The 144,179-nt window shown below is 42.6% G+C and overlaps 4 protein-coding genes across 4 annotated transcripts; 3 read left to right on the plus strand and 1 right to left on the minus strand.

The window, feature by feature from the left end:
* Positions 1–1,411: 1,411 nt before the first annotated feature.
* On the minus strand, positions 1,412–29,610 carry LOC142371426 (MBT domain-containing protein 1-like). The gene is made up of 18 exons (XM_075454089.1): positions 29,428–29,610; positions 25,070–25,310; positions 22,834–22,967; positions 20,762–20,873; positions 20,424–20,503; positions 18,175–18,292; positions 17,011–17,145; positions 15,003–15,091; positions 14,823–14,921; positions 12,774–12,909; positions 12,640–12,695; positions 10,179–10,283; positions 9,715–9,862; positions 7,619–7,701; positions 7,037–7,274; positions 6,896–6,967; positions 6,410–6,580; positions 1,412–3,300 (listed from the first exon to the last, which is right to left on the minus strand). Exons 1-18 carry the CDS (start codon positions 29,446–29,448, stop codon positions 3,191–3,193), a joined length of 2,148 nt encoding a protein of 715 aa, XP_075310204.1. The 5' UTR covers positions 29,449–29,610; the 3' UTR covers positions 1,412–3,190.
* Positions 29,611–34,695: 5,085 nt separating this feature from the next.
* LOC142371824 (uncharacterized) lies at positions 34,696–46,337 on the plus strand. The gene is made up of 9 exons (XM_075454574.1): positions 34,696–34,878; positions 35,518–35,646; positions 38,799–38,881; positions 38,952–39,111; positions 39,182–39,283; positions 40,099–40,266; positions 40,660–40,883; positions 41,687–45,759; positions 46,074–46,337. Exons 1-9 carry the CDS (start codon positions 34,696–34,698, stop codon positions 46,151–46,153), a joined length of 5,202 nt encoding a protein of 1,733 aa, XP_075310689.1. The 3' UTR covers positions 46,154–46,337.
* An 8,297-nt stretch (positions 46,338–54,634) lies between these two features.
* On the plus strand, positions 54,635–95,535 carry LOC142371152 (keratin, type I cytoskeletal 13-like). Its single transcript, XM_075453764.1, has 8 exons — positions 54,635–54,743; positions 88,885–89,352; positions 90,778–90,860; positions 93,559–93,715; positions 93,800–93,961; positions 94,455–94,580; positions 94,663–94,886; positions 95,326–95,535. The coding sequence occupies exons 2-8, from the start codon at positions 88,936–88,938 to the stop codon at positions 95,474–95,476; spliced, it is 1,320 nt and encodes a 439-aa protein (XP_075309879.1). The 5' UTR covers positions 54,635–54,743; positions 88,885–88,935; the 3' UTR covers positions 95,477–95,535.
* Positions 95,536–104,314: 8,779 nt separating this feature from the next.
* LOC142372108 (keratin, type I cytoskeletal 50 kDa-like) lies at positions 104,315–108,685 on the plus strand. Its single transcript, XM_075454913.1, has 7 exons — positions 104,315–104,770; positions 106,154–106,236; positions 106,432–106,588; positions 106,674–106,835; positions 106,975–107,100; positions 107,204–107,424; positions 108,492–108,685. Exons 1-7 carry the CDS (start codon positions 104,372–104,374, stop codon positions 108,613–108,615), a joined length of 1,272 nt encoding a protein of 423 aa, XP_075311028.1. The 5' UTR covers positions 104,315–104,371; the 3' UTR covers positions 108,616–108,685.
* Positions 108,686–144,179: the final 35,494 nt, after the last annotated feature.

The following is a 144,179-nucleotide window of genomic DNA, read 5'->3' on the forward strand; positions in this document are numbered from 1 at the left end:
GTGTGAATGAATGTATAAATGCATGTATAAATGCATGTGTGAATGAATGTATAAATGCATGTGTGAATGAATGTATAAATGCATGTGTTAATGAATGTATAAATGCATGTGTGAATGTATGTATAAATGCATGTGTGAATGAATGTATAAATGTATGTGTTAATGAATGTATAAATGCATGTGTGAATGTATGTATAAATGCATGTGTGAATGAATGTATAAATGTATGTATAAATGAATGTATAAATGCATGTGTGAATGAATGTATAAAAGCATGTGTGAATGAATGTATAAATGAATGTGTTTATGTTTGTATAAATGAATGTATAAATGCATGTGTGAATGAATGTATAAATGCATGTGTGAATGAATGTATAAATGCATGTGTTAATGAATGTATAAATGCATGTGTGAATGTATGTATAAATGCATGTGTGAATGAATGTATAAATGTATGTATAAATGAATGTATAAATGCATGTGTGAATGAATGTATAAAAGCATGTGTGAATGAATGTATAAATGAATGTATAAATGCATGTGTGAATGCATGTATAAATGCATGTGTGAATGAATGTATAAATGCATGTGTGAATGAATGAATGTATAAATGCAAGTTAAAGACTGAACATGTATTTGTTACGATATAAAACATGCATTTGTTAAGATATAAGCGTTGCACCAATGGGATAAGAACAACACTTAACATTTCCCATCGCCTCCAACAAAGACGTCGCCGTATCCACGCCGTTCGCCGGGCGGTGCCATTTGGTCGAACCACTTCCATGTCTTTCGGTTTGACCCACTCCGGCTGTTGTGGTCCTTTACCTGCCGGTAATCACTCTTCAGCTTGTCTCGGCACTGCTGAGAATTCCGGTGATAGCATGGTTAGCCATCAGCTTCTCATTTCGTGTCGCTCCGTCCAGTTCCTTCTGTATACGGTCCTCGGCCACCACACACAGAAAGGTCTGCACCTCGCTCACTGTCCTTGGGTTGGCTTTCCTTCTCTGGTCTTCCATCTTCGCAATTCTGTTTATTCTCTGTTGCTTTCGCAGGTGTGTTTTCCCCGAGCTTCGTGGCGTGTATGACGTAATTTCACCTGACCAATCAGTGGACAGCACTGATCACGTGACGTTTTAGCACCGACTAGTACCGACTAGACCCACCTCTGAAGCAGGTACTTACCGGGGCTAAAAATTGTAACGGGTCCCACCTTCAACCCGTGGTGGAAAAGCTCCCAACCAGGTTAGAGTGGGACCGTGTAGAGCTGTGTTGGTACAAAAATGTTCGGTGGAAAAGGGGCAATAGAGGCCACAAATTGGGCTGATAACCAAAGCTGTGCAGAACCTGCAGAACCTTATAAACCGAACTCATGGATTCCTCAGTTCAGTTAAAAAAAACACAAAATATAGACTGTTTCAGGAACATTTTATTGCATAAAAATGAAAAGCGAGTCATTATACATCAAAGTTTTGTATTATTTCACAATCATGCTGCCAAAAATTCCACAAAGTATTAAAAAAAAGCTTCAGAGTTCAACATCAGCACGTCACCACGAGTTGAATCACACACTAAAGTATATATAGATCTATATATATCTGAATATTCTTAAATATTTGAGTTTGTTTGGGCGGGTCGTCAGTGTAAAACACACAACATTCAAATCTGACTCTGTCTCATGTCACCTTTATAAAAACGCATTACTTTATAAAAACTTCTTTTTTTTTTTTATGGCACATTTAAACATCTGTAACATCCAGAAAACACCAGACACAACTTTAACCACCAGGGTCTAATCAGAGTAAAGTTCCTCAGTGAGCAGCAGGCGGGGCCTGTTTTCAGGAGGCGGGGGCGTGTCCTGAACATGCTAAATATGTACCAGATTCATATATTTCTTCTTTTCTTTTAAGGCCATTAAACTTTTAACTGGTTCAGTTCTGCAACATTTGATCCGGGCTTGATTGGGCTTGCCGGTAAATGAAGCTAAATGTTCTAAATAGCTTATATCTATAGAGTCCTGATTCTGAGCCGTTTCTCTGATCTCACGTTTGTTCGACACATCGTCTGAATTATTTCAGAGTTCATTTCTTCTTTTTAAAAACAAAAAAACAGTCAAACCGAAGTGTAAATCTTTAAAATATCATCCTTAAAAGCCACAGAATAACAAACAGACAGACACAGAACATGACAGGAAGTGACATCATCACTAAAACGGGCACAGAATCTGATCTAAGACCAGAGCTCACACAGCACCATGACACACGATTCACAGAAGAAGACGAGCGGCTGAATCTGAATGTTCTGCGTTTGTTTTTCCTTCAGGAGGAGAAGAAGAGATCTTCCAGCAGAAAGGAGGCGAGTCAAACATTCTGAATAAAAACAATCATAGAAAGTTGCTTTATTTCAGCCGTGAGTGTGCAAAGACCTTAAAACATCTGTCAGATGTGAATGTGATGAGGCCAACACAGCAGGTAACATCTGGATTAACTGTAAGAGCATTTTGTTGGGAATTCTCCTTTAATCGTCCTTTTCTGAAGCTTTTGGGTTGACGTGACATTTCTTCACACTGAGCCGGTGCGTCAGGAGGAGCTAAAGCTGGGCTAAAACATCTGTTTTAACATCTGTTTTCTGCTCATATTTAACATGAAAAACATTCCGTCTGAAATAATCTGTGATATATTAAATGTAATCCCTTTCTTTCCAGCTTATAATCCTTTTAAAATACTTCTTTTGTGAGGTATCAGTGGTGAGTAAAGATGTGGATTTAAAGGAGAATTCTGCAGGTTTTCTGACAGCAGAATCATCCTTTAAGGCGACTCCGGAGCCTGTTTGTTCTCAGACTTATTGCAGGTTTCTGATGTCCAACGGACGGAGGAACATCGACCGACCGGTTGCCGTGGCGTCGGAGCCTCGGCTTCCAGCTGCGGTTGCCGTGGCGACAAACACGGCTAATCTCATGTGACATCACGCAGCGTCCCGCAGTATCACATCAACGATCAACAAGGTTTGAAGAAGTCCTCGTAGAAAAAAACGTCCTCTTTAACGGGCGGATGGACGGAGAGGGTGGAGGGAACTGACGGAGGGAACTGATGGAGGGAACTGATGGAGGGAACTGACGGAGGGAACTGACGGAGGGAACTGACGGAGGGAACTGATGGGTTCATTCTGAGGAACGAGGGAACAAACGGGCCTACTGCTGATCTTTGCTGGAGAGGAAATCTGAGGAGGAGCCGTTGGTTTCTGTCCTCTGAGATGATGAGAACTTCATCCCTCCAGAGTTCTCCTCTTTGATATGTGAACCTGCAGAGACAAACACAGCCATGAAGCTTAAATATGTGAACCTGCAGAGACAAACACAGCCATGAAGCTTAAATATGTGAACCTGCAGAGACAAACACAGCCATGAAGCTTTGAAGCTCCACTGATGACCAATGAAAAGCCTGATGTTGCTCTTCTTCACTCACTGGAGCCGGATTTCCATTCAGTTAAAGTTTGTAATGAATGAATGAAAGGCTGTGTTCCAAACCGCATACTTCTCCTACTACTCCTACTAACTTTAACTTTTTTTAAGTTCCCGGATGCATACTAGATTCTCCTAAATGTTGGGTATGCATCATGAGGTTACTACTCATACTCAAACTACCCAAGATGCAACGTAACGGGACGTCGCCGATCGTCATTTCCTGTCAAAACGGCAGTTTCAAGCTAGCTACAACGAGGGTAGGTTCACTTCCTGTTTTCAAAACAAAAGCACCAATTGTATGGTAATGGCTTTCCCTATGATAAAAGGCAACGGGTATTTTATTTTGTGAAAATAACAGGAAGTGCGTTAGCTCACTGCGGCTAGCTTTAGTAGCGCCGAATTCGTGGGAACAAAATTGTAAACAGCCGGTATTTTGTCAGGTTTTCAACACGTTGGGGATCTAAACGACTACTTTCTCTCCTGAAAATGTTTCAAATGTTGCTAAAGTTTACAGAGTTTAGAGCTTAAGAGAAATCAGCTTCAGGCCGGCTGATTTCGGCTCGGGCAGGAGCGAAATGCATTGTGGGTAAACGCTCTGCATACTGTCTGATCGAGTAGTATGTAATATGCAGTATGTAGTATGCCGTATGTAGTATGGAAGTATGCGGTTTCGAACACAGCCTATGTGTGTTTTTGTGTGTGGTCAGTAGGTGGTGCTGAAGGCCTTCATCCAATCACAGCAGCCGTTGTTACCCGGAAACAGAACTCAGAAGAAGACGCTAATTAAATCCCCGGGTTTGCTCGTATCTGGACATCTTCAGGACTTCCTGTCGTTCACAGTAAGTCACAGCGATGAGTACGGGGAGCCAGCAGGGACATTATTCAGAATGAGCTCGTATACATGTGAAATGGAAGTGATGGCGGTTAGCTTAGCATGCTAATTATATAGTAGTTGGAAAGAACTGTGGAGTATGGAGGAAAGGAGTTTTAGATCTTTGATAGGGGCAACATATGATGTATTGCCAACTCCCCAGAACCTAAAACTCTGGGTAAATGGAGACCCGTTATGTTCGTTATGTTCAAGTACTGCAACTCTAAAGCATATTTTGTCAGGCTGTAAGGTTAGTCTGTCACAAGGCCGGTATATATGGGGACATGACCAAGTCTTAAGAAGCTTAGCTGCAGGTGTTGAAGATAAACGAAGGCAGGTAAACTTAGGAGGGTCTAAGGTGAAGAGAGTTGCAATTCAGTTTGTTCAAGAGGGGGAGAAAGTTAATGAGATGATAAGGAGGAAAGGCAGCTTGGAGGATGCTTGTGATTGGGAGATGCAGGTAGATTTAGGAAATAAGCTTGTTGTTCCCCAGGAGATAGCCTCTACAAATCTAAGGCCTGATATAGTCTTGTGGTCTCGGAGTAGAATGAGAGTCTATTTCATAGAGCTGACTGTTCCTTGGGAGGAATTAGTAGCAGAAGCATATAAAAGGAAAAAGCTTAGATATGTGGAGTTGGGGGCAGAAGCAGCGAGGATGGAAGGTTAGAATCTGTCCAGTGGAAGTAGGATGCAGAGGATTTGTTGCAAAGTCTGTTGTCTCATTGCTGAGGGAGCTGGGTGTAAGTGGACAGAGTGTGAGGAAAATAGTGAAGGAAGTGTCAGACGAGGCAGTAAAGTCCAGTCAGTGGATTTGGATTAGAAGAAGCAATAGCAGCTGGGGGCCCAGCAGGGGGGGCACTTAGGGTAAACAGACTTTTGGAAGAAGTTCAGGATATTTAAGTGGAGGGTGTGGCCCATGTGAACCTTTTGAAACCAGGTGGCTATTTTAGGTGAGTTGGCCTGTATGGCTTTGTTTTTGCTGGCATTTTTAGTGATTATAGGACTGTTTATCTGCTGAATCTGCTAGTGTGTCTTCTACTGCCTCCACTGAAACACTGATGAAAGGAGGTTCCCACCTGATGACCCCAATGACATGTTGGTCAGCACTGCTCACTGATCTGTATTATAGGGAATTATTCACTGAGTTTGGTCCATTTTTTTCTTTCTTTTGCAAAAGTTTCTTGTGTTTACCTTAAAAAAAAATACTAGTATGTTGTGGGGAAACGTTCTGAAGTCGAGCTGCTGAGCAGATGTTGGTGTTCTGATAAAGTGTGTGGTTGGCTACTAAAGTTAAAGTTAACTAATCATACCAACTTTTGGAGTCGGTCAAACACCTTCTGGTTTAACTGAGATGCTTTCCGTATCAAGTGAAAACAAATGTTATTCCACATAGTGGAAGGTTTTTTCCCGGTTTATATAGGATGAGTGCATGATGTTTCAGTAATGTGTGAAAGAGTTTAGGATCCAAAAAAATGTATTGATTCTTGAGGAAATGGGTTAATTTGACTTTATTTGAGATCATTTCATTATTGTGTGTATGCAAGCTCATACTGAATAATGTCCCTGGTGGCTCCCCAAAGATCACTTCCTGTTTACCTCACTTCTTGTTGTGTTGCTAGCTCCTCTTGGCTCAGTGAATATTATTAAATTCCTCATTATAGTGGCTATAATGGCTAGTATCTCACATTATAAACTTTTGTGAAAACATACTTTTGCTGCATTGTCAATTCTGCACTCTTCTATTAGTGAATGTAAAGTCTGCTAGCTTAGCCTGGCTGTTAGCGCTGTCCCTCCATCACTGTTAGCTAGCCAAATTCCAGGAGTGTAAGTAACAATGCTAACTCTATTATGTGTTCCTCCTCCAGCTGCCAGCAGGAAGCTTGTGATTCATCACCAACCTGGCCACATTTCTAATAGATTTTATTGGGAAAACCCTGTTTTTTTTAGGCTCCAAAGTCAGAAATGTGGCATTAGAGATGCCAGTGATAACAGTAAAAATCCTTCCCGCCTCCCACAAGGGACAGAAAGATAAACATGTTTATTTTCAGCCCGCTCTTCTTCTTCTGCGTGTTTACCTGCGCCGTGCTCCAGGTCGGCCGGCGGCGGCTGGGCGCCCGAGGCCGGAGGGGGCGGCGACGGGTAATCGGGGGGAGTCTCGTTCTCGTCGCCCGACACGTTTCTGGGAACTCCCGTTACCATGACGCCACAGAGACTGACCGGTCGCTTAGCGATGGGCAGCTTCCTCTCTGGGAGACGGAGATGAAACGGAAACATGTTTCTTTGTGGTTCAAGTTTAGTTTAACCTTCAAATACTTTGATCTAGATAGATAGATACTTTATTCATCCCAATTTGGGAAATTGTTTTCTTGCAGCAGCATTCAGTAAAAGATATGAAAACAATTAAAGTAAAAACAAGCAAATATAAAATAAAAATAGTGAATAAACATTCGCTATGTACAAATCTACAGTATGAAGACTTTTTTTTTATCTAATGAGAATAAGCTGAAATGTGTGTAAAATCCTCTTTAATCAGATCCGTGCTGTTGGGTGCGGTCTCTTACTTTTCTTCTGTCCCCTGTATTGCTGTGATTTCTTTCTCTGTTTGGATGCGGCTGACTGCAGATCTCTGGAGCCTGACACAAGCACACGTCAGTGAATGTTGTCCCCCCCCCCACAAACCTTTGAGCCCAGGTGAGCTTTACCTGCGTTCAGCGCGGGCGGCTGCAGCTGGTACCCGGTCAGCTGGCACCAGCCCACCGGGTACAGGTCGGGCGACTCGCAGTCCACCCACTGGTCGTACTCGTCCTCCCAGCCGTCGAAATGTATCCGCAGCAGCCGGTGGACGATGCGGGTCACCGTGGCGACGCAGACCAGCCGGGGCTCCATGAGGTCCACGGCCTCCAGCTTCATGCCGGGACGGAAGCCGTGGTTCGGGACGTCCTGGGGGGGGACAGCCGTGTGAGTTCTGCATGAAAACAGCTGGTTCTGACACAGAGAATCTGCTTTTACAGCAGCGTTTCCTACAGATGTGTATGGGCCTACAGATACCTGGGATGGAACCCTGAAGTTCTGTTGTTTATCTTTAACCACCATGCAGCTGTTACCATGGAAACAACTGCAGATATTCACTTTAAAGCTGCTCAGAACTGAACTAACTCTGGTTCTGACTCAGATTCTGGGTTTATGTTCATGTTGGAACATGTTTCAGTGAATCTCTGCAGCTGTTACCATGGAAACATCTGCAGATATTCACTTTAAAGCTGCTCAGAACTGAACTGACTCACCTTGTTGAACAGGGTCACTGGTGCAGCCACAGACTTACTCTGCTTCAGGTACTCGAACCACCTGAAGGGAAGAATGGTGTAACCTAGGAAAAGCAGAAATCACACCATCACTCAGACACATGTTTCTCAGCACACCTGAAACAGAGACGAACAGAACAGCTTCTTTATCAGCAATCTGCAGATGTTTGATGATCCAGGACAGCAGACCAGTTTGGGCTGAACACAGCACAAAGGTTGCAGGGACTCCTGAACTCATTAAAAGAGGAAACAACCGTCTTCTTCTAACATTCGATGTTAGCGAGCAAAGAGAAGAGGGTCTGCGTTGGTAAATATCTTGAGACTCGGGACCTTACAATCACTGAGCGAGTCGGTAACCTCGGAGTGTTGATAGACTCAGATCTGACTTTCAGCAGCCACATCAAAGCTGTCACCAAGGCAGCTTTTTACCATCTCAGAAACATCAACAGAATTAAAGGTTTCCAGGAGAAACTCCTCCATGCATTTGTGGCACCCCTGAGAGGGAATGGCCACATTATTATTTCTTATAAAACGGGTAAAACGTGTTTATGGGACATTTTTCATTAATTTATGTATTTATTTTATTTTATTTAAAATTAGAGAACCAACGAAATGGGTAATTTGATTGTTGGGAAAGCAGTGGGGCAGAACGTTGTGGTCGCTCCAGGTGTTCAGGGGTACGGTAAGGATCCCCACATTCTGGAGGAAAACGAGGCGCATCGTGTCTTCACCTGCTTTTACATATTTGCCATCGCGGTCCCCATCCTTGGGACCCGTAACACATTCATCTCCAGCAGACTCCATCACTGTAACTTTTAACTGGACTTCCCACAAAGAGCATTAAACATCTGCAGCTCATCCAGAACGCTGCTGCTGGAGTTTTAACCCGGACTAAGAGATCTGAACACATCACAGCAGCTTTAAAATCTTTACTCTGGCTTCCAGTCAGTCACAGAATAGATTTTAAAAGCCTGCTGATGGTTTACATCTGTGATATCTTCAGAGAATATAAAGCCAGCAGAGCTCTTAGATCCAAGGACTCAGGTCAGCTGGTCCAGTCCAGAGTCCAGACTAAACATGGAGAAGCAGCATTTAGCTGTTATGCTGCAAACAAGTGGAACAAACTGCCAGTGGAGATTAAACTTTCACCCAATGGAGACATTTTTAAATCCAGGTTAAAGACATTTCTGTTCTCATGTGTCTATGCATGAAATCTGCACGCTATCTTTGAACTTATCTGGACTGTTGCTGGTTTTTAAATTCATTTAAATGATTTTATTTGTTTCTCTTTATATTCTTTTATGTATTTTTAATGCTTCTTCCACTCCCTGCTGCAATGCTTTTATTTTATGTGAAGCACTTTGAACTGTTTGTACATGAAATGTGCTATACAAATAAATTTGATTTGATTTGAAAAACACAACCCTGGGATTTATTTAGCTCCCTTTCTTTGAAACACTCGACATACATAAAATGCCTGAACATGCTGAGAACCTTTCCCCGACTTCTCTGCTGATAAAATCTAAGGCAGCTCCTAACTCTAGAACAGGGAACTGGCGGCCCTCGTCCTCACTCAGTACGGCCCGCAAATAGTAATTTGATCAATAATAATTTAATAATTTAAAAAAAAAAACTTGTAATTAGCGGGGCCCGGGCCGCTTTCCGCAACAGCGAATAGGAAAGTCCAGAGCCATGGCCACTAGCAGTGGCAAAAAGAGAAAACTGGACCGAAAAAATCGCATTTTTCAGCCAAAAAGGGAAGAAGAGTACCTCTTCAGTTTTGTTCTTTGTTATGAAGGAGTTGAAATTCTTGAAAAACTTTTTTTAAGCAAATGTTTTGTCTTTAATTGCTTATTAAGGACGTGTTAAAATATGCATTTATATGCAGAAAATAGTTGTATGTTTGTGCAATAAACACACAGATATAAATTCATATAAAATGTGTTCTTATTGAGAATCATTTGCAGCGTCTTTCATATCCAATTATTGGAAGTGCGCGGTAATGTGGCCCTCCAATGATAGTGCATGGAAGCTGCCCATCCCTGATCTAGAGGAGCTCAGAGTGAAGCCAGCGGTACCTCTGGGGGGCGTCAGCTCGATGTTGTTGATCTCACAGAAGCCAGCGGGGAAGATGGAGGGAGACGTGGAGTGATAGCAGAACCAGTCTGAACCGTCCGCCGCCTCCGAGCCGTCGATGCCGATCATCAGGTACCCGTCTGCCAGCACCTGGTGGAGGAGGAGCACAGGTTACTCCAGAGGCCCGGCAGAGGCCCAGCAGGCCAGAGGCCCGGCAGGCCCGGCAGGCCCGGCAGGCCCGGCAGGCCCGGCAGGCCCGGCAGGCCAGGCAGGCCCGGCAGGCCAGAGGCCCGGCAGGCCCGGCAGGCCCGGCAGGCCCGGCAGGCCCAGCAGGCCCAGCAGGCCCGGCAGGCCAGAGGCCCAGCAGGCCAGAGGCCCAGCAGGCCAGAGGCCCAGCAGGCCCAGCAGGCCAGAGGCCCAGCAGGCCAGAGGCCCAGCAGGCCCAGCAGGCCCGGCTCCCGCTCACCTTCCTCACTGTGGCCACGCAGATGGCCGACAGGTTCAGGGGGTCGATGGCTTCCAGCTTCATCCCGTCCTCGAACCAAGATCCGGTCTGATCCACCTCCTTCACCTGCAGGAGACACAGCGGTGACATCATTAATAACCCTACAGATGTTTAATAACCCTACAGATGTTTAATAAACCTACAGACGGGTCCATTCACTGCTTCAGAACATCATTCTGCTTCTTCCTCTGAACACAGTCAGTCTGCTGTTCTACAACCACAATAACTGAGAAAAGGTTTCAAATCTCAGAAAAAAAAAAACCACCAACCCAACAAAAACTACTCTGCAGGTTCACCAGGAAAGAGTTCACATTGAGTGATCAGGCCACCATTAAAGAAGAGTTTGGGGTCCCGTGAACAGAGGCTGGAGCTCCTCAACACGTTCTGGGGTCAGATCCCAGATAAGAACTACTTGGACTCCTCACAGAAAAACAATCATTTAAATAAAAACACAGAAAAAGTAGCTTTCTAGCAGCTGCATTCACTCATCCACAGAACTAAACTGCTTTAAAGGGACCATCCGGGATTTTGGACACAGGACCTCATTTCCAAGTCAGCCAGGGTGTAAGAAATGTGTCCAGGTGTTTTTTTTGCATTCCATGCAGTCCTTGTGAAATCCCATATCCCTGTTGCTAAGCTAGTGCAAGTGAACGGCTATGCTCTAGCCTGCCCCAAAAACACTCTATAACCTATTTATTTCACACTGAAAGAAACTCAATTATCATGGCACCGCATACACTTTTAGAGTTATGTTTGCGAACTTCGAGAAGGACTTTGTGAAGTCGTCAGGACTGAAATGATCACTGCAGATCACCCGGGTACGTAGCGTCTCCATCGGCGTGTTGATGTCTAGTCCTGCAGCCAAGAGCCAGAGTTTGGTTCTTTCCACATCTTTTACCGGAAAATAGTGAAAACTTGCCGGTACCCATCTGTGGGCTTTATTGTTGCAGTTTATATATGCACATTGATGTACCATGTTGCTATGTCGCTGTTTTTTAATATACTATTCGATCCGAAAGCGAGTTGTACAACTAGCCTTGCTAAGCGACGTCTCTTGCGCCTCACCTGTTGTTGACAGTGTGGTTACATCACAACTGAAGACAGCGAGGTAAAATTCCGCTCACCCCGAGAAAATAGTCCCTCAACATTTTAAAATCCAGGCAGTGCTAGGTCGGTTTTATTTCAAACCTCATTATATGAAGACAAACATTTACATTCGGAGCCTGGCATAATTACGGTTTTGTTTTGAATGTTGTTTAAACTGGATAAGACTGTTTTTGGGACAGGCTAGAGCATAGCCGTTCACTTGCGCTAGCTTAGCAACAGGGATATGGGATTTCACAAGGACTGCATGGAATGCAAAAAAAAACACCTGGACACATTTCTTACACCCTGGCTGACTTGGAAATGAGGTCCTGTGTCCAAAATCCCGGATGGTCACTTTAAATTCCTGCTTTAGTTCCTGCAGCTTTAACTGGTTCCTGGAGCTCTAACTGGTTCCTGCTGCTCTAACTGGTTCCTGCAGCTCTAACTGGTTTCTGAAGCTTTAACTGGTTCCTGCAGCTTTAACTGGTTCCTGGAGCTCTAACTGGTTCCTGCAGCTCTAACTGGTTCCTGCTGCTCTAACTGGTTCCTGCAGCTCTAACTGGTTTCTGAAGCTTTAACTGGTTCCTGCAGCTTTAACTGGTTCCTGGAGCTCTAACTGGTTCCTGCAGCTCTAACTGGTTCCTGCTGCTCTAACTGGTTCCTGCAGCTCTAACTGGTTTCTGAAGCTTTAACTGGTTCCTGCAGCTTTAACTGGTTCCTGGAGCTCTAACTGGTTCCTGCAGCTCTAACTGGTTCCTGCTGCTCTAACTGGTTCCTGCAGCTCTAACTGGTTCCTGCTGCTCTAACTGGTTCCTGCAGCTTTAACTGGTTCCTGGAGCTCTAACTGGTTCCTGCAGCTCTAACTGGTTCCTGCTGCTCTAACTGGTTCCTGCAGCTCTAACTGGTTTCTGAAGCTTTAACTGGTCCTACAGCTTTAACTGGTTCCTGGAGCTCTAACTGGTTCCTGCAGCTCTAACTGGTTCCTGCTGCTCTAACTGGTTCCTGCAGCTAACTGGTTTCTGAAGCTTTAACTGGTTCCTGCAGCTCTAACTGGTTCCTGGAGCTTTAACTGGTTCAGGATCAGCTCTGCTTTCTGTCCTCAGAGTCAGAACCAAACATGTAGAAGCTGCTTCAGGTTTTATGGATCATATGTGAGGAACAAACTGCAGATAACTGCAGCTCAGAGCCAACTCTTCTTCTTTTACACCAAACCTGAAGACTTTCCTGTTCAACGCTGTATTTAACCAACTGAGGGACCTCTCAGAGTATCAGGTTGAACTCTCCGGCTACATTTTCCCCCTTCAGAGTGAAATAAAAACCTTTAGCAGATGCTCACCTTAGCAAACAGCTGCCCAGGTGCGTCCATCCCACCGTCCAGCTTCTTTGACACATCTGAAACACACAAAGGATCCTCCTGAGTGCCTCCTGCATCCTCAGAGTGCGCTCATCCTCCCAAAGATCCAGACCCACCTGACCGCTTGAAGCGGTGCCCGATGGACCGCGACCAGCCGATGCCGTGGATCAGAGGGCTGTACATGTGGCACCAGAAGTCGTCCGTCCCGTCGTCGCACTCCTCGTACACCAGCCGCAGACGGCCGCCGATCACCTGCAACACCACCAGCGTCAGGAAGACGTTTACAGCATCAGCAGCGGCGGTCCTGGATAGATTTACGCCCTGGGCGAACCATCCCTTACCCCGTCACCAACACAACAACATATTATATTATTTTATTATATATAATCTTAAATACAAAAAGGTTAAAAAAGAAACCACATGTAGCTTACAGAATGGCATGTCCATGTATGTTCGAAGTTATCTAATTCAGCATATAGCTCATAACAATAAAAATAATCCACAGTCAGGACTTCTTGTTGTGTTGCAAACACAAACCAGACCAGGTTGCCTTTGGGTGAAATTAGCTGCATAACATGATGCCTCAATTCTGATTCCAGTTCAGCAAAACTAAAGATCAAATACAGTTGTGGCTAATAGCAACATGTTAGCAAGAGGCTAACAGATAGCCTTTAGCCTACGTCCCTCAGAAATCTGCATCCCTTTATCTTTTGCCCGTTTCTCCTCTTCTTCTCTTTCTAAACTGGGCTAATCAAAGGCTAGGTTAATGCTCAGCCTAAGGGCGTTGCCCTAACTTTTGCCCCACCCAAATGCTTCCAATCGGATCTATACACAATGACCTTTCACCAATCCAAATTAAACAACAATGCACATCACAGCTGCGTAAATTCTGACCAATGAAATATGAACACGCCTCTAAGCCTACCTCCCAGGATCTTATTATCTCCTCCAAATCTGTAATCTTGTAAGCAAAAACAACAATTGAACCACACCCTATTCTTCAACTCAAAATGGCGTTTGTAACACTTTTGTAACAAATTAAGAAAGAGGGAGAAATACCAACCATCATCATGGTATTTCACCATGATGATGATCCAGGATGACTCCACATTATTACCTTTTCTCATTAACGCCGTCCGTTCACCCGTCAATCAGCGGGAGTCTCGTGACGTAAACACATTCATGTAGATGGCTGCCCAGATTTATTTTTACATTTTTCACATAACCCGGTTAGTTACATGAAGGTATATGGGTCTATGTTTATTTTAGGAATGAAATACAGTTTATTTGGATTGGAAGCAGCTTGTGTTGTGGCCTGGGATCAGTATACCCCCCCTCTGGTGCCCACTCCACTAACTTGACATGGAAATGAGCGGTAGTCTAGAACAATGGTTTTCAAAGTGGGGGCCGCCAGGGGGCCTCAGAAAATTGGAGTGAAGATAAGAAAAAAATGCAAAAATAAAAAAATTGAATTAAATTTTTTTTAAACATCATTATAAAAAATTGTCATATTTTTTAAATCAGTATTGTAAAATACAATTTATAATAATATATCATATGGAAATGTTATTTGCCATGCTCGTCTTTCTGATTGGCTGCCAGTCAAAACATCGTAGACCTGGCGGTTTGCGCCTGTTCTGAAGCTGCTCTGCTGCTCAAGCTAGCGTGTAGCTAGCTTAGCCAAAATGGACAGATTTCTGACTTGGAAGAGACCGAAAGAACTGGCCGACTAAAATCAGAAAGTATGAGGCAGCATACATTAAGTTTGGCTTCACAGCCGTACAGAAAAATGGCGTCCTCTGTCTGGAGACCCTCTCAAATGAGTGTTTAAAACCTTCGAAACTTCAGCGTCACCTGATACAAAAACATCCGGCAGACTTCTTCAGACGTAAAGAAGAGCATTTAGTCAGGCTGCATTCACACGGCGAGCTGCTGTCCGTAAATAAAAGAAAGAAAATACCTTCTAAAAGTTGATGTTTCTTTACATATTTTGTAGCAAAGGGGGCCAGAAACTGATACTGTTTGGGGGGCCTTGGCATGGAAAAGCTTGGGAACCCCTGGTCAAGAAAACTGGCGATTTTTTTTTTTTGTGGACGTGCGCCATGGGTGGTCGCCCACATTGCCCATAGCAAAAACCGGCCCTGATAGGCCGCACCTCCACCCACCTGCTCAACCAGAGCCACCCGCGTCCGGCACAGGTGCGTCTTATCCACCACCTCCACCCTCATCTGCTTCTTGAAGGGGAACTGCATGCTCTCCTGCACCTGAGGAGGAGGAGGAGCAGGAAGAGGTCACATGCCGGCGCTCTGGGCGCCCACAGTCTGTCTGTGCCGAGTCCGGTTCACCTTTGAAGAGAAGTCCGGCGGCAGCGTCTTGGACCCCGTCAGTCTTTTGACCAGGAAAGTCTTCCAGTTGGTGAACCTGTGCAGGATGGCTGACGGAGACAAACAGAGCACCTGATCACATCGGCCAATCACAGCACACCGTTAACCCCCCGAGTTATGCAAACCCTGGTTCGGTTAGGGGGTAATGAAAGTATAGAGGGTACCAGAGGTGGAGGCAGAACAACACACACTAGCAGATTCAGCAGACAAACTCACCTAAACAGTCCTACAGTCACTAAAAATGGCAGCAGAAACAAAGCCATACAGGCCAACTCACCCAAAATGGCCGCCTGGTTTCAAAAGGCTCACATGGGCCCCACCCTCCACTTAAATATCTTGAACTTCTTCTTTGCTTCTTCCAAGAGTCTGTTTACCCTAAGTGCTCCCCCTGCTGGGCCCCCAGCTGCTATTGCTTCTTCTAATCCAAATCCACTGACTGGACTTTACTGCCTCGTCTGACACTTCCTTCACTATTTTCCTCACACTCTGTCCACTTACACCCAGCTCCCTCAGCAATGAGACAGCAGACTTTGCAACAAATCCTCTACATCCTACTTCCACTGGACAGATTCTAACCTTCCATCCTCGCTGCTTCTGCCCCCAACTCCACATATCTAAGCTTTTTCCTTTTATATGCTTCTGCTACTAATTCCTCCCAAGGAACAGTCAGCTCTATGAAACAGACTCTCATTCTACTCCTAGACCACAAGCCTATATCAGGCCTTAGATTTGTAGAGGCTATCTCCTGGGGAACAACAAGCTTATTTCCTAAATCTACCTGCATCTCCCAATCACAAGCATCCTCCAAGCTGCCGTGCCTCCTTATCGTCTTATTAACTTTCTCCCCCTCTTGAACAAACTGAATTGCCACTCTCTTCACCTTAGACACTCCTAAGTTTACCTGCCTTCGTTTATCTTCAATACCTGCAGCTAAGCTTCTTAAGACTTGGTCATGTCGCCATGTATACCGGCCTTGTGACAGACTAACCTTACAACCTGACAAAATATGCCTTAGAGTTGCAGTACCTGAACATAACGGACATAACGGGTCTCCATTTACCCAGAGTTTTAGGTTCTGGGGAGTTGGCAATACATCATATGTTGCCCCTATCAAAGATCTAATACTCCTTTCCTCTATACTCCACAGCTCCTTCCAACTAAGCTTTTTCTTCTCTACAGCGCACTAAGAGCACCAATGAAAGCAGTCAGATCAGACGGAGCTCTGCACACTGGAAAAAATCAGTCTTACCAAGTATATTTGTCTCATTTCTAGTCAATATATCTCATTACACTTAATATAAGACACAACTGCCTAACAAGTACCATTTCAGCCAGATATAGGGACTTGTTTTAATACAATACATCTGATACATAATATCTGAAACAGGACGGGAGATTGGACCGAAAAAAAAAGTTTCAGTGCAATCTGTTGGCTTCCTTAGCTAGGAAATTGTTTTTGAATTGGCTCTATATGAACGAATTGGATTATTTTATGAATAATTATGATTACAATTAATTGAACTTGAATTGGACTTTATTATCTAAGTGCCTTGAGATGACATTTGTTGTATTTGGCGCTATATAAATAAAAATGAATATCTTGTTAAGTGAAAAAGTCTTGAAAACAAATTTTTTTGAGTCATATCATATGAAACAAGCTTTTTTTTTTACATTTGAAGAGGTTTTTAAGCTAATTTCAAGATCACTTTTATCTCAAAAGTCCCAAATATCACATCTTATTTCAAGAAATCTTGACAAGCCGATTTTCACTAGTTCCATTGGCAGATTTTTTTTCTTATTTCAAGCAAAAACGTCTTTTATTTGTTGTTTTTTTACTTATCTTTGAAGGGGCATTTTTTCCAGTGCAGCAGGGAGATGTGGAAACATCCAGATTCTAACAGAATTCTTCTTGGGAACTTCCTCTGATGAACTCTAACAGCTTTAAACCCGACATGAAACTGGAACTTACTCTGAGGGGGGACCAGGGGTTTCCCTCCGGCTGCACACCAGCCCACCGGGTGGATGTCGGGAACACACAGATTCAACCAGAAGTCTCTGGTGGAGTCGCTGTCAAAGCCCTCGTAGCGCAGCAAGGCCTTAAAACCTGAACACACACACAGCAGGTGACCTTTAACCATGAAGACTTCATCTGAACCGGCCTTCAGACGGGCTGAGCCCAACAGGTTTCCTGTTTTATCCCATCAGCTTCGTTTCATCCGTTAACAAACATCGTTTCATCTGTTAACAAACATCGTTTCATCTTTTTCGCTCTGTAATGTTTCCCTCCCAGACGCCTCCGAGCCCAGAGAAGTGGACGCCACCTCTGGACCAGGTTAACATCAGGCTAACATCAGGCTGACACCAGGTTAACACCAGGCTAACATCAGGCTAACACCAGGCTAACACCAGGCTAACTTCAGGCTAACGTCAGGCTAACATCAGGCTAACACCAGGCTAACACCAGGCTAACTTCAGGCTAACGTCAGGTTAACATCAGGCTAACATCAGGCTAACACCAGGTTAACACCAGGCTAACATCAGGCTAACACCAGGCTAACACCAGGCTAACTTCAGGCTAACGTCAGGCTAACATCAGGCTAGCATCAGGCTAGCATCAGGCTAACACCAGGCTAACATCAGGCTTCTTCTCTGCACAGTAAAGCCTGTGAATGGAACTCTGGATCGTGGTGCTGGACGAAGGTTTCCCACAGTAATCCCTCGTCCGTGTGCTTCTATCAGCTGCTGATGAACGAGGGTTCTTGATGCGGCGCCGTCTGAGGGGTCAGAGGTCACGGGGGGTCCAGCTTAGGCTTGCTCCCTCGTACTTTACTCTGAAACTCCTCCAGATTCCCTGAATGCTTTAATGATATTCTGCTCTACAGAGGCAGAAATATGCAGATCCCTTCCAGTCTCTCTCTGTGGAACATTGTTTTAAACACATCTGCTGCTCACAGACTCATCATGGAGGCTGTAGGACCAGATCCTGGGTAAAGTGACATCATATTTATCCCTATTATTCCATCTATTAACAAACTGACTAAAGCTGATGAGACAGAACATGAAACATCTTGGGTTCATCCTGCCTGTAAGGAGATAAAAGTTGGGCTCAGATTGTCCTACAGTGTCATCGTACCCGCCAGTTTGATGATGGTGGCGATCCAGTAAACCTTCATGGGGAGACCGCTGTCAGTGTTGAGGACCTCCACCCGAACTCCTTCGCTCATGTCCCCCCAGGACTTGCCCATGGGAACCTGAACATAATAAACATGGTGCATCACTACCTGCAGACATGCTCAGTTCATCCTGTGACACAAACTCAGGACCAACGATCCCTCTGAGCTGCTCGCACATTCTCAGCGCACAAGAAAATCTTTGCAGCGCATAAAATAAAATTCACCATAAACGTATTACTTAATATCTAATACTAGACCAATAATGTGTTTTTCTGTACCATTTTTCAATGTAACGCAGTGAGTGACAGATGTTCAGCCAATGATACGGTTTACTTACGCTATGTTATGTCTATAACTACGCTATGTTATAGACCATCAAACGGCTTTTTAAATGCTTCCTCTTAGAGGAAAGCTTATCCATGTTTCTGATCTTATTAATACTGCACTAGGAGGAAAACTTAGTCATATTCAAATGGTCTATTAAGACCTATTACCACTGTATCAGCCTTAATATTTCCTCTCAGATCAAAGTCTTTTAAAGATTTGTTATCATTCATTATATCAACCGTTCTGTTATTAACTATATTTTTAAATGCCTCCTCTTAGAGGAAAGTTTATCCATGTTTGTTAGTTTACTCAAATTACCTGTTATAGTTATACCAATCCTACTATTAGCTAAATTTACTTTTGCTCTGTTATAGTTATACCAATCTTACTGTTAGCTAAAATTACCTGACTGATGTTCTGTATCTGTATTTCTGTGTTTGATTTTTTGATGTTTTTATTTCTGTATTTCTGTACCTGATTGTTGTTTCTATGTTGTAAAGCACTTTGGATCGCCTTGTTGCTGAAAAGTGCTATATAAATAAATTTCACTTCACTTCACTACGCTATGCAGCCAATCAGAGCATTGATGGTGCTTTCATATGTGCCCTGCCCATACGCGCCGTGCAGGTTAGCTAGCTAACAGTGAGACGGAGTTAGGAGTTCAGAGAAACCATGGAGAAACCAACGGGCAGCGCCAGCGACACATCCACTCACCGAGCCAAAGTAAAACAGAAATGCGGTTCTTTTAGGATGGAATGGCTTTCTGAGTGCAAACAGCAGAACAAGCGGTGAAACTGGGGGAGATTTTTTCTTTTTCCAGTGAGAAAGATCTACTCTGCAAAACATGCAGGCTGCAAGCATGACTCTCACAGATAACATATAACATACTACACATCTCATGAACAAGATTTTTGTCTTTTTCATTGTAAGTGGGCCAAATCGCTTATATTAAAAGTAAACTGATGAAAATTGCTGCTGTGATTTGATTCTTTTAATAAGCCGTGTAACTTGCGATGATCCGAGGTTTTGAACTCTACAGTCTGTTGTTAAATAAATATTGGATGCTTTCAAAGTGGTTGCTTATTTATTTCTTTTCTCGCTATGTTGTGGGTCAATTTATCCAGATTATACTGATACATTTTGTTTTTATTACATCATGTGTGAGTGAGTGGCCTCTATAAGAGGACATCGCGGTGCATTTGTAGTTCCAGGAGCACATCTGGACATCTAGAATTTAGATTTATTTTATATTATTTGCTTTTTGTTTTTGTTGTTTAGCATAAATTGGTTTGTAATTAATTTACCACATTTTTTGTTTGGGGAAATGGGCGTTTCACACATAAATCCAGAGGTTTTAGGGAGCGCTGGACGCACTTGGGTGGTCACATGGTTTACCAGTTCTCAGTCAATCGATGGAATAAATCCATGATGAACTATATTTTTGACGTTTTGGACCTTTTTGTACGGCGTAAACCAGAAAGTGCGTCAAGTGACTATTTGAGTTATGTTTATTTTTAGTTTGGTCACCTTTAAGTCAAAAGTTTTTTCTATTATTTTCATAGACAAATAGTCACTACAATGACTATTGAGTACATTTATGTATATTGCTGTAATTTATTCTGTATTTTGCCAGATTACGGTGATCATGGCGCCCTTGAATATTGTTGTCCAGGGTACAGGGACGTGTTAACCTGGCCCTGCTTACATCTAATCTAAGACTCACAGAAAAATATTTAACTTCTGCTCTTCATGCTGACTGAGCCGATTCAAACATCTTTTTAATTCTCTTTGTAAAATATAATAAAAACTTTTCGCTTCTATTTAAAGAACCCTGAACGAACTGCCTCCTGTGTGTGTGTGTGTGTGTGTGTTTTCTACACACATGTTTGAAACAGCTGACCGGCGCTCCCATCACGTCTCCGTCTCCAAGGTAACGGCCCCAGTCAAACACCTCCACAGTTACTGTAGAAAATAAAGCACAAAGACTCAGGATCCTCCTGCAGGTTCTGGGGGTTAAACATGTTTTCAGAGGGTTAAATGTTCTATAGTCAAACGTTTTAAACGTTCTGATGCGAGTATGCGGCTTTGGACCTGAAGCTGCTCTCTGATTGGCTGGAAGTCATAACGTTCAGCAACAAAAAGTGTTGAAAAGTGGAATATTTGGACCCTTTTGGTTGTTATTGAGGCGTGTCTTGCACCTGCAGAGCTGGTTAAACTCACCGCTCTTCCTGGTGCTGCTCTGCTGGCTGGCTTGGTGTTGGGCGTAAGCAGCCAGCTTGGTCATAAGAGGCTGCTTCTGCAAAACTTTGGCTTTCTTAGTGGGAGGCTTCCCCTTTAAGAGACGGAAACAGAGAGTTTCATCACCAACTGTAAGACACACCAACTGTGCATAGCTATTAATACATGAAAACAGATCAGCTGGGTCCAACATTCTGAGGAGGTCTCAGTTAGTTTGAGCTTTCAGGATCACAAAGAACCGCAGGATGAGATACTTCATCCATCCATTCATCCATCAAAGTATTCATCCAACCAACCATCCATCCAACCATCCATCCATCCATCCATTCATCCATCAAAGTATTCATCCAACCAACCATCCATCCATCCATCCAACCATCCAACCATCCATCCATTCATCCATCAAAGTATTCATCCAACCAACCATCCATCCATCCATCCATCCAACCATCCAACCATCCATCCATCCAACCATCCATCAAAGTATTCATCCAACCAACCATCCATCCATCCATCCAACCATCCATCCATCCATCCATCCATCCATCCAACCATCCATCAAAGTATTCATCCAACCAACCATCCATCCATCCATCCAACCATCCAACCATCCATCCATCCAACCATCCATCAAAGTATTCATCCAACCAACCATCCATCCATCCATCCAACCATCCATCCATCCATCCATCCATCCATCCAACCATCCATCAAAGTATTCATCCAACCATCCATCCATCCATCCAACCATCCATCCATCCATCCATCCATCCATCCAACCATCCATCAAAGTATTCATCCAACCAACCAACCATCCATCCATCCATCCATCCAACCATCCATCCATCCAACCATCCATCCAACCATCCAACCATCCATCAAAGTATTCATCCAACCAACCATCCATCCATCCATCCAACCATCCAACCATCCATCCATCCATCCATCCAACCATCCAACCATCCATCCATCCAACCATCCATCCAACCATCCATCCAACCAACCATCCATCCATCCATCCAACCATCCAACCATCCAACCATCCATCCATCCATCCATCCAACCATCCATCAAAGTATTCATCCAACCAACCATCCATCCATCCATCCAACCAACCATCCACCCATCCAACCATCCATCCATCCATCCATCCATCCATCCAACCATCCATCCATCCAACCATCCATCCAACCATCCAACCATCCATCAAAGCTAAAACAGTTTTAACACGTTGGAATCCTTTTCTTCTGCTGTGTATCATCACTCCTTTACAGCAGAGCCTTCATCTTTGGTTTATCCTGCAACTGTCAGTGATTAATGACGGTTTACTTCCCCGAGAACATACTCACAGCCTGTTAACAGCTCATCTGTTGTTGGACAAGAAGTACAAAAACAGACTCTAAAACTCTACTGAAGCGTTTCCTATCACAAGATGCTGAGCTCATACTCAGGTTTCCAGCGGCCCTCACATGAACACCGCCTTAGAGCCACTAGGGGTTTGTATTGGCAAAGAAGTCACGATTCGATTCGAATCACGATTCACATGCCACGATGCGATACATCACGATACTTTCACTGAACATACTTAAAAAAAAATACAGCCATTACCAGCGGCTGACTGGCTGTGTATGATCTGCATAGTGTCTTCAATTGATACATAACTCAAAGCAAATCAAATCATAACTGTATTTATTGAAACAACTTTTGGAGGTATTGCCATTAAAACAAATATTACTATTACTGGAACACTCATCACAAAAAGTGCATAGGATTTATAAAACTTAAAATAACAAAATAGGGATGATCAGTACAGACAAAAAAAAAGTGCATAGGATTTATAAAACTATAAAAATAAAATAAATATTGCAAACATCCCTTGCAGCGAAATGCATCAACTGCATGTGTCCTATCATTAAAGGCATAAAAAGCCCCCCAAAAAAAATCGATACTTGGCGTCAATAATCGATGCAGTAGGTCGCGAAAATTAGAATTGCGATGCATCGTCATGACGATTATTTTGCACACCCCTTACAGCCACCCTCTGTGCTCTTTACCTGCAGTCTTGCGAGGATGCTCGCCTTCTTGGAGTTGGAGGAGTAACTTCTGGAGCAGGAGACGCTGCAGAAACGTTTGGTCTTGCTGTAGAAAGCATCTCTGACACCAACCATCCCACACATCTCACAGGTCGCTGAAGAGAGAGAAGAGAGACGGATACTGAGCTTCTTCAGGGCAGGAAAACAGATAGAGCTACAGATAGAGCTGCAGATAGAGCTACAGATAGAGCTGCAGATAGAGCTGTAGCTGCAGATAGAGCTGCAGATAGAGCTGCAGATAGAGCTGCAGATAGAGCTGCAGATAGAGCTGCAGATAGAGCCGCAGATAGAGCTGTAGCTACAGATAGAGCTGCAGAGTGAGCTGCAGAGAGAGCTGCAGATAGAGCTGCAGATAGAGCTGCAGATAGAGCTGCAGATAGAGCCGCAGATAGAGCTGTAGCTACAGATAGAGCTGTAGCTACAGATAGAGCTGTAGCTACAGATAGAGCTGCAGAGAGAGCTGCAGAGAGAGCTGCAGAGAGAGCTGCAGAGAGAGCTGCAGAGAGAGCTGCAGAGAGAGATGCAGATAGAGATGCAGATAGAGCTGCAGAGAGAGCTGCAGCTACAGAGAGAGCTGCAGATAGAGATGCAGATAGAGCTGCAGAGAGAGCTGCAGCTACAGAGAGAGCTGCAGATAGAGATGCAGATAGAGATGCAGATAGAGCTACAGAGAGAGCTGCAGAGTGAGCTGCAGAGAGAGCTGCAGAGAGAGCTGCAGAGAGAGCTGCAGAGTGAGCTGCAGAGAGAGCTGCAGAGAGAGCTGCAGATAGAGATGCAGAGAGAGCTGCAGAGAGAGCTGCAGAGAGAGCTGCAGATAGAGATGCAGAGAGAGCTGCAGAGAGAGCTGCAGAGAGAGCTACAGAGAGAGCTGCAGAGTGAGCTGCAGAGAGAGCTGCAGAGAGAGCTGCAGATAGAGATGCAGAGAGAGCTGCAGAGAGAGCTGCAGAGAGAGCTGCAGATAGAGATGCAGATAGAGCTGCAGAGAGAGCTGCAGAGAGAGATGCAGATAGAGCTGCAGAGAGAGCTGCAGAGAGAGCTGCAGATAGAGCAAACATGACCAGCACCAGGTTGACTTCAACACTTTGTACGAAAGAACCTGGAAACTGTCATGTTTTCATGACTGTAACTCACTCATGGAGCCTGAAACTGCGGCAACTTTAAGTTGGTAATTGTTAAAGTTTTGACCTGCTGAAAACACGACTTAAACCTCAGTAAGTAAGTCTAAAGCCAGCTAAATTTAACCCTAAACTCAAGATTCAGCCCAAGCCAGTTCAAACCAAGTAAAAACTCACCAAAAACCAGACTTTAAACTAACCCTAACCAGGCTTTAAACTCACCAAAACCAGCTTTAAATTCACCAAAACCAGCTTTAAACTCACCAAAACCAGCTTTAAATTCACCAAAACCAGCTTTAAATTCACCAAAACCAGCTTTAAACTCACCAAAAACAGGCTTTAAACTCACCAAAAACAGGCTTTAAACTCACCAAAAACAGGCTTTAAACCATTCCTGAACAAAGTTTACAGCCAGGACCAAAACACAGCCTGTTAGCCAGTCAGAATCTATTCTGCTGTTAAAAACCAAAGTAAAACCAGGTCTGAAGCTGAGAAACTGCCTTCTGACCGCAGATAAGAAACTGTTAAACGACGGTAAAAATGGTTTATTGCCTTAAAACCGACGTACAAAGACTGAAAACACTCTGGCTCAGTCATGGGAACGAGTTAGGGAAGCGAACACTGAAGTTTTGGCTGATGGAAAAGGAGCTCCAGGCTGAGACAGAAAGCAGAAACTGAAGTTTTGGCTGATGGAAAAGGAGCTCCAGGCTGAGACAGAATGCAGAAACTGAAGTTTTGGCTGATGGAAAAGGAGCTCCAGGCTGAGACAGAAAGCAGAAACTGAAGTTTTGGCTGATGGAAAAGGAGCTCCAGGCTAAGACAGAAAGCAGAAACTGAAGTTTTGGCTGATGGAAAAGGAGCTCCAGGCTGAGACAGAAAGCAGAAACTGAAGTTTTGGCTGATGGAAAAGGAGCTCCAGGCTGAGACAGAAAGCAGAAACTGGAGTTTTGGCTGATGGAAAAGGAGCTCCAGGCTGAGACAGAATGCTTAAACGGAAGTTTTGGCTGATGGAAAAGGAGCTCCAGGCTGAGACAGAAAGCAGAAACTAATGCTGACGGGTTCAGATTCTCCGTCTCACTGACCCATGCCGGCCTTGCCGTCGGGGTAGGTGTACACCTGCCCGTTGGTCTTGATGAGCATCAGGGAGGAGGCGGCTGAGGCGGAGGTGAGCTGGGTCACCCCCCCTAACTCCTCGTCCTCGCTGTCCTCCGGGCTGGACGCTCCGCTGCCGCCGCTGGACTCGCTGCTGCAGCTGCTCCGGTCCTCCTCCAGGCTGTCCAGCATCCCAAAGGAGTCCCGCCGCTTCCGGGCCGGCCGCTCCACCTGAGGGTGGAGTTACAGGGTGGAGTTACAGGGTGGAGTTACAGGGTGGAGTTACAGGGTGGAGTTACAGGATAGAGTTACAGGGTGGAGTTACAGGGTGGAGTTACAGGGTGGAGTTACAGGATAGAGTTACAGGGTGGAGTTACAGGGTGGAGTTACAGGGTGGAGTTACAGGGTGGGGTTACAGGGTGGAGTTACAGGATAGAGTTACAGGGTGGAGTTACAGGGTGGAGTTACAGGGTGGAGTTACAGGGTGGAGTTACAGGGTGGGGTTACAGGATAGAGTTACAGGGTGGAGTTACAGGATAGAGTTACAGGGTGGAGTTACAGGGGTGAGTTACAGGGTGGAGTTACAGGATAGAGTTACAGGGTGGAGTTACAGGGTGGAGTTACAGGATAGAGTTACAGGGTGGAGTTACAGGATAGAGTTACAGGGTGGAGTTACAGGGGTGAGTTACAGGGTGGAGTTACAGGGTGGAGTTACAGGGTGGAGTTACAGGGTGGAGTTACAGGGTGGAGTTACAGGATATAGTTACAGGGTGGAGTTACAGGGTGGAGTTACAGGGTGGAGTTACAGGGTGGAGTTACAGGGTGGAGTTACAGGGTGGAGTTAGAGCACCAGCTGACTGTCAGAAACATTCAGTATCTTTACACGGAGGAACATGAAAAACATTCAGAATGAGGCTGGAATGTCTCCTAAAATAAAACAAGTGGCACCTGTCTATCAAATAAAATCAAATAAAATTTATTTACAATTCAAAGTGCTTCACATAAAATAAAAGCTTTGCAGCAGGGAGTGGAAGAAGCATTAAAAATACATAAAAGAATATAAAGAGAAACAAATAAAATGATTAAAATGATTAAAAGAATATAAAGGGAAACAAATAAAATAATTAAAATGATTAAAAGAATATAAATCTATTCTGTGACTGACTGGAAGCCCGAGTGACAGGAAGATGAACAAAGTGAACAAAACAGGCTTTAAACTGTAAATGTCTCATGTATGTTCTTTATTCCCTTAAATCAGAAGTAATCCACCCTAACGGCTGATTTATGGTCTGAAACCAGGTCGTCTGCGTGTGTGTCGCAGTTAACGCAGACATGCCCCCCCCCTTACGCAGACACTCTGGTGCACCTCCCCTAAATTGTAACTCACCGCAGACATCGCCGCAGGGAGGAGAGAAAGGAGGCCTCTGATTGGTCAACTCTACATCCGCTCTTCACTATGTGTATTTCCGGTTTGCTAACCGGCTGACGCTAACCGTGCTAACGGTGACGATTCTTTCGCCTCTCTGCCAGCTCCAGTAGTAGCAGTATTTCTTCTATTTCTAGATCAATCAGCTGCATCTCAATCAAAGTGCGCATTCGTCCAGTCGCCATTGTTGTTGAATGACCTCCGTAACCGTAACACCCACAATCCTAACTTGTTCGTGATGGTCCCTCTTGCGTTGTGGCGTGGGATTAACATAGCGCAGACAGCGCTTCAAAAGTATAAATCAAAAATAACTGCGTCGTGTCTGCGACACACTGCTGCGAAGTATACACGAGCCTTAAGTCATCTGCCCTTAAAGCTGCCGTCGGCAGGTTTTCAAAATTCCGAGTCTAAAGTCGGAAAATTCGAACTGATACAACTTTCAGGCCCCTCCCCCTCTGTGGACGAGGTTGTGCACGTGAGTTCACACCAGTGTGCACGTGAGTTCACACCAGTGTGCGCGCATACAAGCTGGGGCAGACTCACGCTCAGCATGGTTGGTGACTGTTCTGCTCAGATAATAGATCAATAATAAACCTAACTTGATTGCTTAAAAACAGCCGGGAGCGCTCGGTTTTTGTAAGCACGATTACAGGCTTCAGAGGGAGCTACAGAATTCAGGATTTTTCCTAAACAGCCTATTTAATATTCTACTTCCAGAATCCCATGACAGTTCAAGCTAATATGACTAAAAAAAAGTTGCCGACCGCAGCTTTAAGTCCTCCACTCTAAACTCATCCACCCTAAACTCATCCACCCTAAACTCATCCACCCTAAACTCATCCACCCTAAAGCCACCCTAAAGTCCTCCACCCTAAAGTCCTCCACCCTAAAGTCCTCCACCCTAAACTCATCCACCCTAAACTCATCCACCCTAAAGCCACCCTAAAGTCCTCCACCCTAAACTCATCCACTCTAAACTCCTCCACCCTAAAGTACTCCACCCTAAACTCATCCACCCTAAAGTCATCCACCCTAAACTCATCCACCCTAAAGTCACCCTAAAGTCCTCCACCCTAAAGTCATCCACCCTAAACTCATCCACCCTAAAGCCACCCTAAAGTCCTCCACCCTAAAGTCATCCACCCTAAACTCATCCACCCTAAAGCCACCCTAAAGTCATCCACCCTAAACTCATCCACCCTAAAGCCACCCTAAAGTCATCCACCCTAAACTCATCCACCCTAAAGTCACCCTAAAGTCCTCCACCCTAAAGTCATCCACCCTAAACTCATCCACCCTAAAGCCACCCTAAAGTCATCCACCCTAAACTCATCCACCCTAAAGCCACCCTAAAGTCATCCACCCTAAACTCATCCACCCTAAAGCCACCCTAAAGTCATCCACCCTAAACTCATCCACCCTAGTCACCCTAAAGTCCTCCACCCTAAAGTCATCCACCCTAAAGTCACCCTAAAGTCCTCCACCCTAAACTCATCCACCCTAAACTCATCCACCCTAAAGTCACCCTAAAGTCCTCCACCCTAAACTCATCCACCCTAAACTCATCCACTCTAAACTCCTCCACCCTAAAGCCACCCTAAAGTCCTCCACCCTAAACTCATCCACCCTAAACTCCTCCACCCTAAAGTCCTCCACCCTAAACTCATCCACCCTAAACTCCTCCACCCTAAAGTCCTCCACCCTAAAGCCACCCTAAAGTCCTCCACCCTAAACTCATCCACCCTAAACTCATCCACCCTAAACTCATCCACCCTAAAGTCACCCTAAAGTCCTCCACCCTAAAGTCACCCTAAAGTCCTCCACCCTAAACTCATCCACCCTAAACTCATCCACCCTAAAGTCACCCTAAAGTCCTCCACCCTAAAGTCCTCCACCCTAAACTCCTCCACCCTAAAGTCCTCCACCCTAAAGTCACCCTAAAGTCCTCCACCCTAAAGCCACCCTAAAGTCCTCCACCCTAAAGCCACCCTAAAGTCCTCCACCCTAAACTCATCCACCCTAAACTCCTCCACCCTAAAGTCCTCCACCCTAAAGTCCTCCACCCTAAACTCATCCACTCTAAACTCCTCCACCCTAAAGTCATCCACCCTAAAGTTCTCCACCCTAAAGTCACCCTAAAGTCCTCCGCCCTAAAGCCACCCTAAAGTCACCCTAAACTCCTCCACCCTAAAGTCATCCACCCTAAAGTCACCCTAAAGTCCTCCGCCCTAAAGCCACCCTAAAGCCACCCTAAAGTCCTCCACCCTAAACTCATCCACCCTAAAGCCACCCTAAAAGTCCTCCGCCCTAAAGCCACCCTAAAGCCACCCTAAAGTCCTCCACCCTAAACTCATCCACCCTAAAGTCCTCCACCCTAAACTCATCCACCCTAAAGTCACCCTAAAGTCACCCTAAAGTCCTCCACCCTAAACTCATCCACCCTAAAGTCACCCTAAAGTCATCCACCCTTAAACTCCTCCACCCTAAACTCCTCCACCCTAAAGCCACCCTAAACTCCTCCACCCGGAGCCCCTCAGCCTGTCAGCTGGTGCAGTCACCGCACTGCGGAGCACCGGCTGTGGCCACAGCTGCGGCTGCCCACCACACGCACCAGATGACCTCCAGAATTCCCGCAATTTCAGCTTATTTTGGGTCCTGACAGCAGGAGGCGAACCGGGCAACACAACCAACCGGGCGGCCTCACTCAGCAGCGGCAGCCGCCACATTCGGCTCACATGCACAACACCCAGCATCACTGTCAGGAACTGAAATCGCGCTTCTTCTTCCTTTCCTGTTATTGATTAACCGTGACGTTCTTGCCTTAATTGTTCGCTTTGAAGCAGCCGCGGAGGACCGCTTTGACAACCAAAACAAAGGCGGGAAAAGCGCGCTGCTGCCGGGCAGAGCGGCGCCGGGACTCACCGGGTCTCTGGTGCTTTCCATCCGGACGGACAGCGCGACGGGGGACGCTCCCTCTGAACCACAACAACCCGCAAAAAAAAAGAATTAAAAGCCAGCAGCAGACATAACAACACAATTATCACAGCTCCAAGGCGCAGGCGCCGCAGCTGCGGGCGCTGGCCGCCCATTGGCTGCTCGCCCTGCTTCGTGTTTGGAGTGAAGATGAGGCAACGAGCCCTCTACCGCCCCCTGCTGGACACAACCGGAAGCTCAAAAACAGAGGACAGGCGGGTTCAAGGTGACTTTTTCTGTCAAATCAAGGACATCAAGGTTTTCCTTTATTTCATCAGGTATTAAGAGTGAAATTATTTATTAGTGAAACTCACCAAAACCAGGCTTTAAACTTACTAAAAACAGGCTTTAAACTTACTAAAAACCGGCTTTAAACTCACCAAAAACCGGCTTTAAACTTACTAAAAACCGGCTTTAAACTCACCAAAACAAGCTTTAAGCTCAAAAACAGAGGACTGGCGGGTTCTCTCCGCACGGCTCAAGGTGACTTTTTCTGTCAAATCAAGGACATCAAGGTTTTTCTTTGTTTCAGTGGTTATTAAGAATGAAAGTATTAATTAGTGCCATCAAATTCTTACCATAAACTCCATAAACTTTGTTCAGAACTGTGTAAATATTTAGGAATTTATGTATTCAAAGTGTTATCATAAGTCAGTTCAAAGTTCAAACTTCTGACAAGACCTAAAGCAGATTAAAAAGAAAATTAGGCTGCACAATCACTCTCTTTTAACTCCTGCCCTTTTAAGGTGACTACTGATAAATTCACATGCTTGGGTATAGTTCTAACACTGAAACTCTCAGATCTCTTTAAAGGGATACAAGGTAGTATAGCGGCAGTATAGCGATCTCTACTGGTCAACCTGAAATTCTACACTGTCGTAAAAATGCCCACCTTCCTCCCCCTCATCCATTTTCATGTGTAGATAACAATTCTTGTTCGGATCAAAACGCTATTCTTATTCTAATCAGGTCAGTCCGTGTATTTCTGAAGCTAGGCTACGTCTCGAACTCAGGAGGAATTAGAGCACCGTCATCAGAAGGGCCAGGCTAACCTGTCTCTTTACGATCTAAAACGCAGATCACTATGGTAGATGAACAAGATCACGCTTGGAGAAATTTCACAAAGATGGGAAGTGCCAACATCGAACGTTTCATATTCAGTCTGTGAAAGGCAGAATAGGAAACGCTTGGTGTTGGCTCTTCAACGCAAGCGAACACATAGCCTACAACTACAGCTAGCATACAGGACCTAGCTAAGTGCCGTAAACACAAACAACTCTTCTCACGCATCACGACACTTCAGAAGCGGGTCGCTCCTGCCGAAGTTACATATGGGATTCTCAGCATACAGACCCCTGTTGGGAGCGAGACAGGCTTCATTCGCTTACCATTGACTTGTTTAACCTTTGGTAAACTCCTGAAGGCTATAATTTTAGGTGAAAATGCTACCTAGTGCCCCTTTAAACTTAATTGTACTTCTCTTTTAGAGTGCACCAAGATGACTTTTGACAAATGGTCTTCTGTTCCTATCTTATTAGCTGGCAGAATTAACTTAATAAAAATGAACATATTACCCAAATTCTTATATCTGTTCCAAACTATACCAATCTTTATCAACAAATCGTTTTTTTCACATCTTAACAAGATCATCTCTGACTTCATTTGGAATAAGAAACCACCTCGTATCTGTAAGGAATTTTTACAAAGACCCAAATCAATGGGCGGAACGGCCTTACCTCATTTCCAATTATACTACTGGGCAAGTAATCTGAGAGCTTTGGCTTACTGGCTTCAAACCTGTGCTATCAACGAGGCCCCTACCTGGGTCCAAATGGAGGCTGATGCGAGCCTCCCATTATCCCGCCCAGCCTTGTTATACTCGTTAATGCCTATCACACCACGCCGAGCATCTATTGCCCCCTAGTCTACCGTTCACTACGAATATGGGCTCAGGTGCGAAAACACTTTGGCTGGCAGGCTGGATCGCTTTGTGCCCCAATTGTGGCAAATATTGTCTCATTTAAAGATCTCTACATAGCAGATATTTTTGCCTCATTTGACCAGCTCAGAGCTAAATTTTATTTACCAAAATCATATTTTTTAAGATTTTTACAAGCCCGGGATTGGATTCGTAACCAAACCAGATCATTTCCTGCAGTCCCTGAACGACAGCCCATAGATACTCTGTTCCCAACAGATCTATCTCACAAAGGCATAATATCTTTTATGTATATGAAACTCCTCTTTTCAGACGGCATCTCTTGATGCATTGAGAGAAGCGTGGCATGCTGATCTAAACCTACAAATTACTGATACTGAATGGTCAGATATATTCTCAAGGATACACTCCTCATCAGTTTGTGCCAGACATGGCCTACTTCAGTTCAAAGAAACACACAGACTGCACTTTTCAAAAGCCAGAATCACAAAGATCCGGTCTTGTCCGAGGCTCTCGGGTTATCGGTCCTCTATATTTGATGCCCTATCCAAGGTATTTAAAAGAACAATAAACCCAAACCCTCTCACGGCCACTTTTGGTATTCAATGTGAGGATGACCATCTTCCTCGGGCACAATCTGATGGCGTCGCTTTTGTCACCCTCATAGTGAGAAGAATAATTTTACTTAATTGGAAGCAGGCGGCTCCACCCTCCTACAAACGTTGGGTTAGAGATACGCTACAACTCTTGAAGCTTGAAAAGATTAGACTGGCTCTACGACGCCCTAATAATAATTTTAGCAGGTTATGGCAACCTTTTATTACATACCTGCTCGGACAGGTATAACGTTTTGATATTTCATGTATATATTGTCATTCATCATTACTGAAAACCACATGAATGCTCTCTCACACCTTTATTTTGTCTTCATTTCTTTAATTATTATGTTTTATTCTATTTTTTTTTTTTTTTTTTTTTTTGCTTGTCCCCTTGGGGTGGGGGGGTGTTCTTATATTTCTGTATGTCTTGTGTTACATGCCAGGCATGTATGTGTGAGTGTGTGTGTCTGTGTCTGTGTCTCTCCCCCCTCCCCTGTGTCTTTTAGGTGCTTACAGCAGAAATGCTGTACACCTGTGCAAGCAGGCTCGGCTGCTCATTGGCTCTCTACCTCCCCAGCTGGCCTATGGTGACAGGAGAGGCCTTAAAATGGAGGACATCCCAGACCTTTGGCCCTTTTTTGGTTTTTGCTTGTGCTTGTTGCTGTCCTCGTCTGGCTAAGTAGTGTCTCTGACTCTTAATTTGGACAGTGTGTGGTGGGAGGTTTTGGGTCTGGGTAAGTTGGGGTACCCTTTACATTTGTTCATGCACGTAGGTGAAAATTGTTATCTCACTAGGTTTATTGGTTGTGCCACTCCTGTAATGTTTTGAAATGTTCTTTTGCTAGAGAAGCCAGTTAGCCATTTTGTTTGCACTTTATTTTCTTCAGAGGTAGTTTAGGTAGGCCTCCTTTTGTTATATTCATTTAATTTGTTTTGGCACAATCTCTTTATCCCATCCTCCCCCACTTCAGTGTGTCTTTTTGTTTTAATAAACTGCGTTGTTCACTTTCACTAAGACTTGTTTGATTTCATTGGTTGTCGTGTTATTGTCTGCTGACTGGGTCACTAAGTGGACGTCACACTTGTGTATCATTTTACATTGTGAAAACCAATAAATAAAGTGGGGGAAAAAAAAGAAAATTAGAAACTTCTTTGATAATGAACTAAAACCAGTAAAAAAAAATGAGCAAAAACCAACAAAAAACACTGTAAGCCAGTCAAAGACAGAATAAAGAAAAAAAACTCCAAAACAGTCAAAAACCAAGTTGGACACCAAGTGTAAAAGCAGTTTTAAAGATCATCCATAACCAGATTCAAAAGCAAGCTGAAAAGTACTCTAGAATAAGACTAAAACCACTCCAAACTGGCCTAAAGCCAGTACTTAATTAACCGAAAACAGAGCTCCAAACAAGTCCAAATGCTTTGTCCAAAGCAGATCTAAAACCAGTTCAAAGCCAAGTCATAAACCAGCCAACACAAAGTTGGAAACCACTCTAAAACTAAGCCAAATTCCCTGTAAATCCTCTCTAAAACAGTTCATTTCAGCTCTGAATGTTTTTGACAGAAACCGGTTCACACGGGGGCTGAAGCAACTGTTTCTGGCAGCCGTCTCAGCCTTTAGAAAGTTTAATGTCAGACTGAAAAGAAGAACTAAGGACACCGTTGGAGTCGTGTCAAACGAACAACGCCTCCGTGCTTTAGTGTCACTCCTGACCTTTACTTTCCAGATTCCAACTGAACGTTTGGCCCTGACACAAAGGGACTCAGCCAATCAGAACATCTGTCAGACGTGTGACAACCTGAATGCTCTTTGGGTTTAATGTGCTGTGAGCTCAGCCTGAAGCGCCGTAAAGGCCGGCCTCCCATCCTGCTGAAACCTGCTCTGATTAGCATGATTTGAAGGTTTTTAAGGATTAAAACTAAGCTCCATCATGAGCTGGTACCCTGAAGGCTGATTCTTACTCGGCGCGACCTCGCTCATACTAGCTGGTCGCAAATGGCGCAAACGGTCACGTGTCCCAAAATTCCGCCACGCCCCCCGTCGCAAGCTTGAAAATCCTCGCGCGGCGCAAGGGCGCGCACACAACTTTTTTTCTGACTACGCGCGCGCTCCACCGGAAACAGCTGACCAAGAAAAATAAAAAATGAACACTTCAGAGACCGCGGTGACCGAGAGGATGCGCCTCTACAAACATCTGTACGACACGTCTATGAAGTCACACTGGGACAACGTTTGACAAAGTTCGTCTTGTTGCAAAGGACGAACATTCCACCTTCTCTTCTGTTTTTGCCGCAGCCGCTTAGCTCTGAGATACATATACAGTTCTACACCCAGAGTAAATTCATTCCGCATCAGATGTGCCAGCCTCTGCTGACGTGACACCACAGGTGGCATTGTGTATGCTTTCTTCGTATGCTTTTCAGCTTGTTTCCTCAACAGTGACGCTCGCTGGTCTGGAGAGAACTGCAAATGTGACGCATACTTGGCGCAAACTGCGCTTATGAGCTGAAGGAACTGTGAAGGGGCTGGCGCTTTCGATGACGTCATTAATGGTTCTCGAGCCAGAACAGTTGCGCGTTTGCGCCGAGTATGAATCAGCCTTGAGAGGGAAAACACCTGAGCAGCTGCTGAGGGAAATAAAACCTTTAAAGAAGCGGTTTCTGTTGAGCTGCAGCCGGATGGAGGAGCCGTGGCAGGTTCTGTGTGCCGGCCGGGCGTCCCGGGCAGCTCGGGCCCACGGAGGGAACCGTGGGGCGGGAAACTGGGTGCATTACAGCACCGCCGCCGCAGCCCCGCTCAGGACCTTCAGTTTGTTCCCGGAGAAACGGACTCCGTGGCAGCTGGCGTCATCCCTGCAGCAGGTAGGGCGTGCACGGCGCTCTGATGTTCTGATGTTGCTCACAGGCTTTTATTCTGTAAAAGTCTGTTGCTCACAGGCTTTTATTTTGTAAAAGTCTGTTGCTCACAGGCTTTTATTCTGTAAAAGTCTGTCACTCACAGGCTTTTATTTTGTAAAAGTCTGTTTCTCACAGGCTTTTATTTTGTAAAAGTCTGTTGCTCACAGGCTTTTATTTTGTAAAAGTCTGTCGCTCACAGGCTTTTATTTTGTAAAAGTCTGTCGCTCACAGGCTTTTATTCTGTAAAAGTCTGCTGCTCACAGGCTTTTATTCTGTAAAAGCCTGTCACTGACAGGCTTTTATTTTGTAAAAGTCTGTTGCTCACAGGCTTTTATTTTGTAAAAGTCTGTTACTCACAGGCTTTTATTTTGTAAAAGTCTGTCACTCACAGGCTTTTATTCTGTAAAAGCTTTTAATTAGATTAAACATTTTAATCGTTGCCCAGCCCTAAATATAAGTTTATATCTTATTGGATCCAGCAGCTGAAAGAATCCACGTTTTCAAACGTCACGTTTTGTATCAGCAGAGTCACAGCTGCTGATTTTAAGCACAAAGAGACGACTTTTCTTTTACGATCTTAAAAACCTGAGCTGGTGCATTCAGATTCAGAGGCTGGAGGCGGCCAATCAGAGGCTGGAGCATCAGATCCAGGAGGAGTCGGACAGGAGGCGTCCCAGGGAGCCGGAGGATCTGGAGCGGTGCCTGAGGACGGCGTCCTTCCTGCAGGAACAGGTCAGGATCCGTGTCTGCAGCAGAGGAAACTGTGGGATGCTGCTCCAGATGCTCTGATGTTTAAAGCTCGACTCACTGTGTGAAGCCTTCAGATTATTTAAGAAACTTTTCAGCTTTAACTTACATTCTGTCCTTTGTGAATTTGATCCGGTCCGTGTTCAGACTTCAGCTGTGACTGCGGAACAAAGAGAGTCGTATGAATCTCGCAGTTTGGGGAGATCTGAGTGAATCATGAGAGAATATTTAAAAGCAAACCTGAGGCAGTCCAGAGTCCTTCCTCAGGCAGGAAGAATAGCAGCATTCGGACAGAGCCGTTCTAAGAACGGTCCCTGAGGGCTCTGGTCCCTAGTTCCTGAGGGCTCTGGTCCCTAGTTCCTGAGGGCTCTGGTCCCTAGTTCCTGAGGGCTCTGGTCCCTAGTTCCTGAGGGGAGCGGTCCCTAGTTCCTGAGGGCTCTGGTCCCTAGTTCCTGAGGGCTCTGGTCCCTAGTTCCTGAGGGCTCTGGTCCCTAGTTCCTGAGGGCCGTGGTCCCTAGTTCCTGAGGGCTGTGGTCCCTAGTTCCTGAGGGCTGTGGTCCCTAGTTCCTGAGGGCCGTGGTCCCTAGATCCTGAGGGCCGTGGTCCCTAGTTCCTGAGGGCCTTGGTCCCTAGATCCTGAGGGTCGTGGTCCCTAGTTCCTGAGGGCCGTGGTCCCTAGTTCCTGAGAGCCGTGGTCCCTAGTTCCTGAGGGTCGTGGTCCCTAGTTCCTGAGGGCCGTGGTCCCTAGTTCCTGAGGGCTCTGGTCCCTAGTTCCTGAGGGCTCTGGTCCCTAGTTCCTGAGGGGAGCGGTCCCTAGTTCCTGAGGGGAGCGGTCCCTAGTTCCTGAGGGCTCTGGTCCCTAGTTCCTGAGGGCCGTGGTCCCTAGTTCCTGAGGGCCGTGGTCCCTAGTTCCTGAGGGGAGCGGTCCCTAGTTCCTGAGGGGAGCGGTCCCTAGTTCCTGAGGGCTCTGGTCCCTAGTTCCTGAGGGCCGTGGTCCCTAGTTCCTGAGAGCCGTGGTCCCTAGTTCCTGAGGGTCGTGGTCCCTAGTTCCTGAGGGCCATGGTCCCTAGTTCCTGAGGGTCGTGGTCCCTAGATCCTGAGGGCCGTGGTCCCTAGTTCCTGAGGGGAGCGGTCCCTAGTTCCTGAGGGCTCTGGTCCCTAGTTCCTGAGGGCCGTGGTCCCTAGTTCCTGAGAGCCGTGGTCCCTAGTTCCTGAGGGTCGTGGTCCCTAGTTCCTGAGGGCCATGGTCCCTAGTTCCTGAGGGTTGTGGTCCCTAGTTCCTGAGGGCCGTGGTCCCTAGTTCCTGAGAGCCGTGGTCCCTAGTTCCTGAGGGTCGTGGTCCCTAGTTCCTGAGGGCCGTGGTCCCTAGTTCCTGAGGGTCATGGTCCCTAGATCCTGAGGGTCGTGGTCCCTAGTTCCTGAGGGCCATGGTCCCTAGATCCTGAGGGTCGTGGTCCCTAGTTCCTGCATGTGCGAATGTGGGAATAAACGGCCCCGATCCTGAAAAGGTTATAGGAACTGCCAAAGGTTCCTACAGTGGGAATGTGGCTATTCTCCCCAGAGTCCTTCCTCAGGCAGGAAGAATCTCTCCAGAGACAGCATCATAAACTCCTGGGTCAAAGAGGTACTGAGGAGTCCAAGTTCAAGACAAACAAGTCGAATATGTTCCCAGAGACGTTCTGACTTCAGATTTACAGACCAGCATGTTCAGAAACAAGTTCCCGGTCCCACAAAAAAACAAACTAGAAAGAGCTGTTTGAAGTTGAAGTTGAAATGACAATCGTGGAATGATTTAAACCTACTGGAGAAAACTGCAGAAGTCTTAGTTAAAGAAGCTGAAGGGTTAAAAATAAGATTTATATTTTTATCTGTTATATATATGAAGGGTTGAAGGAATTTGAAAGTTAAAAGACAACAGTGGAATGATTTCAAGCTATTGGAAGAACTTAAGAATTGATTAAAAAGTTGAAAAAATGCAGAAGTCTCAGCAGTAAAAGGTGAAGAGTTAAAAACTACAGAAGGAGAACAAAATTAAGTGAAAACTCTTAAAATTTTACTGAGTCATTTTAAAAGACTTAAATGGAATGGATGTACCAGCTTAATTGGAACATTAAATTGAATTTTAAAAGGAAATGAAGGGTTAGGGTTCGATGAGACAGAAAACTACACTAACTCATTTGCTGAAGCTTCAAAAGGCCTGAAAGGCATTTTTTAAAGAAGCTGGATCTGAATGAAGGCACAAAACTACAGAAAAGAGAAGAGAAATGTAAAACAAAAAGTGAAAAAATTCAGAAAGAAGATAAACAATGCAGAAAAAGAGGAAGAAAAATGCAAAAAGCATCGGCAGTTTGAAGGTACTGTTGTGATTAAGAGGCTTCTAATTAAAAAAATAAAGATCTGAAGGCTATGAAAGTCACATTGGCTGAAAGAGGACAAATTTGCCTTCGTTTTAATGCTAAAATTATTTCTGTGGCTTAAAGATTTTGGAAACAGTGACAGGTTAAAACCTTTTTTTCTGAAGAATCTTTCTGTATTCTTCCACTGTCAGTTGGAGCCTCCACTGTGCACACGAACATTCCGTGTCATTGGAATGCTGTAAACTCAGAAATCATCAAGGATTTTACTAAACTTTTAAACTCTCATATTTCAAAATTGGTTGAATATTTTAAAAAGCTGCTTCATTCAGTAATAGCTGAATGTCTTGTGAACATTTTACAGTTTGAATGGTGTCTCTAGCTGAAAGTATGCTGAAGTAGTTAGTTTGAAAGAGGAGGAAGCTTTTTTAATGATTTGAAAGGATTTACCATTACTTTTAAAGGGAGGAAAAGTTGCACAAAAACCTTAATATTTTCAAAATGATGAAAGTCAGAAACACTAAAAGTGATAGCCCCCATTTCCAGAAAGAGCTGAACGTTTTGTGCAAAAATGGTTTAATTTGCTTAAAGTATGCGGAAGTAGTTAAACGGCAAAAAACGTACGGAAAATAGGAAAAAAGCAGCATTCTCACTATTTTTTTCTGTTTGCCTTTCATTGTGAGAATGCTGTTAATGCTTGACAGCATTCTCACAATGAAAGCCAGAAAAACCCGAAGCTGGAAAGAATCCATCAGCTCAGATCTTTGTCTTTTCCACCCGCAGATCAGAGAACGCCTCTCAGCTCAGGCCCGGCTGGAGCTGCAGCTGCTCGGAGCAAAGCTCGCCGCCTTCGCCCTGAACGCCAGGTAAACCCGCAGAGCCACACACGCACACACGGGGGGACGCATATCCCATGATGCTCTGCTCCGCCAACAGGTGTGAAGAAGAGCAGGAGCGGCGCAGTCGCCTGGAGGCGGGGCTTAGCGACCTGAGTCTGTTGGAGGAGGAGCTGAAGGTCCACGAGCTGCCGGCGCTGCGGCGTCTGTTGAACAGCCGAACCCATCAGCTGGTGGAGCTTCAGCTGCGACACCAACAGGTAAAAGGATAACACTCACCTTGATCCTTCACATGAACAAACTGGATCATTCTCCTGTCCACCTGTCCAGGATACGCAGACTCTGCTGACCCAGGTGTTACGGCCTGTCGCCATGGAGACGCAGACTGCTGAGTCATCACATCTGCTCCAACAGCTGGACCACCTGGCGCAGGTAAGTGAACAACTACTGCAAGAAAAGTAGCATCACGGAGAGTGGAAATAATGAATCTAAGCAGAGCCGGCCCAAAGCATATGCCAACTACGCGGTCGCTTAGGGCCCCCACGCCACCAGGGGGCCCCAGAGAGCACCGAGACGTTGTGATAAAAAAGTAAATATATACATGAAATTAAAATAACATTGAATAATTTAAACGGAATTGTATTAAACCAGAAAAAAATATATATTTTGACAAAATACTAATACTAGGTTAATTTATGCCTCCTGTTGGGTGCTGCCACCGTTGGGCAAAATTATTTAAGTATTGTATTTATTATTTTATTATTATTATTTAAGTATTTAATTTTGATTACAACTTTATTTTTCTGTAAGATAATGTGAATGTCATTTGATTCTATTTTGTATTTGGATTTTGAACATTTTGCACACCATTGCACATCTGAAAGAAATTAAACATTTTAACGTGTTTGCTATAAATGCAGTCTCCAGCCTGCTGATGTTACTTTCAAATAGTTAAATTAATGAGCCATACTTATACATCACTCTTTATGTAGAAGTTAATTAAACCATTTTTATGAGTTTGCTATCCCTTTAAGGTTAAAAACAAGAATGACTCCTGTATAATGTAAGATGATTACAAATAATGCTAATGATTGTGGGTCCGTTACACACATAACAGTGCAGCCTGTGGAATAATGAGGCATCTGGAGCTGAGGTGATGGTAGGGGGGCCCCAAATGAAATTCTGCTTAAGGCCCCATAAAGGCTTGGGCCGCCCCTGAATCTAAGCCAACATCTTTCCGTCTTCAGATGTCAGTGAGGAGGCGTCCGAAGGTAATGTTTGACCCATCAGAGCTGGACCAGGCCGAGCTGGACCGGGCCGAGCTGGACCAGGCCGAGCTGGACCGGGCTGAGCTGGAGGAACTGAGGAGCCGAGCAGCCGGTTTGACAGAAGAGCTGTCACAGCTGAAAACTCTGGTGAGATTTAACTCATCAGGTGGAGGTTAGTCTGTTCAGGGTCCTGGACTCTCACCAAAGACAATATTTATCTTTTGTCAATGTCTGAAGAACAAGGACGAATAAATCAGAAGTTACAACAGCAATAACTTTCGCCAAAATCAAGACCTACATTCCTAAAAATAAGAAAACCCCAGAAATATTAAGTCCTGATTCAAGCCCAAGTCAAGACTAAGAAGTCCAGAGATCTACATCAAGACCAAAATATCCAACTCAGACCAGCGAGTCTTGATGTTAGGCAGCTTCCAAGAGAGGACGAAAAGCTAAAGGTTTAAACCTCAACATGTGACCTGTGACATCATCATATGGCGATAGGATCTGCAGAGCTGTGTATTTCTGTTTGTGTCTGTGCAGGTTCTGGTTCTGGAGACTGATGTTCAGGAGCAGAAAGAGTCGTCCGCCCGGCAGACGGACGTCCTGCAGCGGGCGGAGGTCAGTCTCCTCAGGGAGCTGGACTCAGTGCTGCAGGCAGCAGCTCAGCAGGCTGCAGACCACCAGGTCCTGCTGGGCCTCAGGAACCGGCTGCTGGCAGAGATGCAGGACTACAGACGGCAGCCGGGCGGACCGACCCCCGAGCGGTACGAGATAAAAACAGTGTTAGAAGAGTTCTGTCTTCAGCTTTCACCAAATATCTACGAGTTGTCAACCCAACGAATTTGTCTCAAAAGCTGAATGAAAATGTGAAAAATTAGATTAAAATGTCTTGAGGTCATTTTTTAGACTCGATGGAAGAATGGAAACAACTGTGTGAATCTCATCTGACCTGCAAACATTAAAATTACGTGACGCTGTTTCTGGTGACTGACGGCAGGTTACCGGTTATTAAATAATATCCCAAATATTAGATCGTATCCCAGATATTTAATAATATCCCGGTTATTAGATAATATCCCAAATATTAGATCATAACCCCGTTATTAGATAATAAGCCGGTTATTATATAATATCCCGGTTATTAGATAATATTCCAAATATTAGATCGTATCCCAGATATTTAATAATAACCCAGTTATTAAATAATATCCCGGTTATTAGATAATATTCCGGTTATTAGATAATATTCCCAGAGATTAAAGTCGTTTCTGAAGAAGAGCTCACTATTTTCCTCTCGTGGATGTCCACCACAAGTGTTGTTGTTTTTTCCAACTTAAGGTTTGTTTCCGGTTAGAACTACTACTTCTTCTCTTGAATTAAAACCAATAAAAACGTAGCCTGTACTGCCCCCCTCTGGTGACTCCACATAGTCGAGTTTAGATTTGCATCATTACAAAACGGATACCTTTAAAGAAAAACCCGATAATTCTCTTTGAACAAGCCAATGAAATGTCTCTGTGCTTCTAACATCTACTTTGTCCTTTGTCTGGTCTCTATGTCCCATCAGGATTCCAAGTCAGACGGTCTCTGAAAGTCAGTTCTGTAGCAAACGAGCACCAGTAGTTGTTCCTCCCTCAGAACCAGTGCAGTCAATCAGATGTGATTCCTGTGAATCTTCTGAGGCAAAGGAGACAGAATCAGTGCTTTCAGCTCAGCTGGATCCAACCGGAGGATCTGTCCTCACTGAGAGCGAAACGTCCTCTGAGTCAGAGTCTTCAGCTGAAGCTGTCAAGGATGTAGAAAATGTTGCCGATCTATCGTCCAAGGAGGCTGGATGCTGGTCAACCACGGTTCAGGATGAGGGTCCCGATACAGCGAATCTGATGAATGACCAAGATACAGACGGACAGAAGACAGAGGAGGTTGTTCCCAGACCTGGTTCGGTTCAGGATGAGGGTCCCGATACAGCATATCTGATGAATGACCAAGATACAGACGGACAGAAGACAGAGGAGGTTGTTCCCAGACCTGGTTTGGTTCAGGATGAGGGTCCCGATACAGTGAATCTGATGAATGACCAAGATACAGACGGACAGAAGACAGAAGAGGTTGTTCCCAGACCTGGTTTGGTTCAGGATGAGGGTCCCGATACAGTGAATCTGATGAATGACCAAGATACAGACGTACAGAAGACAGAAGAGGTTGTTTCCAGACCTGGTTTGGTTCAGGATGAGGGTCCCGATACAGTGAATCTGATGAATGACCAAGATACAGACGTACAGAAGACAGAGGAGGTTGTTCCCAGACCTGGTTCGGTTCAGGATGAGGGTCCCGATACAGCATATCTGATGAATGACCAAGATACAGACGGACAGAAGACAGAAGAGGTTGTTCCCAGACCTGGTTTGGTTCAGGATGAGGGTCCCGATGCAGCGAATCTGATGAATGACCAAGATACAGACGGACAGAAGACAGAAGAGGTTGTTCCCAGACCTGGTTTGGTTCAGGATGAGGGTCCCGATACAGCGAATCTGATGAATGACCAAGATACAGACGGACAGAAGACAGAAGAGGTTGTTCCCAGACCTGGTTTGGTTCAGGATGAGGGTCCCGATACAGCGAATCTGATGAATGACCAAGATACAGACGTACAGAAGACAGAAGAGGTTGTTCCCAGACCTGGTTTGGTTCAGGATGAGGGTCCCGATACAGCGAATCTGATGAATGACCAAGATACAGACGGACAGAAGACAGAGGAGGTTGTTCCCAGACCTGGTTCGGTTCAGGATGAGGGTCCCGATACAGTGAATCTGATGAATGACCAAGATACAGACGGACAGAAGACAGAAGAGGTTGTTCAGAGACCTGGTTCGGTTCAGGATGAGGGTCCCGATACAGTGAATCTGATGAATGACCAAGATACAGACGGACAGAAGACAGAAGAGGTTGTTCCGAGATATCATCCTGGTTCAGTTCTGTCTGATGTGTTCAGAGAACCAAACAAACTCACAGAAGATGCAGAGTTAGTGTTCAGCATCGCAGATGTTGTCTCAGACAGCAACGACGGTAAAGAGATGTTAAAGGAAGCGGATAAAGTGGAGGTTACTCCTCCCTCCGGTGAGGTTAAGATCAGCGCTGCTGAGCTGAACAATGAGCCGGTTGATCTAGAGTGTCAAGAGGTGTCGAGAATGTCCACGAGTCCAACAGGTTCTGGTGTGGCTTTGAGTTACTGTGACTCTGACGAGTGTCGGAGCCCAAAAGAAGCTGATATACAGATGAGCCCGACAGCTCCAACAGTCTCTGGCTTCAGTTCAGATCCGAGTCGGAGTCCAGCTGAGGCAGAAGTGTTTATCAGCATGTCTGATCGAGTATTTCCCCAAGATGAGCCGGAAGATCTTAGAAGCCCAGATTTACTTCTCAGCCCAAATGAGGGTGATACACGTTTGAGTCCAATTGAGATTAGGGTGTATCTGGACGTGAGTGATGAAGAAGAGCAGGAAGAAGATGAGGAAGAACAAGAAAAAGAAGATGAAGAAGAAGAAGAGGAACTCTGCCAGACACTAACTGAAGCAAACCAATATGAAAAGCCAACTGAAAGATACATTCTGTCAACAAAAGAGGAAGATAAGTCTTCATCATTTAGCAGAGATCAGGTTTTACCAGAAAAGGACAGAAAAGCAAATATTCTCCTTTCAGAAGAAGATGGAAAAGGTTTTCCAGTTCAAAGGAGAGGCCTTCAGGTGGGCAGCAGCTCAGGAGAGTTGGAGCGTGGAAGCCCAAGTGATCCGAGCATCCGAGCAGAAAATGAGGAGCACTTTGGTTCTGGAGGTCAGAGTGAAAAAACTCTGACAGATTCTGGAAACCAGAGAGACGGAGAAGCAAGTGGCACTGCATATAAAAACATGAAAGATGATGGCGGAATGTGTCGAGGTCCGGCAGGAAGGAAAGAAACTGATTGGCTTTTTGCTAAAAACGTAGGTAAAGCTAAAGAAGGAGCAGGTTATGGAAGCTCCAACAGAGCTGTCTTTCGTGGTGTTGCGCACAAAGAAGGAGATAAGTTTGCTAGAAACGGTGCACAAGCAACAAGAGCAGACGGGCAGGAAAGATTCAGACATGGCAGTGGAGACTGGATGGGGTATGGTCACGGTTTGGGATGTACAGATACCTCCTCAAGGAAGTCAGGCAGCGAGGAGACCCCATCATTGGCTCCACCCCATGGAACAAACTCGCCAGAGACCGGGAGATTTGGCAGAAATGGGAGTGGGGAGTGGATGATTTATGGTGGAAGTCTTAGACGCAGGAGCAGCCTGGATGGCAGCAACAGCTTACCCAACAAAGACGGCAAAGAACACCCGATAACAGCTGGGAACATGGTGACAAGCCCACCAGGAACAGGGCGGTTCAGCAGGGCAGGAAGTGGGGAGTGGATGGTTTATGCAGGGAGTCATAGACACAGGACCAGCCTGGATGGCAGCAACAAAGACAGCGAAGAACAGCGAATGTCCCAATGCCGATCCATCCCTAAAGACAACAAAGAACAGCCGATAACAGCTGTGAACATGGCTATGAGCCCACCAGGAACAGGGCGGTTCAGCAGGGCAGGAAGTGGGGAGTGGATGGTTTATGCTGGGAGTTATAGACACAGGAGCAGCCTGGATGGCAGCAACAGCTTACCCAACAAAGAACAGCGAATGTCCCAATGCCGATCCATCCCTAAAGACAGCAAAGAACAGCCGATAACAGCTGGGAACATGGCTACGAGCCCACCACCAACAGGGCGGTTCAGCAGGGCAGGAAGTGGGGAGTGGATGGTCTATGCTGGGAGTCATAGACACGGGACCAGCCTGGATGGCAGCAACCAAGACAGCAAAGAACAGCGAATATCCCAATGTCGATCCATCCCTAAAGACAACAAAGAACAGCTGATAAGAGCTGGGAACATGGTGACAAGCCCACCAGGAACAGGGCGGTTCAGCAGGGCAGGAAGTGGGGAGTGGATGGTTTACGGGGGCAGTACTGGACGTATGAGTCGTGCTGGTAGCTCAGACAGAATCAGTGTCGGTGGTGCAATGACCAGTCCATCAAGCAGCTACACCAGCAGTGGACATAGACCCTGTAGTGGTGGTAGTGGTGGGGCGCTGGGCGCCGGCCAGGAGGTGAGGCGCAGCAGCAGCGTGGGCAGCGGTGGCGGGTTCGGTCGCATCAGCAGGCAAAGCAGCTCACCTGGAACACGTGGATTTACCAGTACTGGCAGCGGTGAATGGAAACCCGTGTACGGCTCAAGTTACAAAAGCAGCGTGGGGGGTGCGGAGCGGTCAAGTGGAGGGGCAACCGCGAGAAGTCAAAGAGCCCCCAGCCCCGGAGGGTGGAGCAGCGTTAGTGGGGGTGGAGGCGGGTTTAGACCGGGCAGAGCGAGTAGCGGTGACCGGACGAGCGGCTCCTCGGGATCGGGGAGGGTGAACAACACGGGCGGGAGGGTCATCAGCAGCAGCGATCGGCCAATGGGGAGCACGGGCAGCGGCGCCGGAGGCGGCAAGGAGAGGATCAGCGTCTGTAAGAAGGCGGCGCTTCTGATGGCAGCAGCAGGACGGGAGAGAAGCCAGGAAAGACGATCCAAGAGACCCCAACAACAGAGCTCAGGTGAGAACGGCAACCTTCCATCATGACAGGATATACCCGACAGAAAGCTGGGAGTCTATCACGAGTTTATCTTCCTCGTGCTCAGATAAAACGGCTTCTTAGAATCTCTGAGGTCCAGAAGTTTAGATAAAGATACTTACAATAGAGCAGGTCTAGATTTGATCATTTAGCACCTTTAAGCAACCTCTGTGGCCACAGTTATCCTGATCAGAGGAGGTGAGGTTAGGAATTAGGAATGTGTTTAAACAATTGGACGATTGGACCTCCATCTTTATCAGGAAAAAACTCTCAGAAACGTCTCTCTGTTGTTGCAGCGGACTCACCTTTCATCCAGCGCTGGCTGAGCACAGGAGCCATGAGCGCCAGGCCTGCTGATGACATCACGCAGCTCTGAGCGCCTGCTGATGACATCACGCAGCTCTGAGCGCCTGCTGATGACATCACGCAGCTCTGAGCGCCTGCTGATGACATCACGCAGCTCTGACTGGCGTTTTACTCACGTTTAAATCAACTTTCTTCTTATTCAACGACGTTTCAGGATTTTTAAATTTAGTTCGGAACATTTTGCATTTTTACATTTTCAGTCAAATCAAACTATTTTTACATTTGGTGTAACATTAAAAGAAAAACTGATTTTATTCGAATTAAATGTTTTTAACGTGTCCCTGTTTGTCTCTGGTCATTTTTTTAGATTAAAACTCTAAAGTTTCAAAGCCTTGAAGACTCAAACACGCCTTGAGATGATATTTGACATTTTGTTGTAATTTGGCGCTGTATAAATAAACTGAATTGAATTGAAATTGAATTGAACTGGTGAAGGAAAAGTTTCTTTAATAAGAAGTCACATTCAAAGAAAACTGAATGTAATTTAACTGGATTGTCTGCAGGGGGCAGCAAACCCACAGTGAGTATATCACCTGAGCCTTATCTCACTTATTTCCATAATTATTCTCCACATTGGGAAAACATAATCTTGGCTTTTATTGAGTTTTATTTCATTCCAACGGAATGAACTCAAGATTTTTCATGTTTTGTCTCTTCAATTTCATTTAATTGTTTAATGTGCATCCGTTTCTAACAGTTCAAATCAAATCACAGTTATGAATTAGGCTTAAAAACAATAAAGATGTTATTTCAGACAGCTGAGTGTAGCCAGGATCTGGTCCTAAAGAGCCTCCATGACAGACTGTCATGATCTCTGACCCCCTCATAGAAAAAAAAGGTCAAAAGCAAAAAGTTTGACCCGTTCTGCAGGTCAGCTGCTCCTCCCTCTCCTGTCCGATGGAAATAACTCAATAAATCAGTGACTGATGGATGATTTGCAGCCGCAGCCTCTCCTCCGTCAGATATGTGGAGGTCAGAGTAGCTCCGCCTGTCACAGACGGCCGAACACAAACTCATTCTGACAGGAAAGGAACGGGTGTGTCACCATGGGCGTCGCACCTGTGGGGGATGGGGGTGTTTCGACACCCCCACTTTTACAGCAAGATGATTTCATCCCCCCGACACATTTTACAAAAGTAAACCCGTTTGCCCCACGGATGTATTATATTAACGGTTTGCCCACCCTCGTAGTGCACCAACATACAAAATGGAGCGCACCTCAGCCCCCTTACGCTGCACCAAAAGGCTTTGGTCAAACTGAACAGACATTTGTGCTGAATAATTAAGCCCATATTTAATTATGGATGGTCCAAATGAAAATAAAAAAGAAAGAACTCTTTAGAATATCTATCCAGATTTGAGCAGTCTAACTATTGTAGTTTCCATACAGGACCTAGTTTAGGGTGATGCGAATACAGAAAAAAAGCAGTAAAATGGCCCTGTTCTGCATTTTCACAAATCAGAATAAGGTTTCACAAATCCCAAACAAGGTTTTAATGAATCTACAGCCTCTTTAGAATAATTCTATCCAGATTTGAGCAGTGTAAATATTGTAGTTTCCATTCAGGACCCAGTTTAGGGGGATCAAAATGCAAAAAATGCAGTGAAATGGCCCTTTATGACCATCCATTTAATTCGCGAATCGGATGCCAACTTCCGCGTCGTGTCTCTGGGCTTGATGTGGCACTCATGTGCCCCCCCTGGAACATTTAAAATCACTGCTCCACCCCTGTGTGCCCCCCTCCTTCCTGGAGTAAAGCGTAGTTTAGAGGCTTCAGCCGCAGGTCGCAGCAGCGTCTGTACTGGCAGCTGAATGTGGTGTGATTGACAAGCGTTTAATAACCCGTCAGAGAAAGCTCTGAAGGAAAGTCGGACTGGGAAACACCTCCATCCTGTCGCCTCAAACCTCCAGCGGCCTTTCAGTAAACTGCCATCATTCAAAAGTCAAGATATGAAACGCACCGAATTAACCCGAGCTGTGCTGGAGGTGTGAGAGGAGGAAGGGAACACTTTTACACGTGTTGTATGAATGTGAAATGACACAAAACCTTTGGGAAAATGCAATATTTTTCTTCAACAAAGTGTTCAGGACAGATTTATCTCAGAGCCCCGCCCTGTGTATTCTGGGCATAATAACAGAGGGAATAGACTTATCATTCCAGCCAACTTTATGGTGTAGATTGGCCCTTCCTACAGGGTGCAGGGTTGTTATAAGACACTGGAAAACGAAAAATATTATACCATTTAGAGAGTGGTTCGGAGAAATGAACAAAATAGCAAAAGCTACGAGCAACTGATTTTCAGGCTGAACAATAAGGAGATATTCATGAAACTGTGGGGTCATAAGTGTTGGGCCAGATGGTTGATCGCTGGGGCAATGTTGATGAATCTTTATGTGGATAGCGAGATGTGTCCTAACTGTGACAAAAGTCTGATTTTTTATTTTTTTTTACTTTGTTTATTGAACATTTTAAACATAACAAGACAGACATTGTTGGGACAGAATAAAAGTATAAATACAATCAGTAGCAGCAACAATTCTGTCAACCCCCAACCCACCCATCCTGCCCACAGGCCAACAAAAGAGAAAATTAAATTAATTAAAAATTTAAAAAAAGGGATAAATGATTAAGAATATTAGCTTAAATAAATAAGTACAGATACATAGAAAATCTAAACTTACAGGCTTGTCAGATATTTAAATATGCTCAGTGTCAGAAAGAGTGAAGGAGTCAAAATACCTAAAAAAGGGGTCCCAAGTAGCATGAAATAAATTGGTGGAACCTCTAAGTAAAAACCTCAACTTTTCTACTTTAAGGTTGTAGAGCAAAAGTCTGATTTGTTGTCGGATGGTGAGTGAGGGAGCCTGTGTATGTATGTGTGTAATTATTTTTATGTTGGGATTAGTTTAGTTTATGTAAGCATTTTTTAGAGAGCAATGTTTGTTTGTTTATCTCATGTTTTGTTGTTTTATTCTTGTCATTTTTCATGTATGTTGTTGTACTGTTGAAAAACAATAAAAAAAAAAGTGAATTACAAATAAAACGCACCGAATTATTTGTTCTGCGCTTTAAGTCTGCTTTAAAAGAAGATCAGATGAGTCGGAGTCCACAGGAAGGAGAAATGTGTCTCCAGCTGTTTTAAGGACAGATGTGGAGTCGCTGCAGACTTCCTGTGGAATGATTTCAGAGGGAAAACATTTCCATAAGATGTGGCTGGAATGGAAAAGGTCCAATCTCAGCAGGGCGCTCTGAATATAAACCAGGCCAATAAGTCTGAGATGTATTTTGGGACACTTATGGTTAAGTTTAAGTTTAGCAACAAGGGCCAGTTTATAGCATTTGGTTTTCAGCCCCCATAGAGGGAAGAATTTGGGGTATTTAGACACAGAGTCTTCCAAAAAGCCAACAGCACCGCAGAGATAACGCTTTGTGTTGTTCAAACGCCGACTGAATGAATTAGCTTGAGCCAAGAGGGGCTAACAATGATAAAAAGCTCCTTATTTCAACATTTAGTTTCACTCTTTCACAGAGATTAATTAGATTAAACATTTGAATGGTTGCCCAGCCCTAACTGAAACACATGTAGTTGCAGAAGATGGAGGTGGAAACCCTGGATGGGAACTCTGTGATGGTGGCTGAATATCAGCCAGAACTGCTTTATAATCAGTCCGGTTCTGGTTCTGAAGGACTCTGTGTGTTATTTCTCACCTGTTGGTCCTCCTGTGATGTTTTTATGGCTCAAACACACATTTCATCAGACTGAAGGGGATCCAGGTTTAATGGAATTGGTGAAAAGATGCAGATCTGTGAAACATCTGTAAAACATCTGCAGTGACTTTAAACTTTAGCAAACACAGGCCTAACGGAGGGTTGTGCACCAGAAAGAACAACGAGTCCATGGTTGTAGTGGCGTGTTACACAAGCACGTTTCTCAGGTGTGCTCCTGCAGGTGTGAACTGGCTGTGTTATGGCAGGTATTTCCCAAAGGCAAGCTGAGACAGAGCCTCAGAGAGGGAGGCCTGGAGGCTTTATCACATGAAGAAGCTGCTGTTACACACCGATTTAAAGGCTTAAAGGCTTAAAGGATAAATCCAAGTCAATCACTGCAAATAAACTCGGAATTAAAGGAGATTTAACAAAGCTTTTTATGAAGCTACAGATGAGCTACAGCAGCACATGTAAACAGCTGTAAAGATGCATGTAAACACCACAGAAACAGCTGTAAAGCTGTAAAGATGCATGTAAACACCTCAGAAACAGCTGTAAAGCTGTAAAGATGCATGTAAACACCACAGAAACAGCTGTAAAGCTGTAAAGATGCATGTAAACACCACAGAAACAGCTGTAAAGATGCATGTAAACACCACAGAAACAGCTGTAAAGATGCATGTAAACACCACAGAAACAGCTGTAAAGCTGTAAAGATGCATGTAAACACCACAGAAACAGCTGTAAAGATGCATGTAAACGCCACAGAAACAGCTGTAAAGCTGTAAAGATGCATGTAAACACCTCAGAAACAGCTGTAAAGCTGTAAAGATGCATGTAAACACCACAGAAACAGCTGTAAAGCTGTAAAGATGCATGTAAACACCACAGAAAAAGCTGTAAAGCTGTAAAGATGCATGTAAACACCACAGAAAAAGCTGTAAAGCTGTAAAGATGCATGTAAACACCACAGAAAAAGCTGTAAAGCTGTAAAGATGCATGTAAACACCACAGAAAAAGCTGTAAAGCTGTAAAGATGCATGTAAACACCACAGAAACAGCTGTAAAGCTGTAAAGATGCATGTAAACACCACAGAAACAGCTGTAAAGCTGTAAAGATGCATCAACACACAGAAACAGCTGTAAAGCTGTAAAGATGCATGTAAACACCACAGAAACAGCTGTAAAGCTGTAAAGATGCATGTAAACACCACAGAAAAAGCTGTAAAGCTGTAAAGATGCATGTAAACACCACAGAAAAAGCTGTAAAGCTGTAAAGATGCATGTAAACACCACAGAAACAGCTGTAAAGCTGTAAAGATGCATGTAAACACCACAGAAACAGCTGTAAAGCTGTAAAGATGCATGTAAACACCACAGAAACAGCTGTAAAGCTGTAAAGATGCATGTAAACACCTCAGAAACAGCTGTAAAGCTGTAAAGATGCATGTAAACACCACAGAAAAAGCTGTAAAGCTGTAAAGATGCATGTAAACACCACAGAAACAGCTGTAAAGCTGTAAAGATGCATGTAAACACCACAGAAACAGCTGTAAAGCTGTAAAGATGCATGTAAACACCACAGAAACAGCCGTAAAGATGCATGTAAACACCACAGAAACAGCTGTAAAGATGCATGTAAACACCACAGAAACAGCCGTAAAGCTGTAAAGATGCATGTAAACACCACAGAAACAGCTGTAAAGCTGTAAAGATGCATGTAAACACCACAGAAACAGCTGTAAAGATGCATGTAAACACCACAGAAACAGCTGTAAAGATGCATGTAAACACCACAGAAACAGCTGTAAAGATGCATGTAAACACCACAGAAACAGCTGTAAAGCTGTATGTAAACACCACAGAAACAGCTGTAAAGATGCATGTAAACACCACAGAAACAGCTGTAAAGCTGTATGTAAACACCACAGAAACAGCCGTAAAGCTGTAAAGATGCATGTAAACACCACAGAAACAGCTGTAAAGCTGTAAAGATGCATGTAAACACCACAGAAACAGCTGTAAAGCTGTAAAGCTGTATGTAAACACCACAGAAACAGCTGTAAAGCTGTAAAGATGCATGTAAACACCACAGAAACAGCTGTAAAGATGCATGTAAACACCACAGAAACAGCTGTAAAGATGCATGTAAACACCACAGAAACAGCTGTAAAGCTGTATGTAAACACCACAGAAACAGCCGTAAAGCTGTAAAGATGCATGTAAACACCACAGAAACAGCTGTAAAGCTGTAAAGATGCATGTAAACACCACAGAAACAGCTGTAAAGATGCATGTAAACACCACAGAAACAGCCGTAAAGCTGTAAAGATGCATGTAAACACCTCAGAAACAGCTGTAAAGCTGTAAAGATGCATCAACACACTAAAACAGCTGTAAAGCTGTAAAGATGCATGTAAACACCACAGAAACAGCTGTAAAGCTGTAAAGATGCATGTAAACACCTCAGAAACAGCTGTAAAGCTGTAAAGATGCATGTAAACACCTCAGAAACAGCTGTAAAGCTGTAAAGATGCATGTAAACACCTCAGAAACAGCTGTAAAGCTGTAAAGATGCATGTAAACACCACAGAAACAGCTGTAAAGCTGTAAAGATGCATGTAAACACCACAGAAACAGCTGTAAAGCTGTAAAGATGCATGTAAACACCACAGAAACAGCTGTAAAGATGCATGTAAACACCACAGAAACAGCTGTAAAGCTGTAAAGATGCATGTAAACACCACAGAAACAGCTGTAAAGATGCATGTAAACACCACAGAAACAGCTGTAAAGCTGTAAAGATGCATGTAAACACCTCAGAAACAGCTGTAAAGCTGTAAAGATGCATGTAAACACCACAGAAACAGCTGTAAAGCTGTAAAGATGCATGTAAACACCACAGAAACAGCTGTAAAGCTGTAAAGATGCATGTAAACACCACAGAAACAGCTGTAAAGCTGTAAAGATGCATGTAAACACCACAGAAACAGCTGTAAAGCTGTAAAGATGCATGTAAACACCACAGAAACAGCTGTAAAGATGCATGTAAACACCACAGAAACAGCTGTAAAGCTGTAAAGATGCATCAACACAATGAAACATGTTCCTGTAGCTGTTTTTTTATTTTTATTTTATTTTATTTTTTTAATATTTTTTTTTAATGTGTTTATTAATTTTCCTTTTTCAACATAAACAAACACAAAACTCCAACACAACACTCAGTTACACACGATCAGTATCCATATTGATAAAGACATAAATGGGTAAATAAAAGAAAAGAAGAATGTGTCCCGTTATTATGACCTTCAGGGAATCCCTGTAAAAGAATGGAAGATACATTGGAATCCAAGTAATCCAAATAAGGTTTCCAAACCTCATAAAATTGGTTGGAGTTTGAATGTGATACAGAGGCACCAACTCAAACAGCACTTTGTGCCGTCCCTTAACATTTGGTTCCTTATTGCTAATCCACTGCAATAAAATATTCTTCCTGGCTGCAAATGTAAGAAAACAAAACAGTCTTTGATGTGTTCACCTCACACCTTTAGCAGGAAGGCCTGATATAAGAGACGGTGGGTCCGTCCCCAGCTTTAATCCCACCATCTTTTCAGTTTCTGTTAAGACATCAGACTGATGTTTCTGCAGCTTATGCAGGACCAAAGACAATAAGTTAGATTACCAATTTCTGTTTTACATTTAAGACACACTGGAGACAAACTAGGGTTGAAGGGTTACAAACAGATTCATTTAGCACAGGTCCGTATACTTTCCCAGTCAGCAGCACTGGTTGTGACGGACAGTTCTCTCTGAGTCCTCGTAAAGCCGTGAATGGAGCAGCGCACATAAAATTAATGTCTGCTGTTTTATATCATCATTTTAAATAGAAGTATTCACAAGAATCAAAGTTTTATCATAATTTTGATTGAAAATATGTCTAAAAATCCAACTTTTATCATCATTTTGAATGAAAAAATTCACAAAAATACAACATTTATCATAAATTTGATTGAAATTTAGCACAGCTCCATAAAGTAGACTAACAGACGTCTTCCTAACTACTCCAAACAACATTTTATCCATTAAGGTCGTGTTGTGTGCCATATAATGCCTTATCTGTAAATAAAGATAAAAGTCATGCCTGGGGATTTTGTATTTCTCAACGATCTGTTTGAATAATATTAATGTGTCATCAGAAAATAAATCTTTTAACATTCTAAAGCCAGCGTGTGGATAATTATTAACCACATTATTAATCACTTTGAAGTCATGAACACTTTCTTTTATTGGGACTTCCACAGAATAAAGCTGCTATGGAACTGGATTTATGGGCTCATTTCTCACTGCTTTGCAGGAACTGTGTGAGCGGCTGCAGCTGACAGACTGGCAGCACATCTGAAGTCAGCTTTTATTGTTCAACATGTTCCCTCCATTGTTCTTAATCTGAATATCTCAGGTTTTCATGCCTCGACTCCTTTGACTGAATCAGATCCAAACTTTTAACGTAATTTCATCACCTAAAGTCAGTTTGGTTCTTAGTTAAAATGATTAAATGTGAAACACTCTTTAACTGCTGTCTGCCTTTTATTTGAGCTCCAGGGCTCTGAGTCAGAGCTGGATCTACATTTTAAATCCTATATGTTGGAGCTTGGCCTGAGGGCAAAGAAAAGCATGCAGAAAGCACCTGAACGTGGCCTTTTATGGCAGGAAGCAGGAGGTGAAACAGGAGAGGACCTGCAGGAGCCACACCCTGAAACAGGAAGAAATGTCCTTCACAGAGAGGCAGGAGCTGAGACATCTTTTGTTTCTCAGTCAGAGCCGTCAGGGTCGTCAGAATCCTTTCATACCGTCAACATTCCAGATGAGTCAGACTGAACTGAGAGAAACTGAGTGAGTGCAGAGCTGCAGGATTATCTGTAAATGTACTTTAATTATGCAGCCCTTCACAGACGATCCTTACGGTGTACCAAAGTGCTTTACAGCAGGTAATAAATAAAGAGAAGAAGAAGTAAAAACAAATAAAAACAATAAAAGAACAGTGAAAGCAATAAAATACAACAAAATCAATTAAGATAAAATCAGATAAAAGTCTCATCATGCTACTGGGTATTAAAGCCATCCTAAATAAGTTGGTTTTCAGCCTGGATCTGAAGAGGCCCAGGTCAGAAATAAGACTCAGCTGGACGGGGGGCTTATTCCAGAGCCTGGGGGCAGCTTTGGGAAAAGGCTCCTAAAAAAAGAAACCCTAACCCTGTGGGAACCCTAACCCTGTGGGAACCCTAACTGTGTGGGAACCCTAACTGTGTGGGAACCCTAACTGTGTGGGAACCCTAACTGCGTGGGAACCCTAACTGCGTGGGAACCCTAACTGTGTGGGAACCCTAACTGCGTGGGAACCCTAACTGTGTGGGAACCCTAACTGCGTGGGAACCCTAACTGCGTGGGAACCCTAACTGTGTGGGAACCCTAACCCTGTGGGAACCCTAACCCTGGGGGGGCCCTAACCCTGGGGGGGCCCTAACCCTGGGGGGGCCCTAACCCTGTGGGAACCCTAACCCTGGGGGGGCCCTAACCCTGTGGGAACCCTAACCCTGGGGGGGCCCTAACCCTGTGGGAACCCTAACCCTGTGGGAACCCTAACTGTGTGGGAACCCTAACCCTGTGGGAACCCTAACTGCGTGGGAACCCTAACTGCGTGGGAACCCTAACTGCGTGGGAACCCTAACTGTGTGGGAACCCTAACCCTGTGGGAACCCTAACTGTGTGGGAACCCTAACCCTGTGGGAACCCTAACTGTGTGGGAACCCTAACTGCGTGGGAACCCTAACTGTGTGGGAACCCTAACCCTGTGGGAACCCTAACTGCGTGGGAACCCTAACTCTGTGGGAACCCTAACCCTGTGGGAACCCTAACTGTGTGGGAACCCTAACTCTGTGGGAACCCTAACTGCGTGGGAACCCTAACCCTGGGGGGACCCTAACCCTGTGGGAACCCTAACTGTGTGGGAACCCTAACCCTGTGGGAACCCTAACCCTGTGGGAACCCTAACCCTGTGGGAACCCTAACTGTGTGGGAACCCTAACTGTGTGGGAACCCTAACCCTGTGGGAACCCTAACTGTGTGGGAACCCTAACCCTGTGGGAACCCTAACCCTGTGGGAACCCTAACTGTGTGGGAACCCTAACCCTGTGGGAACCCTAACTGCGTGGGAACCCTAACTCTAACCCAGCGTCTGCACCATTGAAACAGATAAATAGGTCAAATGGGATGAAACCAGATAAGAGAGAGAGAATGTGCTGACTCGTACAAAGATGAAAGATAAGAATCTGAGTGACAGGTGTGAGATGATTTATGACAACGAGTGAAAGTGACGTTGAGAACGAAATCTCCAAAGAATTCAGGCGCCGTCACACCCTGAGGAGGAGGAGGGAGGTGTCTTCATCGAGTATCAAAGATACATTTAATTTATAGAAAAGAACTGGAGACTGATCGATAAAACAGTTCCTCTGAGTTCCTTTGGAAATGTTTCTCTGGTTTCATGGTAAAAACCCTCAGGGTGTGTAAGCTCCGCCCCCTGCGCCCGCTCAGGTGATACCTGTTGTGTAAAGTCACAGCTTCAGGGCAGAGCTCGGGTTTCTGACGAGGGGTGCGGAGCCAGGATTTATGACCCTGCAGAACTGGTTCATGTTACAAACTGCTCACTTTGTAAAGCTTCTCCCTGATGATGACAAAAGAAATGAGTCCTACATGCTATCTGATATCTGCGTACCAAAGTGCTTTACAGCAGGTAATAAATAAAGAGGAGAAGAAGTAAAAACAAATAAAAGCAATAAAAGAACAGTGAAAGCAATAAAATACAACAAAATCAAATAAGATAAAATAAGATAAAAGTGTCATCATGCTACTGGGTATTAAAAGCTTGTTGGGATTCTTTAAGAGTGCCAACAAAATGTGTCGATTACATCAGATAGAACTTTATTGATCCCTTTGGGGGGTTCAAAATTATACATGCAAAGATAGATAATAATAAAATAAAGAAATAAAATAATGTGTAGTTAGTCAGTTGCCATCTGGTGTGTGATTTCAATGCTTTTTAGTACGTTTTAAACCACGGAAACGAGGCCCAACCCTAACCCTTTCATGGTATGCAGCATGACAGGAGAGGACCCTCCAGCAAACTTAGAACATTTTGACATGTCATTTGAACAACGTAAAAAAATGAGACGCCAAAAGCTTAAAACGCGTATGACTGACACACGAATAGTGCCGGCAGCGGCGTGCCGTTCGTTCGCATCAACATTCTGAGCCATGAGGCGGTGAATCGCTGCCATGAGACACGGGATTCAGAAATGATGAGTAGGATGTGCTCAGGAAGCTGAATACTGAAAGTGACTGTTTTCCAAACTCTGCATATTTTGCCAGTTTTCCAGAAAAGCTTCTGAATTATGGGATGGGAGAGGACTTTGTTTTGTGTCCGAATCAGTGGTGTGGTGTCAGGAAGCAGCAGCACGCAGGGACTGCTCGCCGTAAAAGATTGAAATGATGTTGTGGATGTTGTTTACTGTTAGCGCTCTGTCTGCAGTCTCTGTCTGCCCGGATAGTCTTAAAGCTGAGCAGAGAGCTGTTACAGCTGTTCCTGCAGCCAGGTCTCTGCCTGATATTCCTGCTGTGTCCTCATCAGGGCTCCAAGCTCGTCCATTTTATCCACCAGAGATCTCACATTTCCCCTGATGATCAGGGGAAGAAATGCTTTAAACTTCCTCCTTTTCCTTCATTTTGCTTTTACTCTGTATCCTAGACGTCTACTCTTCAACTCATCCAGATTTCGGGTCCGATCCCAGGCATTTCTTAGGCTTTAGGAAGCTCAATCAGCTGCTCTTTTTCCCAACATTATCTTTATTGAGTTTTCAGCATGTTTCCAAAAAACACATATATTCAGAAATAAGAGAAATAAGAATATATAACTAGAAAATTTCTGAAGAAATTTAGAAGGGGCCTGCCAAAGTGTGCGTATCGCTCAACCAATCACGGCTGATGTTTAATGTGCTTCATTGTTCATTATGAAAAGCAGAGCAATGAGACCTCCAGAAGCTCTTCGTCATCATCAGCTCGTCTTCATCACATTCACAAGCAGCTCTGTGTCTCTGTAGGGTTACATTGAGCTGTCTGCTTCAGCCATTTTGATTGCAGCTGGCCCACTGATTAATTGTGCTGTTGAAACTTTAAAGGACTGGCTGGGCCACTAATAGTCTTGTTTCTATGGTAACATTTAACTGACAGTTTAGCTGCCCCAGCTGCTGCTACACTAATTATATGAGACTCAGGCTTCTCAGAGCCAAAAAACCTCTATGAACAGATGCTTCCCATTCGGAAACCGTAAGAGCTACGGAAAATATTCTGGCAGAATGAGCGAGGGACGCCTTTGGACTTCAATATTCCCGCGTTTCAGATCTGTAGCACATTCACAGTGAAAGCACGGATGAGAGAAAGAAGGGCTGCAGGAGCTGCTGAGATTCTGAGAATTGGATGAATTAAAATGGGGATTTGAGGTCTTTGAGCCCCGACATCACTTTGCTCTGAGGGGCTCTGAGAGCAAACGGTCAGCCCTAGGTGAAATATGAAAACATTTTATGAATCCCAGCATGCGTGCCTATATTATGACAGTACATAATGGCATTGGAGCGATATTTGTAGGCGTGAGGGCGATTCGAAAATGAATCTGAGGTCAGAACTCTTGCTCTTCCTACACTCTAATGAAATGGTAGTTGTGCTCTAAAAATTCAAATTTTGCAGATTTTGGCCAAAACTTTGGGTCGCTTGGAGGCATGCTGTGGGAAATCCGTAGCAGGTATCGACATGGCGTCTTCACTTCTGAACACAGCACGGACGTATCTACAAACTGACATTTGAATGGCGTTTCTAGGTTAATGCATGATGACACAGTAACTGCTCAAAATTTTGGGTTTTTGATGATTTTTCCAGGTCCTCCCCCTGTTTATTCCTAGGGGGGCTTTGGGGGGCTGTTTTTTGCTTATTACGTCGCCATGGTAACTCCAATCTTCAATAAAAGTAATAGCCCGCGAAAACTCATCGAGCCGGTCGTTTTGATATATATATTGTTGGGATGTGCGGGCCCGATTAATGTGGACGGAAGAATAAATATACCTATAAAAAAATAAAGAGACACGTTTTCAATGTTAAATCCCATAGACTTTTGCCAACGGAATAGTAATAGGTGCCTTGCCATGCATTTGCATGGAGGCTCTCCTATGCAATGCTATGGCAGGCCCCAATGATATATTCAGAAATAAGAGCGCTCTCATATCCAAGGAGACATCAGGGGCAAAGTTATTATCCAACATTCAAATTGCCCTTCCTAGCAAGTCAGATATTTATGAGATAATATAGAACAACACTTAGTACAAGTATAACAAAAAAAAAAAAAAAAAAGAAAAGAAACAACAACAACCAGAACAATAAACGTTTCTTAATCTAGTCAAGAATAAGCCCATATTGTTTTGCTATTGTACCTATATGGTTCAAAAATACAGATTCAGATGTACAATCCATACAGAATAAAAAAAAATCAAATATCAAAAGAAAATAGATCATAGAAAGGACTACCAACAACTCCGCCTCTTCGTCTTCAATCAGCTGCTCTAACATGCAGACAACTATTCCAAATGTGAAAAAGTGTCAGAATTACCAGCAAAGCATCCAAACCAGCTTAAAAATGATGTTTTCACAGGAAAAATGTCATGAGTTTCTTCAAAGGCTGAGAAACGACAGTTTTACGCTGTAAATCGTTGTTGTAGCTGGGTGAAAGTACAGCTGATGGTTTATCTGGCTCCTTAATGAACACACCTGATCAGGTGAGGTTATCAGAGTGCAGCCCTGAGGCCGGAGTCGTACGTTCTGTCAGTTTCAGTTTGCCTCGCGGGCTGGGAGCAGGCTCTGAAGACGTTACACCCTAACCATTAAAACATTAAGAAAGAATCGTTAAAACATCGATTTAATGTTGCTGCCACAGGCTGTTTCTCTCCTCTAATCACTTTCATTACACGCTGAAACACATTCGCACTAATCTTTAATCTGTGTTTGTTTTCGGGCCTTAAAATTCGGTGAACTCAGGCAGAAAGCGGCTCTTCAGGGTCCAGGAAGCAGACAAAACTTCCTCCCCTGCAGCTCTGAGCCGCATCCGTCCCGGTTTGAACTGACTTAAAGGAAAACCTTTCCCACAATATTTAAAACATGGTCCTTAAAAGGTTTGTACAAATGGCCCCTTTTTGTTTTATCTTTAAAAACAAAGGCTGTGTTCGAAACCGCCTACTACATACTACATACTGCATACTACATACTACATACTGCATACTACATACTACATACTGCATACTACATACTTCCATACTAAATACTACATACTACATACTACATATTGCATACTACATACTGCATACTAAATACTTCCATACTACATACTACATACTACATACTACATACTGCATACTACATACTTCCATACTAAATACTACATACTACATACTACATATTGCATACTACATACTGCATACTAAATACTTCCATACTACATACTACATACTACATACTACATACTGCATACTACATACTTCCATACTAAATACTACATACTACATACTACATATTGCATACTACATACTGCATACTAAATACTTCCATACTACATACTACATACTACATACTACATACTGCATACTACATACTTCCATACTAAATACTACATACTACATACTACATATTGCATACTACATACTGCATACTAAATACTTCCATACTACATACTTCCATACTACATACTACATACTGCATACTGCATACTATATACTACATACTTCCATACTACATACTGCATACTGCATACTGCATACTACATACTACATACTGCATACTACATACTGCATACTGCATACTACATACTGCATACTGCATACTACATACTACATACTTACATACTTCCATACTACATACTATATACTACATACTTCCATACTACATACTACATACTTCCTACTACATACTACATACTTCATACTACATACTTCCATACTACATACTACATACTACATACTGCATACTACATACTACATACTACATACTTCCATACTACATACTACATACTGCATACGACATACTACATACTACATACTGCCATACTGCATACTATATACTACATACTGCATACTACATACTACATTCTTCCATACTACATACTACATACTGCATACTACATACTGCATACTAAATACTTCCATACTACATACTACATATTACATACTACATACTGCATACTAAATACTTCCATACTACATACTACATATTACATACTACATACTGCATACTACATACTACATACTGCATACTACATACTTCCATACTAAATACTACATACTACATACTACATATTGCATACTACATACTGCATACTAAATACTTCCATACTACATACTACATACTACATACTACATACTGCATACTACATACTTCCATACTAAATACTACATACTACATACTACATATTGCATACTACATACTGCATACTAAATACTTCCATACTACATACTACATACTACATACTACATACTGCATACTACATACTTCCATACTAAATACTACATACTACATACTACATATTGCATACTACATACTGCATACTAAATACTTCCATACTACATACTTCCATACTACATACTACATACTGCATACTGCATACTATATACTACATACTTCCATACTACATACTGCATACTGCATACTGCATACTACATACTACATACTGCATACTACATACTGCATACTGCATACTACATACTACATACTTACATACTTCCATACTACATACTATATACTTCCTACTACATACTACATACTTCCATACTACATACTACATACTTCCTACTACATACTACATACTTCATACTACATACTTCCATACTACATACTACATACTACATACTGCATACTACATACTACATACTACATACTTCCATACTACATACTACATACTGCATACGACATACTACATACTACATACTGCCATACTGCATACTATATACTACATACTGCATACTACATACTACATTCTTCCATACTACATACTACATACTGCATACTACATACTTCCATACTACATACTGCATACTGCATACTGCATACTGCATACTGCATAATGCATACTACATACTGCATACTGCATACTGCATACTTCATACTGCATACTATATACTGCATACTACATACTACATACTGCATACTACATACTGCATACTATATACTACATACTGCATACTGCATACTGCATACTACATACTGCATACTACATACTGCATACTATATACTACATACTACATACTGCATACTACATACTTCCATACTACATACTGCATACTACATACTGCATACTACATACTTCCATACTACATACTGCATACTACATACTGCATACTACATACTTCCATACTACATACTGCATACTACATACTACATACTGCATACTATATACTACATACTACATACTGCATACTGCATACTACATACTGCATACTGCATACTACATACTGCATACTGCATACTACATACTGCATACTACATACTGCATACTACATACTGCATACTGCATACTACATACTGCATACTACATACTGCATACTGCATACTACATACTGCATACTACATACTGCATACTACATACTACATACTGCATACTACATAATGCATACTGCATACTACATACTGCATACTATATACTACATACTACATACTACATACTGCATACTACATACTTCCATACTACATACTACATACTACATACTGCATACTACATACTGCATACTATATACTACATACTGCATACTGCATACTGCATACTGCATACTACATACTGCATACTATATACTACATACTACATACTGCATACTACATACTTCCATACTACATACTGCATACTACATACTGCATACTACATACTGCATACTACATACTGCATACTACATACTTCCATACTACATACTGCATACTACATACTGCATACTATATACTACATACTACATACTGCATACTGCATACTGCATACTGCATACTGCATACTATATACTGCATACTGCATACTACATACTGCATACTGCATACTACATACTGCATACTGCATACTACATACTGCATACTACATACTGCATACTGCATACTACATACTGCATACTACATACTGCATACTACATACTGCATACTGCATACTACATACTACATACTTCCATACTACATACTGCATACTGCATACTGCATACTACATACTGCATACTGCATACTACATACTGCATACTGCATACTACATACTGCATACTGCATACTACATACTACATACTTACATACTTCCATACTACATACTACATACTTCCTACTACATACTACATACTGCATACTGCATACTACATACTACATACTTCCATACTACATACTGCATACTGCATACTGCATACTACATACTACATACTGCATACTACATACTGCATACTGCATACTACATACTGCATACTGCATACTACATACTACATACTTACATACTTCCATACTACATACTACATACTTCCTACTACATACTACATACTTCCATACTACATACTACATACTTCCTACTACATACTGCATACTTCATACTACATACTTCCATACTACATACTACATACTACATACTGCATACGACATACTACATACTTCCATACTACATACTACATACTGCATACGACATACTACATACTACATACTGCCATACTGCATACTATATACTACATACTGCATACTACATACTACATTCTTCCATACTACATACTACATACTGCATACTACATACTTCCATACTACATACTGCATACTGCATACTGCATAATGCATACTACATACTGCATACTGCATACTGCATACTTCATACTACATACTACATACTGCATACTACATACTGCATACTATATACTACATACTGCATACTGCATACTGCATACTACATACTGCATACTACATACTGCATACTATATACTACATACTACATACTGCATACTACATACTTCCATACTACATACTGCATACTACATACTGCATACTACATACTTCCATACTACATACTGCATACTACATACTGCATACTACATACTTCCATACTACATACTGCATACTACATACTACATACTGCATACTATATACTACATACTGCATACTGCATACTGCATACTACATACTGCATACTGCATACTATATACTGCATACTGCATACTACATACTGCATACTACATACTGCATACTGCATACTACATACTGCATACTACATACTGCATACTGCATACTACATACTGCATACTGCATACTGCATACTGCATACTACATACTGCATACTGCATACTGCATACTGCATACTACATACTGCATACTACATACTGCATACTGCATACTACATACTGCATACTATATACTACATACTACATACTACATACTACATACTGCATACTACATACTTCCATACTACATACTACATACTACATACTGCATACTACATACTGCATACTATATACTACATACTGCATACTGCATACTGCATACTACATACTGCATACTACATACTACATACTGCATACTGCATACTACATACTACATACTTCCATACTACATACTGCATACTGCATACTGCATACTACATACTACATACTGCATACTACATACTGCATACTGCATACTACATACTGCATACTGCATACTACATACTACATACTTACATACTTCCATACTACATACTACATACTTCCTACTACATACTACATACTGCATACTGCATACTACATACTACATACTTCCATACTACATACTGCATACTGCATACAGCATACTACATACTGCATACTGCATACTACATACTGCATACTGCATACTACATACTGCATACTGCATACTACATACTACATACTTACATACTTCCATACTACATACTACATACTTCCTACTACATACTACATACTTCCATACTACATACTACATACTTCCTACTACATACTACATACTTCATACTGCATACTTCCATACTACATACTACATACTACATACTACATACTACATACTGCATACGACATACGACATACTACATACTACATACTGCCATACTGCATACTATATACTACATACTGCATACTACATACTACATTCTTCCATACTACATACTACATACTGCATACTACATACTTCCATACTACATACTGCATACTGCATACTGCATAATGCATACTACATACTGCATACTGCATACTGCATACTTCATACTGCATACTATATACTGCATACTACATACTACATACTGCATACTACATACTGCATACTACATACTACATACTGCATACTGCATACTGCATACTACATACTGCATACTACATACTGCATACTACATACTACATACTACATACTGCATACTACATACTTCCATACTACATACTGCATACTACATACTGCATACTACATACTTCCATACTACATACTGCATACTACATACTGCATACTACATACTTCCATACTACATACTGCATACTACATACTACATACTGCATACTAGATACTACATACTACATACTGCATACTGCATACTACATACTGCATACTGCATACTGCATACTGCATACTGCATACTACATACTGCATACTACATACTGCATACTGCATACTACATACTGCATACTACATACTGCATACTACATACTGCATACTGCATACTACATACTGCATACTGCATACTGCATACTGCATACTACATACTGCATACTACATACTGCATACTGCATACTGCATACTGCATACTACATACTGCATACTACATACTGCATAATGCATACTACATAATGCATACTACATACTGCATACTGCATACTGCATACTGCATACTACATACTACATACTACATACTGCATACTACATACTTCCATACTACATACTACATACTACATACTGCATACTACATACTGCATACTATATACTACATACTGCATACTGCATACTGCATACTACATACTGCATACTACATACTGCATACTATATACTACATACTACATACTGCATACTACATACTTCCATACTACATACTGCATACTACATACTGCATACTACATACTGCATACTACACACTTCCATACTACATACTGCATACTACATACTGCATACTATATACTACATACTACATACTGCATACTGCATACTACATACTGCATACTGCATACTATATACTGCATACTGCATACTACATACTGCATACTACATACTGCATAAAACATACTGCATACTGCATACTACATACTGCATACTACATACTGCATACTACATACTACATACTGCATACTACATACTTCCATACTACATACTGCATACTGCATACTGCATACTGCATACTGCATAATGCATACTACATACTGCATACTGCATACTGCATACTTCATACTGCATACTATATACTGCATACTACATACTACATACTGCATACTACATACTGCATACTATATACTACATACTGCATACTGCATACTGCATACTACATACTGCATACTACATACTGCATACTATATACTACATACTACATACTGCATACTACATACTTCCATACTACATACTGCATACTACATACTGCATACTACATACTTCCATACTACATACTGCATACTACATACTGCATACTGCATACTATATACTACATACTGCATACTGCATACTGCATACTACATACTGCATACTGCATACTATATACTGCATACTGCATACTGCATACTGCATACTACATACTGCATACTGCATACTACATACTGCATACTACATACTGCATACTGCATACTACATACTGCATACTGCATACTGCATACTGCATACTACATACTGCATACTACATACTGCATACTGCATACTACATACTGCATACTACATACTGCATACTGCATACTGCATACTGCATACTACATAATGCATACTACATACTGCATACTGCATACTACATACTGCATACTATATACTGCATACTACATACTACATACTGCATACTACATACTTCCATACTACATACTACATACTACATACTGCATACTACACACTGCATACTATATACTACATACTGCATACTGCATACTGCATACTGCATACTACATACTGCATACTATATACTACATACTACATACTGCATACTACATACTGCATACTACATACTGCATACTACATACTGCATACTACATACTTCCATACTACATACTGCATACTACATACTGCATACTGCATACTATATACTGCATACTGCATACTGCATACTGCATACTACATACTGCATACTGCATACTATATACTGCATACTGCATACTACATACTGCATACTACATACTGCATACTGCATACTGCATACTGCATACTACATACTGCATACTGCATACTGCATACTACATACTACATACTGCATACTACATACTGCATACTACATACTGCATACTGCATACTGCATACTACATACTTCCATACTACATACTGCATACTGCATACTGCATACTACATACTACATACTGCATACTACATACTGCATACTGCATACTACATACTGCATACTGCATACTACATACTACATACTTACATACTTCCATACTACATACTACATACTTCCTACTACATACTACATACTGCATACTGCATACTACATACTACATACTTCCATACTACATACTGCATACTGCATACTGCATACTACATACTGCATACTGCATACTACATACTGCATACTGCATACTACATACTGCATACTGCATACTACATACTTACATACTTCCATACTACATACTTCCTACTACATACTACATACTTCCATACTACATACTACATACTTCCTACTACATACTACATACTTCATACTACATACTTCCATACTACATACTACATACTGCATACTGCATACTACATACTACATACTTCCATACTACATACTACATACTGCATACGACATACTACATACTACATACTGCCATACTGCATACTATATACTACATACTGCATACTACATACTACATTCTTCAATACTACATACTACATACTGCATACTACATACTTCCATACTACATACTACATACTGCATACTGCATACTGCATACTTCATACTACATACTGCATACTGCATACTACATACTGCATACTATATACTACATACTGCATACTGCATACTGCATACTACATACTGCATACTGCATACTGCATACTTCATACTACATACTACATACTGCATACTACATACTGCATACTATATACTACATACTGCATACTGCATACTGCATACTACATACTGCATACTACATACTGCATACTATATACTACATACTACATACTGCATACTACATACTTCCATACTACATACTGCATACTACATACTGCATACTGCATACTTCCATACTACATACTGCATACTACATACTGCATACTGCATACTTCCATACTACATACTGCATACTGCATACTACATACTGCATACTATATACTACATACTGCATACTGCATACTGCATACTACATACTGCATACTGCATACTATATACTGCATACTGCATACTACATACTGCATACTGCATACTGCATACTGCATACTACATACTGCATACTGCATACTGCATACTGCATACTACATACTGCATACTACATACTGCATACTGCATACTACATACTGCATACTACATACTGCATACTGCATACTGCATACTGCATACTACATACTGCATACTACATACTGCATACTGCATACTACATACTGCATACTACATACTGCATACTGCATACTACATACTGCATACTACATACTGCATACTGCATACTACATACTGCATACTACATACTACATACTACATACTACATACTACATACTGCATACTACATACTTCCATACTACATACTACATACTACATACTGCATACTACATACTGCATACTATATACTGCATACTGCATACTGCATACTGCATACTACATACTGCATACTGCATACTGCATACTGCATACTACATACTGCATACTACATACTGCATACTGCATACTACATACTACATACTTCCATACTACATACTGCATACTGCATACTGCATACTGCATACTACATACTGCATACTACATACTGCATACTGCATACTACATACTGCATACTGCATACTACATACTACATACTTACATACTTCCATACTACATACTACATACTTCCTACTACATACTACATACTGCATACTGCATACTACATACTACATACTTCCATACTACATACTGCATACTGCATACTGCATACTACATACTGCATACTGCATACTACATACTGCATACTGCATACTACATACTACATACTTACATACTTCCATACTACATACTACATACTTCCTACTACATACTACATACTTCATACTACATACTTCCATACTACATACTACATACTACATACTGCATACTACATACTACATACTTCCATACTACATACTACATACTGCATACGACATACTACATACTACATACTGCCATACTGCATACTATATACTACATACTGCATACTACATACTACATTCTTCCATACTACATACTACATACTGCATACTACATACTTCCATACTACATACTGCATACTGCATACTGCATAATGCATACTACATACTGCATACTACATACTGCATACTTCATACTGCATACTATATACTGCATACTACATACTACATACTGCATACTACATACTGCATACTATATACTACATACTGCATACTGCATACTGCATACTGCATACTACATACTGCATACTACATACTGCATACTATATACTACATACTACATACTGCATACTGCATACTTCCATACTACATACTGCATACTACATACTGCATACTGCATACTTCCATACTACATACTGCATACTACATACTGCATACTGCATACTTCCATACTACATACTGCATACTACATACTACATACTGCATACTATATACTACATACTACATACTGCATACTGCATACTACATACTGCATACTGCATACTATATACTGCATACTGCATACTACATACTGCATACTACATACTGCATACTGCATACTGCATACTGCATACTACATACTGCATACTACATACTGCATACTGCATACTACATACTGCATACTACATACTGCATACTGCATACTACATACTGCATACTACATACTGCATACTACATACTGCCATACTGCATACTATATACTACATACTGCATACTACATACTACATTCTTCCATACTACATACTACATACTGCATACTACATACTTCCATACTACATACTGCATACTGCATACTGCATAATGCATACTACATACTGCATACTGCATACTGCATACTTCATACTGCATACTATATACTGCATACTGCATACTGCATACTGCATACTACATACTGCATACTATATACTACATACTGCATACTGCATACTGCATACTACATACTGCATACTACATACTGCATACTATATACTGCATACTACATACTGCATACTACATACTTCCATACTACATACTGCATACTACATACTTCCATACTACATACTGCATACTACATACTGCATACTGCATACTTCCATACTACATACTGCATACTACATACTACATACTGCATACTATATACTGCATACTACATACTGCATACTGCATACTACATACTGCATACTGCATACTATATACTGCATACTGCATACTACATACTGCATACTACATACTGCATACTGCATACTACATACTGCATACTACATACTGCATACTGCATACTACATACTGCATACTACATACTGCATACTGCATACTACATACTGCATACTACATACTGCATACTACATACTGCATACTGCATACTACATACTACATACTGCATACTACATACTGCATACTGCATACTACATACTGCATACTACATACTGCATACTGCATACTACATACTGCATACTATATACTACATACTACATACTACATACTTCCATACTACATACTACATACTACATACTGCATACTGCATACTGCATACTATATACTACATACTGCATACTGCATACTGCATACTACATACTGCATACTACATACTGCATACTACATACTACATACTACATACTGCATACTACATACTTCCATACTACATACTGCATACTACATACTGCATACTACATACTGCATACTACATACTGCATACTACATACTTCCATACTACATACTACATACTACATACTGCATACTGTATACTGCATACTGCATACTGCATACTGCATACTGCATACTGCATACTGTATACTGCATACTGCATACTGCATACTACATACTGCATACTGCATACTGCATACTGCATACTACATACTGCATACTACATACTGCATACTGCATACTGCATACTGCATACTACATACTGCATACTACATACTGCATACTGCATACTACATACTGCATACTACATACTGCATACTACATACTGCATACTGCATACTACATACTGCATACTACATACTGCATACTGCATACTACATACTACATACTTCCATACTACATACTGCATACTGCATACTACATACTGCATACTGCATACTACATACTGCATACTGCATACTACATACTGCATACTGCATACTACATACTACATACTTACATACTTCCATACTACATACTACATACTTCCTACTACATACTACATACTGCATACTGCATACTGCATACTACATACTTCCATACTACATACTGCATACTGCATACTGCATACTACATACTACATACTGCATACTACATACTGCATACTGCATACTACATACTGCATACTGCATACTACATACTACATACTTACATACTTCCATACTACATACTACATACTTCCTACTACATACTACATACTTCCATACTACATACTACATACTTCCTACTACATACTACATACTTCATACTACATACTTCCATACTACATACTACATACTGCATACTGCATACGACATACTACATACTTCCATACTACATACTACATACTGCATACGACATACTACATACTACATACTACCATACTGCATACTACATACTACATACTGCATACTACATACTACATTCTTCCATACTACATACTACATACTGCATACTACATACTTCCATACTACATACTGCATACTGCATACTGCATAATGCATACTACATACTGCATACTGCATACTGCATACTTCATACTACATACTACATACTGCATACTACATACTGCATACTATATACTACATACTGCATACTGCATACTGCATACTACATACTGCATACTACATACTGCATACTATATACTACATACTACATACTGCATACTACATACTTCCATACTACATACTGCATACTACATACTGCATACTACATACTTCCATACTACATACTGCATACTACATACTGCATACTACATACTTCCATACTACATACTGCATACTACATACTGCATACTGCATACTTCCATACTACATACTGCATACTACATACTACATACTGCATACTATATACTGCATACTGCATACTGCATACTGCATACTACATACTGCATACTGCATACTATATACTGCATACTGCATACTACATACTGCATACTACATACTGCATACTGCATACTACATACTGCATACTACATACTGCATACTACATACTGCATACTGCATACTACATACTGCATACTACATACTGCATACTGCATACTACATACTGCATACTACATACTGCATACTACATACTACATACTGCATACTACATACTGCATACTACATACTGCATACTGCATACTACATACTGCATACTATATACTACATACTACATACTACATACTACATACTGCATACTACATACTTCCATACTACATACTACATACTGCATACTGCATACTGCATACTGCATACTATATACTGCATACTGCATACTGCATACTGCATACTGCATACTGCATACTACATACTACATACTGCATACTACATACTGCATACTGCATACTACATACTACATACTTCCATACTACATACTGCATACTGCATACTGCATACTACATACTGCATACTACATACTGCATACTGCATACTACATACTGCATACTGCATACTACATACTACATACTTACATACTTCCATACTACATACTACATACTTCCTACTACATACTACATACTGCATACTGCATACTACATACTACATACTTCCATACTACATACTGCATACTGCATACTGCATACTACATACTACATACTGCATACTACATACTGCATACTGCATACTACATACTGCATACTGCATACTACATACTACATACTTACATACTTCCATGCTACATACTACATACTTCCTACTACATACTACATACTTCCATACTACATACTACATACTTCCTACTACATACTACATACTTCATACTACATACTTCCATACTACATACTACATACTACATACTGCATACTACATACTACATACTTCCATACTACATACTACATACTGCATACGACATACTACATACTACATACTGCCATACTGCATACTATATACTACATACTGCATACTACATACTACATTCTTCCATACTACATACTACATACTGCATACTACATACTTCCATACTACATACTGCATACTGCATACTGCATAATGCATACTACATACTGCATACTGCATACTGCATACTTCATACTGCATACTATATACTGCATACTACATACTACATACTGCATACTACATACTGCATACTATATACTACATACTGCATACTGCATACTGCATACTACATACTGCATACTACATACTGCATACTATATACTACATACTACATACTGCATACTACATACTTCCATACTACATACTGCATACTACATACTGCATACTACATACTTCCATACTACATACTGCATACTACATACTGCATACTACATACTTCCATACTACATACTGCATACTACATACTACATACTGCATACTATATACTACATACTGCATACTGCATACTGCATACTACATACTGCATACTGCATACTATATACTGCATACTGCATACTACATACTGCATACTACATACTGCATACTGCATACTACATACTGCATACTACATACTGCATACTACATACTACATACTGCATACTACATACTGCATACTACATACTGCATACTGCATACTACATACTGCATACTACATACTGCATACTACATACTGCCATACTGCATACTATATACTACATACTGCATACTACATACTACATTCTTCCATACTACATACTGCATACTGCATACTACATACTTCCATACTACATACTGCATACTGCATACTGCATAATGCATACTACATACTGCATACTGCATACTGCATACTTCATACTGCATACTATATACTGCATACTACATACTACATACTGCATACTACATACTGCATACTATATACTACATACTGCATACTGCATACTACATACTACATACTGCATACTACATACTGCATACTACATACTGCATACTACATACTGCATACTACATACTTCCATACTACATACTGCATACTACATACTGCATACTACATACTTCCATACTACATACTGCATACTACATACTGCATACTACATACTTCCATACTACATACTGCATACTACATACTACATACTGCATACTATATACTACATACTACATACTGCATACTGCATACTACATACTGCATACTGCATACTACATACTGCATACTGCATACTACATACTGCATACTACATACTGCATACTGCATACTACATACTGCATACTACATACTGCATACTACATACTACATACTGCATACTACATACTGCATACTACATACTGCATACTGCATACTGCATACTGCATACTACATACTGCATACTGCATACTACATACTGCATACTACATACTGCATACTGCATACTACATACTGCATACTACATACTGCATACTGCATACTACATACTGCATACTACATACGACATACTACATACTGCCATACTGCATACTATATACTACATACTGCATACTACATACTACATTCTTCCATACTACATACTACATACTGCATACTACATACTTCCATACTACATACTGCATACTGCATACTGCATAATGCATACTACATACTGCATACTACATACTGCATACTTCATACTGCATACTATATACTGCATACTACATACTACATACTGCATACTACATACTGCATACTACATACTACATACTGCATACTGCATACTGCATACTACATACTGCATACTACATACTGCATACTATATACTACATACTACATACTGCATACTACATACTTCCATACTACATACTGCATACTACATACTGCATACTACATACTTCCATACTACATACTGCATACTACATACTGCATACTGCATACTTCCATACTACATACTGCATACTACATACTACATACTGCATACTATATACTACATACTACATACTGCATACTGCATACTACATACTGCATACTGCATACTATATACTGCATACTGCATACTACATACTGCATACTACATACTGCATACTGCATACTACATACTGCATACTACATACTGCATACTGCATACTACATACTGCATACTACATACTGCATACTACATACTGCATACTGCATACTACATACTGCATACTACATACTGCATACTACATACTGCCATACTGCATACTATATACTACATACTGCATACTACATACTACATTCTTCCATACTACATACTACATACTGCATACTACATACTTCCATACTACATACTGCATACTGCATACTGCATAATGCATACTACATACTGCATACTGCATACTGCATACTTCATACTGCATACTATATACTGCATACTACATACTACATACTGCATACTACATACTGCATACTATATACTACATACTGCATACTGCATACTGCATACTACATACTGCATACTACATACTGCATACTATATACTGCATACTACATACTGCATACTACATACTTCCATACTACATACTGCATACTACATACTTCCATACTACATACTGCATACTACATACTGCATACTGCATACTTCCATACTACATACTGCATACTACATACTACATACTGCATACTATATACTACATACTACATACTGCATACTGCATACTACATACTGCATACTGCATACTAAATACTGCATACTGCATACTACATACTGCATACTACATACTGCATACTGCATACTACATACTGCATACTACATACTGCATACTGCATACTACATACTGCATACTACATACTGCATACTGCATACTACATACTGCATACTACATACTGCATACTGCATACTACATACTGCATACTACATACTGCATACTGCATACTACATACTGCATACTACATACTGCATACTACATACTGCATACTGCATACTACATACTGCATACTATATACTACATACTACATACTACATACTACATACTGCATACTACATACTTCCATACTACATACTACATACTACATACTGCATACTACATACTGCATACTATATACTACATACTGCATACTGCATACTGCATACTACATACTGCATACTACATACTGCATACTATATACTACATACTACATACTGCATACTACATACTTCCATACTACATACTGCATACTACATACTGCATACTACATACTGCATACTACATACTGCATACTATATACTGCATACTACATACTGCATACTGCATACTGCATACTGCATACTATATACTGCATACTGCATACTGCATACTGCATACTACATACTGCATACTACATACTGCATACTGCATACTACATACTGCATACTACATACTGCATACTGCATACTGCATACTGCATACTACATACTGCATACTACATACTGCATACTGCATACTACATACTGCATACTACATACTGCATACTACATACTGCATACTGCATACTACATACTGCATACTACATACTGCATACTGCATACTACATACTACATACTTCCATACTACATACTGCATACTGCATACTGCATACTACATACTACATACTGCATACTACATACTGCATACTGCATACTACATACTGCATACTGCATACTACATACTACATACTTACATACTTCCATACTACATACTACATACTTCCTACTACATACTACATACTGCATACTGCATACTGCATACTACATACTTCCATACTACATACTGCATACTGCATACTGCATACTACATACTACATACTGCATACTACATACTGCATACTGCATACTACATACTGCATACTGCATACTACATACTACATACTTACATACTTCCATACTACATACTACATACTTCCTACTACATACTACATACTTCCATACTACATACTACATACTTCCTACTACATACTACATACTTCATACTACATACTTCCATACTACATACTACATACTACATACTGCATACTACATACTACATACTTCCATACTACATACTACATACTGCATACGACATACTACATACTACATACTGCCATACTGCATACTACATACTACATACTGCATACTACATACTACATTCTCCATACTACATACTACATACTGCATACTACATACTTCCATACTACATACTGCATACTGCATACTGCATACTGCATAATGCATACTACATACTGCATACTGCATACTGCATACTTCATACTACATACTACATACTGCATACTACATACTGCATACTATATACTACATACTGCATACTGCATACTGCATACTACATACTGCATACTACATACTGCATACTATATACTACATACTACATACTGCATACTACATACTTCCATACTACATACTGCATACTACATACTGCATACTACATACTTCCATACTACATACTGCATACTACATACTGCATACTGCATACTTCCATACTACATACTGCATACTACATACTGCATACTGCATACTTCCATACTACATACTACATACTACATACTACATACTAATACTCATACTATATACTGCATACTACATACTGCATACTGCATACTGCATACTGCATACTGCATACTACATACTGCATACTACATACTGCATACTGCATACTGCATACTGCATACTACATACTGCATACTACAATACTGCATACTGCATACTACATGACTGCATACTACATACTGCATACTGCATACTGCATACTGCATACTACATACTGCATACTACATACTGTCATACTACTGATACTGACTACTACATACTGCATACTACATACTGCATACTACTCATACTACATACTGCATACTACATACTGCATACTACATACTGCATACTGCATACTACATACTGCATACTACATACTACATACTACATACTACATACTACATACTGCATACTACATACTTCCATACTACATACTACATACTACATACTGCATACATACTGCATCTATATACTACTTACTGCATACTGCATACTGCATACTACATACTGCATACTACATACTGCATACTACATACTACATACTGCATACTACATACTGCATACTGCATACTACATACTACATACTTCCATACTACATACTGCATACTGCATACTGCATACTACATACTACATACTGCATACTACATACTGCATACTGCATACTACATACTGCATACTGCATACTACATACTACATACTTACATACTTCCATACTACATACTACATCGCATACTACATACTACATACTGCATACTGCATACTACATACTACATACTTCCATACTACATACTGCATACTGCATACTGCATACTACATACTACATACTGCATACTACATACTGCATACTACATACTGCATACTGCATACTACATACTACATACTTACATACTTCCATACTACATACTACATACTTCCTACTACATACTACATACTTCCATACTACATACTACATACTTCCTACTACATACTACATACTTCATACTACATACTTCCATACTACATACTACATACTACATACTGCATACTACATACTACATACTTCCATACTACATACTACATACTGCATACGACATACTACATACTACATACTGCCATACTGCATACTATATACTACATACTGCATACTACATACTACATTCTTCCATACTACATACTACATACTGCATACTACATACTTCCATACTACATACTGCATACTGCATACTGCATAATGCATACTACATACTGCATACTGCATACTGCATACTTCATACTGCATACTATCATACTGCATACTACATACTACATACTGCATACTACATACTGCATACTATATACTACATACTGCATACTGCATACTGCATACTACATACTGCATACTACATACTGCATACTATATACTACATACTACATACTGCATACTACATACTTCCATACTACATACTGCATACTACATACTGCATACTACATACTTCCATACTACATACTGCATACTACATACTGCATACTACATACTTCCATACTACATACTGCATACTGCATACTACATACTGCATACTACATACTACATACTGCATACTGCATACTGCATACTACATACTGCATACTATATACTGCATACTGCATACTACATACTGCATACTACATACTGCATACTGCATACTACATACTGCATACTACATACTGCATACTACATACTACATACTGCATACTACATACTGCATACTACATACTGCATACTGCATACTACATACTGCATACTACATACTGCATACTACATACTGCCATACTGCATACTATATACTACATACTGCATACTACATACTACATTCTTCCATACTACATACTACATACTGCATACTACATACTTCCATACTACATACTGCATACTGCATACTGCATAATGCATACTACATACTGCATACTGCATACTGCATACTTCATACTGCATACTATATACTGCATACTACATACTACATACTGCATACTACATACTGCATACTATATACTACATACTGCATACTGCATACTACATACTACATACTGCATACTACATACTGCATACTATATACTGCATACTACATACTGCATACTACATACTTCCATACTACATACTGCATACTACATACTGCATACTACATACTTCCATACTACATACTGCATACTACATACTTCCATACTACATACTGCATACTACATACTACATACTGCATACTATATACTACATACTACATACTGCATACTGCATACTACATACTGCATACTGCATACTATATACTGCATACTGCATACTACATACTGCATACTACATACTGCATACTGCATACTACATACTGCATACTACATACTGCATACTACATACTACATACTGCATACTACATACTGCATACTACATACTACATACTGCATACTACATACTGCATACTGCATACTACATACTGCATACTACATACTGCATACTACATACTACATACTGCATACTACATACTGCATACTGCATACTACATACTGCATACTACATACTACATACTACATACTACATACTACATACTACATACTACATACTGCATACTACATACTGCATACTGCATACTACATACTGCATACTACATACTACATACTACATACTACATACTGCATACTACATACTTCCATACTACATACTACATACTACATACTGCATACTACATACTTCCATACTATATACTACATACTGCATACTGCATACTGCATACTACATACTGCATACTACATACTGCATACTATATACTACATACTACATACTGCATACTACATACTTCCATACTACATACTGCATACTACATACTGCATACTACATACTGCATACTACATACTTCCATACTACATACTGCATACTACATACTACATACTGCATACTATATACTACATACTACATACTGCATACTGCATACTACATACTGCATACTGCATACTATATACTGCATACTGCATACTACATACTGCATACTACATACTGCATACTACATACTGCATACTGCATACTACATACTGCATACTACATACTGCATACTACATACTACATACTGCATACTACATACTGCATACTACATACTGCATACTGCATACTACATACTACATACTTCCATACTACATACTGCATACTGCATACTGCATACTACATACTACATACTGCATACTACATACTGCATACTGCATACTACATACTGCATACTGCATACTACATACTACATACTTACATACTTCCATACTACATACTACATACTTCCTACTACATACTACATACTGCATACTGCATACTACATACTACATACTTCCATACTACATACTGCATACTGCATACTACATACTGCATACTGCATACTACATACTGCATACTGCATACTACATACTGCATACTGCATACTACATACTACATACTTACATACTTCCATACTACATACTACATACTTCCTACTACATACTACATACTTCCATACTACATACTACATACTTCCTACTACATACTACATACTTCATACTACATACTTCCATACTACATACTACATACTACATACTGCATACTACATACTACATACTTCCATACTACATACTACATACTGCATACGACATACTACATACTACATACTGCCATACTGCATACTATATACTACATACTGCATACTACATACTACATTCTTCCATACTACATACTACATACTGCATACTACATACTTCCATACTACATACTGCATACTGCATACTGCATAATGCATACTACATACTGCATACTGCATACTGCATACTTCATACTACATACTACATACTGCATACTACATACTGCATACTATATACTACATACTGCATACTGCATACTGCATACTACATACTGCATACTACATACTGCATACTATATACTGCATACTACATACTGCATACTACATACTTCCATACTACATACTGCATACTACATACTGCATACTACATACTTCCATACTACATACTGCATACTACATACTGCATACTACATACTTCCATACTACATACTGCATACTACATACTACATACTGCATACTATATACTACATACTACATACTGCATACTGCATACTACATACCGCATACTGCATACTATATACTGCATACTGCATACTACATACTGCATACTACATACTGCATACTGCATACTACATACTGCATACTACATACTGCATACTGCATACTGCATACTGCATACTACATACTGCATACTACATACTGCATACTGCATACTACATACTGCATACTACATACTGCATACTGCATACTACATACTGCATACTACATACTGCATACTACATACTACATACTGCATACTACATACTGCATACTACATACTGCATACTGCATACTACATACTGCATACTATATACTACATACTACATACTACATACTACATACTGCATACTACATACTTCCATACTACATACTACATACTACATACTGCATACTACATACTGCATACTATATACTACATACTGCATACTGCATACTGCATACTACATACTGCATACTACATACTACATACTGCATACTACATACTGCATACTACATACTGCATACTGCATACTACATACTACATACTTCCATACTACATACTGCATACTGCATACTGCATACTACATACTACATACTGCATACTACATACTGCATACTGCATACTACATACTGCATACTGCATACTACATACTACATACTTACATACTTCCATACTACATACTACATACTTCCTACTACATACTACATACTGCATACTGCATACTGCATACTACATACTTCCATACTACATACTGCATACTGCATACTGCATACTACATACTACATACTGCATACTACATACTGCATACTGCATACTACATACTGCATACTGCATACTACATACTACATACTTACATACTTCCATACTACATACTACATACTTCCTACTACATACTACATACTTCCATACTACATACTACATACTTCCTACTACATACTACATACTTCATACTACATACTTCCATACTACATACTACATACTACATACTGCATACTACATACTACATACTTCCATACTACATACTACATACTGCATACGACATACTACATACTACATACTGCCATACTGCATACTATATACTACATACTGCATACTACATACTACATTCTTCCATACTACATACTACATACTGCATACTACATACTTCCATACTACATACTGCATACTGCATACTGCATACTGCATACTTCATACTGCATACTATATACTGCATACTACATACTACATACTGCATACTACATACTGCATACTATATACTACATACTGCATACTGCATACTGCATACTGCATACTACATACTGCATACTACATACTGCATACTATATACTACATACTACATACTGCATACTACATACTTCCATACTACATACTGCATACTACATACTGCATACTACATACTTCCATACTACATACTGCATACTACATACTGCATACTACATACTTCCATACTACATACTACATACTGCATACTATATACTACATACTACATACTGCATACTGCATACTACATACTGCATACTGCATACTATATACTGCATACTGCATACTACATACTGCATACTACATACTGCATACTGCATACTACATACTGCATACTACATACTGCATACTACATACTACATACTGCATACTACATACTGCATACTACATACTGCATACTGCATACTACATACTGCATACTACATACTGCATACTGCATACTACATACTGCATACTACATACTGCATACTACATACTACATACTGCATACTGCATACTACATACTGCATACTATATACTACATACTACATACTACATACTACATACTGCATACTACATACTTCCATACTACATACTACATACTACATACTGCATACTACATACTGCATACTATATACTACATACTGCATACTGCATACTGCATACTACATACTGCATACTACATACTGCATACTATATACTACATACTACATACTGCATACTACATACTTCCATACTACATACTGCATACTACATACTGCATACTACATACTGCATACTACATACTTCCATACTACATACTGCATACTACATACTACATACTGCATACTATATACTACATACTACATACTGCATACTGCATACTACATACTGCATACTGCATACTATATACTGCATACTGCATACTACATACTGCATACTACATACTGCATACTACATACTGCATACTGCATACTACATACTGCATACTACATACTGCATACTACATACTACATACTGCATACTACATACTGCATACTACATACTGCATACTGCATACTACATACTGCATACTACATACTGCATACTGCATACTACATACTGCATACTACATACTGCATACTACATACTACATACTGCATACTACATACTGCATACTACATACTGCATACTGCATACTACATACTGCATACTACATACTGCATACTATATACTACATACTACATACTACATACTGCATACTACATACTTCCATACTACATACTACATACTACATACTGCATACTACATACTTCCATACTACATACTACATACCACATACTGCATACTGCATACTTCCATACTACATACTACATACTACATACTACATACTGCATACTAAATACTACATACTTCCATACTACATACTACATACTGCATACTACATACTACATACTTCTATACTACATACTACATACTGCATACTACATACTGCATACTATATACTACATACTACATACTACATACTACATACTACATACTGCATACTACATACTTCCATACTACATACTACATACTACATACTGCATACTACATACTTCCATACTACATACTACATACCACATACTGCATACTGCATACTTCCATACTACATACTACATACTACATACTACATACTGCATACTAAATACTACATACTTCCATACTATATACTACATACTACATACTACATACTACATACTGCATACTACATACTTCCATACTACATACTACATACTACATACTGCATACTACATACTGCATACTATATACTACATACTGCATACTGCATACTGCATACTACATACTGCATACTACATACTGCATACTATATACTACATACTACATACTGCATACTACATACTTCCATACTACATACTGCATACTACATACTGCATACTACATACTGCATACTACATACTTCCATACTACATACTGCATACTACATACTACATACTGCATACTATATACTACATACTACATACTGCATACTGCATACTACATACTGCATACTGCATACTATATACTGCATACTGCATACTACATACTGCATACTACATACTGCATACTACATACTGCATACTGCATACTACATACTGCATACTACATACTGCATACTACATACTACATACTGCATACTACATACTGCATACTACATACTGCATACTGCATACTACATACTGCATACTACATACTGCATACTGCATACTACATACTGCATACTACATACTGCATACTACATACTGCATACTGCATACTACATACTGCATACTACATACTGCATACTATATACTACATACTACATACTACATACTACATACTGCATACTACATACTTCCATACTACATACTACATACTACATACTGCATACTACATACTTCCATACTACATACTACATACCACATACTGCATACTGCATACTTCCATACTACATACTACATACTACATACTACATACTGCATACTAAATACTACATACTTCCATACTACATACTACATACTGCATACTACATACTACATACTTCTATACTACATACTACATACTGCATACTGCATACTACATACTACATACTACATACTACATACTGCATACTATATACTACATACTACATACTACATACTACATACTGCATACTACATACTACATACTACATACTACATACTACATACTGCATACTGCATACTACATACTACATACTACATACTGCATACTGCATACTACATACTACATACTACATACTCATTAATCAGACAGTATGTAGAGCGTTTACCCACAATGCATTTCGCTCCTGCCCGAGCCGAAATCAGCCGGCCTGAAGCTGATTTCCCTTAAGCTCTAAACTCTGTAAACTTTAGCAACATTTGAAACATTTTCAGGTGAGAAAGTAGTCGTTTAGATCCCCAACGTGTTGAAAACCTGACAAAATACCGGCTGTTTACAATTTTGTTCCCACGAATTCGGCGCTACTAAAGCTAGCCGCAGTGAGCAACGCACTTCCTGTTATTTTCACAAAATAAAATACCCGTTGCCTTTTATCATAGGGAAAGCCATTACCATACAATTGGTGCTTTTGTTTTGAAAACAGGAAGTGAACCTACCCTCGTTGTAGCTAGCTTGAAACTGCCGTTTTGACAGGAAATAACGATCGGCGACGTCACGCTACGTTGCATCTTGGGTAGTTTGAGTATGAGTAGTAACCTCATGATGCATACCCAACATTTAGGAGAATCTAGTATGCATCTGGGAACTTAAAAAAAGTTAGTATGAGTAGTGGGAGAAGTAGGCGGTTTCGAACACAGCCAAAAAGTCTCTTGAACAAAAAGATCTGCAGAGTTAAAGAGGAAAGTCTGCAGCCATCAGACGACCCTGTAAGATCAGGCTTAAAACTTTCCTTTCTGATAAAGCTTATAGTTAGGGATGGCTCAGCTGACCCTGAAACATCCCATAGTTACGCTGCTATAGGCCCAGCCTGCTGGGGGAGCTCCCATGATGCACCTCTCCATGTACATGTGACATCATTGTTGTCATTAACTTGGTGTTACGCTGCTTGTTGTCCCCTCTTTCCTGTCCTCTCAGCCCCCAGCTGGTTGGCATTGGAGCATCTGGAACTGTAAACCTGCACATCTGGAATGGCTACATCAGTGCTGAAAGGTATAAACAGATGTTAGAGCAACATCTGCTCCCTTCTTCAGGGAAGGCCTTGCATACTTCAGCAGGACACAGTTAAACCACATCCTGCATCTGTTCCAGCAGCTTCATGGTAGAAGAGTCCGGCTGCTGGTCCAGATGTTTCACCACCTGAAAACATTTAGATACAGCAAAGAAGACCCAGGAGTCCTCCATCAGACAGGAATGGGACAACATTCCTCTGCCAGAGGTCCAGCAGCTGGGCTCCTCGGTTCCAGACGTTTACAGATGTTGTTAAAGGAAGAGGGGATGCTGCACAGTGGGACACATGGACCTCTTTATACATGAATTCATGCCATCTTCAGGCTGCACAGTTCAGTTGTGAGGCTGGTTAATCTCTCTGTTCTGTTATCTTAGAGTCAGAGCAGTCTGCCGCTTTGCACTTTTATAGAGCATTACAACAAGAGTATATCACAAAAAATCTATACAATAGATAATAAACGATAAGCTGCAATGAATCAGTGCTGGAGAGGTTAGAAATCCTGGGAGGGTTTATGGAGAACCACACCATTGTCATGTCCATGGGGTTTTCGCCATGTTTGTTTTTGTTTAGTTTTTAGTTTCATCATGTTTTAGTATTCTCTCATGCCTTGGCAGTATCTCCAAAATTACCACACTAAAATCACATGCTATGACACCAAACTTCTACAGTAGTACAAATATGGTCTGTACTCACAAAACGATGCATTTGGAAGTTTGAAAATAGTCCAGGAGTTTATTATTATCAACACAAGCCTGATAGCTTCTCTGCTGCTAAAGCTGCGTCGACGTCACTTCTTGATCTGGGAGCTTCAAAGTAAGATGAGGGTTGATCTACTACTGTAGACAACAAAGTATATGCTATATTCTACATGATTTTTTATGTTGTAGAGTTGTGAATTTATTTTATCAATGGAGAAATTGAGCAGCCTTGTTTTGTTGTCTTTACAGTAATAAAGGACCCTGAACCTTGTGCCACACCACAGGTCATAACTTTTTTGTTGGACATACAGTTACTAAAATAAACAAACTGACTTCTATTGACAACATAACTCTTGCACCACTTGTACACATCAGCTTTAAACCCAGACAGTTTGGACAAAAGGACCCCATGGTTCACCGTACCGAACGCTTTAGATCCACTGAGTGTAAACTCGTTGTTGTCGGGTGCAGAGAGGATTTGGTTGGTGAGGCGTAGTGAAGCCACCTGTGTTGAATGTCTCTTTCTGAAGCCTTATTGATGGTTAAACAAAATATTGTTTGGATTCAAGTGCTGAAGAGTTCTTCTGTGTACATGTTTTTCAAGGATCTTTGAAAAACTTGGCAATATTGGACGATAATTAGAATAAACACTTTGATCATCAAATGGGAATAACTGGTATTTAAGTCATTTGGGACGAAGCCATTTCCCAATGAGAGTGAAAAGATACAAGTTAATGGTTTAATAATGGAGAATTTGACCTGAAGGTTTGAGTTGATCTATTACTTTAAGTTCATCATCAGCATCAGGGGGATCAAAGCTGCTAAAAGAAGAGAAACAGCCATCATAGTCCTAGGGGCGTCCACTTGGAGTAGGAGTTTTCCCTCCAATAGTGGGGCCCACATTCACAGAAAAGTCATTAAACCCTCGTGCAAACTCGTGAGGATGGGGATAGTTTTCTAGTTTTCTGCTTCAACAAACTGACTTGGTGGCTCAGATAATGTGTTTTCCTCATTCTAAAGCTGTTTGATAGCTGCCCATGTTTCTGGAGGATGGTTTTCTCCCCTGTTTGCTCATGATTAAAGGGAGGCAGTGAGATGCAGCTTTGAAGGTCACCGACACTCCAGCAAAGCGGTCAGTCTCTGACAGCTGCAGGTGTTCTATGGACAGATTACAGGTGAAAGTCACTCGTGTCTGAACTGGCCCTTCTCCGGCTGACGTGAAATGAAAGTTGGCACCTTAAAGCATCTGTCAGTCACCGGCAGCTAATCGGTGGATTCCACATAACTCGGGCACACCTAAAGTCATTAAGGCTTCAGATGTTTACACATTAGACAGGGTGTGTCCCTCCAGACTTGGCTCGCCATCCTCCCGCTCTGACGGTATAAAACACCGGCTGCTGCCTCAGCTCTCCACTCTCTCCTCCGCAGACCAAGCCGCCTGAAGCAGCCTGAACCTTCTGAACCTTCATCACCAACACGATGACGTCCTACAGATCCACGGGGGGAGCGGCCTACCTGGGCAGCAGCAGGTCCATGTACGGGGCCATCGGGGGCTCCCGGATGAGGATGTCCTCCGCCGGCTCCTCCATGTCCTCGTACGGAGGCAGCGGCGGCGGCGGCGGTGGCGGTGGCGGTGGCGGTGGCTACGGCTATGGCTTCAGCTTCAGTGATGCAGCAGGTGGAGCAGACGGCGGCGGCAACATCTCCGTCAGTAAGAAGGAGACCATGCAGAACCTGAACGACCGCCTGGCCACCTACCTGGAGAAGGTGCGCAAGCTGGAGGCGGCCAACGCCGAGCTGGAGCTGAAGATCCGCCAGTTCCTGGAGCTGAAGAGCTCCCCCTCCGCCAGGGACTTCAGCGCCTTCTACGCCATCATCACAGAGCTGCAGGGAAAGGTAGGGCGCTCAGTCAGGTGACCGCTGCCTCACACCGCCTGTATCCCGTGGTGTGGTGGTCCCTGGAGAAGTGGCTATACTCTCAATTTTGCCCCTTTTTTTTTTAAGAAGTCCAGAAAAATGCACCGTTTTAGATTCAGTGACATGTAAAACTACTCTATTTAGTTTAAATCAAATCAAATCAAATTTATTTATATAGCACATTTCATGTACAAACAGCTCAAAGTGCGTCACATAAAATAAAAGCATTGCAGCAGGGAGTGGAAGAAGCATTAAAAATACATAAAAGAATATAAAGAGAAACAAATAAAATAATTTAAATGAATTTAAAAACAAGCAACAGTCCAGATAAGTTCAAAGATATTTCATGCATAGACACATGAGAAAATAAATGTTTTAACCTGGATTTAAAAATGTCTCCATTTGGTGAAAGTTTACCCAAAAATCTGTCAGTAGTATTTACTCACTATTACAAAACTATCATGACTTGATCAGTAGCTGTTACTGAGTCACACAAGCAGCCTGCATGAATGTAAAATATATTCAACATGAGACAAACATGGTGTTTCAGGTCATTTTTCCGCATTTATTTGAATAAAATACTTAAAATCTGAAGTTGACAATGAATCCTTGTTCATATTTCACCAAAAATCATTCCCTTCCAAACATCAAAACCAATCGTATAAACTCAGAAGTGCACTGTCGTAACATTGAAACAAACTATTTACTTTCCAAAAGCTGAACACTATTCCAGCATACTTTGTTAGATATACAGTATATAAATATCACTGAAAATATTGAATATCATTTTTTTGGATGAATGTTATTTTAAATCATTCAACAAAATTTGGATTTAAATTCTTCTTTTTATTTGGCAGTCAACAGGTCTGGCCAGTCGCTATTGCTGTCTACAGAAAAACAACTAAAATGATGCATGCATATCTCTCTATCAGACTGTATCCTCTGAAACAGATCCACTCAAAACGTTCGGTTTCCGGTGGCCGGTTCATCCTGAGACATGATATCTGAACCCGTTTTAACTTCATTTCATCAGAAACTAAAGCAAACACAGATTCTGTGTCTGTCTTCTCTGTAAATTCAATTCAGTTTTATTTATATAGCGCCAAATACAACAAATGTCATCTCAAGGCACTTAGATAATAAAGTCCAATTCAAGCCAATTGGAATTCAATTCATTGTAATCATAATTATTTACAAAATAATCCAATTCGTTCATACAGAGCCAATTTAAAAACACTTTTTTGAGGCGACTGAGGAGAGGAACGCTGATAAATGTGTTCATGTGAGAAAAGAACCACATTTCACTCTTTAATTTCCCAGGATATCGTGCTGATATGTGAACGTTTGCCAACCTGGATAAAAACTTGTAGAACTACTTATAAAACTGACCCTCTGGTCCTGCAGATCCAGGCTGCGACCCGGGTCAGCGGGGGCATCTACCTCTCCATCGACAACGCAAAGCTGGCTGCAGACGACTTCAGGGTCAAGTGAGTGAATACAGTCATGAAGTCTGATGGAAATTCATCTCAAAGTGTGGTCAGAAACAGCTTCAGAACAGCTTCAGAACAGCTTCAGAACAGCTTCAGAACAGCTTCAGAACAGCTTCAGAACAGCTTCAGAACAGCTTCAGAAACAGCTTCAGAACAGCTTCAGAACAGCTTCAGAACAGCTTCAGAAACAGCTTCAGAGCAGCTTCAGAACAGCTTCAGAACAGCTTCAGAACAGCTTCAGAAACAGCTTCAGAACAGCTTCAGAAACAGCTTCAGAACAGCTTCAGAACAGCTTCAGAACAGCTTCAGAACAGCTTCAGAAACAGCTTCAGAACAGCTTCAGAACAGCTTCAGAACAGCTTCAGAACAGCTTCAGAAACAGCTTCAGAACAGCTTCAGAGCAGCTTCAGAAACAGCTTCAGAACAGCTTCAGAACAGCTTCAGAACAGCTTCAGAACAGCTTCAGAACAGCTTCAGAACAGCTTCAGAAACAGCTTCAGAACAGCTTCAGAACAGCTTCAGAACAGCTTCAGAAACAGCTTCAGAACAGCTTCAGAGCAGCTTCAGAAACAGCTTCAGAACAGCTTCAGAACAGCTTCAGAACAGCTTCAGAACAGCTTCAGAACAGCTTCAGAAACAGCTTCAGAAACAGCTTCAGAACAGCTTCAGAAACAGCTTCAGAAACAGCTTCAGAACAGCTTCAGAACAGCTTCAGAAACAGCTTCAGAACAGCTTCAGAACAGCTTCAGAACAGCTTCAGAACAGCTTCAGAAACAGCTTCAGAACAGCTTCAGAGCAGCTTCAGAAACAGCTTCAGAACAGCTTCAGAACAGCTTCAGAACAGCTTCAGAACAGCTTCAGAAACAGCTTCAGAACAGCTTCAGAACAGCTTCAGAACAGCTTCAGAAACAGCTTCAGAAACAGCTTCAGAACAGCTTCAGAAACAGCTTCAGAACAGCTTCAGAACAGCTTCAGAACAGCTTCAGAAACAGCTTCAGAACAGCTTCAGAAACAGCTTCAGAACAGCTTCAGAAACAGCTTCAGAACAGCTTCAGAAACAGCTTCAGAACAGCTTCAGAACAGCCTCAGAACAGCTTCAGAACAGCTTCAGAACAGCTTCAGAAACAGCTTCAGAAACAGCTTCAGAAACAGCTTCAGAACAGCTTCAGAACAGCTTCAGAAACAGCTTCAGAACAGCTTCAGAAACAGCTTCAGAACAGCTTCAGAAACAGCTTCAGAACAGCTTCAGAACAGCTTCAGAAACAGCTTCAGAACAGCTTCAGAACAACTTCGGAAACAGCTTCAGAACAGCTTCAGAAACAGCTTCAGAACAGCTTCAGAAACAGCTTCAGAACAGCTTCAGAACAACTTCGGAAACAGCTTCAGAACAGCTTCAGAAACAGCTTCAGAACAGCTTCAGAACAGCTTCAGAAACAGCTTCAGAACAGCTTCAGAACAGCTTCAGAACAGCTTCAGAACAGCTTCAGAGCAGCTTCAGAAACAGCTTCAGAACAGCTTCAGAAACAGCTTCAGAACAGCTTCAGAAACAGCTTCAGAACAGCTTCAGAACAGCTTCAGAACAGCTTCAGAACAGCTTCAGAAACAGCTTCAGAACAGCTTCAGAAACAGCTTCAGAACAGCTTCAGAACAGCTTCAGAAACAGCTTCAGAACAGCTTCAGAAACAGCTTCAGAACAGCTTCAGAAACAGCTTCAGAAACAGCTTCAGAACAACTTCAGAAACAGCTTCAGAACAGCTTCAGAACAGCTTCAGAAACAGCTTCAGAAACAGCTTCAGAAACAGCTTCAGAAACAGCTTCAGAACAGCTTCAGAAACAGCTTCAGAACAGCTTCAGAAACAGCTTCAGAAACAGCTTCAGAAACAGCTTCAGAACAACTTCAGAAACAGCTTCAGAACAGCTTCAGAACAGCTTCAGAAACAGCTTCAGAACAGCTTCAGAACAGCTTCAGAACAGCTTCAGAACAGCTTCAGAACAGCTTCAGAACAGCTTCAGAAACAGCTTCAGAAACAGCTTCAGAAACAGCTTCAGAACAGCTTCAGAACAGCTTCAGAAACAGCTTCAGAAACAGCTTCAGAACAGCTTCAGAAACAGCTTCAGAACAGCTTCAGAACAGCTTCAGAAACAGCTTCAGAAACAGCTTCAGAACAGCTTCGGAAACAGCTTCAGAAACAGCTTCAGAACAGCTTCAGAACAGCTTCAGAACAGCTTCAGAACAGCTTCAGAACAGCTTCAGAACAGCTTCAGAACAGCTTCAGAACAGCTTCAGAAACAGCTTCAGAACAGCTTCAGAACAGCTTCAGAACAGCTTCGGAAACAGCTTCAGAACAGCTTCAGAACAGCTTCAGAAACAGCTTCAGAACAGCTTCAGAACAGCTTCAGAACAGCTTCAGAACAGCTTCAGAACAGCTTCAGAACAGCTTCAGAACAGCTTCAGAACAGCTTCAGAAACAGCTTCAGAACAGCTTCAGAGCAGCTTCAGAACAGCTTCAGAACAACTTCAGAACAACTTCAGAAACAGCTTCAGAACAGCTTCAGAACAGCTTCAGAACAGCTTCAGAACAGCTTCAGAAACAGCTTCAGAAACAGCTTCAGAACAGCTTCAGAACAGCTTCAGAAACAGCTTCAGAACAGCTTCAGAACAGCCTCAGAAACGCCATCTCTGTGCCGCCTGCAGGTATGAGAGCGAGCTGGCCATGCGGCAGTCGGTGGAGGCCGACATCGCCGGGCTCAGGAGGGTCCTGGACGAGCTGACTCTGGCCAGGAGCGACCTGGAGATGCAGATCGAGGGCCTGAAGGAGGAGCTGATCTTCCTCAAGAGGAACCACGAGGAGGTGAGAGGACGCCACGAGCTCCTGGAGCAGGTCGGGATGGGGCGCTAAACGTTCAGCGACCTGTAAATCTGCTGGTTTCTGCAGGAGCTGCTGGCCATGCGCAGTCAGATGGGCGGCCAGGTGAACGTGGAGGTGGACGCCGCGCCAGGACAGGACCTCACTAAGATCATGGAGGAGGTCCGGGAGCACTACGAGGCCGTCTCCGCCAAGAACCAGAGAGAACTGGAGGGCTGGTTCCAGTCCAAGGTGATTCATTCATTCCTGTCCTCTCTGAGCTGTGTGTAACGTATGAAACCCACAACGCTTACTGGGACTCAAGTACGTTACAGTACATTTATTACATCAAAGATAAAACATTAATTCCAGTGTTAAACCCCTTTTAACAACATGAATCTCTCTTAAGCACGACAAATAAAAGACCTTCCTGCTCACCGGTGAGTCACTGTGGGTTAGTAACAAAAATCTCCAATAAAACAATATGTTTTTTATAAGCCGTATGACACTGGATCTCAAACTTCAGGATGGAATTGGTTCAGTCTTAGACTTATAACTTAATAACTGCTCCAGCTCCCCTGAGGATGAATCCTGCCCCGGAGCAGCTGGTGAGAAAGAGCAGCATTGTGATGATGCTGGAAGCTGTTTCACTTCCTGTTCACCTGCTCACCTGGATCCTTCAAAACTTCATGTGACAGTAAAGTACTGGTTCATAAACTTGTGTTGCTGTTCTTCCTCCACACAGACAGAAACACTCAACAAAGAAGTGGCGGTCAGCACAGAAACCCTCCAGACTTCCAAATCAGAAATCACGGAACTCAAACGGACCCTTCAGGCCCTGGAGATCGAGCTGCAGGCGCAGCTCAGCACGGTGAGCATCTCACCTCATCACCGAAGACATCCTCCCTGATCATCCAAACAGCTCACAGAGACTTCCACTCCGTTTCTTTCAGAAAGCCGGCTTGGAGGGAACCCTGGCTGAGACCCAGAACTCCTATTCCATGAAGCTGGGCGGCTACCAGAACCAGGTGACGTCCCTGGAGGAGCAGCTGACGCAGCTGAAGGCCGACCTGGAGCGTCAGAGGCAGGAGTACCAGGTGCTGCTGGACATGAAGACTCGGCTGGAGATGGAGATCGCCGAGTACCGGAGGCTGCTGGACGGAGAGGCCAGCAGCAGGTGAGAGTCCTTCACCTGAGAAACTGAAATATCAGAAAACACAAAACCAAGATAGAAACAAACGTTTTGACAGAGTCACATTTCCTCCTTTCTGGGGTTTAAAAAGTTGTAAAAGTTTCTATAACAGTCATGGCTTCCTGACGCAAACAGCAGCGTGTCGTCTGCATACGGGCAGAAAGAAGTAAAGCAGCCGACTGAGATGAAATCACTGAATTATATTCGCCTTCAAACACAATTTGGTGTAATTTTAGAAAAGCCTGACATCACAGGACATTAAACAGGTCGAAGAACACTCAAGAAAAGGTTAAATTCAAGGTTAGAACATTTGCTGAATGCATCTGTATGTGTGAGTTTGTATAAAGTTTATATCCAGGTTATTTTGGGCACTATTGGAAAAATGATTCCACATTAATAATATTCTGTTTATCTCATCCTGCAGCGTCTCTATCTCCTCCGCCTCCACCGTCGCCTCCACCAACTCCATCGAATCCTCCTCCACCTCCACCACCACCAAGAAGCAGATTGTCATCATAGAGGAGGTGGTTGATGGAAAGGTGGTGAGCAGCTCCACAGAGGAAATCATCATGTGAGCTGGGACAGGAGGAAATGTCACAAAAATAAAAGTCTGCTGACAAGCTTTGAAATCAAACGTTGTTGTTTGGTCTGTTCTTTTGGAAGCTGCAGTTCCTCTGATGACCAAAAGGTTCAAAAGGTTCAGTCAGGGTGGAGTTAAATCATTCAAAATGCAAGGAAAGGGTAACAGATCGCTTCTGTTTATCCCTTATTAGGGTTTTATTCTCTGAAACAACACCAATCACTGAGAGAAATAACACAAAAATAATCTTTTAATCTTTTAATTAGTCAAATCAAATGACAAAACCAAAAAAACAATAGCACGGAAATCTAAGTTAGAGGCTGGAGGAGTTACTTAAAGCAAATAAACAAATACAACTAAACCAGCTGTTTCATGAAAAATAAAATAAAACCTGTCGACTGATTATCATGAAACTCTTTGTGCTGCTGGTCCTGTTTCTAAATACGACGATAAGAGAAGAAGAAGAGGGAAGGAAACACACCCAAACCCTCTAAAACAAGCTCCTACACACAACCAAGGTCTAAGTATCAGGTGTCAAAGGCACGAAGAGGCGGAGCAAAGGAAAACCAGCCAATCCCGGGCGGAGAAGTGCCCGACCCGGCCAGCAAACCCTCGCCCATCTTCCACTGAACAGTGTCTGATCGAGCCGGTCGGTTTGGAGTCGTGCACATAGCTTATTTCTAGGTGACAATAAACACTAAAACCTCTGGTTACGGTTACTGTGGCGTAGTGGGCTGAGCAGGCGCCCCACATACAGGGCTACAGTCCCTGCTGCAGCTGGTTCGAGTCCCGCATCGGACGGCCCTGTGCTGCGTGTTGTTCCCCCTCTCTCTGCCCCCTGCTTCCTGTCTCTCTACACTGTCCTATCTAATAAAGGCATAAAAAGCCCCAAGAGATCAGGCCTCACCTGCAGGAATCCCAACCATTCATTCATCCATTCAGCCGCCGCAGAGCTGCCAATCAATCAAACTTTATTTATAAAGCCCTTTACAACAGGATAAAAACAACAATACATAAAACAAAACATAAAACACGATTCGGAAATGGTAAAAGTGCTGCGAGGCATTAAAACCCTTCCACAAGTACAATAAAATGAATTGAATAAAATTTGTATAAAATTAAGATCATTAAAAAAGATAACCCAACCACCCTGAGCTTCTGCACACACTGAAGGATCAGAGCTTGTTGGCCGTCACACAGACTTCCTGCCTTAAAGTAAATATCTGGATTTTTCTGGGAATCTGTTCACCGTCCAACCTAGAAAAGTAGTTTTTCCTTCATCTGCATCTGCTTTTTAACTTCATTTCTGAATGAAACGTATTCCCAAAGAGCGGAATCACACAGATGAGACTCAGAGTCAGTCATTCACTTCAAACGGACGCCAGGTAACCATCTGCCCGAGGCTTTTTCTGCTCGTAAACACTGACCCGGCTGTATGGAAGGTGTGGTGACAGAAGCAGCTGAAATAACAGCGTGTTGGCCTTTATGAGCCTTTATGTTCGGGATCAGAAGCACGTTCATCCCTCTGTTGAACATCCTCTTCAGATGGAGGTGAAACACATGAACTGAGGTGAAAACAAGCCGCGGCTCGACTTTTATCACACCGTTAAATCCGTCCAGATTAAGCAGCTCCATAAAGCTTTCAGTTCAGCTTCACTCATTCAGCTCAAAGTCATTTAAAGGCAGTTTAAAGCCGGTTAAATGTTTTTTATGAACATGATGCCTTTCTAAGGACCGACTGTAAGAATCTGTCTGGTCTTCCTTCAGCTGGAAGGAGTCCAACATCAGTTCCAGCGGTTCTGAGCGCTGCAGGCGGCGTCTCATGGAGGCTGTTCGGCTGCATCAGGGACTGTTGGAATATGACATCAGAAGTGGGTCAGAAAGGGTAAACAGGGTAGCCTAGCAAGCCAGACCCGTACAGCAAAAAGCTGTACAGGGGTCTAGTGACGCTGGATAGCAGTGTGGGCGGGATATACGGCTGTCTGTCAAGTTCAACGCCACGCAATAGGATGGCGCAACAACCAATCAGAGCGATGAAGAAGTTTTACGTAGTCAACGCGACGGAAAGTACATTGTGGTCAGTAGTCTATGGCCTGAAAAGCTGATTTCTCTTAAGCTCCAAACTCTGTAAACTTTAGCAACATTTGAAACATTTTCAGGTGAGAAAGTAGTCGTTTAGATCCCCAACGTGTTGAAAACCTGACAAAATACCGGCTGTTTACCATTTTGTCCCCACGAATTCGGCGCTGCTAAAGCGAGCCGCAGTGAGCAACGCACTTCCTGTTTTGACTGCTCTCGTCCCGTTAACGGAATTTGACCGTTCAAATGCCTTACCGGAGAGTTTTGTCAGCTCTAAGACGAAGATCGGCCCGCCGTCTTCGGTACATCATGCTCGCAATTGACTGGGGATTGCGCTCAGATGTATGTTTACTTCGTTTCCCTATAAATCTAAAGAGAGCTAGCTAATGGAACTTTTTTTTTTTTTTTTTTTACCTCTCTCTGGAACTACACACTGAAACATCGCACCTCTGTCGTCACTAGGTAGCCCGGCCTCCGACCCCGCTCCTCACGATTTGATTGGCTCGATTAAGTTTTGATTTGGAACGTTGCAAAACGACCGCAAGTGACTAGACTGGCCCCGGAGCAAATTCCATTTGCGGCCGCTAGGGGCGTCTAGATTTCTAGGCTATAAACAGGGAGGTTTAAGGGCAGAATCAGGCCCAGTCCTGAGTGCCATGGTTTCCATGGTTTCCATGGTTACCATGGTTACGGCGTTTGCTTTCTGTTAAATCGAGGAGCAGAGGCCATCCACCACTTCGTCTGGGACACCAGGGGCCGCTCGGACAGCCCGATGAGCACTGATCTGCAAAAGAAAAGGGACACCTGCCGACCTGCAGGCAGGAATGAAGGGAAAAGCCTCCATGACGCTCAGCTGGGGCAGTTTTAAAGGGATGTTGGTCAGCTGATTATGAGTCATCAGGCACATTCCCACTGTAGGAACCTTCTGCGGTTCCTAGAACCTTTTCAGGATCGGGGCCGTTTATTCCCTCATTCGCACATACTGGAACTAGGGACCATGGCCCTCAGGAACTAGGGACCACGGCCCTCAGGAACTAGGGACCACAACCCTCAGGAACTAGGGATCATGGCCCTCAGGAACTAGGGATCATGGCCTTCAGGAACTAGGGACCATGGCCCTCAGGAACTAGGGACCATGGCCCTCAGGAACTAGGGACCACGGCCCTCAGGAACTAGGGACCACGGCTCTCAGGAACTAGGGACCATGGCCCTCAGGAACTAGGGACCACGGCTCTCAGGAACTAGGGACCACAGCTCTCAGGAACTAGGGACCACAGCCCTCAGGAACTAGGGACCACGGCTCTCAGGAAGTAGGGACCACGGCCCTCAGGAACTAGGGACCACAGCTCTCAGGAACTAGGGACCACGGCCCTCAGGAACTAGGGACCACAGCTCTCAGGAACTAGGGACCACAGCCCTCAGGAACTAGGGACCACGGCTCTCAGGAACTAGGGACCACGGCCCTCAGGAACTAGGGACCACGGCCCTGAGGAACTAGGGACCACAACCCTCAGGAACTAGGGACCACGGCCCTGAGGAACTAGGTACCACAACCCTCAGGAACTAGGGACCACGGCCCTCAGGAACTAGGGACCACGGCCCTCAGGAACTAGGGACCACGGCCCTCAGGAACTAGGGACCACGGCTCTCAGGAACTAGGGACCATGGCTCTCAGGAACTAGGGACCATGGCTCTCAGGAACTAGGGACCATGGCTCTCAGGAACTAGGGACCACGGCCCTCAGGAACTAGGGACCACGGCCCTCCGGAACTAGGGACCATGGCTCTCAGGAACTAGGGACCACGGCCCTCAGGAACTAGGGACCACGGCCCTCAGGAACTAGGGACCATGGCTCTCAGTAACTAGGGACCACGGCCCTCAGGAACTAGGGACCACGGCTCTCAGGAACTAGGGACCACGGCCCTCAGGAACTAGGGACCACGGCTCTCAGGAACTAGGGACCATGGCCCTCAGGAACTAGGGACCACGGCCCTGAGGAACTAGGGACCACAACCCTCAGGAACTAGGGACCACGGCCCTGAGGAACTAGGGACCACAACCCTCAGGAACTAGGGACCACGGCCCTCAGGAACTAGGGACCACGGCCCTGAGGAACTAGGGACCATGGCCCTCAGGAACTAGGGACCACGGCCCTCAGGAACTAGGGACCACGGCCCTCAGGAACTAGGGACCATGGCTCTCAGGAACTAGGGACCATGGCTCTCAGGAACTAGGGACCACGGCCCTCAGGAACTAGGGACCACGGCCCTCAGGAACTAGGGACCATGGCTCTCAGGAACTAGGGACCATGGCTCTCAGGAACTAGGGACCACGGCCCTCAGGAACTAGGGACCACAGCTCTCAGGAACTAGGGACCACGGCTCTCAGGAACTAGGGACCACGGCCCTCAGGAACTAGGGACCACAGCTCTCAGGAACTAGGGACCATGGCTCTCAGGAACTAGGGACCACGGCCCTCAGGAACTAGGGACCACGGCTCTCAGGAACTAGGGACCATGGCTCTCAGGAACTAGGGACCACGGCCCTCAGGAACTAGGGACCACGGCTCTCAGGAACTAGGGACCATGGCTCTCAGGAACTAGGGACCACGGCCCTCAGGAACTAGGGACCACGGCTCTCAGGAACTAGGGACCATGGCTCTCAGGAACTAGGGACCACGGCCCTCAGGAACTAGGGACCACGGCTCTCAGGAACTAGGGACCACGGCTCTCAGGAACTAGGGACCATGGCTCTCAGGAACTAGGGACCACGGCCCTCAGGAACTAGGGACCACGGCCCTCAGGAACTAGGGACCATGGCCCTCAGGAACTAGGGACCACGGCCCTCAGGAACTAGGGACCACGGCTCTCAGGAACTAGGGACCACGGCTCTCAGGAACTAGGGACCACGGCCCTCAGGAACTAGGGACCATGGCCCTCAGGAACTAGGGACCACGGCCCTCAGGAACTAGGGACCACGGCTCTCAGGAACTAGGGACCACGGCTCTCAGGAACTAGGGACCACGGCTCTCAGGAACTAGCGACCACGGCCCTCAGGAACTAGGGACCACGGCTCTCAGGAACTAGGGACCACGGCCCTCAGGAACTAGGGACCACGGCCCTCAGGAACTAGGGACCACGGCTCTCAGGAACTAGGGACCATGGCTCTCAGGAACTAGGGACCATGGCTCTCAGGAACTAGGGACCATGGCTCTCAGGAACTAGGGACCACGGCCCTCAGGAACTAGGGACCACGGCCCTCAGGAACTAGGGACCATGGCTCTCAGTAACTAGGGACCACGGCCCTCAGGAACTAGGGACCACGGCTCTCAGGAACTAGGGACCACGGCCCTCAGGAACTAGGGACCACGGCTCTTAGGAACTAGGGACCATGGCCCTCAGGAACTAGGGACCACGGCCCTGAGGAACTAGGGACCACAACCCTCAGGAACTAGGGACCACGGCCCTCAGGAACTAGGGACCACGGCCCTGAGGAACTAGGGACCATGGCCCTCAGGAACTAGGGACCACGGCCCTCAGGAACTAGGGACCACGGCCCTCAGGAACTAGGGACCACGGCTCTCAGGAACTAGGGACCATGGCTCTCAGGAACTAGGGACCATGGCTCTCAGGAACTAGGGACCATGGCTCTCAGGAACTAGGGACCACGGCCCTCAGGAACTAGGGACCACGGCCCTCAGGAACTAGGGACCATGGCTCTCAGGAACTAGGGACCATGGCTCTCAGGAACTAGGGACCACGGCCCTCAGGAACTAGGGACCACGGCTCTCAGGAACTAGGGACCACGGCCCTCAGGAACTAGGGACCACAGCTCTCAGGAACTAGGGACCATGGCTCTCAGGAACTAGGGACCACGGCCCTCAGGAACTAGGGACCACGGCCCTCAGGAACTAGGGACCATGGCTCTCAGGAACTAGGGACCACGGCCCTCAGGAACTAGGGACCACAGCTCTCAGGAACTAGGGACCATGGCTCTCAGGTTCTAGGGACCACGACCCTCAGGAACTAGGGACCACAGCTCTCAGGAACTAGGGACCATGGCTCTCAGGAACTAGGGACCACGGCCCTCAGGAACTAGGGACCACGGCTCTCAGGAACTAGGGACCACGGCTCTCAGGAACTAGGGACCACGGCTCTCAGGAACTAGGGACCACGGCTCTCAGGAACTAGGGACCACGGCCCTCAGGAACTAGGGACCATGGCCCTCAGGAACTAGGGACCACGGCCCTCAGGAACTAGGGACCACGGCTCTCAGGAACTAGGGACCACGGCTCTCAGGAACTAGGGACCACGGCCCTCAGGAACTAGGGACCACGGCCCTCAGGAACTAGGGACCACGGCTCTCAGGAACTAGGGACCACGGCTCTCAGGAACTAGGGACCACGGCTCTCAGGAACTAGGGACCACGGCCCTCAGGAACTAGGGACCACAGCTCTCAGGAACTAGGGACCACGGCTCTCAGGAACTAGGGACCACGGCCCTCAGGAACTAGGGACCACAGCTCTCAGGAACTAGGGACCATGGCTCTCAGGAACTAGGGACCACGGCCCTCAGGAACTAGGGACCATGGCCCTCAGGAACTAGGGACCACGGCCCTCAGGAACTAGGGACCACGGCTCTCAGGAACTAGGGACCACGGCTCTCAGGAACTAGGGACCACGGCCCTCAGGAACTAGGGACCACGGCCCTCAGGTTCTAGGGACCACGGCCCTCAGGAACTAGGGACCACAGCTCTCAGGAACTAGGGACCATGGCTCTCAGGAACTAGGGACCACGGCCCTCAGGAACTAGGGACCACGGCTCTCAGGAACTAGGGACCACGGCTCTCAGGAACTAGGGACCACGGCTCTCAGGAACTAGGGACCACGGCTCTCAGGAACTAGGGACCACGGCCCTCAGGAACTAGGGACCATGGCCCTCAGGAACTAGGGACCACGGCCCTCAGGAACTAGGGACCACGGCTCTCAGGAACTAGGGACCACGGCCCTCAGGAACTAGGGACCACGGCCCTCAGGAACTAGGGACCACGGCTCTCAGGAACTAGGGACCACGGCTCTCAGGAACTAGGGACCACGGCTCTCAGGAACTAGGGACCACGGCCCTCAGGAACTAGGGACCACAGCTCTCAGGAACTAGGGACCACGGCTCTCAGGAACTAGGGACCACGGCCCTCAGGAACTAGGGACCACAGCTCTCAGGAACTAGGGACCATGGCTCTCAGGAACTAGGGACCACGGCCCTCAGGAACTAGGGACCACGGCCCTCAGGAACTAGGGACCATGGCTCTCAGGAACTAGGGACCACGGCCCTCAGGAACTAGGGACCACAGCTCTCAGGAACTAGGGACCATGGCTCTCAGGTTCTAGGGACCACGGCCCTCAGGAACTAGGGACCACAGCTCTCAGGAACTAGGGACCATGGCTCTCAGGAACTAGGGACCACGGCCCTCAGGAACTAGGGACCACGGCTCTCAGGAACTAGGGACCACGGCTCTCAGGAACTAGGGACCATGGCTCTCAGGAACTAGGGACCACGGCTCTCAGGAACTAGGGACCACGGCCCTCAGGAACTAGGGACCATGGCCCTCAGGAACTAGGGACCACGGCCCTCAGGAACTAGGGACCACGGCTCTCAGGAACTAGGGACCACGGCTCTCAGGAACTAGGGACCACGGCCCTCAGGAACTAGGGACCACGGCCCTCAGGAACTAGGGACCACGGCTCTCAGGAACTAGGGACCACGGCTCTCAGGAACTAGGGACCACGGCCCTCAGGAACTAGGTACCATGGCTCTCAGGAACTAGGGACCACGGCCCTCAGGAACTAGGGACCACGGCTCTCAGGAACTAGGGACCACGGCCCTCAGGAACTAGGGACCACGGCCCTCAGGAACTCGGGACCACGGCCCTCAGCTCCTGGAACCATTTCAGCTCCTTTTCCTCAGCTGGGTCTGTTCTGGGTTCTATAGAACACATCTGACGGAGGTGTTTGGTGGTTGGTAGCCCCGCCCCTTGTCATGTTGTCAGGCTGAAATGTTTCCTCATAAGACACGGACTTAACCGGCGCATGTTTAATAAATTAAACTGACACGTGGTCTCCTTTGTCTATGTTTTGTTTTGTATTGTATTGTTTTGTTTTGTTTTGTTCTGTTTTGTTGTTGAATGTGGCGGTAAAGTAACACGTCGCTGTCGCAGACGGCTGCGTCGCATCAGTCCCTATCAGGCCCGACTCATGTGGGAATGCAGACTGAAACAGTTCCCCTGGGGAAGGGCAGCTATCAGAACGTTTCTGTCCGAATGGGGCTGTAATTAATGAAGTCAGGACTCTCACACTGAACTTTTACAGGATAGAAACGCTTCCCCTCCTCAGCTCTGCTGCAGTGAACCAGCTGAACTGTCTCATTGTTTGGTTGCACAACAAGAGGACCGGAGGGGTGGGGGGTGTGGGGAGGGAGGGCGTGATCAGACCTGCAACAGCCTGGAACAAAGAGCTACAGAACAGCAGGCAGGAGGGGCAGGGGGGGGCAGGGGGGCAGAACTGATAAGAAAAGATGGAATCTGGTGGCCTCAGAGCCTCTCTGACACCCTGAAACCGCTGCAGGCCACAGCAGGGTGCAACGATCCGGGATGCCTGACATTCCTGCTGGGACGCCGTTTGTTGCCTTCCTGCCCCGAGGCGAGCAGGAGGGGCTGTACCTGCGCCCCTCCCCCCACCTCCAGCAGCATAAAAGCAGCTCTGCCCGGCCTCCCCTGCATTCTCTCCTCGTCTCTCCAGAGCAGCGAACTCCTCCAGCATGTACTCCAACCGCTCTGTCACCTTCTCCAGCGGCGGCCGCCTGGGCTCCGCCCGCTCCCCCAGCGTGTACGGGGGCGCGGGGGGCTACGGCGTCCGCATCTCCAGCTCCAGCGCCTCCCGGAGCTTCTCCTCCGCCGCCGGCGGGGGAGGAGGATCCGGCGCCGGCGGGGCCGGAGGCTTCAACCTGGCCGACGCTGTCGACATCTCCGACAACAAGAAGATGGCCATGCAGAACCTGAACGACCGCCTGGCCTCCTACCTGGAGAAGGTGCGGCAGCTGGAGGCCGCCAACGCCGACCTGGAGCTGAAGATCCGCCAGTTCCTGGAGAGCAAAGCCAAGCCTCAGGGCCAAGACTACTCTGGGTTCACCGCCATCATGAGCGACCTGCAGGGCCAGGTGAGACCGGGTTCTGATTGGTTAGTTTCATCAGTAACAGGGTGAGACCGGGTTCTGATTGGTTAGTTTCATCGGTAACAGGGTGAGACCGGGTTCTGATTGGTTAGTTTCATCGGTAACAGGGGGAGACCTGGTTCTGATTGGTTAGTTTCATCATTAACAGGGTGAGACCGGGTTCTGATTGGTTAGTTTCATCGGTAACAGGGTGAGACCGGGTTCTGATTGGTTAGTTTCATCGGTAACAGGGTGAGACCGGGTTCTGATTGGTTAGTTTCATCGGTAACAGGGTGAGACCGGGTTCTGATTGGTTAGTTTCATCGGTAACAGGGTGAGACCGGGTTCTGATTGGTTAGTTTCATCATTAACAGGGTGAGACCGGGTTCTGATTGGTTAGTTTCATTGGTAACAGGGTGAGACCGGGTTCTGATTGGTTAGTTTCATCAGTAACAGGGTGAGACCGGGTTCTGATTGGTTAGTTTCATCGGTAACAGGGTGAGACCGGGTTCTGATTGGTTAGTTTCATCGGTAACAGGGTGAGACCGGGTTCTGATTGGTTAGTTTCATCGGTAACAGGGGGAGACCTGGTTCTGATTGGTTAGTTTCATCATTAACAGGGTGAGACCGGGTTCTGATTGGTTAGTTTCATCGGTAACAGGGTGAGACCGGGTTCTGATTGGTTAGTTTCATCGGTAACAGGGGGAGACCGGGTTCTGATTGGTTAGTTTCATCATTAACAGGGTGAGACCGGGTTCTGATTGGTTAGTTTCATCGGTAACAGGGTGAGACCGGGTTCTGATTGGTTAGTTTCATCGGTAACAGGGTGAGACCGGGTTCTGATTGGTTAGTTTCATCGGTAACAGGGTGAGACCGGGTTCTGATTGGTTAGTTTCATCGGTAACAGGGGGAGACCTGGTTCTGATTGGTTAGTTTCATCAGTAACAGGGTGAGACCGGGTTCTGATTGGTTAGTTTCATCAGTAACAGGGTGAGACCGGGTTCTGATTGGTTAGTTTCATCGGTAACAGGGTGAGACCGGGTTCTGATTGGTTAGTTTCATCAGTAACAGGGTGAGACCGGGTTCTGGTTGGTTAGTTTCATCAGTAACAGGGTGATAAAGAGGCCTGAAACTGAATCGTGCTTGCAGCATCGTTTGTGTTGGACAGGGCGGCCACGCCCAGAACCCACCTGCACCTGCACCTTACCAGCTAACGGCCACCTGTGACGGTCGTTTGCATGTTTTTATCTCCCTGTATGCAGCTGGCAGCGAGCACAGGGGGCGGCCACACCTGCTGTCGGTCACCTGAGCTTTAAAAATGCTTCTCTTTGAATCCTCCTCCATCAGAAAGCTTCAGCTGAATGTATAAATCTGTCCTTCTGCTTCCAGATCCTGGACTCCACCCGTACGAACGGATCTCTGTACCTGGCCATAGACAACGCCAAGCTGGCTGCTGATGACTTCAGGGTCAAGTGAGTCTAAAGTCCCTGAAAACCTGTTTCTGACTGTGTTATTCCACCTTTTTACTGTCCTTCTGAGAGTTAAACAGGCTAATAATGCCACCTGTTCCCAGTCTCTGTGCTAAGCTAAGCTAAGCTAAGCTAAGCTCAGTGGGAACTCTTGGCAGGGAACCTGCAGCTGCTCCTTTAACCCATGCTGCTGTGCAGGTATGAGAACGAGCTGACCATGCGGCAGTCGGTGGAGGCCGACATCGCCGGGCTGAAGAAGGTTCTGGACGACTTGACGCTGTTCAGATCCGACCTGGAGATGCAGATCGAGGCTCTGAGGGAGGAGCTGATCCAGCTGAAGAAGAACCACGAGGAGGTGAGAATATACGGTTAAAGCTCAGAGAGATACTCTGAGGTGGATCAGAGGGCTCATCATAGTCCTTTTTCTAACCCCCCCCCAGGACCTGCTGGGTATGAGGTCCCAGATGAGCGGGCAGGTGAACGTGGAGGTGGACGCCGCTCCCCAGCAGGACCTGTCCGCCGTCATGGCCGAGATCAGAGAACACTACGAGGGAGTCGCCAACAAGAGCCGCAAAGACCTGGAGGGTTGGTTCCAGTCCAAGGTGAGCAGTCAGGGAACCCTGAAGGTTAAATAAGAGCTGTTTTCTGCTCTGAAACAGTCTGAGGAGCCGCTAGTTCTCAGAAATAAGACTGATAAATGTGTTAAAATGTTAAATAAACTTGTTTTCTGCTCTGAAACAGTCTGAGGAGATCAACAAACAGGTGGCCGTCAGCACAGAGACTCTGCAGTCGTCCCGCTCTGAGATCACAGAGGTCAAACGCTCCCTGCAGAGCCTGGAGATCGAGCTCCAGGCTCAGCTCAGCATGGTGAGTGTCCGCCCTGTGGCCCCTGTGGCCCCCGTGGCCCCCGTGGCCCCGAACATTTCCTCACAGCTTCTGTAAACCCACCGACTCTCTGCTGCCTCTACAGAAAGCTTCTCTGGAGGGAACGCTGGCCGACACGCAGAGCCGGTACTCCTCCATGCTGGCCGGGTACCAGCGGCAGGTGACGTCCCTGGAGGAGCAGCTGATGCAGCTGAAGGCCGACCTGGAGCGGCAGGGCCAGGAGTACCAGGTGCTGCTGGACATGAAGACCCGGCTGGAGATGGAGATCGCCGAGTACCGGAGGCTGCTGGACGGGGAGCTGACGAGGTGAGCCGGCCATAACCGGGACGCATCCAGCTTCAGCTGCCGAGCGTTTCCTGAAAAATGTGGAAACTTCCCCAAAATAGAGCTGAAAAATGAATAAAAATCAGATCAAAATGTTAAAACAGACAAATTTAAAGGAGAAGTTCACTATTTAAGACCTTGAGTCCCAGTTCCAGCTTGTTTATCAAGAATAAGAAATGAGGAGACCATTTTCACAACAATAGCTCATTTCTATCCATTTTGGCTGTTTTGGCTGGTCCATCCTGCTGCTACAGACAGGGTTCCATTGGGCACTCTGTTCAATGTCCTTAAAACAATACTAATGTTCATTTTAAAGAAAAGGTCAACTCACTGGGTGGTTCGTGGATGTTCCTGTGTGTCCCAAAAAAAATTGCGTTGCGAAATAAAAGTTATTTCTTGCTTTATTTAGCATTTTGTAATCCAATTGTATTCCGTTTGGAAGACTTTTCACTTTTCACTGTCAGATCACTGCGCCAGGGCTAGAGCCTCAGACTCCAATATAGAGCGGATGTTTACGTGCGTCGTGATTTAGCATGAAAAATAGTTCCTGAACAGCAAAGAACACGGATTACACGGATGGAAAACCATAAAATGCGCCGACATTTTTTTTTTTAATACCACTAACCACCCGGTGAGTTGACCTTTTCTTTAAAATTAACATTAGTATTGTTTTAAGGACATTGAACAGAGTGCCCAATGGAACCCTGTCTGTAGCAGCAGGATGGACCAGCCAAAACAGCCAAAATGGATAGAAATGAGCTATTGTTGTGAAAATGGTCTCCTCATTTCTTATTCTTGATAAACAAGCTGGAACTGGGACTCAAGGTCTTAAATAGTGAACTGTTCCTTTAAGCTGCACGGCAAAAGAAACCTGACTTCTGTTTTCATTTAAATCAGGATTCATTAAAGAATTTGGTTTTTATTCCTCAGTAATGTGGAAGTTCAGAGAGATGAGCTCATTGTGTTCAGAGATGAAGTCATTATTATTATTATTATTATTATTATTATTATTATTATCAGAGAATCTAACTTCTGGCTCCTCCCTGCAGCTCCACCTCCTCCTCCACCTCCTCCACCACCACCACACGGAAGGTGGTGATCGTCACCAAAGAGATCATCGAGGACGGAGGGGTCACATCTGAAATCAGTGAAACCAGTGAGGAGATCCAGTGAGGAGATCCAGTGAGACCACAGAGCCCTGTGGACCTGTCAGCTGTTCTCACTAATAAAACCCTCTGATGAACCCTCGGGTCTCTGCTCCTTCCTTAAAAGCTCAGCTGATATCATGAATATGAACAGAAATCAGTGTTTTTTACTCCCTTTCCTGGTTAGAGACTAAAAAACGTTTAGTTTATTCAGGGTTTAAGTTGCACTGGAAAAAATCTAAATCTTACCAAGTATATTTGTCGCATTTCTAGTCAAATATCTCATTACACTTAATATCAGACACAACTGCCTAACAAGCACTATTTCAGCCAGATATAGGGACTTGTTTTAATACGATACATCTGGAATATCTTGTTAAATGAAAAAGTCTTGAAAACAAATTGTTTTGAGTCATATTTCACATGAAACAAGCTTTTTTTTACATTTGAAGAGGTTTTTAAGCTAATTTCAAGATCACTTTTATCTCAAAAGTCCCAAATATCACATCTTATTTCAAGAAATCTCGACAAGCCGATTTTCACTAGTTCCATTTCATATTTCAAGCAAAAACGTCTTTTATTTGTTGTTTTTTTTTACTTATTTTTGGAGGGGCATTTTTTCCAGTGTGGGAAGTTGGTGCTTTCGCACCCGTGTCTGCTAGCTTAGCATGACGACCAGCTTCAGGTGTTCAGTTATGTCACAAATGTGTTCGTTCTGTAGTTTTGGAGTTAAGGTTTTCTAACTTGGAAGCTCGGCCCCACCCTGTTGGATATTTGTTGATTTATTTGCAGAGGTGTCAAGTAACGAAGTACAAATACTTCGTTACTGTACTTAAGTACACTTTTTAGGTATCTGTACTTTACTCCATTACTTATTTTTCTGCCTACTTCTGACTTCTACTCATTACACTTTCACACGAGTATCTGTACTTTCTATTCCTTACATTTTCAAAACAAACAGCCTCGTTACTCTTGGCTTCAGTTTTTTTTAATTGATGCAAATCAATAACACACACACCCTCTCAAAGGTGTTGCTAAAAGGTGAGGGTAAAGGATGTGTAATTCATTTATAAATCCCGAGGGCTCAATAGCAGACTCTAGGATGCAATTAAGAGGAATACGTTAAATGCAACTCACTAGCTGGGGACTTTGGCTTCCATTGTGTTTTTTTTCTCAGAAGTTACCAGACACTGACCTGACATACCCTGGGAACAAAAGTCTTATGAAGCAGTCAAGAACAATTCATTACGGAGGGTACATGTGATGCCATTTAGGATTTTGTATGTAGTCTTTTTAAGTTTCAATTTTGGTCTTGATCGTCAGTTATGACAATGGGGAAAGCTTGTTTTTATACAGTAGGATTTATTTATTTTTGATGGGACTAACATAATCTTAGTGTGTATGCAAAATTGTTGCACTCTCCCACTCCGTGCCATTTTCAGACCGTTTTAGGTACTTTATAAGTACTTTACTTTATACTTTTATACTTTAAGTAGGTTTTGGAGCGCATACTTTTTCACTTTTACTTGAGTAAAGAGGTCAAGTTGATACTTCAACTTTTACCAGAGTGTTTTTAAACTGCAGTATCTATACTTCTACTTAAGTAACAAATGTGTACTTTTGACACCACTGTTTATTTGTTTATTTCAAGGATAGCCCCTTGAGATGCGTCATCTCATTTTCGAGGGGATCCTTACAGAAACATATAAATAATCATCAGTAGTATGAGATCATAATCAAAGGTAAGTCCAAAACAAGATACAAAACATTTGTTATAAATTGGCTTTATTCTTAGACTTTATGTATTCATATTCTGTAGTTCTCTAGATAATCTATGTTCCTAGTTTGTACGGTACACTCTGCTCATACAACGCAATGTATGTCCAACACTTTAAGGTGACGTAGCGGCATAAAATAACTGGGTCAGATAAAGCGTCTCTTAGGACGGATAGGTCTGCTGCAGTAGATGCACGCCTGAAACAACAACACACATCGCTTATCACATCCAAACAACATGACAGACGGTGGATGGCCTGCTCACAGCATGAGTAAATATTCAATGATGCGTCGTCAAATGTAGGTACAACCTCTGAGATAAGGGTGAACATAAATATGAAATGTTTCCAGATCTCGGGACTTGGTCGGACGGATTTCATGCGAGAACTCTGTCTCTCCAAGTCCAGCGCTGATACTGGACCTGTGACCTCCAATAAATACTTTGTTTAACTTAAGACTGCTCCAACTGGTTCTTGGGCTTCCAATATAAAGAATCGGGCTAACACATTTAAACACAAAAATACCCACAATCCCTCACACTTAATGCTCCCCCACGTCTCGCCATCCACCAACCAGTACCAGTACAAATCGGTAACTGTGTCTCGGACCAAATGGCTATGACCTGTGGGGTTCCCCAGGGGTCAATCCTGGGACCCGTATTGTTCAATCTGTACATGCTTCCACTAGGCCAGCTAATACGCAGCTATAATGTGTCCTACCACAATTATGCAGATGACACTCAGATCTACGTGTCACTGACGGCAGGAGAACACGGGCCTGTAGATACACTGTGTCGCTGCATGGAACGGATCAGTGTGTGGATGCAAAACAATTTCCTCCAGCTAAACTCAGACAAAACTGAAATCATTGTCTGTGGCCCACAGAAACAAAGAGAAAGTGTTATCAGTCACCTTGAGACTCTCTCTTAAACCTAATTATCAGTTAGAAATCTCGGGGTAATATTGGACTCAGACCTGAACTTTAACAGCCAAATTAAATCTGTAACATCAGCAGCTTTTTTAGATATGAAAAGAGGTGATGGATCTGAGTGAGTGTGGTATTTTATTCAGTCTGATGGAGCTTTAAACTTAAATGTGCGGCGAACAGTTTCTTCCCTGATTCTTGGTGTACAGAAAAATAAATGATCAGTATTTCTGAGGCTGTACTGTGAACAGAAAGGTAAAAGATACTGTTTTAAATACTGAGAGAAATTAAAATAGATGCTCCTAAAAGTAAATGAAGACCAGTGAAGTGTCCTTCTTGCCTTGGGAGCCAACTCAAGGACTCCTACATCAGACAGTGGGGGGTCCTATTTGGGCCCCTCAGGACAAATCTACAAAGACTATTATACAAAGTGTTTAAATAACGAAGAATACAAGCCGTAAACAAGCCACGCCCCCTTATAGCCATTGTGGGGGGACCCAGGGGCCCCACCTCTTAGACTGAGAAAATACACTTTGAGTGATTTTAATTAATTATTAAAGTGATTTTAATTAATTATTAAAGTGATTTTAACAGGATTATCTGATAATTAACGAGTGTTTTTCTGATCGTTTTAATAAATTAAACCAGTTCCAACACTTTTCTGGACTTTAACCCATCTGATAATAATAATAATCCTGTTTTCTCTCTGCTTTAAACTTAAATACATGCATATTTATCATCTTTCTTTCTCTTTTTTACAGCGAAAAGGAAATTTCCTGAACAATAAGTTAACTTGTGCAAAAATGAACCCAAACATCAGCTTCTGTCTAACAGAATCTGAAATGAATATTAGAATATATAAAAATATAAATTAATATAAAGTATATGATGATAAATGTGACTAAAATGAAATAAAAATATAATTAATTACTCTATTTCTTTCCTTTTACATAATATTGATCTTTTTATTCTCTCCAAATTATTTCTTTGCATTTTCCTCCAGTTTATTTAATTGATATAATTTATTTAATTTTATTTACTCTCAGACGTTAGTTTGACTTTTATGGAGAACCGAAACTGTCAGAATCTGAAATAAATCAGTTCGGAGTAAAATAGATGAATATATCTGGGAAATAACCCATAAATAAATCATTTTAAGGACATAAACACAATAAAAGGGAAAATAACTGAATAATTCCAATTAAAATCAGGAAATAAAGTTTAAAGCTGAGTTAAATTAAACAAACATCTAAATTAACACAAAATTAAAGCAGAAAATCTGGAATTATTACACTTTTTATTGAGTTATTTGAATTATTCCATAAACTTCTTTATTTGCACGGACAGTTCCAGACTCTGACCACAGCGCCCTCTGCTGGCCGTTAAAGGTATGCGTCCATCCCTGGTGGCCCCAGAGTAACCTGGGGGCCGCCCTGCTGGGGCCCGCCCTGCTGGGGCCCCTGCAGGTTTGCTGGTTCAGATCTGCTGAGGAGCTCTGTTTTTTTCATATTTATTTATTTTATTATACTAAATCCTGTAGAAAACACACGGATTACATCATCCTATAAACATGTTGAAGGAGCAGGAGCATCTGAAGAGAGCAGGACAGAAAACATGGAAATAAAATCTTCATAAGATAATTAAGTATTAAGTAATAATAAAGTGGTTTTCAAACAAACTAAAAAGTTTCAGAGTATTTTTACTTTTTATAATATTAAGGTGCTTTGTTAAAGGAAAGAAAATCTTTATGAAATACAAAAAATCTGGGTTTTACGTTCATATATTTACATTTATGTGTGAAAGATATTCTGAATAATAATATGTTATTCAGGAGCCCCATTCACTGTTCACCATAATAACAGCATAAATAATGTCTTTTAGGGAGGAGGGTTGGGATCCCCGTGTGCAACACGCACTGAAGTTTCATCCTCTCCACAAACACACATCCAGGATTCACCATTAGGACTTAAAGGGAATTTCTTTTGCTTTGGGATTCATTTTAAATGTTCAGAACGCAACAAATGTTTGTCTTCTTTGGAGGAAATGTGTTTAATGGAGTTACAAAATGACAACAAAGGGTGCGTGATGTCATCAGACATCTTTCTTTATGGAGAACCGAAACAGTCAGAATCTGAAATAAATAAGCTCGGAGTAAAATAGATACATATATCTGGGAAATAACCCATAAATAAAAAAAAATTAAGGATATAAACACAATAAAAGGGAAAATTAACTCAGAAATCAGAATAATTCCAATTAAAATCAGGAAATAAAGTTTAAAGCTGAGTTAAATTAAACAAACATCTAAATTAACACAAAATTAAAGCAGAAAATCTGGAATTATTTCACTTTTTATTCAGCTATTTGAATTATTCCATAAACTTCTTTATCTGCACGGACAGTTCCAGACTCTGACCACAGCGCCCTCTGCTGGCCGCTGCAGGTATGCGTCCATCCCTGGAAGGAATTTAAATTCCTTTAAATTCTTTAAAGGAATTTAAAGACCTTTAAATTCAAAGTTTCCAACAAGAAGAAGTGGAAAATTAGGAGTGATGTGAGTGGAGTTGGAAACAATCCCCTGAGTTAGATGTAAAGTAGGTTCAGGGATGGCTTTCATTACGACTATTGATCAGATTATATTTGTGTTTGTGTGTCATCACACAATAAATTTAAAGACCTTCATCCGTCCAGGCCTTGATCTACTCCTTTCTCCCTGTGATGCATCTGTTCCATGTGGGCGTGTTGTGTGGGGGAAGTTAGGATTGGACAGGAGTGAGTTTATTGAAAGATAGATAGATAGATAGATAGATAGATAGATAGATAGATAGATAGATAGATAGATAGATAGATAGATAGATAGATAGATAGATAGATACTTTATTCATCCCAATTTGGGAAATTGTTTTGTTGCAGCAGCATACAGTAAAGATATGAAGAATTAAAGTAGTAAAAACAAGCAAATAGAATAAAATAAAATAAAATAAAAATAGTGAATAAAAGGACCTGCTGGTGAATTTAACGGGAAGTTTCAGAATATTAAAATCACAGTTTAACAAAAGCTCAATGCCACCAAGTTTCTGGAAGATTTCACTGGGGATATGACACCAGGAGCTCTTATTGTGAAGGAAGGATTTAAGCAGTTAATCTTCAGTTTGATGGAGTCTGTCGGCCCCCATCACATGGTGCATCTTTTTCCTCCAGATATAACCAGTATAACTCAAGTGACTGACCTTTATTAATGACCCTGTTGGGGACACACCTCCATATGTTTTCACCTTAGTGAGAACAGCTGATGTCTCTCAGCTGGTTCAGATGTGTGTGTTCCTCAGTGTAACAGCTGGTTCAGCTAGCAGCGGATAAAAAGCAGGAGATCTCACACTGTTGCAGGTTATTAAATGCCTGCTGGTGCTTGTAGCTGTTCTAGCAGACACCAGAGGGCGCTGTTGGGTGAATATCCCGAACACAGCCGAGCTGTTCCATCTCCTGGGCTGTGTTCCAAACCGCATACTACATACTGCATACTGCATACTACATACTGCATACTACATACTGCATACTGCATACTGCATACTACATACTGCATACTGCATACTGCATACTACATACTGCATACTGCATACTGCATACTGCATACTACATACTGCATACTACATACTGCATACTGCATACTACATACTGCATACTGCATACTACATACTACATACTGCATACTGCATACTACATACTACATACTGCATACTGCATACTGCATACTGCATACTGCATACTGCATACTACATACTGCATACTGCATACTGGATACTGCATACTAGATACTGCATACTACATACTGCATACTGCATACTACATACTGCATACTACATACTGCATACTGCATGCTACATACTGCATACTATATACTACATACTACATACTGCATACTGCATACTGCATACTGCATGCTACTTACTGCATACTGCATACTGCATACTACATACTGCACACTGCATACTGCATACAACATACTGCATACTGCATACTGCATACTGCATACTGCATACTACATACTGCATACTGCATACTGCATACTGCATACTACATACTGCATACTGCATACTGGATACTGCATACTAGATACTGCATACTACATACTGCATACTGCATACTACATACTGCATACTGCATACTACATACTGCATACTAGATACTACATACTGCATACTGCATACTGCATACTGCATACTGCATACTGCATACTGCATACTGCATACTGCATACTACATACTGCATACTACATACTGCATAATGCATACTGCATACTGCATACTGCATACTACATACTGCATACTAGATACTACATACTGCATACTAGATACTACATACTGCATACTGCATACTGCATACTACATACTGCATACTGCATACTAGATACTGCATACTGCATACTGCATACTACATACTGCATACTGCATACTGCATACTACATACTGCATACTGCATACTGGATACTGCATACTACATACTGCATACTGCATACTGGATACTGCATACTACATACTGCATACTACATACTGCATACTACATGCTACATACTGCATACTGCATACTGCATACTGCATACTGGATACTGCATACTAGATACTGCATACTACATACTGCATACTGCATGCTACATACTGCATACTGCATACTGCATACTGCATGCTGCATGCTACTTACTGCATACTGCATACTGCATACTGCATACTACATACTGCATACTGCATACTGCATACTATATACTGCATACTACATACTGCACACTACATACTAAATACTGGATACTGCATACTGCACACTGCATACTGCATACTGCATACTGGATACTACATACTGGATACTCCATACTGCATACTGCATACTGTATACTGCATACTGCATACTGCATACTGCATACTGGATACTGCATACTGCATACTGCATACTACATACTGGATACTGCATACTACATACTGCATACTGCATGCTGCATACTGGATACTGCATACTACATACTGCATACTGCATACTGCATACTACATACTGCATACTGCATACTGCATGCTACATACTGGATACTGCATACTACATACTGCATGCTACATACTGCATACTGCATGCTGCATACTGCATACTGCATACTGTATACTGCATGCTACATACTATATACTACATACTGCATACTACATGCTACATACTACATACTGCATATTGTATACTGCATACTTTATACTGCATACTACATGCTGCATACTATATACTCCATACTGCATACTACATGCTACATACTGCATACTGCATACTACATACTGCATACTACATACTGCATACTGCATACTATATACTACATACTGCATACTATATGCTGCATACTGCATACTGCATACTACATACTGCATACTATATAGTACATACTGCATACTGCATACTACATGCTACATACTCCATACTGCATACTGCATACTACATGCTACATACTGCATACTGCATACTGCATACTGCATACTGCATGCTGCATACTACATACTACATACTGCATACTACATGCTACATACTGCATACTGCATACTGTATACTACATACTGCATACTGCATGCTACATACTACATACTACATACTGCATACTGTATACTGCATACTTTATACTGCATACTACATACTGCATACTATATACTGCATACTGCATGCTGCATACTACATACTGCATACTACATGCTGCATACTGCATACGGCATACTACATACTGCATACTGCATGCTACATACTGCATACTGTATACTACATACTGCATACTGCATACTACATACTGCATACTGTATACTGCTTACTTTATACTGCATACTGCATACTACATACTGCATACTGCATACTATATAGTACATACTGCATACTACATGCTATATACTACATACTGCATACTGTATACTGCATACTACATACTGCATACTACATACTGCATACTGCATGCTGCATACTGCATACTGCATACTACATACTGCATGCTGCATGCTACATACTGCATACTGCATGCTGCATGCTACATGCTACATACTGCATACTGCATACTCTATACTGCATACTGCATACTGCATACTACATACTGCATACTGCATACTGCATACTGTATACTGCATACTGCATACTGTATACTGCATACTGCATACTGCATACTACATACTGCATACTGCATACTGCATACTTTATACTGCATACTGCATACTGCATACTGATCGATCAGACAGTATGGAGTGCGTTTACCCACAATGCATTTCGCTCCTGTCCGAGCGTTTTTTTACAAAACGAACACTTTTTCCTTCATAGATTTAATACATACTGCATACTACATGCTACATACTGCATACTGCATGCTACATACTGCATGCTACATACTGCATGCTGCATGCTATATACTGCATGCTATATACTGCATACTGCATGCTACATACTGCATACTACATACTGCATACTACATGCTGCATACTACATGCTACATACTGCATACTACATGCTGCATACTGTATACTGCATACTGTATACTGCATACTGCATACTGCATACTGCATACTGCAAGCTACATACTGCATACTGCATACTGCATGCTACATACTGCATACTGCATACTGCATACTGCATGCTACATACTGCATACTGCATACTGCATGCTACATACTGCATACTGCATACTACATGCTAAATACTGCATACTACATACTGCATGCTACATACTGCATACTGCATACTACATGCTACATACTGCATACTACATACTGCATACTGCATACTGCATACTGCGTACTGCATACTGCATACTGCATACTGCATACTACATACTGCGTACTGCATACTACATACTGCATACTACATACTGCGTACTGGATACTACATACTGCATACTGTATACTACATACTGCGTACTGTATACTACATACTGCGTACTGTATACTGCATACTGCATACTACATACTGCGTACTGCATACTACATACTGCATACTGTATACTGCATACTGCATACTACATACTGCATACTGCATACTGCATACTGCATACTACATACTGCATACTGCATACTACATACTGCATACTGCATACTACATACTGCATACTGCGTACTGTATACTACATACTGCATACTATATACTGCATACTGCATGCTGCATACTACATACTGCATACTACATGCTGCATACTGCATACGGCATACTACATACTGCATACTGCATGCTACATACTGCATACTGTATACTACATACTGCATACTGCATACTACATACTGCATACTGTATACTGCTTACTTTATACTGCATACTGCATACTACATACTGCATACTGCATACTATATAGTACATACTGCATACTACATGCTATATACTACATACTGCATACTGTATACTGCATACTACATACTGCATACTACATACTGCATACTGCATGCTGCATACTGCATACTGCATACTACATACTGCATGCTGCATGCTACATACTGCATACTGCATGCTGCATGCTACATGCTACATACTGCATACTGCATACTCTATACTGCATACTGCATACTGCATACTACATACTGCATACTGCATACTGCATACTGTATACTGCATACTGCATACTGTATACTGCATACTGCATACTGCATACTACATACTGCATACTGCATACTGCATACTTTATACTGCATACTGCATACTGCATACTGATCGATCAGACAGTATGGAGTGCGTTTACCCACAATGCATTTCGCTCCTGTCCGAGCGTTTTTTTACAAAACGAACACTTTTTCCTTCATAGATTTAATACATACTGCATACTACATGCTACATACTGCATACTGCATGCTACATACTGCATGCTACATACTGCATGCTGCATGCTATATACTGCATGCTATATACTGCATACTGCATGCTACATACTGCATACTACATACTGCATACTACATGCTGCATACTACATGCTACATACTGCATACTACATGCTGCATACTGTATACTGCATACTGTATACTGCATACTGCATACTGCATACTGCATACTACATGCTACATACTGCATACTACATGCTGCATACTGTATACTGCATACTGTATACTGCATACTGCATACTGCATACTGCATACTGCAAGCTACATACTGCATACTGCATACTGCATGCTACATACTGCATACTGCATACTGCATACTGCATGCTACATACTGCATACTGCATACTGCATGCTACATACTGCATACTGCATACTACATGCTAAATACTGCATACTACATACTGCATGCTACATACTGCATACTGCATACTACATGCTACATACTGCATACTACATACTGCATACTGCATACTGCATACTGCGTACTGCATACTGCATACTGCATACTACATACTGCGTACTGCATACTACATACTGCATACTACATACTGCGTACTGGATACTACATACTGCATACTGTATACTACATACTGCGTACTGTATACTACATACTGCGTACTGTATACTGCATACTGCATACTACATACTGCGTACTGCATACTACATACTGCATACTGTATACTGCATACTGCATACTACATACTGCATACTGCATACTGCATACTGCATACTGCATACTGCATACTGCGTACTGTATACTGCATACTGCATACTGTATACTGCGTACTGCATACTGTATACTGCATACTACATACTGCGTACTGCATACTTTATACTGCATACTACATACTGCGTACTGCATACTGCATACTGCATACTGCGTACTGCATACTACATACTACATACTGCATACTGCATACTGCATACTGCATACTACATACTGCATACTACATACTGCATACTACATACTGCGTACTGCATACTGCATACTGCATACTACATACTGCATACTACATACTGCATACTACGTACTGCGTACTGCATACTACATACTGCATACTGTATACTACATACTGCATACTACATACTGTATACTGCGTACTGCGTACTGCATACTGCATACTACGTACTGCATACTGCATACTGCATACTGCGTACTACATACTGCATACTGCATACTACATACTGCGTACTGCATACTGCATACTGCATACTGCATACTGCGTACTGCATACTGCATACTGCATACTGCATACTACATACTGCATACTGCATACTGCATACTGCATACTGTATACTGCGTACTGCATACTGTATACTGCATACTACATACTGCGTACTGCATACTTTATACTGCATACTACATACTACATACTGCATACTACATACTGCATACTGCATACTACATACTGCGTACTGCATACTGTATACTGCATACTACATATTGCGTACTGCATACTACATACTGCATACTACATACTGCGTACTGCATACTACATACTGCATACTGCATACTACATACTACATACTGCATACTGCATACTACATACTGTATACTACATACTGTATACTGCATACTGCATACTACATACTGTATACTGCATACTACATACTGCATACTGTATACTGCATACTACATACTGCATACTGCATACTGCATACTGCATACTGCATACTGCATACTACATACTGCATACTGCATACTGCATACTACATACTGCATACTGCATACTACATACTGTATACTGCATACTGCATACTACATACTGCATACTGCATACTGCATACTACATACTGCATAATACATACTGCATACTGCATACTACATACTGCATAATACATACTGCATACTACATACTGCGTACTGCATACTACATACTGCATACTACATACTGCGTACTGCATACTACATACTGCATACTGTATACTACATACTGCATACTACATACTGTATACTGCATACTGCATACTACATACTGCATACTGCATACTGCATACTACATACTGCATACTGCATACTACATACTGCATACTGTATACTACATACTGCGTACTACATACTGCATACTGCATACTACATACTGCGTACTGCATACTACATACTGCATACTGTATACTACATACTGCATACTACATACTGCATACTGCATACTGCATACTGCATACTGTATACTGCATACTGCATACTGCATACTACATACTGCATACTGTATACTGTATACTACATACTGCATACTGCATACTGTATACTGCGTACTGCATACTGCATACTGCATACTACATACTGCATACTACATACTGCATACTGTATACTGTATACTACATACTGCATACTGCATACTGCATACTGTATACTGCATACTGCATACTGTATACTGCATACTACATACTACATACTGCGTACTGCATACTGCATACTGCATACCACATACTGCGTACTGCATACTACATACTGCATACTGTATACTGCATACTGCATACTACATACTGTATACTGCATACTACATACTGCATACTGCATACTGCATACTACATACTGCGTACTGCGTACTGCATACTACATACTGCATACTGCGTACTGCGTACTGCACACTACATACTGCATACTGCATACTACATACTACATACTACATACTGCATACTGCATACTGCATACTACATACTGCATACTGCATACTACATACTGTATACTGCATACTGCATACTACATACTACATACTGTATACTACATACTACATACTACATACTGTATACTGCATACTACATACTGCATACTGCATACTGCATACTGCATACTGCATACTACATACTGCATACTGCATACTGCATACTACATACTACATACTGCATACTGCATACTGCATACTACATACTACATACTGCATACTGCATACTGCATACTACATACTGCATACTACATACTGCATACTGTATACTACATACTGCATACTACATACTGCATACTGCATACTACATACTACATACTACATACTACATACTGCATACTACATACTGCATACTGTATACTACATACTGCATACTACATACTGCATACTGCATACTACATACTACATACTGCATACTACATACTGCATACTGCATACTGCATACTACATACTGCATACTGCATACTACATACTGCATACTGCATACTGCATACTGCATACTGCATACTACATACTGCATACTGCATACTACATACTACATACTGCATACTACATACTGCATACTGCATACTACATACTGCATACTACATACTGCATACTGCATACTGTATACTACATACTGTATACTGCATACTGCATACTACATACTGCATACTGCATACTGCATACTACATACTGCATACTGTATACTACATACTGTATACTGCATACTGCATACTGCATACTGCATACTGCATACTGCATACTGCATACTGCATACTACATACTGTATACTGCATACTGCATACTGCATACTGATCGATCAGACAGTATGGAGTGCGTTTACCCACAATGCATTTCGCTCCTGTCCGAGCGTTTTTTTACATAACGAACACTTTTTCCTTCATAGATTTAATCACATTTGTTGCAACTATTTCGTCAGCAAAACATGCCGAATACAGACTCTGGGAGTGTAGCATTTTGCACACACTCTGCATTCTCTTGATGAGCTTCAAGAGGTACTCACCTGAAATGGTTTTCACTACACAGGTGTGCCCTGTCAGGTTTAATAAGTGGGATTTCTTGCCTTATAAATGGGGCTGGGACCATCAGTTGTGTTGTGCAGAAGTCAGGTGGATACACAGCTGATAGTCCTACTGAATAGATTTGTATTATGGCAAGAAAAAAGCAGCTAAGTAAAGAAAAACGAGTGGCCATCATTACATTAAGAAATGAAGGTCAGTCAGTCCGAAAAATTGGGAAAACTTTGAAAGTGTCCCCAAGTGCAGTCGCAAAAACCATAAAGCGCTACAAAGAAACTGTCTCACATGAGGACTGTCCCAGGAAAGGAAGACTAAGAGTCACCTCTGCTGCGAGTCACCAGCCTCAGAAATCGCAGGTTAACAGCAGCTCAGATTAGAGACCATGTCAATGCCACACAGAGTTCTAGCAGCAGACACATCTCTAGAACAACTGTTAAGAGGAGACTGTGTGAATCAGGCCTTCATGGTAGAATAGCTGCTAGGAAACCACTGCGAAGGACAGGCAACAAGCAGAAGAGACTTGTTTGGGCTAAAGAACACAAGGAATGGACATTAGACCAGTGAGATCTTTGGTTCCAACCGCCGTGTCTTTGTGCGACGCAGAAAAGGTAAACGGATGGACTCTACATGCCTGGTTCCCACCGTGAAGCACGGAGGAGGAGGTGTGATGGTGTGGGGGCGCTTTGCTGGTGACACTGTTGGGGAATTATACAAAATTGAAGGCATACTGAACCAGCATGGCTACCACAGCATCTTGCAGCGGCATGCTATTCCATCCGGTTTGCGTTTAATTGGACCATCATTTATTTTCCAGCAGGACAATGACCCCAAACACACCTCCAGGCTGTGTAAGGGCTATTTGACCAACAAGGAGAGTGATGGGGTGCTGCGTCAGATGACCTGGCCTCCACAGTCACCGGACCTGAACCCAATCGAGATGGTTTGGGGTGAGCTGGACCGCAGAGTGAAGGCAAAAGGGCCAACAAGTGCTAAGCATCTCTGGGAACTCCTTCAAGACTGTTGGAAGACCATTTCAGGGGACTACCTCTTGAAGCTCATCAAGAGAATGCCAAGAGTGTGCGAAGCAGTAATCAAAGCAAAAGGTGGCTACTTTGAAGAACCTAGAATATAAGACATATTTTCAGTTGTTTCACACTTTTTTGTTAAGTATATAATTCCACATGTGTTAATTCATAGATTTGATGCCTTCAGTGTGAATCTACAATCTTCATTGTCATGCAAAAAAAAAAAAACTCTTTGAATGAGAAGGTGTGTCCAAACTTTTGGTCTGTACTGTATATCAGTAATATTAAGTTTTTAATCTGTAATATTAAGTTTTACTGCACGGGTGTTCACCACAGGAAGTGAAGAAGCTGTGCGGTGCAGTACCGACGTCCTGCCACAGGAGGGCAGCAATGAGACAGATTTATCTGATTTATCTGAAGATTCAGGACATTAAAAAAAGAAAAAACTGCTCCTGACCAATTAGATTCTAAAATCATCCAATTATCTGTAAAAAAAAAAAGATAAAAAAGTTTATTTTTTCTTGTTATTGTGAATATCTGTGACGGCGGACACGAAGCTGTCCTCAGTGAGGTTGTTCTTGACATCTGACTTCAGGTAAAGGAAGTTTTTAGTGCCCCTGCCCATCAGGCCTTCAGCAGAAGCCTGTTTGCACACTCTGGGTCTGTTCAGCAGCCTGTGGATACTTTATCAGGGACCGAGCAGTGAAACTGCAAGGACCCTATTGTATCTGTAAGGTTTCTTCTTTCTTTCTTCTTCTTCTTCATCTTCTTTGCAAAAGGTGCTCGAAAACTCTTGAAATTTTGCGAGCACCAGTCGATGACATGAAAGAATCTAAACTTTATATTTTTGGGAGTCGCTCATTGACTCTGTAGCGCCCCCTACGATGCTTAAAAATTGTCCACTTCCTTACTTATACAACTTCAAACGTCTCTATTGTCACTTTCTGTCTGTTTGTAGCATTCTGACCAACCTCTGACAGCTTTACTGCTGATGCTGGAGAGTTTCCAGATGCCCCGAGGGTTAGAAACCAGTTATGAAAGCTAATCCTGATCACACCTGGATGACTGAGACTCTTCAGCAACAAAGTAATTAAAGGAGTTCTGCCTTTCCTTTAACCAGATACCTAAGTTTCAGTGCAATCTGTTGGTTTCCTTAGTGAGGAAATTGTTTTTGCATTGGCTCTATATAAATGAATTGGATTATTTTATGAATAATTACGATTACAATTAATTGAATTCCAATTGGCTTGAATTGGACTTTATTATTTAAGTGCCTTGAGATGACATTTGTTGTATTTGTTGCTATATAAATAAAACTGAATTGAATTTAAATCAATAGAAAAAGAGAAAAATCAGTTAAAACAGCACACAGTGGTCGTAGAAAGTTTTTGAACCAATAGCCAAAAGCAATCAAATCCAACTATGAACTTTCACAAGATTAGGGCTGGGCGAGTTAACTCGTTAATTATTTAATGCCGATAAATATTTTATTGCGCATTAACGCAGGTTTCATTTATTTATTTATTCAAAAACAAATTTTAAATTAAAAAACTTTATTTTTTTTTAAATAAAAAAATAAAAAAATAGCGAAGAGAGGGGGAACGACACGCAGCACAGGGCCGTCCGATGCGGGACTGGAACATGTTCATGGGGCGCCTGCTCAACCCACTACACCACCCGTTTTATTATTTATTTTATTAGTGTAAAAGTCTGCTGCTCACAGGCTTTTATTTTGTAAAAGTCTGTTGCTCACAGGCTTTTATTTTGTAAAAGTCTGTTGCTCACAAGCTTTTATTTTGTAAAAGTCTGTTGCTCACAAGCTTTTATTTTGTAAAAGTCTGCTGCTCACAGGCTTTTATTTTGTAAAAGTCTGCTGCTCACAGGCTTTTATTTTGTAAAAGTCTGTTGCTCACAGGCTTTTATTTTGTAAAAGTCTGTTGCTCACAGGCTTTTATTTTGTAAAAGTCTGTTGCTCACAGGCTTTTATTTTGTAAAAGTCTGCTGCTCACAGGCTTTTATTTTTTAAAAGTCTGTTGCTCACAGGCTTTTATTTTTTAAAAGTCTGTTGCTCACAGGCTTTTATTTTGTAAAAGTCTGTTGCTCACAGGCTTTTATTTTGTAAAAGTCTGCTGCTCACAGGCTTTTATTTTTTAAAAGTCTGTTGCTCACAGGCTTTTATTTTGTAAAAGTCTGTTGCTCACAGGCTTTTATTCTGTAAAAGTCTGTAGCTCACAGGCTTTTATTTTGTAAAAGTCTGCTGCTCACAGGCTTTTATTTTGTAAAAGTCTGCTGCTGTCTGCTGTGGAACAGGAAAAGAAAGTAATCGGCGGATCCACCAAACATGGAGAAGGGTACGGAACTTTTACTCGGCCATTTTCATGTTAAAGTTCTTCCAGACGGCGGAGTCGACAGAACCAAAGTCATCTGTAAACACTGCCAAGTTGAATTGTCTTCTCAGCGTAGTAGTTCCAGTCTAAAATATCACTTAAAGGCAAAACACACAACTGATAGCAGCAAGTCATTCAAGGAAACAGACAGTGGAGCGAGGCTTCTACATAAAAACTACAGAAAGATGCTGATGTTAAAAGTGTGTTTGCACAACAAATGTTATGGCACTTTCATTCATATGGCAGCACATTTAAAATAAAACTAAATGCTAAAAGCTATACACTACTTTTGGATTCATTTTTGGATTCTGCGTACAAATGCCATTAATCGTGATTAATCAGGGAAATCATGTGATTAATTAGATTAAACATGTTAATCGTTGCCCACCTGGTGAACAGACCCAAATGTAACTCTCACATTAAATGTAAATCACTTCGATTTGAACCTTCTTTTTTCTGACTATGACAGGATGGAAACGTCCCAAATGGTTTTGCTTTCTCTGGATGCAGCGAGCCTTAATTCTCTAAAATCATACATCAGTGTGTTCCTGCTGACCAAATGCTGAACATATCTGTGCACTTTTGCACTTTAGACGAGCTGCAGAAAGAAGACGGCGTGACTGAGTGAGTCGCTGAGTGTGAACCGGACCGACCGGCCGGTAAGAATGCTGCTTTGAACTGTTGCTGACATCTGTTAACAGCTTCTGAGTGAAACATTTCCACTTAAAGCTGCTATAAATCACTGTTTTGGCAGGAGTGCTGAGTCGGGTTAAGTTTGCCTCTGCCTTCCCATCAGGCCTTCAGCAGAAGCCTGTTTGCACACTCTGGGTCTGTTCAGCAGCCTGTGGATACTTTATTAGGGACCGAGCAGTGAAACTGCAAGGACCCTATTGTATCTGTAAGGTTTCTTCTTTCTTTCTTTCTTTCTTTCTTTCTTTCTTTCTTTTTTGCGAGCGCCACCTGCCAGTCGACGACATGAAAGAATCTAAACTTTATATTTTTGGGAGTCGCTCATTGACTCTGTAGCGCCCCCTACGATGCTTAAAAATGGCCCCTTTAATAGGATTAGTTTCGCGTGGGATGACGAAATTCGGTACACTGATTCATCATGCCCAGACGCACAAAAAAGTCTCATGCCGCCATGGTCCCACGTCCACAGGAAGGCGGCCATTTTGGATGGAAAGTGCGTTTTCGTGCCATTTTTGCCCGATTCCACGCCTTGCATATGATCGAACTCGTCCTACAGATTTAATGCTACAGACTTCAAACTTGGTCAGGTTACTCTTAAGACATGGGGGGATAAAATTCATGGGGAAACTTTTTCAAAACTTAAAGGGTGTGGCCGTGGCGACGCCTCAAAGTTTGAATACTCGCCATAAAAAATTAAGTCACTTATAACTCCCACATACATTATCCAATCTGTCCCAAACTCCATACGGTGACTGCTGGACCCAGCCTGAACGCGCACATATTATCATAACGACATCTACCCAGGATTTAAATTGGGGCGGAGCGCTCCGGAGCGCAGCTCTGCCTCCTCACTTCGGACGGACCGGCAAACGGAGCTCCGCTCCGCCTGCTCCAGTGTTCATATTTAAACTTTTTAAAAAAAAATTTTATTGTGATCAAATTCATTTTTCAAGTCTTCTAAAAAATATTACAATTGTCAGGAAGGTTAGTCAATAATTACGCTGAAAGCAAAAGCAAGTTTAGGTGAATTACAGCACTGTGCACATGCGCAGAGCCATGACATCACAGTTAGCAGCCAGGCGGGCAGTGCAACATGTGCGAACGAGATTTTCTCATCAAGTCGTGTCATTCTGAGTGAAACGAGTTTGCAGTTGGTAGCTGTCTGTGCTGTATCTTCGTGCTAGTTAAATATCACATCAGAATGTTAAAAAAAAAAGAGTTGGCTAACTGATTGAACGAATGCCTGCTGCAACGTAGCTTTGCGTATGGAAACTAGCAAACTTCTCTCTTGCAGCCTGGATAGCGTGCCTGACTCCCAATCCTATGAGTTTGGCCAAAGTTATGAGGTCGCTAAACTTCGTTATTCGTTACAAATGAGTTATTCTACTGGAAAGGATGAGTGGCAGTCTACTTCAGCACACATGTTAATGGGGTAAATGGTAAATTAAAAATAAAAAAAATTGCAGAGAGAGGGGGAACGACACGCAGCACAGGGCCGTCCGATGCGGAACTCGAACATGTTCATGGGGCGGCTGCTCAACTCACTACGTCACGGACCACCCCTGTTTTATTATTTATTTTATTTAGTAAAAGTCTGTTGCTCACAGGCTTTTATTATTGTAAAAGTCTGCTGCTCACAGGCTTTTATTCTGTAAAAGTCTGTTGCTCACAGGCTTTTATTCTGTAAAAGTCTGTTGCTCACAGGCTTTTATTTTGTAAAAGTCTGCTGCTGTGGAACAGGAAAAGAAAGTAAGCGGCGGATCCACCAAACATGGAGAAGGGTACGGAACTTTTACTCGGCCATTTTCATGTTAAAGTTCTTCCAGACGGCGGAGTCGACAGAACCAAAGTCATCTGTAAACACTGCCAAGTTGAATTGTCTTCTCAGCGTAGTAGTTCCAGTCTAAAATATCACTTAAAGGCAAAACACACAACTGATAGCAGCAAGTCATTCAAGGAAACAGACAGTGGAGCGAGGCTTCTACATAAAAACTACAGAAAGATGCTGATGTTAAAAGTGTGTTTGCACAACAAATGTTATGGCACTTTCATTCATATGGCAGCACATTTAAAATAAAGCTAAATGCTAAAAGCTATACACTACTTTTGGATTCATTTTTGGATTCTGCGTACAAATGCGATTAATCGTGATTAATCAGGGAAATCATGTGATTAATTAGATTAAACATGTTAATCGTTGCCCACCTGGTGAACAGACCCAAATGTAACTCTCACATTAAATGTAAATCACTTCGATTTGAACCTTCTTTTTTCTGACTATGACAACATGGAAACGTCCCAAATGGTTTTGCTTTCTTTGGATGCAGCGAGCCTTAATTCTCTAAAATCATACATCAGTGTGTTCCTGCTGACCAAATGCTGAACACAGGGGTGGAGCAGTGATTTTAAATGTGGGGGTGTTTCAGGGGGGGCACATGAGCGCCACATCAAGCCCAGAGACATGACGCTGAAGTTGGCATCCGATTCGCGAATTAAATGGATGGGCATAAAGGGCCATTCATCTCCGGTACCCCCCCCTTTCACCATATCACCCCCGTCCTCCAGCAGCTTCACTGGCTCCCGTTCAAATTCAGAATTACTTTCAAAACCCTACTTTACACATTCAAGGCCATCCGCAACCTCGCCCCCCCATATCTGTCTGATCTCCTCTCCATTGTCGTCCCCTCTCGCTCCCTCAGGTCATCCTCCTCCCTCCCCCTCTCTGGGCCCGTCTCAGCACCAGCTCTGGAACTCACTCCCGCCAGACATCCGCAGCATTGACTCTTCAAATCAAAACTCAAACCCATCTGTTTCAAGCTGCATTCTCCCTCTAGCCTCTTTTTTAACTTGTGTTATTTTATTTATTGTTTTTTTAATGTGTTGTAAAGTGTCCTTGAGCGTTGAGAAAGGCGCTTTTTTAAAATTAAATGTATTATTATAAATATATTATTATTATTATTTCACTGCATTTTCTCTCATCACCCTAAACTGCGTCCTGTATGGAAACTACAATAGTTAGACTGCTCAAATCTGGATAGAATTATTCTAAAGAGGTCTAAGCAGGTGTTGTGCTGTCCTGTGGTTTAAGGTCACCTGTGTATTATATGAGATTGCTGCTGCTTGTGTTTTTTGTTTGTTTGTTTGTTTGTGTGTTTGTTCTCTGCTTGTCTGCTTTCAGGTGCTCCTGGTGCTTCTAAGGTTGGATTCCCCACAAAAGCCGTGAATCGTCTTCAGTTTTGTTTCTACAGGTGTAGCAGCTGGTTGTTAGATTTTTCATTGTTTTTTATGTTTGTCTCTTCATGTTTCTGTTCCTTTTTTCTCTTCTTTTTTGCTCTCCCTCTCTCTCTGTCCCCCGGTCCGGTTCGGCACTATCACATCATGTTAAATATTGTAACAAAAATAAATAAAAATGAGGAGTTGATGGGCATCAAGTGGAGCTTTACATTCATAAAGCTTCCCTTGGCATAGCAAATGTGTTTAGCATAAACGGTGTTCAGATTACAATTCTGCTGCCATAATGCTGGACAGGACAAGGGAAAAAAAAAAAAAAGACTGCTCAAATCTGGATGGAATTATTCTAAAGAGGCTGTACATTCATTAAAACCTTGTTTGGGTTTTGTGAAACCTTTTTCTGATTTGTGAAAACTCAGAACAGGGCCGTTTTACTGTTTTTTTTTGTATTCTCATCACCCTAAACTAGGTCCTGTATGGAAACTACAATAGTTAGACTGCTCAAATCTGGATGGAATTATTCTAAAGAGGCTACAGAGTCTTTAAAACACATTTTATGTTGGTGCACTACGAGGGTGGGCAAACCGTTAATATAATACATCCATGGGGCAAACGGGTTTACCTTTGGACTATGTGGGGGGGTGAAATCATCTTGCTGTATAAGTGGGGGTGTCGAAACACCCCGATCCCCCACGGGTGCGACACCCATGGCTGAACATATCTGTGCACTTTTGCACTTTAGACGAGCTGCAGAAAGAAGACGGCGTGACTCTGAGTGAGTCGCTGAGTGTGAACCGGACCGACCGGCCGGTAAGAATGCTGCTTTGAACTGTTGCTGACATCTGTTAACAATGTCGCTCTCTTTCTTTTGACGCTCGAGTGAAACATTTCCACTAAAAGCTGCTATAAATCACTGTTTTGGCAGGAGTGCTGAGTCGGGTTAAGTTTGCACAGGGACGATGCCAACGACAGGACGCCAAAGGGGGGGTTCAACGATCAGCTTCTGGGTAAACAAACAGGTTTGTTAACAGTATCAATCCAACAGGTTTCATTAGCAAAGCCCCATTATGTGCAGAGTGCAAACTCAGGTGTGACTGACTGAAAGATAAGGCTCCGTGGAATGGGTGTGCGCTGGGTGTGTGCCGAGAAAAGAATGGGGAGAGGTCGCCATAAACACAGCGAGGCTGACAGGCGTCAAACAAGAGGCTGAAGGGCGGATTTACCACCTTTAAACCGAGGTTTTTCACTGAGGAAACAGGACATAAAGGCAGCAAAGAGCTCAGACTGAAGGAGAGCTGCAGGAAAAGCACAGAAACAGCTCTGAAATAAACGATAAACCGGTCCAATACAGATCTGCGATAATCAGACTAACGATAAACCGGTCCAATGCAGCTCTGCGATAATCAGACTAACGATAAACCGGTCCAATACAGCTCTGCATTAATCAGACTAACGATAAACCGGTCCAATACAGCTCTGCATTAATCAGACTAACTATAAGCCGGTCCAATGCAGCTCTGCGATAATCAGACTAACGATAAACCGGTCCAATGCAGCTCTGCATTAATCAGACTAACGATAAACCGGTCCAATGCAGCTCTGCATTAATCAGACTAACGATAAACCGGTCCAATACAGCTCTGCAATAATCAGACTAACGATAAACCGGTCCAATGCAGCTCTGCATTAATCAGACTAACGATAAACCGGTCCAATACAGCTCTGCATTAATCAGACTAACGATAAACCGGTCCAATACAGCTCTGCATTAATCAGACTAACGATAAACCGGTCCAATACAGCTCTGCATTAATCAGACTAACGATAAACCGGTCCAATGCAGCTCTGCATTAATCAGACTAACGATAAACCGGTCCAATGCAGCTCTGCATTAATCAGACTAACGATAAACCGGTCCAATACAGCTCTGCATTAATCAGACTAACGATAAACCGGTCCAATGCAGCTCTGCATTAATCAGACTAACGATAAACCGGTCCAATACAGCTCTGCATTAATCAGACTAACGATAAACCGGTCCAATACAGCTCTGCATTAATCAGACTAACGATAAACCGGTGCAATACAGCTCTGCATTAATCAGACTAACGATAAACCGGTCCAATGCAGCTCTGCATTAATCAGACTAACGATAAACCGGTCCAATGCAGCTCTGCATTAATCAGACTAATGATAAACCGGTCCAATACAGCTCTGCATTAATCAGACTAACGATAAACCGGTCCAATGCAGCTCTGCGTTAATCAGACTAACGATAAACCGGTCCAATACAGCTCTGCAATAATCAGACTAACGATAAACCGGTCCAATGCAGCTCTGCGATAATCAGACTAACGATAAACCGGTCCAATGCAGCTCTGCAATAATCAGACTAACGATAAACCGGTCCAATACAGCTCTGCAATAATCAGACTAACGATGAACCGGTCCAATGCAGCTCTGCAATAATCAGACTAACGATAAACCGGTCCAATACAGCTCTGCATTAATCAGACTAACGATAAACCGGTCCAATACAGCTCTGCATTAATCAGACTAACGATAAACCGGTCCAATACAGCTCTGCAATAATCAGACTAACGATAAACCGGTCCAATACAGCTCTGCATTAATCACACTAACGATAAACCGGTCCAATGCAGCTCTGCAATAATCAGACTAACGATAAACCGGTCCAATACAGCTCTGCATTAATCAGACTAACGATAAACCGGTCCAATGCAGCTCTGCAATAATCAGACTAACGATAAACCGGTCCAATACAGCTCTGCATTAATCAGACTAGCGATAAACCGGTCCAATGCAGCTCTGCAATAATCAGACTAACGATAAACCGGTCCAATGCAGCTCTGCATTAATCAGACTAACGATAAACCGGTCCAATACAGCTCTGCGATAATCAGACTAACGATAAACCGGTCCAATGCAGCTCTGCATTAATCAGACTAACGATAAACCGGTCCAATGCAGCTCTGCGATAATCAGACTAACGATAAACCGGTCCAATACAGCTCTGCATTAATCAGACTAACGATAAACCGGTCCAATGCAGCTCTGCGATAATCAGACTAACGATAAACCGGTCCAATGCAGCTCTGCATTAATCAGACTAACGATAAACCGGTCCAATATAGCTCTGCGATAATCAGACTAACGATAAACCGGTCCAATGCAGCTCTGCATTAATCAGACTAACGATAAACCGGTCCAATGCAGCTCTGCGATAATCAGACTAACGATAAACCGGTCCAATATAGCTCTGCAATAATCAGACTAACGATAAACCGGTCCAATGCAGCTCTGCATTAATCAGACTAACGATAAACCGGTCCAATACAGTTCTGCATTAATCAGACTAACGATAAACCGGTCCAATGCAGCTCTGCGATAATCAGACTAACGATAAACCGGTCCAATGCAGCTCTGCAATAATCAGACTAACGATAAACCGGTCCAATACAGCTCTGCATTAATCAGACTAACGATAAACCGGTCCAATACAGCTCTGCAATAATCAGACTAACGATAAACCAGTCCAATGCAGCTCTGCGATAATCAGACTAACGATAAACCGGTCCAATACAGCTCTGCATTAATCAGACTAACGATAAACCGGTCCAATGCAGCTCTGCAATAATCAGACTAACGATAAACCAGTCCAATGCAGCTCTGCGATAATCAGACTAACGATAAACCGGTCCAATACAGCTCTGCATTAATCAGACTAACGATAAACCGGTCCAATGCAGCTCTGCAATAATCAGACTAACGATAAACCGGTCCAATACAGCTCTGCATTAATCAGACTAACGATAAACCGGTCCAATACAGCTCTGCAATAATCAGACTAACGATAAACCGGTCCAATGCAGCTCTGCAATAATCAGACTAACGATAAACCGGTCCAATACAGCTCTGCATTAATCAGACTAACGATAAACCGGTCCAATGCAGCTCTGCAATAATCAGACTAACGATAAACCGGTCCAATGCAGCTCTGCATTAATCAGACTAACGATAAACCGGTCCAATACAGCTCTGCGATAATCAGACTAACGATAAACCGGTCCAATGCAGCTCTGCATTAATCAGACTAACGATAAACCGGTCCAATGCAGCTCTGCGATAATCAGACTAACGATAAACCGGTCCAATGCAGCTCTGCATTAATCAGACTAACGATAAACCGGTCCAATGCAGCTCTGCGATAATCAGACTAACGATAAACCGGTCCAATACAGTTCTGCATTAATCAGACTAACGATAAACCGGTCCAATGCAGCTCTGCGATAATCAGACTAACGATAAACCGGTCCAATACAGCTCTGCATTAATCAGACTAACGATAAACCGGTCCAATGCAGCTCTGCAATAATCAGACTAACGATAAACCGGTCCAATACAGCTCTGCATTAATCAGACTAACGATAAACCGGTCCAATACAGCTCTGCAATAATCAGACTAACGATAAACCGGTCCAATGCAGCTCTGCGATAATCAGACTAACGATAAACCGGTCCAATACAGCTCTGCATTAATCAGACTAACGATAAACCGGTCCAATGCAGCTCTGCAATAATCAGACTAACGATAAACCGGTCCAATACAGCTCTGCATTAATCAGACTAACGATAAACCGGTCCAATGCAGCTCTGCAATAATCAGACTAACGATAAACCGGTCCAATACAGCTCTGCATTAATCAGACTAACGATAAACCGGTCCAATGCAGCTCTGCGATAATCAGACTAACGATAAACCGGTCCAATACAGCTCTGCATTAATCAGACTAACGATAAACCGGTCCAATGCAGCTCTGCAATAATCAGACTAACGATAAACCGGTCCAATACAGCTCTGCATTAATCAGACTAACGATAAACCGGTCCAATGCAGCTCTGCAATAATCAGACTAACGATAAACCGGTCCAATACAGCTCTGCATTAATCAGACTAACGATAAACCGGTCCAATGCAGCTCTGCGATAATCAGAGTAACGATAAACCGGTCCAATATAGCTCTGCAATAATCAGACTAACGATAAACCGGTCCAATGCAGCTCTGCGATAATCAGACTAACGATAAACCGGTCCAATACAGCTCTGCATTAATCAGACTAACGATAAACCGGTCCAATGCAGCTCTGCAATAAGCAGACTAACGATAAACCGGTCCAATACAGCTCTGCATTAATCAGACTAACGATAAACCGGTCCAATATAGCTCTGCAATAATCAGACTAACGATAAACCGGTCCAATGCAGCTCTGCAATAATCAGACTAACGATAAACCGGTCCAATACAGCTCTGCATTAATCAGACTAACGATAAACCGGTCCAATACAGCTCTGCAATAATCAGACTAACGATAAACCGGTCCAATACAGCTCTGCATTAATCAGACTAACGATAAACCGGTCCAATACAGCTCTGCAATAATCAGACTAACGATAAACCGGTCCAATACAGCTCTGTATTAATCAGACTAACGATAAACCGGTCCAATACAGCTCTGCAATAATCAGACTAACGATAAACCGGTCCAATACAGCTCTGCAATAATCAGACTAACGATAAACCGGTCCAATACAGCTCTGCATTAATCAGACTAACGATAAACCGGTCCAATACAGCTCTGCAATAATCAGACTAACGATAAACCGGTCCAATACAGCTCTGTATTAATCAGACTAACGATAAACCGGTCCAATACAGCTCTGCAATAATCAGACTAACGATAAACCGGTCCAATGCAGCTCTTCAATAATCAGACTAACGATAAACCGGTCCAATACAGCTCTGCATTAATCAGACTAACCATAAACCGGTCCAATACAGCTCTGCATTAATCAGACTAACGATAAACCGGTCCAATACACCTCTGCATTAATCAGACTAACGATAAACCGGTCCAATGCAGCTCTGCATTAATCAGACTAACGATAAACCGGTCCAATGCAGCTCTGCATTAATCAGACTAACGATAAACCGGTCCAATGCAGCTCTGCATTAATCAGACTAACGATAAACCGGTCCAATGCAGCTCTGCATTAATCAGACTAACGATAAACCGGTCCAATGCAGCTCTGCATTAATCAGACTAACGATAAACCGGTCCAATGCAGCTCTGCATTAATCAGACTAACGATAAACCGGTCCAATGCAGCTCTGCGATAATCAGACTAACGATAAACCGGTCCAATGCAGCTCTGCATTAATCAGACTAACGATAAACCGGTCCAATGCAGCTCTGCATTAATCAGACTAACGATAAACCGGTCCAATGCAGCTCTGCGATAATCAGACTAACGATAAACCGGTCCAATACAGCTCTGCATTAATCAGACTAACGATAAACCGGTCCAATGCAGCTCTGCGATAATCAGACTAACGATAAACCGGTCCAATACAGCTCTGCATTAATCAGACTAACGATAAACCGGTCCAATACAGCTCTGCAATAATCAGACTAACGATAAACCGGTCCAATACAGCTCTGCAATAATCAGACTAACGATAAACCGGTCCAATACAGCTCTGCGATAATCAGACTAACGATAAACCGGTCCAATACAGCTCTGCATTAATCAGACTAACGATAAACCGGTCCAATGCAGCTCTGCAATAATCAGACTAACGATAAACCGGTCCAATACAGCTCTGCAATAATCAGACTAACGATAAACCGGTCCAATACAGCTCTGCGATAATCAGACTAACGATAAACCGGTCCAATACAGCTCTGCAATAATCAGACTAACGATAAACCGGTCCAATATAGCTCTGCGATAATCAGACTAACGACAAACCGGTCCAATACAGCTCTGCATTAATCAGACTAACGATAAACCGGTCCAATGCAGCTCTGCATTAATCAGACTAACGACAAACCGGTCCAATACAGCTCTGCATTAATCAGACTAACGATAAACCGGTCCAATACAGCTCTGCATTAATCAGACTAACGATAAACCGGTCCAATACAGCTCTGCATTAATCAGACTAACGATAAACCGGTCCAATGCAGCTCTGCGATAATCAGACTAACGATAAACCGGTCCAATACAGCTCTGCATTAATCAGACTAACGATAAACCGGTCCAATATAGCTCTGCGATAATCAGACTAACGACAAACCGGTCCAATACAGCTCTGCATTAATCAGACTAACGATAAACCGGTCCAATGCAGCTCTGCATTAATCAGACTAACGACAAACCGGTCCAATACAGCTCTGCATTAATCAGACTAACGATAAACCGGTCCAATACAGCTCTGCATTAATCAGACTAACGATAAACCGGTCCAATACAGCTCTGCATTAATCAGACTAACGATAAACCGGTCCAATGCAGCTCTGCGATAATCAGACTAACGATAAACCGGTCCAATACAGCTCTGCGATAATCAGACTAACGATAAACCGGTCCAATGCAGCTCTGCATTAATCAGACTAACAATAAACCGGTCTAATACAGCTCTGCATTAATCAGACTAAGGATAAACAGGTCCAATGCAGCTCTGCATTAATCAGACTAAGGATAAACCGGTCCAGTGCAGCTCTGCAATAATCAGACTAACGATAAACCGGTCCAATACAGCTCTGCAATAATCAGACTAACGATAAACCGGTCCAATACAGCTCTGCGATAATCAGACTAACGATAAACCGGTCCAATACAGCTCTGCATTAATCAGACTAACGATAAACCGGTCCAATACAGCTCTGCAATAATCAGACTAACGATAAACCGGTCCAATGCAGCTCTGCAATAATCAGACTAACGATAAACCGGTCCAATACAGCTCTGCAATAATCAGACTAACGATAAACCGGTCCAATACAGCTCTGCGATAATCAGACTAACGATAAACCGGTCCAATACAGCTCTGCAATAATCAGACTAACGATAAACCGGTCCAATATAGCTCTGCGATAATCAGACTAACGACAAACCGGTCCAATACAGCTCTGCATTAATCAGACTAACGATAAACCGGTCCAATGCAGCTCTGCATTAATCAGACTAACGATAAACCGGTCCAATACAGCTCTGCATTAATCAGACTAACGATAAACCGGTCCAATACAGCTCTGCATTAATCAGACTAACGATAAACCGGTCCAATGCAGCTCTGCGATAATCAGACTAACGATAAACCGGTCCATTACAGCTCTGCGATAATCAGACTAACGATAAACCGGTCCAATGCAGCTCTGCATTAATCAGACTAACAATAAACCGGTCTAATACAGCTCTGCATTAATCAGACTAAGGATAAACAGGTCCAATGCAGCTCTGCATTAATCAGACTAAGGATAAACCGGTCCAGTGCAGCTCTGCAATAATCAGACTAACGATAAACCGGTCCAATACAGCTCTGCATTAATCAGACTAACGATAAACCGGTCCAATACAGCTCTGCATTAATCAGACTAACGATAAACCGGTCCAATACAGCTCTGCATTAATCAGACTAACGATAAACCGGTGCAATACAGCTCTGCATTAATCAGACTAAGGATAAACCGGTCCAGTGCAGCTCTGCAATAATCAGACTAACGATAAACCGGTCCAATATAGCTCTGCGATAATCAGACTAACGATAAACCGGTCCAATACAGCTCTGCATTAATCAGACTAACGATAAACCGGTCCAATACAGCTCTGCGATAATCAGACTAACGATAAACCGGTCCAATGCAGCTCTGCATTAATCAGACTAACAATAAACCGGTCTAATACAGCTCTGCATTAATCAGACTAAGGATAAACAGGTCCAATGCAGCTCTGCATTAATCAGACTAAGGATAAACCGGTCCAATGCAGCTCTGCAATAATCAGACTAACGATAAACCGGTCCAATACAGCTCTGCATTAATCAGACTAACGATAAACCGGTCCAATGCAGCTCTGCATTAATCAGACTAACGATAAACCGGTCCAATGCAGCTCTGCATTAATCAGACTAACGATAAACCGGTCCAATGCAGCTCTGCATTAATCAGACTAACGATAAACCGGTCCAATACAGCTCTGCATTAATACGACTAACGATAAACCGGTCCAATACAGCTCTGCATTAATCAGACTAACGATAAACCGGTCCAATACAGCTCTGCATTAATCAGACTAACGATAAACCGGTCCAATACAGCTCTGCATTAATCAGACTAACGATAAACCGGTCCAATGCAGCTCTGCATTAATCAGACTAACGATAAACCGGTCCAATACAGCTCAGCATTAATCAGACTAACGATAAACCGGTCCAATACAGCTCTGCGATAATCAGACTAACGATAAACCGGTCCAATACAGCTCTGCATTAATCAGACTAACGATAAACCGGTCCAATGCAGCTCTGCGATAATCAGACTAACGATAAACCGGTCCAATACAGCTCTGCAATAATCAGACTAACGATGAACCGGTCCAATGCAGCTCTGCGATAATCAGACTAACGATAAACCGGTCCAATACAGCTCTGCATTAATCAGACTAACGATAAACCGGTCCAATGCAGCTCTGCGATAATCAGACTAACGATAAACCGGTCCAATACAGCTCTGCAATAATCAGACTAACGATGAACCGGTCCAATGCAGCTCTGCAATAATCAGACTAACGATAAACCGGTCCAATACAGCTCTGCAATAATCAGACTAACGATAAACCGGTCCAATGCAGCTCTGCATTAATCAGACTAACGATAAACCGGTCCAATACAGCTCTGCGATAATCAGACTAACGACAAACCGGTCCAATACAGCTCTGCGATAATCAGACTAACGACAAACCGGTCCAATATAGCTCTGCGATAATCAGACTAACGATAAACCGGTCCAATACAGCTCTGCACTAATCAGACTAACGATAAACCGGTCCAATGCAGCTCTGCATTAATCAGACTAACGATAAACCGGTCCAATGCAGCTCTGCATTAATCAGACTAACGATAAACCGGTCCAATGCAGCTGCAATATTCAGACTAACGATAAACCGGTCCAATGCAGCTCTGCAATAATCAGACTAACGATAAACCGGTCCAATGCAGCTCTGCATTAATCAGACTAACGATAAACCGGTCCAATGCAGCTCTGCATTAATCAGACTAACGATAAACCGGTCCAATACAGCTCTGCAATAATCAGACTAACGATAAACCGGTCCAATGCAGCTCTGCAATAATCAGACTAACGATAAACCGGTCCAATACAGCTCTGCATTAATCAGACTAACGATAAACCGGTCCAATACAGTTCTGCATTAATCAGACTAACGATAAACCGGTCCAATGCAGCTCTGCAATAATCAGACTAACGATAAACCGGTCCAATGCAGCTCTGCATTAATCAGACTAACGATAAACCGGTCCAATACAGCTCTGCATTAATCAGACTAACGATAAACCGGTCCAATGCAGCTCTGCGATAATCAGACTAACGATAAACCGGTCCAATGCAGTTCTGCATTAATCAGACTAACGATAAACCGGTCCAATGCAGCTCTGCATTAATCAGACTAACAATAAACCGGTCCAATGCAGCTCTGCGATAATCAGACTAACGATAAACCGGTCCAATGCAGCTCTGCATTAATCAGACTAACGATAAACCGGTCCAATGCAGCTCTGCAATAATCAGACTAACGATAAACCGGTCCAATACAGCTCTGCAATAATCAGACTAACGATAAACCGGTCCAATGCAGCTCTGCAATAATCAGACTAACGATAAACCGGTGCAATACAGCTCTGCATTAATCAGACTAACGATAAACCGGTGCAATACAGCTCTGCATTAATCAGACTAACGATAAACCGGTCCAATGCAGCTCTGCGATAATCAGACTAACGATAAACCGGTCCAATACAGCTCTGCAATAATCAGACTAACGATAAACCGGTGCAATACAGCTCTGCATTAATCAGACTAACGATAAACCGGTCCAATGCAGCTCTGCGATAATCAGACTAACGATAAACCGGTGCAATACAGCTCTGCATTAATCAGACTAACGATAAACCAGTCCAATGCAGCTCTGCATTAATCAGACTAACGATAAACCGGTCCAATACAGCTCTGCATTATTCAGACTAACGATAAACCGGTCCAATGCAGCTGCAATAATCAGACTAACGATAAACCGGTCCAATGCAGCTCTGCAATAATCAGACTAACGATAAACCGGTCCAATGCAGTTCTGCATTAATCAGACTAACGATAAACCGGTCCAATGCAGCTCTGCATTAATCAGACTAACGATAAACCGGTCCAATACAGCTCTGCATTAATCAGACTAACGATAAACCGGTCCAATGCAGCTCTGCGATAATCAGACAAACGATAAACCGGTCCAATGCAGCTCTGCAATAATCAGACTAACGATAAACCGGTGCAATACAGCTCTGCATTAATCAGACTAACGATAAACCGGTCCAATGCAGCTCTGCGATAATCAGACTAACGATAAACCGGTCCAATACAGCTCTGCAATAATCAGACTAACGATAAACCGGTGCAATACAGCTCTGCATTAATCAGACTAACGATAAACCGGTCCAATGCAGCTCTGCGATAATCAGACTAACGATAAACCGGTCCAATGCAGCTCTGCATTAATCAGACTAACGATAAACCGGTCCAATGCAGCTCTGCAATAATCAGACTAACGATAAACCGGTCCAATACAGCTCTGCAATAATCAGACTAACGATAAACCGGTGCAATACAGCTCTGCATTAATCAGACTAACGATAAACCGGTCCAATGCAGCTCTGCGATAATCAGACTAACGATAAACCGGTCCAATACAGCTCTGCAATAATCAGATTAACGATAAACCGGTCCAATGCAGCTCTGCATTAATCAGACTAACGATAAACCGGTGCAATACAGCTCTGCATTAATCAGACTAACGATAAACCGGTCCAATGCAGCTCTGCGATAATCAGACTAACGATAAACCGGTGCAATACAGCTCTGCATTAATCAGACTAACGATAAACCGGTCCAATGCAGCTCTGCGATAATCAGACTAACGATAAACCGGTCCAATACAGCTCTGCGATAATCAGACTAACGATAAACCGGTCCAATGCAGCTCTGCATTAATCAGACTAACGATAAACCGGTCCAATGCAGCTCTGCATTAATCAGACTAACGATAAACCGGTCCAATACAGCTCTGCATTAATCAGACTAACGATAAACCGGTCCAATGCAGCTCTGGGATAATCAGACTAACGATAAACCGGTCCAATGCAGCTCTGCATTAATCAGACTAACGATAAACCGGTCCAATGCAGCTCTGCATTAATCAGACTAACGATAAACCGGTCCAATGCAGCTCTGCAATAATCAGACTAAGGATAAACCGGTCCAATGCAGCTCTGCATTAATCAGACTAAGGATAAACCGGTCCAATGCAGCTCTGCAATAATCAGACTAAGGATAAACCGGTCCAATGCAGCTCTGCATTAATCAGACTAAGGATAAACCGGTCCAATGCAGCTCTGCAATAATCAGACTAAGGATAAACCGGTCCAATGCAGCTCTGCATTAATCAGACTAAGGATAAACCGGTCCAATGCAGCTCTGCAATAATCAGACTAAGGATAAACCGGTCCAATGCAGCTCTGCATTAATCAGACTAACGATAAACCGGTCCAATGCAGCTCTGCATTAATCAGACTAACGATAAACCGGTCCAATGCAGCTCTGCATTAATCAGACTAACGATAAACCGGTCCAATGCAGCTCTGCAATAATCAGACTAAGGATAAACCGGTCCAATGCAGCTCTGCGATAATCAGACTAAAGATAAACCGGTCCAATGCAGCTCTGCAATAATCAGACTAACGATAAACCGGTCCAATACAGCTCTGCAATAATCAGACTAACGATAAACCGGTGCAATACAGCTCTGCATTAATCAGACTAACGATAAACCGGTGCAATACAGCTCTGCATTAATCAGACTAACGATAAACCGGTCCAATACAGCTCTGCATTAATCAGACTAACGATAAACCGGTCCAATGCAGCTCTGCGATAATCAGACTAACGATAAACCGGTCCAATACAGCTCTGCATTAATCAGACTAACGATAAACCGGTCCAATACAGCTCTGCATTAATCAGACTAACGATAAACCGGTCCAATACAGCTCTGCATTAATCAGACTAACGATAAACCGGTCCAATGCAGCTCTGCGATAATCAGACTAACGATAAACCGGTCCAATACAGCTCTGCATTAATCAGACTAACGATAAACCGGTCCAATACAGCTCTGCATTAATCAGACTAACGATAAACCGGTCCAATACAGCTCTGCATTAATCAGACTAGTCTTTTATGTATTTTAATGCTTCGTCCACTCCCTGCTGCCATGCTTTTATTTTATGTGAAGCACTTGAAAGGTGCCACACAAATAAATCTGACTTTTAACACGACAGACTTCTGGTCCGACGCCAAACTCGTCCCAGATAATGACTTCAACCTTTTCCTATAATTACAGTTAATCCTGATCACTTTCATCACATCAGTGACTCATTAAAAATAACCGAAATAACCGACACAATTCATGTTTGACACGAACAGGACGAAAACCTGATCTGCAGAGAAGTTCGGAGACGAAAAACTTCAATTTGTTTGTTGGTTTCAACCTTCATTTAGTTTAGAAATGAAGTTGTTTCACATGCTGCTGGATTTTAAATCAGTTTAAATTTTCTAAATTCAAAGAAGTTAGTCTTAAAGTCACTCTAAAACTCAAAACACAGAAGCAGTGTGAAAAACTAAGTGAACCCCTGATCCAGGAGCTGGTAGCAGCAGTGAGAAAAACTAAGTGAACCCCTGATCCAGCAGCTGGTAGCAGCAGTGAGAAACTAAGTGAACCCCTGATCCAGTAGCTGGTAGCTGTAGTGAGTGAGAAACTAAGTGAACCCCTGATCCAGCAGCTGGTATCAGCAGTGAGAAACTAAGTG

Source organism: Odontesthes bonariensis, chromosome 21 (genome assembly GCF_027942865.1).
Source record: "Odontesthes bonariensis isolate fOdoBon6 chromosome 21, fOdoBon6.hap1, whole genome shotgun sequence".
NCBI lineage: Eukaryota > Metazoa > Chordata > Actinopteri > Atheriniformes > Atherinopsidae > Odontesthes > Odontesthes bonariensis.

Excerpts from the sequence above, each read along its gene's own strand:
- LOC142372108 (XM_075454913.1), top strand. The coding sequence starts at position 104,372 with ATGTACTCCAACCGCTCTGTCACCTTCTCCAGCGGCGGCCGCCTGGGC. Across the intron at positions 104,771-106,153 it reads TGAGCGACCTGCAGGGCCAG|ATCCTGGACTCCACCCGTAC; the intron begins GTGAGACCGGGT and ends TTCTGCTTCCAG. Across the intron at positions 107,101-107,203 it reads TCCAGGCTCAGCTCAGCATG|AAAGCTTCTCTGGAGGGAAC; the intron begins GTGAGTGTCCGC and ends CTGCCTCTACAG.
- LOC142371426 (XM_075454089.1), bottom strand. The coding sequence starts at position 29,448 with ATGGAAAGCACCAGAGACCCG. Across the intron at positions 9,863-10,178 it reads GCGTGGCCACAGTGAGGAAG|GTGCTGGCAGACGGGTACCT; the intron begins GTGAGCGGGAGC and ends CTCCTCCACCAG. Across the intron at positions 3,301-6,409 it reads CGACCTGGAGCACGGCGCAG|GTTCACATATCAAAGAGGAG; the intron begins GTAAACACGCAG and ends TTGTCTCTGCAG.
- LOC142371152 (XM_075453764.1), top strand. The coding sequence starts at position 88,936 with ATGACGTCCTACAGATCCACGGGGGGAGCGGCCTACCTGGGCAGCAGC. Across the intron at positions 93,716-93,799 it reads TCAAGAGGAACCACGAGGAG|GAGCTGCTGGCCATGCGCAG; the intron begins GTGAGAGGACGC and ends TGGTTTCTGCAG. Across the intron at positions 94,581-94,662 it reads TGCAGGCGCAGCTCAGCACG|AAAGCCGGCTTGGAGGGAAC; the intron begins GTGAGCATCTCA and ends CGTTTCTTTCAG.
- LOC142371824 (XM_075454574.1), top strand. The coding sequence starts at position 34,696 with ATGGAGGAGCCGTGGCAGGTTCTGTGTGCCGGCCGGGCGTCCCGGGCA. Across the intron at positions 39,112-39,181 it reads TTCAGCTGCGACACCAACAG|GATACGCAGACTCTGCTGAC; the intron begins GTAAAAGGATAA and ends CCACCTGTCCAG. Across the intron at positions 40,267-40,659 it reads TGTCACAGCTGAAAACTCTG|GTTCTGGTTCTGGAGACTGA; the intron begins GTGAGATTTAAC and ends GTGTCTGTGCAG.